Source organism: Pectinophora gossypiella, chromosome 15 (assembly GCF_024362695.1).
Source record: "Pectinophora gossypiella chromosome 15, ilPecGoss1.1, whole genome shotgun sequence".
Taxonomy (NCBI): Eukaryota; Metazoa; Arthropoda; class Insecta; order Lepidoptera; family Gelechiidae; genus Pectinophora; species Pectinophora gossypiella.
The window spans coordinates 14769199-14891094 of record NC_065418.1 but is presented as its reverse complement, the minus strand read 5'-3'; the positions used below and the strand labels follow the sequence as shown (position 1 = coordinate 14891094).

The 121896-nt window shown below is 38.3% G+C and overlaps 3 protein-coding genes across 6 annotated transcripts in view; all 3 read left to right on the top strand.

Annotated features, from left to right (window-relative positions):
* Nucleotides 1–8409: 8409 nt before the first annotated feature.
* LOC126373283 (uncharacterized) lies at nucleotides 8410–108274 on the top strand. 4 transcript variants are annotated; one of them, XM_050019365.1, is made up of 16 exons: nucleotides 8410–8462; nucleotides 27801–27886; nucleotides 28871–28949; nucleotides 80550–80659; nucleotides 82797–82937; nucleotides 95025–95623; nucleotides 96025–96244; nucleotides 97754–98381; nucleotides 98662–98835; nucleotides 99236–99398; nucleotides 99666–99781; nucleotides 101003–101222; nucleotides 102065–102185; nucleotides 102441–102595; nucleotides 103415–103559; nucleotides 105058–108274. In XM_050019365.1, the coding sequence occupies exons 2-16, from the start codon at nucleotides 27824–27826 to the stop codon at nucleotides 105250–105252; spliced, it is 3129 nt and encodes a 1042-aa protein (XP_049875322.1). In that variant the 5' UTR covers nucleotides 8410–8462; nucleotides 27801–27823; the 3' UTR covers nucleotides 105253–108274. The 4 variants fall into 4 exon arrangements, with proteins under 4 accessions (XP_049875322.1, XP_049875323.1, XP_049875321.1 ...); XM_050019366.1 differs by lacking the exon at nucleotides 8410–8462 and adding an exon at nucleotides 26742–27365 and having other exon boundaries at nucleotides 102068–102185; XM_050019364.1 differs by lacking the exon at nucleotides 8410–8462 and adding an exon at nucleotides 26742–27365.
* A 2882-nt stretch (nucleotides 108275–111156) lies between these two features.
* LOC126373397 (MD-2-related lipid-recognition protein-like) lies at nucleotides 111157–113526 on the top strand. The gene is made up of 3 exons (XM_050019565.1): nucleotides 111157–111275; nucleotides 112768–112931; nucleotides 113197–113526. Exons 1-3 carry the CDS (start codon nucleotides 111254–111256, stop codon nucleotides 113356–113358), a joined length of 348 nt encoding a protein of 115 aa, XP_049875522.1. The 5' UTR covers nucleotides 111157–111253; the 3' UTR covers nucleotides 113359–113526.
* Nucleotides 113527–118349: 4823 nt separating this feature from the next.
* The window catches only part of LOC126373393 (MD-2-related lipid-recognition protein-like), a 5034-nt gene continuing 1487 nt past the window's right edge, over nucleotides 118350–121896 (top strand). The window contains exons 1-2 of the mRNA XM_050019561.1: nucleotides 118350–118510; nucleotides 121710–121826. Coding sequence (XP_049875518.1) covers nucleotides 118435–118510; nucleotides 121710–121826 — 193 coding nt within the window. The 5' untranslated portion in view covers nucleotides 118350–118434. The remainder of the gene's footprint in view (nucleotides 118511–121709; nucleotides 121827–121896) is intronic.

The window sequence follows — 121896 nt, the reverse complement described above, 5'->3', positions numbered from 1 at the left end:
GAATTTAAGTATATGGAAATGCCACTTTCCGGACACTTCATACAAAATACCTCGTTTTACACAGACACTACACATTGACGTTATCGTACACGCGCATCTGTGTGTGTGATGTTTGACGCCATACGTTTGAAGGCTAAAGTATGACCGAGGGGGGTGAGGTAAACCTAGCTCAGCCGCTGAGGGGAGTGAAATGGCCGTTCTATACGTAGTATTTTTCCTTATTCTATGTACCCTAGTAACGTTGAGGAGCTCGGTGGCGCAGCGGTAAACGCGCTCGGTCTGCGATCGTTGAAGTTAAACAACTTTCGCAAAGGCCGGTCATAGGATGGGTGACCACAAAAAAAAAGAAGTTTTCATCTCGAGCTCCTCCGTGCTTCGGAAGGCACGTTAAGCCGTTGGTCCCGGCTGCATTAGCAGTCGTTAATAACCACCAATCCGCACTGGGCCCGCGTGGTGGTTTAAGGCCCGATCTCCCTATCCATCCATAGGGAAGGCCCGTGCCCCAGCAGTGGGGACGTTATTGGGCTGGTGATGATGAGTAACGTCATCAACAAAAGCAGTCAAACATCGTACTCATTGTGATTTTATTCGTAAGTAATTAAAATTAGAAAATAAGTAAAACAATACCTAAAAATGAGATTGTTTTTTGATCATTTTAGACTAAAATAGATGATGCATGGCGCGCTCGCTGCTAAAGCAGCTTCGCGTGTCCTGTATTTGTTCCAAAACGACCCACACGCATCTAACGGTTCAGCAAATATAGAACATTTTTGTATGGCGGCCATTTTGTTTCTTTTTACTGGCAATAAAATTTGATCCAGGTATCACAGTTTCGCCAGGCCGTAGGGTGTCTACCTGATGCGGAGCAGTTTTCGAAGATCGTGAAATATTTTCATACGTCTCATGAAGGCGTAATCAAACTTCCGATACATAATTTTACACCAAGGCTATTTCTAAGAAAAAAAAATATGTGGCGGCCATCTTGTTCTTCCGTGCCATTTTTTACCGGCGATTGAATTTAAGTAAGATTCAAATAATAATATGTTTTTCTAAATTAGCATTATTATGATTTATCTTTGACCCAATCAGAATATCCGTTGTATTTTATGTGGGAGGACTTCAATCTCAACCTTAAATTGGATAACAAATAGGAAAATGAAAAACAAAAATGGTGGGATGTAACATGGATCTTAGAAAATATTCTTAAGAAAAAGTAAACAACTCGTGCAATACTTTTAGGCGGTTCGCATACGGCGCAATATGTCACAATTTTGTTACTGCATGTGCAGCTTATTACGTAGGTAAGTACCTTTGCTAATAGGTCCTCCGCCAAGTAGTTAATGCCATTTGCGGCAAACCTACAATAAGTCACGTCAATAAAAAGTCAAGGTCTAGTTGTGAGTTTCGATCTGAAAGGCCCGAGGACGATTCCCAGTGGGGACATATCACAAAAAACACTTTGTAATCCTTAATTTTGGTAGGACATTGCTGGCTGATCACCTGATCATTCGAAATTAAGATGATTCATGCCTTGGAGGGCATGTTTAACGGTACCGGGTACTATTTACTTCTCGTACATTAACCATATCAGGGGCCTTTGGCGGCTGTATAGTAACCCTGACACCAGGGTTGATGAGATGATTGATCTAGCAACCCACACGATAAAGGCAAAAGATGTCAAAAAATATAAAGGGCTCCCAAATGACAGTAATAACAAATATAAAGCGGATTTTCGTGTACGAATAACTTTACATAAATTGAAGTCTCCTACACAGATATTCCATTCGGATGACGAGATCACTCCATAAGCCACGGTCCACCGATTCAATTACACAGTTCACCAGAGTTCAATCTGGTTTTTGCCATCCTCGCTATCTGCAAATTTGGTCACGCACCACTATCAAGGTCACGGTACCCTGGTGATGTAACATGCTTGCATACTTGATTTATATTTTGTCTATTTGTTGTTAAATTTTCACAAAGTCTACTACTTACTTGTGTAAGTACGTAGTCGTCACATGAACCATGTCAGGGGCCTTTAGCGGCTCAATATAAACATATAAACCTTGACACCAGGGTTGATGAGGTTGGTAATCCACTTCATAACCAACACGGTAAAAGAAGCACACACCATCACACACACACACACACACACGCACACACACCACATTCGCTTCTTCCACTTTCATCAATGACTTCATGCTCGCTGGTTTATAGTAGTCTTGATCTGGGGTTTCTTTAAAACGTTCTGGATCTGGAATTCCTCGTCTAATTCTATCACTTGCACCCGCGTCATTCTAAATCTTTTTCTTAAGTTTCCTTTCATTCATTTCATGTAACAATAAAAACGATTACGCTGTCCTACTTTGCAAATGTTGTGTGCACCTATAATTGGCTTATGTAACAGTCTAATTCCTGATGTAACTTTTATTTTATTTAATGTTTTATTATATAAGCTGTTGGTGTACCTTTTTTATAAATAAATAAATAAATAACAATAAATGAAACACTCCTTGTAGAGAGATACTCGTATGTTGTAAAGTATCAATATTTCGCGTCGCGTCGTGATAATATTTCAACGTCACCCCCTCTTCAATAACAGATCACTCACTCATCTTACTTTCATATTATTTCTACATCATGTATGCATAAACTTTGCCAATACGTCTTTTGAGATGTTGAGAATTCTAGACAGTGAGGAAGGGGGAAACTGATAGGGCTTCGCGAAGATTTTACGTGCTAAACTTTAACTTTATTGTTTTCAAATCCTTCTTTGCTTTCTTTGTTAACACTTTTTTAATTCAGTTAGGATCTGTCAAATCTCCAGGACGAGCGCTAAAAAAGCTGAAAATCAATTAGGGCTCTCAGCCGGTACAAAATTTAAGACAACACGCCTAAGGGTATAGTATCCAGGCAAGTAGACAATGTAATTTGCAGCAAATCATGTTTAAAAAAATTTAACTGTGATATCACCGCGCTACAGCTGAGATGATCTGCGATCAAACTGGTGATCTTGGTGTGCCAAAACCTTCAAAGAACCTTCAAACTTAGGAGGTACATCAGGATATTCTGAGAGCTGTCAAACTGATCAAACTACATTTAACTTAATACGAAATTAACTTTTGGGCTTTATGGGTGTCACAACAAATCCTCAATCACACCGACACGTGCCGGGATAAACCGCAAGTCAATTTAGAGTTCACCAAACACGTTGTGATGGATTGTACCCGGAGCAGAGGTGACGGCCGGATAGGGCTTTCTCCGATGCCCGGGGGCCATTCCTGTTTTGGATACTGTGTGTGGAAATTAGGTCAAGCATAACAATGTTTATATTATGGTTCATCATCACTAATTTAAGAGCCACGTTCTTGTCTGTGTAGCATTCTCCATGCCACTTTTTAGGGAAAAATAGGGCAGTAGTTTGGCATAAATATATCCTGTGTGGATCATAATTATATCCATTTTAAGCTCCCTCAGTATACACGTCTGCCTTTTTTTTGTTGACGTGACTTATTGTAGATTTTCCGCAGATGGCATTAACTACGTGGACGGAAAATTGGAGAGCGCTGAAGGCTCTCACCCGGTACAACGTTTAAGACAACAGGCCTGAGGGTGCCCAGTTGGGCGCGAACCTCGGCTTAGGGCGTCATCTGAACAATTCTGCCGAATTAGTGCTTTGACAGCGAGTTCTCCTCGAACGTCGATTTCCGTTACAGCGAGTCTCTTTATAGTGAATGGCTCTACGTCGGGTCTGTGATTTGTTTGTACAGTTTAGAACACGATTATAACCACGCTACATAACTGATCTACCTAGTGATGATTCAATCAACGATACAGCACATAACCGTCATCGTCATAACGTTTATGATAATTGTAGCTGTAACAATAGGAACCGTTAATTCTCGGTTGTGCGAAACATGATACATACAAAACTGAATAAGAAATTATATAGGTCAAATAAAGACGTCCTTGGACAATTAAAACACATAATAACGGGTTCTTACCGCGTTTAAAGTAGGGATATGAGACTCCCGATATTTCGACACTGTTGCAAGTGCCATGATCACGGGATGACTGATGAGATTGGAGTGGAGTAGGTAGATCCATAATTATCTACGGGCAGACATATCTGTCTACCCTCTTTCTTTGCCGCTTGTTTATCTATTTGATATCAGAATGTTTGGAACCATCTGAACTCGTACCAAACTCAGTACGACAAACCGCACTCACTGTGTCACAGTGATATCAAATACCGATCACGCATATCCCCAAAGGGGTAGGCAGATGTGTATGTGTGATATGTATGTGTGTTATAGCTATCCCAGTTTGTAGTATAATATCACAGATACCTCAGACCTATTGTTTCATCTATTATGTGTATATTTCGTGACCACAGCACATTAATTACAGATGTTCCACGACGAGCGTGACCACAGACAGATATTATCACGCGCCTCTACAATCACTTATGAAAGGGATAAGGGACCTTTACACACTGCGACTTTTTGCTGCTATACTGTTGTGATTCAGTTACGATGCAGCATTACGCGCTCTTATCATGATAAGGACATTGCAGGCTGATCACCTGATTGTCCGAAAGTAAGATGATCCGTTCTTGGGAATATAGTCATGAACAGATGAGTCTTAAGATCGTCGGCCACTTTCGCCGGATGTCACACCCGGTGCCGCGTCCGGCAACCGGCGTCCGGCGGACCGGAACTCCGGTTCCGTGGAGCAATCGTCCGATGGCTATTGATTTTATCCGGTCAATTTGTTTTTGTTATCTAGTACACACAAACTTCTTCACGGTAACGGGTTGAAACAAGCGTACTTCCTTCCTCATAAAATACTATGGTGCGGATTCTGGTGAACAAAAGTCTATTTTATTTTAGTTTGCGTGCTGTGAAATAGTGTCTTGTTCTTCACTATTAAGTGTGGGAAAGAGATGGAGCTAGTGTTAGTAAAGTCGACATGAAATTTTGATTCTGTTAGAATCAGCGCAAACAATTTCTGAAAATTACATTCATCATCATCATCAGCCCATTAACGTCCCTACTGCTGGGGCACGGGCCTTCCCTATGGATGAATAGGGAGATCGGGCCTTAAACCATCACGCGGGCCCAGTGCGGATTGATGGTTATTAACGACTGCTAATGCACCCGGGACCAACGGCTTAACGTGCCTTCTGAAGCACGGAGGTGCTCGAGATGAAAACTTTTTTTTGTGGTCACCCATCCTATGACCGGCCTTTGCGAAAGTTGCTTAACTTCAACAATCGCAGACCAAGCGCGTTAACCGCTGCGCCACCGAGCTCCTCAAAATTACATTAAGGCTATCTATATTCGTCATTTTTCCTCTATAACCTATCAAGCTTGGTGAAATATGGGTATTTATCGTCATTTTTCCTCTATAACCTATCAAGCTTGGTGAAATGTGGGTATTTAGTTCATCTAACAATAGATGTACCTCTGACTAGGGGGCTAAAAATACCAGATCAAAGCAATTCATCTAAAAAGCAATACTAAGAGCGCAATGTCAAGAAATGTCAAATAGCAATATTGTTTTTACAGGAATTATTGCTTTTATGTGACCTTTTTAACCCACCTGGTCTAATTAGGAACATAGTCGCTTATGTTAGTTAAGTAATATTTTTTATAATTTGACATTTGCACATATGTATAATATATAAAAGTTGAGGAGCTCGGTGGCGCAGCGGTAAACGCGCTCGTTCTGCGATTGTTGACGTTAAGCAACTTTCGCAAAAGGCCGGTCATAGGATGGGTGACCACAAAAAAAAAAGTTTTCATCTCGAGCTCCTCCGTGCTTCGGAAGGCACGTTAAGCCGTTGGTCCCGGCTGCATTAGCAGTCGTTAATAACCACCAATCCGCACTGGGCCCGCGTGGTGGTTTAAGGCCCGATCTCCCTATCCATCCTTAGGGAAGGCCCGTGCCCCAGCAGTGGGGACGTTAATGGGCTGGTGGTGATGATGATATAAAAGTAGCGCGCTGTGTCAACAAATGTCAAATTTTAATAGCAATATTGCTTTTTTAGATGAATTGCTTCAATGGGGCCCCCTGGTTTTCACTATTTGCATTCATAATTATAAAGATTTTATTCTTGATTATACAATAATGAAGAGAACTTTTTATTGATTTTGTCATTACGATTTTTACATCTCTAATTTCATAGCGAGTAAAATGTTTCGTTATCTGTGCGATAATTATGCATGCAGGAGTAACTATGAGTTGGGGTTTAATGAGACTTTCCTGCGGTTTGTTGGATGAAGTTGTTCCCCAAAGGAGCTTAATGCATGTGCAAAATATTTCAAGCGTAAAATTATTATTTTATACTTCACCGGAGACAAAAGAAAACTCTTGATAATGTAACAAATCCCGTAGCCCTGGACATGTAGCCCTTACCGCCTTGTTAACGGCCTTCGTGGTCCAGGGGTTTGAGCGTTGGGCTCACGATCCGGAGACCCCGGGTTCGAATCCCGGTGGGGACATATCACAAAAATCACTTTGTCACCTGATTGTCCGAAAGTAAGATGATCCTTGCTTCGGAAGGCCCCTTAAGCTGTTGGTCCCGGTTACTACTTACTGGTGTAAGTAAGTAGTCGTCACATGAGCCATGTCAGGGCCTGTGGCGGTTTAATAGTAACCCTGACACCAGGGTTGATGGGGTTGGTAATGCACCTCACAACCCATACGATAGAAGAAGAAATACCTCACATGGTTGCAGAACCAATTTGTTGGAGAAAACTGAATCTCGAATAATTTGGTGGCGCGCGGTGTCCTCGTGAGCTAATGCCCTAATAATAAAACTATCAACAACTCCGCAATACTAAAAACGTAATTGATCTTCTACTGTCATTCGATCTACCAAATACCCCGAAAGTTGATCACCATGCTTGACCACAACACCACAAAGTCCTTTCTATACACACGGCCCGGCACTATATGCTACACTTTTAAAATTTATATTAACATTTTCAGTCCAGGAGGGCGCGTTAAGTCGTCGGTCCCGGCTCATCATCATCAGCCCATTAACGTCCCCACTGCTGGGGCACGGGCCTTCCCTATGGATGGATAGGGAGATCGGGCCTTAAACCATCACGCGGGCCCAGTGCGGATTGATGGTTATTAAAGACTGCTAATGCAGCCAGGACCAACGGCTTAACGTGCCATCCGAAGCACGGAGGAGCTCGAGATGAAAACTTTTTTTTTGTGGTCACCCATCCAATGACCGGCCTTTGCGAAAGTTGCTTAACTTCAACAATCGCAGACCGAGCGCGTTTACCGCTGCGCCACCGAGCTCCTCGGTCCCGGCTATTACCCATAAAAACACCTCCACCAATCCGCAGTGAAGCAGCGAGTCGGAGTATACTCCATACCCCCTCCGCTTGATTGAGAGGGAGACCTGTGCCCAGTAGTGGGACATAATTATATAGGACGTTTATAAAATAAACTTTTGAAATAAAAACGGACCCGAAAAAGAACTTAACTTTTGTACGTAAGTTTAAAAAAGTTGATAAACCTATAAAAGAGATTATTTCAAATCTCTTACTTCTATACGAGTAGTTAAAAAAAAATAAAAACGTGTAGTATGTACTTAGTTTTGCAGACCAGTGAATTATCTCATGCATAATGCAATAAAATACCACCAAATTAAATAAAACAAAACCAACAAAATCTCAGCGAAGTCTTGAGTGATGCAGTCCAGAAAAACCAGGGCATTCCTTACCAAAGTTAGCTATTCAAACAATTGACGGGCCCGGGCTTACAGTTCATACTGTGCGCGCATGCGCCTCGGACGCTTTCCGCGAAGTGCGCGAGCTTGCGCGTGAGTTGAAATCTGATGAGCGCGCGGAGCTTTGCGCGTCGTTTCGAGTGCGCTTTACGATATTTAGTTGGTTAAAATTAGTTGACTGTTAAGTAAAATAGGTGTTTTTGTATCTATTTGAATTAAAGCAGAGATATAATATGCCATATTTAAAATAACATACTTACAAAAAAAACAGTGATAACGAAAGGGTAAATTTAAATATATTGAACTGATCGACCTATTTCTATGTAAATGGTCAATAAAATTAGTGACAAATTATACAAAGTTGTGCTTCTGTTTACACATTTAATTAAATGCCAAGTGACGGGCTGATTGTTAAGAGAAATTTCACCCAGACAACGGTAGTGTAACAATAAAATAATTATAATTATAAATGTCATATTTTAAAAGATTTTTACCCAAATGTTTGTTCCTAGAGGAATGACAATAATTAAAGTCCGCCTATTTTCCTAGTGTTTTCTGTGGAATAAAGAGTTATTGTATTGTATTGTATTGAAGTTCCTACTTGCCAGGCAAGTATAACACTTGCCCTCACAGTGAACTAAACTAAACGCGCACGCGCGCGTGTGTGCGTGTGTGTATGTGTGTGATTTACGTTTCCGCTGCTTTAGTTTCGGTGAGTTTTTGTCTATGGAACGTTTTTTTTTCTTTGGATTGGATTGGGGGGTGGGACCTGTTCCTGAACACTTGTAAGGATGCATACGTATGTGTGTCTTTGTAAGTGTGCGTGTGTTGGATAGTATATTGTTTTTTAGTTGAGACAAATCTGGAAATTTTGATATTGATACTAACATAGCATCGCTCTTCTTCTTCTTATCGTGTGGGTTGTGAGGTGAATTACCAACCTCATCAACCCTGGTGTCAGGGTTATTACTTAGCCGCCAAAGGCCCCTGACATGGCTCATGTAACGACTAAATACATCAGTAAGTAGTAACCGGGACCAACGGCTGAACGTGCCTTCCGAAGCACGGATCATCTCCCTTTCGGACAATCAAGTGATCAGCATGTAATGTCCTAACTGAACTAGGGATCACAAAGTGATTTTTGTGATATGTCGCCACTGGGATTCGAACCCGGGGCCTCCGGATCGTGAGTCCAACGCTCAACCACTGGACCACGGAGGCCGGTGCATCACGCTTGTATCTCCTAAGGGGTAGGCAAAGGTGTATAGTATACACTTCTCGCTAGCTATGTCAATTATCTATGATCAAACATGAATTCGAACTCATAAAGTCGAATCTTGTCTTTTGGCTGACGAAGTCGCGAGCGAACAGTAGGTCTGTTATATAAGTTATTGTGCACATTCGAAGCATACAAACAAATGTACGGAATCAAGGTAAATAAAACCTTTTAACGGCCTCTGTTGTCTAGTGGTTGAGCGATGGGCTCACGATCCGGAGGACCCGAGTCACAAAAATCACTTTGTAATCCCTAGTTTGATTAGGACACTACAGGCTGATCATCTGATTGTCCGAAAGCATGATGGTCCGCGCTTCGGGAGACACTTTAAGCCGTTGGTCCCGGTTACTACTTACTCATGTAAGCATGTAGTCGTTACATGAGCCATGTCACCTGGGTTGATTAGTTTGGTACTCCCATACGAGAGAAGACGCTAAAATAAAACCTTTTAAAAATAGTAAGGTCTTTAAAGAATGTGGATTCTATGCTACAGATTCGCCCAGTGGTCTCTTAGCTGCTTATTACGAGCAAAATGAGTTGTAATTTTTAATTCTTCCCAAGTATATCTATGTTATTAGGGCGTGGTGGTATAGCGATTACCCCGAGCGCGCCCGGGTGAAAACCACATCAGTTTTGGTTTATTTTCAACCGACAGTGATATTCAATGTAGTTACCTAGTCGCTAATTACTTGTGGGATCTAAGTACAGGTTTAATGTCTGGGTAGTGCTGTAAGGTCCTTGTTTTTGCTTAGTTACATGTAAATATCATACTTCGAATACCACTGAGGTGGGCTCCGTGAGTTACATGACAATTTGCAGCCATATTGGATTGATTAAATTAGGAATTGTTTTGAGGTTGGTAATTTAATTATAATATAATATAATATTAATATCGTACGGCTGATGATGATATGATGATATGATTATAATATAATAACGCCAACCCGCAGTAGAGCAGCGTGGTGGAGTATGCTCCATACTCCCTCCAGTTGATTGAGAGGCGGCCTGTGCGCAGTGGGACGTATATAGGCTGATTATGATGATAAATAATAATATTTTTTTAGACAAAATATTCAGTACAATATTTTTCTTAAATTAACAAGTTCACTGTGCATGAACCACATAAGGGGCAATAAATTTACAACTCATACGTGCATGTCCCATATGTGGGGCACTAGGGAAAATGGAAAAATCCAACGGGAGGCTTTTCAGATTGTTTTTTTTTTCTTGCTATAGTGTGTACTATGTACATAAATTGGTTTATCGAAAAATAACGTTTCACGTGAGAGGTCTATATCTAATTTTCACTTACACAGCGATCGTGTAATGTGTAATATAACAGTAAATGGAACATAAATGTATTTGATCAGCGTATCTACCACAGCTGATTGAGTACGAGTAGGTATGGTTTTTTTTTTAATAATAACATAGGCGCGCGTTTTACCACAATCCCACTTGATAAGTGGGATGTGCTCTAGGGTGGATCACGCTTACCTAGGAAGCGCTTATGCACTCTAGCCTTGAATACTCCCAGATTACTATACTTACATGTATAAATTTGCTTTACACGTCAGTCAACTGCATAAAACTCACTAGGGGCAATGTATTCGTTTTTACAATAAGATTCTTATTGACATTCAGAATTTACCTTGGCACGGTTTTAAGGCAGTAATTAAACAGAAACTTTGTAAAATATGTTATTGTAAGAATAGTGATTATCTAGAAGATACGAATGCATGGGATTAGCTATCTGGAAACTAATTTAGGCAGCCAAATTACTAAACTGTAAAACAGTTTTTTTTTTTTAAAAGAATGTCTAGGGCCCTGTGCCGAGGTTTTCCTTGCAGCTTCTTTCCCCCGGCTATACAGGTTGTGAGTACCTGCTAGTTTTAGGCGGATGAGAGTTTGAAATCCAGACGACGGCGACGGTAGGCATTTCCAATCATATTAATATTCCAAATAGGCTCTGGTATCATCGGTCATTTCCTTTTCCTTCCCTAAACCTTAACTAAAACCAGAGAGACCGCATAGGAGAGCCGTGGTAGCTCAGTTGGTAGAACGCTTGCCTCTCACTTTGAGGCCGCAAGTTCGAATCCAGCACAGGCTTAAACCAATGATTGTCGAATTTATTTTCGAATACATGTTTGGTTCATAAATTATTTACACGAGCTCAGTGGTGAAGGAAAATTGACAGAGGTTGGGGATGCAAAGCGTAAAATGAAAGGAATTGCGGAATGAAATGAGAATTTCGAAATTTATAATGATTGACGGTCAGAAGGAAAGTTTAAGGCCAGTATGAGCAGAGTTTGTACTTTGCTACAAACCCTTAACTAAAATGAGGAAAAATGAACCCATTCAAATTCAAATATTTTAATTCAGACGTACATCCATAAATTGTTAGTAGTAGAATACTTAGCCGAAGATTAGTATTAAATAATAATTAAATTTACACTACAAATTAAATTTACAATAAAAACTAGAGTAACTATATGGATAGGTGTGTCTGAACACTTACCCACCTCCGTACGAGGGGAGAGTCCCACCGGTCTGTAAACAAATTGAGGATGCCATTGAAGGAGGAGCGCAAGCGCGCCATCATGGAAGCGCATCTCTTTCGAATGATCGCGGCGAACCCATCAACGCATGCTTCCGCGAACATCCCAGACGCGCTACAACGCCGCGGCAACCCCAAAAGCACCCTGAATGCATTATTGCACTGAACGCGAACCATTACGTACCGAACCATCATCATCATCAATTTAAGAGCCACGCTCTTGTCGGTGTAGCATTTTCCGAATACTCTCCATGCTACTTTTTAGGGAAAAATAGGGCAGTGGTTTCCCTCTTGCCTTCCGCCCCGCAGTACTCTGTCTGACGCGAGTGGGATGGCGCCCAGAGTAGTCTATTACAAAGCCATACTAGGACTCCTGTCCTCTGCCTCTGAATAGTACTGACAGTTACTGCTGCCCTCTGTCAGGTTGTCACGTACCGAACCAAAACGCTCAAAATAGGCTAAAATCTTTTGAAACAGGTTAAATGCTCTTAATTGTGGTATCGTGGAGCGAGGTGCGTGGTGCGTGGAGAGTGAAGCGCAATTATCTCATAGCCATGTAAAATTAATGGCCATCCAGATCCGACCCCGAAAGGGTTAAGGGCTCTTCACAATTAAGCATAATATGGATTTAGGTTTACCGCTTTTTGATGTTCTGATCAATTTAGATAAGTTACTACAGACGTAAAGGCCTGGGCATTGCAGTTGGATTGGAGAAATGTATGATATGTGAGGGTACGGTAGTGCTCCCACCAAATCGAGCAAAGTTATGTAGTAAAAAAAATGAAATAAAAAAAAAATTATTGTCAAAAATTCAATATCATGTTTTGAAAGTAGAATAGAAAAGAATAAAATATATTTATTTGCTAGAAACGAGTACTTTATTTATATTTATGCATTATTCTCCCACATGCTCAGTACGATCTGCTCTGAACCGGCGTGCATGTATGAAACGATTGATGAATGTGGAGGAAGCAAGAGAAGTGTGTCAGGATCGAAGCAAATGGAATTCTATAGTCTCTACTTACCCCGGTGGGGAATAGGCCTAAGTGCATATGCCTGCCTAAGTACCTGGGCCTATATATGTATGTATGTATTTACAATTAATTCAGTGTATATACTATCATAATAACTTACTTTCACAATAAAATTAGGTACCGTAAGAAATAATTGGAACTACGGGCATACCCTGTTTTTTGTTTTGGCGTGACTTATTGTAGATTTGCCGCAGATGGCATTAACTACTTGGCCGGACAAATGCGGAGCGCTGAAGGCTCTCACCCGGTACAAAATTTAAGACAACAGCCCTGAGGGTGCCCAGTTGGCACATCCTGAATACTCCATACAAAACACTGTTTTACACAGACACCACACATTGACGTTATCGTACACGCGCATCTGTGTGTGTAACGTCTGACGCCCATACTATATAAGTTTTTTTTAGGTAATTTAAGTTTTTTTCCGCAGAATTGGAATTAAGGATCAGACTCAATGTGAAAGGTTCATAACAACAACTTACTAACGCTACTAATCTTAGCCCGTGGCGTGGCTCAGGCAGTTTTGTGAATGAAACGGCTGGTAATTGGCCCCGAGGCTATTATGTTAGTAGCAGGCCGTGCAGCATCGACGATACAACCAAATAGACGCCTATTTATCTGTGACCGTCAGGATGGCCGGTCACTATCCTTATTTTACATGGAAATAATTATTAAAAGTTAGTACTCAGTTGCTACCAGTTGGTACCGTTCGTTAAACAGTTGGTACCCTTGATTTAAAGAAAATAATCTACTTTTTTAGGTGACGCGCCATTCTAGCATCAGGATGGCTGGTTACCTATGCAGTGAGAACAAACTGCGCATATTTATAGAGTTTATTTATAACCAAAAGTTGGTACTAACTGGTACCTTCATATACGTAGTTTTGGACCTCATAACTTTTAAGGAAGTAAAATGTGATTGTATTTTGATCATCTTAGACTGGCTTCTATTCACCAATGAGTTATAATCATGATTAATCACTTTTAAGGATAAAAAGTTATTATGTATTTACTATTAAGATTTAAAAGTTCTGATTATCGGGGCTTGAAGACCAAGATTCGTTTTACAGCGGGGGGTATAATATTTTTTTTTATTTTGAGACGCCTAAGTCAGATGACGGACAGAAAAGAGACGGAAGACAAAGACGATACGCTCTATTTCTTTTTTTTTATTATTTTTGTTTCTATTTTTATTTTTTTTCTTTCTCTTTTTTTCTTTTCTTTTTTATTTTTTTTTCTTTTCTCTTTTTTTCGCTTTATTTTTTTTCTTTTTTTTTTCTTCTCTATTTCTTTTTTTTTCTATTTTTTATTTATTTTTCGCTTCTATTTCTCTTTTGTTTTGTATTTTGTTTTTTTCCTGTTTGTGCAATAAAGTATTTGTTATGTTATGTTATACGCGAACGCATCGGTCCTCCAATGCTCACTCCTCCTTCGCCTGGACCCGCAGTTTACCAGGGTGGTGACTCACGCCGCGGTTAATGCTGAGTGTGGTCCATTTATTGAGGATCCACTGTCACCATATATGATCATTCCGGCCAGTATCTTTTTTAAATGTAATTATTTATGAGTTTTAATTTTGATGTTTTTGTATGGTTATTGTGTATGGCGTCTGTTATAATAAATATTTTCTATCTTTTTTTCAAAGTAGAGACCATCCCAGTGTCTTCTAATTTCATGGATAACAGACATAATATGCATCTTAAATCTTTGTTTTTGGGTATAAATGATGACCCTTTTTATTACAACAAGGTACAGTTATAACTTCCACCCATCATTATTGTGATCAAAATAAAGAGAAGTAATATAGGTAGCAACATAATTCTATACATAATGTGATCCAAATATCAAGCTACAATCAGTTTTTATAATATGCTTATGCCATTACATTACATTTTTGAATAATTATGTACCCCAGCAATGTTAAAATACTGTCACGTTAAAAGTGAACAACGCCATCTATCGTGTGTTTGGGGAACGTCGATTGGAAAGTGCCTCATTCTGACAACTAGCTGAGGCTTTTGGCACGCTTAGGTAAGGGGGGAGGTGAGGGAAGCGGAACTGTCTCAGCCAATATCAGAAAATAAATACGTCACTAAAAAGATCATGAACGTTATCGAGTGGCTTCTTATGTCTGACCTAGGCCAGGCATCCCCCCTTACCTTAGCGTGCCAAAAGCCTCAGCTAGTTGACAGAATGAGGCACTTTCCAATCGACGTTCCCCAAACACATGATAGATGGCGTTGTTCACTTTTAACGTGATAATTACCTATTTTCTCATTGCTGGGGTACATAATTATTCAAAAATGTAATGTAATGGTTATTTGTCAGATGTGTTGACAGAAATCGTTCGTCCGTTTATAGGAGTCTAGAGGTAGTATCGACGATGCCCTCGGGCTATTATATTAGTAGCGGCGTGTAACGATCGTTTTGTTTTCCACTACAATTTGGATGAAGCGTCGCCCGTTGCTTTCGGTGCGTGCGTCTCGAATTTTGAGCGTTTTACGTATTTTTTACGCGTCTTATCGTAATAGGCTGAAGAATATTTTAAGTCGAATTTCGTTTTGGATTATTGTATTTTTACTTTTATTTTATTTTTTTTGGAACGCTTGGTGGGGCCGAAGCCAACACGTAGAGACCCCTTAAGACAATTTAATCTAAATGTAGTATTAATAATGTAGTATTGTTTAAGTTCACATTGTTACTAACAAATATGGATTTGGATCTGAAATAAAAATAATTCATTGATTCATTAACACTTTTAAGGACAGAACGTCTACAGGCAACGTTTTTATTCCGAGTAAAGAATAAAAGATCTTTTAAAATCTTTCTTTCTTTTTTTTAGAAGTTATTATGAATGAAAAGTCGACGACCCGGGTTCTGTGTCCGTGAAAGTATTAAACAGAATGACCAATTCAGTACAATTACTGATTGTATTTCAATAAGATAATTTTACAATGGTGCTTATTCCTGTAAATACCATCTAATTTTATTTTAAGTTATATCTGTCATTTTCTTATCCGCCGAAAAGGAAAGGGACGGGTAATTGACAAGCATAAAATTTATGGAACACACGTCAATTTTAAGCACAAATCTAAACCAACCGTCTAAAAATTTTACGTCAGTCAATCATTCTTCCTAAAATTAAGAGCTGTGAATCATCCGTCCCTTTCCTTTTCGACGGATATGAAAATGACGGATATAACTTAAAATAAAATTAGGCGGTGTTTGCAGGAATCGGGGCCAATAGCCTCAACGCGCGGTAACAATTAGCGGTAACAATGTCAAAGTACGTAAGCTAGTGTTGCGAGGTTCATCAGCATAGTGATGTAGGTATCAGTATCAGTCGATATCAAGTCGATCGATTCTTTTCTATGTAATAGTAGTGCGACACCAACCAGTGATTATCCCTGTATACACTACGGGGGTGCACTCAAAGACAGTCCCCAGTTCGCCCAACGGGAACTTCTTATTCTTCTATCGTGTGGGTTGTGAGGTGGATTACCAAGCCCATCAACCCTGGTGTCGGGTTGCAGCGATGCAGTGTCGTCTATAACATAACATAGTAAAAGTTATATTGCTAACGACTATGGAATTTCTAAATTTTTTAATAAATTATTTGAACTTGAATAATGGTGGAGCAAACTGTGTTAGTAAAAACTGCATTTAAAGTAAAATTAATAACTCATTGGTGCAAGTCCAGTACCGGAGCTCGAACTGACGCTTCCCGATTGCGAACCTAGTCGGTGTACCACAGGACCATAGTGACTATGTATATATTGTATTTAATAATTACTTTATTAATAAATTAATAACGAATATCATAAGGATTCTCGGAAACGATGCCTTATCCTGATGAAACGTTGAAGGATAATTAGATATATTTAATTAATCTTTCATTACAAGGCCTTACCTACCACAGAGCTGGAAGGAACGAAATATGCACAAAACGATCATATTATGAGGCAACGTTCATATTAAAAACCTTAATTCATAATCATTTATTCGAAATAAGAATGGTATTACAGTTTGCAGATGGTCAGCATTTAACATTTGGTCTACATTTTTAGTTATTTGAATCATAACATGCAAATAGTAAAATAAAATAAAATTGATAATTTAATAAAATGATTTACAATGGTGCTAATTCCTGTAAATACCATCTAATTTTATTTTAAGTTATATCTGTCATTTTCTTATCCGCCGAAAAGGAAAGGGACGGGTAATCGACAAGCATAAAATTTATGGAACACACGTCAATTTTAAGCACAAATCTAAACCAACCGTCTAAAAATTTTACATCAGTCAATAACCCGACACATTCATTTACTCATTCTTCCTAAAATTAAGAGCTGTGAATCATCCGTCCCTTTCCTTTTCGACGGATATGAAAATGACGGATATAACTTAAAATAAAATTAGGCGGTGTCTCCAGGAATCGGGGCCAATGTCATTATTCAAATTACACGTCACAAAAAACAAACAATACACAAAAAAGACAAAAAATAAAAATGAAAAACAATGACATGTAACATCCTACGACTCATTCGATCGTTATAATAATCGATATTCCACCTTTCCATGTCGTTCATTGATTCTTAGGTATCGCACAACTACAACTAGCGCTTGTGTTACTACGCAACGAACATCGGGTAAATCGACGTAGCGATCCAGCCAGATATAATTGTCTCGTTGCGGCCGCTTCACACGCCGACGTGAGTTATCAGGCGACATGCGGACTCTTGTAATTTAGTTCTGAAGGCATATCGCTCTTCTTTCTATGGTCTGTGATACCTGCCTACTAATTAACGTTTACTTCCTTTGTGTATAATATAATTATGAAATAGGAGGAACCGTTCATATAGATTAGTCGTCACAAAGTTTATCGACATGATTAAATACCGTGAATCCTATCACATTTGGTCTAATTTATTATCATAACGACCTTTACGGTCCAGCGGCTGAGCGATTACGGGTTCGATTCGCGGTGAAGACACGTTTCATAGTGTGACACTGTCCTCTAGTTCTTTTCTTTGGCTATGCAGTATGCACTTTGTGAGAAACTGCAGTAGTTTTTGATCGATGAGGCGTTCCACATCAAAAAAATATTTAAAGCACATAGTAACGGGTTCTTACCGCGTTTAAATGGAGATATGAGACTCCCGATATTTCGACACTGTTGCAAGTGCCATGATCACGGGATGACTGATGAGATTGGAGTGGAGTAGGTAGATCTATAATTTCTATATTTCTATATTTTTCTATATTTTCTATGTGCTTTAATTATGATAATAACAGCGTAAACTTACAACAATGTAAAAAAATATTTAAATAAAAATTGACGTATCAAATTGTCTACTACTACCGTACTGTGTCTCTGTATACTATTCAGAGGCAGAGGACAGGAGTCCTAGTACGGCTTTGCAATGGTATACTCTGGGCGCCATCCCACTCGCGTCAGACAGAGTACTGCGGGGCGAAACCACTATTTTTCCCTAGAAAAGTAGCACGGAGAATGCTACATCGACAAGAGCATGGCTCTTAAATTAGTGATGATGATGAAAGTGTCTATGTTATCTAGGGAATAAATATATTTTTGAGTTTTGATACCCTTCTGCCTTCCGCTTCGGGGATTCAGGCGTGTTGCTATGTTGTGTTATGTTGTGGTCTGTGCAGTCTACACAAATTGGCTTTCCTCGCCTTTCAAGGTGAGAATAACCTCCAACAATGTATAGGCGCGTAATTTACCTTCGTACAAAGTTTTCTCGTGCTAACAATCGTAGCATGTGATCTAAACATGGTAAAGTAACAATTCCCATATAGATAGATTCTCACGGACTTTCTAGTACAAACTCGTTAAGTAGTTTAGTTTGCTATACTTGTGATTATATTTTGTTTGCTTACACACACCACACACACTACACATATATTTGAACAGAACAGTGGGTAGCAACCTCTGATCCCAAGACAATGTCGTAGGGCTAGCACACTCAGACGCACATGCATGCTCTCTCTCTACTAACAATAACAATTATTTGTTATACCTACTTAGTGTCTTTTTGTTTATTTTATGTGTATAACCTCTGCTATGAAGGAGCGGAGTTTCCTGGCACAGGCATTACTATGCTTAATAGGAAACTCCAGCTACTAGTTCTAAATGTACACTATTGTTAATGCAAATAAAATATTTTTATTTTTTTATTTTTTTGTGATACACATCGATAACGCTCCCCATTTGTCCGGTCAAGTACTTAATGCCACCTGCGGCAAATCTACAATAAGTCAAGACAAAAAGATTGTGGTCAAACGAGAGCCTATATTATTAAAAATATACAGGGTGTTAGTGACATCGTAACGAAAACTTTTAGGGATGATTCAGGCCATGATTCTGAGTCAATATCAAGTGGAATTTTCGATCGCAAAAGTATTAGGTATAGAATTGAAAATAATAAAAAAAACTAAAAAAAAATATGAATTTTGCGACAGAAAATTCCACTTGATATTAACTCAGAATTATGGTCTGAGTCATCCCCCTCAATATTCGTTATGATGTCACTAACACCCTGTATAATATTATTATATTGAAAACGATATTAAATATGTAGAGCATGCGATTAGATATGATAAATTATTTACTTGGTTATATTTAAAAGTCTATATACAGACGGTCTTCCCCACCTCGATCTTAACGGTATTCATTCATGAATCGCTTGAATATCATAAATGCGTCTTGCCACAGTAATTAAAATGTCATAGCAAATCTCTTCGCAATTTCAATACCTATCCAATTGGCGTAAGTTATTGATAGAGAGGCGGCATATAGAAAGCGAAACACCCCGACACGACCCGACCTTTGCAGTTTCCATCATTAGTAGAAACTAGTAGACTAGTTTATTGATAGGGCTAGGAAACCGGCGAGAATTATGCTACTCGACTGGGGCCCTATCTAATGAATTATGGCATTGACATGCGACTCTCGACTCGGCGACTCCTCAAACGGCGAGTCTCCTTACGCCGAGTGGCTTCACGTCGCGTCTGTCATTAGCTTGTACAGTTCAAAACACAATTTTAATCACGCTACATATACAATATTTTTTCTTTTTTATGTTTGGTTCACTTTCATTTTATAATATTATTGGAATCTTTATTATTTTGTTATACGCATCTTTTCGGATGGCAGGTTGTACTGGGGCCTACTTTCAAAACAGCAAAAAAAAAACCGCAAAACAGTTTTTACCATAACTGGGGGCTTAAAACGGCCACATCGAAGCAATTCATCTAAGAAAGCAATATTGCTATTTGACATGTGTTTGCATTGCGCACTTACTTTTATATGCGCAAACGTCAAATTGCAACATTAGTTTCTTAGATGAATTGCTTCGATGTGGCCATTTTAACCCCCCTGTACTTTAACATCAAAACTCGCTCGACGTAGAGGGAAATAAGACTACTCTCCGTAAAGACACTCGCCGTAGCGAGAGTCAATGCCATAATTTCGTCATTGGCCACAACATTAGTAGTAGATGATTGTTGCAGAACTTTAAGCGATACGTGTGTTTCTTTCTCTTTATATTTTTACTTTTCTTTCTCACCTATTACTTCTATGTTGCTATTTGTGGGGATCTATAATTGGCTTTGTGTTACTAGTTTAAATTATTAGTCTTTAAGTGAATGCTGTTTTGGCGGCGAGGGTGTGCTGCCGCCAAAGAATGGTTTCGGGGTACCGAACAGAGCATAGTACCCCCCTAGCCACATGTTGGTAGCGTGACTAGGGATCGACGATCGAACGGTGTTATGTTGGAAGTTGTATATATGCGTCTTGCTGTGTAAACTTCGATATCGCGTTTCACGACTGCTTCAAAACAGCATTATGCAATGCAATGCATTATTGAATGTGGCGCCATCTGTTGCGTGTAGGAGGAACTAGCTGGCCAACTAGTTGGGTCCGCCACACTGTTGATCTTCCAAATATTAAATAAATAAGTAAAGTAAATAAAATAAATAAAACTTTAGAGCCCTATAGTAGTTCTCCAATCACTCATTGTCATACAGTCCTGACTGAACTGAGTATTATTATTATAATATAATAATAAAATTATAGTGTATTTATTTACATATCTCTCTTGACCTGACAGAGGGCAGCAGTAACTGTCAGTACTATTATTCGTAGTTCTAGTACGGCTTGGTAATAGACTACTCTGGGCGCCATCCCACTCGCTTCAGACAGAGTACGTACTGCGGGGTGGAAGGCAAGAGGAAAACCACTGCCCTATTTTTCCCTGTAGCATGGAAAATCTACACCGACAAGAGCCTGGCCCTTAAATTAGTGATGACATAATTTCTCTTATTTACATGGAATCGTATATTTTTAAACTTTTCTTGAGTGAGACAACAGTTCATCACTTTAGTCGTAGGCGCGGATGGTTTAAAAAATCGCTGCCTTCATCATTCAGCCACTCTCCCCGCGGATCTCCTGGCCTTGTCACCTGTCGCTGGTCGGCTCGTTTATCCTTCTGTATAAGGTAGTGATCGTGACGGATCACAGTTCGATTCCCGTGTAAATTAACACTAGTTAACTATCTCGACGGCACACGATTGCAGTTAGTTACGATGGCTAGCAAGAAGTGGTTTCAACGACTTGTCCGGTGGAATTAGTTTGGTATGGGGAGATATTTTCTGAGAACAAAATGGATGTAGTGATATTTATGTGCTGGACTGGGAGCAAATGAAGAATATATCGCATAAATATATATACGAAAGTCTTTGACCAGTGCGTGTTGCAAGTGATGATCTACGGCAGTGAGACGTGGCCGCTTACTATGGGTCTCGTGAGGAGGCTAGGTGTCGCTCAGCGGGCAATGGAGAGAGCTTTGCTCGGTATTTCCCTGCTCGATCGAATCAGAAATGAGGAGATCCGCAGGAGAACCAATCGGAGAATTGCAAAGTTAAAGTGGCAGTGGGCAGGACACATAGCGAGGAGAACCGATGGCCGCTGGGGCGGAAGGGTTCTGGAGTGGCGACCACGTGTCGGACGACGCTCAGTGGGTAGGCCCGCTACAAGGTGGACCGACGATCTGGTGAAGGTCGCTGGAAGCCGCTGGATGCGGGCAGCGCAGGAGCGATCGTCGTGGAGATCCTTGGGGGAGGCCTATGCCCAGCAGTGGGCGTCGTACGGCTGATGATGTGATATCGCATTAGGCTGGTTTACTTATTGTGGGAATGATAAGCAGTCAGTCCCAGGTACATAACATACGCTCATGACTATATCCCAATTTAAATCAGGGATATGAGACTCCCGATATTTCGACACTGTTGCAAGTGCCATGATCAGTCCCGTGATCATAGTTTGCAACAGTGTCGAAATATCGGGAGTCTCATATCCCTGATTTAAACGCGGTAAGAACCCGTTATTATGTGTTTTAATTGTATCCCAATTGGGGTTGAAAGAATTACATCCATCGCAAGATGAACTAAGTTCTTACACATCACCGAGCTTTCTGTAAGACCAATGTGATAGATGGTGAGAGAGTTCGTTGGTAGGTTTATAAAAACTAGCCAAGACCGACCTTAGGCTACAATACATTATCTTATGTTATAAGAAGATATTATATGTTATACTGTTACTTATAAATAAATTCAGGACTGACCATTGAACTTGGCACCCATTTAGATCTCACTTCTTTTGTCGTTAAAGTCAACAACCAAGGCATTTATCATAATATTGAACTTGGCTATCATTTCACATTTATGTTTTTGATTGGATTTAATATTACAAATAAATATATTTACGAGACTCATTAACCCGCGTACTTATTTTAATTTAATTTATCGATACGTGCCATCATGCCCTTGTCACATTGTTGGTGTAATTCCGGATGTACACCCACTCCTTTTACTGGCCATCCAGGGATCGATGCGATGGCAGTTTCGGTCTCAGTCAGCAAGCCGCAGCGACCACATCCGTTGGTTTATGCCTTTGGTTCCCATCCAATAGTCTACCTTCTAAGGCCTTTTTTATTCTATGTTTTATAGAGTTATTTACTTACTTGCTTTACAAGTCAGTCGATTGCATAAGATCACTAAATCTCTTAAGGGGCAATGTATACGTTTTTACAATAAGATTCCCATTGACATTCAGTATTTGCCTTTTAACTGTTTTCAGACAGTAGTTAAACAAAAACTTTACAAAAAAGGTTATTATAAAGTTAGTGATTATTTAGAAGATATGAATGCACGGGATTAACTGTCTAAGAACTGATATTAGGCAGCTAAATTACTCAATTGTATAAATTATTTTATGTTTATTTTTATTTTTTTGAACGTCTATGGCCCTGTACCGAGGTTTTTCTTGCAGCTTCTTTTCCCCGGCTATACAGGTTGTGAGAAGCTGTAGTAGTTTTAGGCGGATGAGACGTTCGTTATGTAAAAATTGACGATTCAAAGTGTAAATATGTTACCTACTGAATAAAGATATTTTTGAATTTGAATTTGACTAACATTGGTTTATTATTAGGGTGTATGTAGACGTACAACAGTATATACGTGTATATACTGTTGGATAGAAAATAATCGATCGACCTAATATCGACTGATACATCACTACACAACACTAGCTTACGTACATTGACAGCTCGAATTGGGTAGTTTACTAGGTCAAAGATAAATTATGAAATTCTGATTAAGTACTAAATAGAAACAGATCTAAATGTGACGAATAACGTAGTCTTGTTTCTATTTAACTTATCTATGAATTTTGATTAATATGAAAAATTGTATAATAAGTGCGAAATGTCAAGTTTTCCTATGACGTCACATGTTTGCTTTTCATCCAAATTCCATAGTTATTTCGTGTTTTGTTGTTTAGTAAAAAGTAACTGATTTGACTAGTTGGAAAATAGCCTATTCTTACCACGTATTGTAGATATTGTAAAAGGTTATCTTTTTTGAAATATAATCAGTACTTCAGTTCAGTAATCATTTATGATCTAAACATGAATTCGAAAACAAAGACAATCATTAGCTTAGGTCTGAACTGGATTCGAATCTGAGACTTTAAAGTGAGAGGCAAGCATTCTATCAACTGGGTTACAGTCTTCTTCTTCTATCGTGTGGGTTGTGAGGTTGGAGTACCAAGCTCACTAACCCTGGTGTCAGGGTTACTTTTGAGCCGCCAAAGGCCCCTGACATGGCTCATGTAACGACTACTTACTTACATCAGTAAGTAGTAAACGGGACCAACGGCTTAACGTGCCTTCCGAAGCACGGACCATCTTACTTTTGGGCAATCTGGTGATCAGCCAGTAATGTCCTAACCAAACTAGGGACCACAAAGTAATTTTTGTGATATGTCCCCACCGGGAATCGAACCCGGGACCTCCAGATCGTGAACCCAATGCTCAACCACTGGACCACGGAGGTCGTTCGTGTTCGCGTTCGTGGGTTACAGTTATAAACGGAATTTCAATCAGAATTTTTCAGGCTCGAGCCAGCTTTAAACACTGCTCCTATTACTACGAGCTTTAAAACTTTAAGCTTACACCTGGGGACAATATAAAATTGTTAAAAGCTCCATACTAGTTTCCCTTTGAGGCCAATGAAAGCTTTTGAAGGAGCTTTAGTGTGACCGGGTCACTGAGTAGTATCATGTAAATGTTAAAATGGCTGCAAGTTTAACACGTTCACTATGTACAGTCATGAGCAATATAATGTACCCACTTTAGAACTTTGTCGCACTAACATATTTGACATTTAGTGAGACTTACAGTTCAATTTGTCAAAAAGTTAATGTGATATGGTACCAAAGTGTATACATATTAATGCTCGTGACCGTAACTGAAAATTAGATACCGACCTTTCACGTGAAATGTTGTTTTTCGATAAACACATTGGAATTTATGTACATAGACACAATATGGCAAGAAAAAAACAATCTGGAAAGCCTCTCTTCTCTCCCAATTTCCATAGTGCCCCACATATGGGACATGCACGTATTAATTTTAAATGTATTGTCTCATATATGGACACCCGCGGGGGGGGGGGGGGGGGGGGGTGCCTCAATGGTTGCGGAGGTGGGAACCATCGCTACGGCAATGCAGGCCGGAAGGGGCGCGTCACAGCGACTGTAACCTGGAACCTGACAGAGGGCAGCAGTAACTGTCATTACTAGAGGCGGAGGACAGGAGTCCTAGTACGGCTTTGAAATAGACTATTTTGGGCGCCATCACACTCGCGTCAGACAGAGTATTGCGGGGCGAAAGGCAAGAGGGAAACCACTGCCCTATTTTTCCCTAAAAAATAGCATGGAGAATGCTACACCGACAAGACCGCGAGCGTGGCTCTTAAATTAGTCATGTGATGCCTCATATATATGTGATTCATACACAGTGAACGTGTTAAAGAAGAGTGATTTCTCTATTGTTTCTTTATTTTATGTAGATTGTCGTCCTTTGTAGCGTAAATAAAGTAGCATGTTGTGTTTGCCTATAATTGGACGAGCACTAGTCCAGTATTTGTATTAGGTTAAGTTACGTGTAAAAGTGTTTTTGTCTGTTGGAAAACCTAATAAATAAATAAATAAAGCTCATTCTAAATGGTTTTACACACCCAATAACCTATTCATATTATTATTCTTTGGCCAATTTCTTAAGGTGAAATGGTTAGATTCTAGGGATTTTCAAGGCAAGAGTCTTCTTCTGTCGTGTGTGTTGATGAAGTTGGTAATCCACCTGGTGTCAGGGCTATTATTGAGCCGCAAAAGGCCCCTGACATGACTCATGTAACAACTACTTACTTACATCAGTAAGTAGTAACCGGAACCAACGGCTTAACGTGCCTTCCGAAGCACGGATCACCTTACTTTTTGGAAAACCAGGTGATCAGCCTTTAATGTCTTAACCAAACTAAGGATCACAAAGTAATTTTTGTGGTATGTCCCCATCAGGATTCGAACCCGAGACTTTGATCCGGGTTGCATGAGCTATGTCAGGGGCCTTTGGCGGCTCAATAGTAACCCTGACGCCAGGGGTGATGAGGTTGGTACTCCACCTCACAACCCACACGATAGAAGATAGAAGAAGACAGTCATCAGTTTTTTAGAAAACTATCATGTACTTGGCATTGGAAGTAGAAACTGTAGTAGAAATTTAATTTAAAACTAAACTAAGCTGTCCCAGGTTTACACCTGGTGCAAAAGGTTCAAAGTTCAAAAGCAGCCAGTAGCAATTTTCATGCTGAAAACTATTTTTTAAACTGAGTATCTTAGTAAATTGTATTAAGTTGAGTGAACAGCAATATCCTGGCGATACTGCAAAGAGTAACGTCTTATCTCCCTTGGACTAGCAAACCAACTTCAATCCAAACCCTAAGGTATAAGAAGGGGTATTCCTTGTGGATTTAAATGGGGTTATGATAGAGTTTTTGAAGGTAGTTGGAAAATCTTTAAGTCGCATGAGCTTGTGATCCCAGTTTTAATCTTGTTCAATGATTGTCGTATAATAAAATCCGATGCAGTAGTTATTTATATACTGTTAGTTGGAAATTATTTTTTTTCACTTGTTTTATTATATAAAAGTTAAAAAACGTAAAACAGAAATAGCTTATATACGCCCCACTGCTGGGTACAGACCTCTCCTCAATCAGATGGGGGTATGGAGCATACTCCACCGCGCTGCTCCGGTGGAGGTGTTTGCTTAATATGCCCTCCGAAGCACGGAATCATCTAATAGTTAATTTTAAGAACATTATACCTACACAGTGTTTTGAGCTATGACTTCATGTCTTTCCAAGTATCCCGGTTCTGTGCGAGCTCTATCCAGTCTTTTCGATAACCGTCGAGATCATCGCGCCATCGTTTCCGGGGTCTACCATGTCTACGGTGTCCGTCCTGTGGTACCCAGTGCGTGATGATCTTTGCCCATCGTTCTGTATTACTAAACTAATTTAGATTCCACAAAAACATATATTTGATTACCCTTGTCCGCACATTGTTACACCCTGCTAATTAACAAATGTACCTACTGTTGGCAACATCGTCGATAATCGATAGTTGGCGCAAAATAACAAGGTGTCAAGCCAGAAAATATCCCCACCTTCTCATCCGTCAAAGTTGTTTACGACGTATGATAAAAAGGGGCGAGGCCCCGAGCGGAGGCACCCGCAGATCCCGCCAACGAGAAGTTGGAAGTGTTGGAGCAGTCTATCCAGCTGCTCCACGACATCCTGGCGGCCATCCGCACACGGACTGACCCAGTGCCCATCATCGTGGGAGGCCTGGCATCGCTGCTGGGCCAACTCACCGGTGGGCACTGAAGCACCAACACCGGACTGGACCGGGGCTGCCCACATCCACTACTCCTCGCCGAGTAGTTAGGACCGTGGCCACCCCCCGGGGGATGAGTTGACGCTTCCAGTGGCAGTGGAAGCAGTCCTCTCCCCCCCTCCAGCCGACTCGACACCAGCTGCCCCGGCGACGGAGCAGCTACACAGCGGAACTGACACCACCGCTAGCTGACGGGCGCTCACTGGGCCTCCCCCAACGGGGAACCACCCGGTGGGCTCGACCTCGCTAGCGGCACCACGGACTTGCATCACCATCGGGCTCACGGAGGGGCGTATTCGCCCGCCGTGTCCCAACCCCGTGCCACGCCCGTCTTTGCGGGCGGCGAGTGCGACCACATCGAGGGGGCATAGCCCCGAGGATGTCTCCCCGTCGCGGGCTTCGCCCGCGACGAGAAGAAACCCGACGGACGGAAAACGGGTTGAGTTATTCATTCGAATTATCACGTGCTCAGAGCAGTGACTGTGTGATCACTTGTGCTAAGTACTTTGTGTAACGGAAATTATTGTTGTGTCCATTTGAACTATAGTTTCCCCTACACTACCTACACTTGTGTCTTATTTCCCATTGTTCGAGGCAGCATCACGTAGGGCCCAAAAAACCCCTAGAAAATAATCAATTGTGTAATCGTCCCAACAACTGAATCATAGTGGGCCCAGTTACCTACTATCAAATTAGAAAAGGGCAAACTCGTCCCTGGGCCCAGTTTAAGCCTGTGACGAGATGTCCCCTAAGTCATTAAAAATTCGTCTGCAGTATAATAGCTCTTTTTAATTAGCATTGTTTTAACTTTGTGTTCTTATAAATAAATTCGTTTGTACGACTTGATAAATTTGTGAATTATGTTTGTTTCAGGTGGGCCAGAGTCCTGGTAGAAGATGCAAACTAAAAACATTAACCTGAGCCAAGAACAAAGAAACAAGGATACCTGTGAAATTCAAGTAAGTCATCCATCTATCTCCATAGCGTTATCCCGTTTTCCCAGGGTCCGCTTGCCTCACTGAAGATTTTACAGGTCTGTTTTTTTACAAAAGCAACTGCCTGTCTGACCTTTCAAACGGCGAAGTGAAAACCAGCCCAATACAGATTAGGTCACATGCCTCTGAAACGCATTTCCCGAGAATGGGTTTCCTCATCATGTTTTCCTTCACGGATGAGCAAGTAAGACGTTATAAGGGTTATATAAATGATGATTATGACCTCGGACCGATTTGCGCGTCAAAGATGTGCCCAAAATTGCGCACGTGAGCACACCGTTTTGAAAATTGTTAGCAGCAGGGGGACGGACCTTCAACTCGTCATGTATAGCATCGAGGTTTACTATACGCTGTTGCTCGAACTCGTGACTTAAGTAGATTTTTTTTTTTTTATTAATTGTAAGGATTATAAATACCGAAGTGGTAAAAGAGAACATTTATGTATCGACCGTCTTTCACAAAGTACGATTAGACTCTTCGACCATTAGCCCCATAGAAGAAATACTTTTATATTTATAAGTAGAACTCTATAGTTTCTGCTCTCATTGCTGCCTTTTCAGCGACTGTTCAACATCTCCTTTACACTGTAATTAACACACCAATACCGCCATCTCTGATCAGATTCTTGTAATAACCACAGCACATACTCGTCTTGCAATTCTGAAGTAGCGTGTGCTTGCTAGTAACCGAGTTATTACACAGATGGCGCTGAAGTATTTCCTGTACCAACAACCAAAAATATTTTATTGTTAATTATGATTGTTTTCACTGCTTATAGTTGTATAAGATAGCAAAAAAAATATACTTCTACATATTTTTTTTTTTTAATATAAAATAACATAATTTTATAGACTCTACCTAGACTTGTCTATTTCAAGATCTTTTTCTCTGATTACGTAGTATTTTTTTTAACAAAATACTTTGATTTTTCTGCAATTTCCTTTTCAGAAAATGTGTCGGCAAGACAGCGCGGTGGACGGGTCGTCGGTTCAGTTCCCGGTCATGCACACCGGTTCCGCGTATATCGGTCAGTATGCAATATTACGGACAATGATATGAATAATTGATTCATTTCCACTGAATAAATGTTTATTTTCACATCGCGTGAGTTCTTGTGAAGTTCAGTGCTATTTTTGGTTAAAAAAAATGTATGTATAAAAGTGTCTCTAAGGTACCCTACTATTGTATACGTAGATTTGAAGTACCACTGGTAATATTGGCTCGTTTGAAAGCTGATTTAGGAATTAGCTATCAGCAAAGTTTTTCGGTAAAATTATGTGTTGTTCAAGTAATTTGTACCAAAAAGTTTTTTTCTATAAACTTTTCGTCATCATCTCCCTAGCATTACCCCATTTTTCACAGGGTCCGCTTACCTAACTTGAAGATTTGACAGGTCCGGTTTTTTACAGAAGCGACTGCCTGTCTGACCTTCCAACCCGCGAAGGGAAAACTAGCCCATTACAGGTTAGGTCACATACGTACCTCCAAAAATGCATTTCTCGGGAAAGTGGGTGTCTTCACGATGTTTTCCTTCACAGCTGAACACGTGATAATCATTTATGAGCCAAATATGAATTCAAAAACAAATTCGACAATCACTGGTGTAGGCCTGTGCTGGATTCGAACCTGCGACCTCAAAGTGAGAGGGGTAGATACGCGCCTGCACAAAACTCTAACAGGATAAACTATGTCCATATTCAATCAACATTGAGGGCATTTTGTCCATTAGTAAGACATTTATGTTATGTAATGTAAAACTGAGAAAAAAATAATTAAACAAATTACAGAAATTCCATTAGCGGTCTCTACAAAACTGTACAGAAGTACTTAATTAACAGTAATATACTACCACTTAAACGAAAATCCAATCCAGTATGCATGGACATTACAAGCCACTTATGAACTTAAGACTTTTGAATGAAACCACTTAATTGTCCTACCTGATTTCGGGCACGGACAAAAAACGTCTGTAATAAAAAAGGACAAAACATTATTAACATGTGTTTTCGCTTACGTGTGAGCGAGACGTGCATATGAAGCCCTGGTGGTGCTGTGTTCCTGCTAGCGCACAGTGGTGTGTTTACATCTACATTTGGGACCCAAAAACGGCCTCGGTGGAACAAACTAAGGCACACTGCCATATGTGTCAGTCGATAGAGAGATCCGTTAGAGGCAGACACCTGAATCGTGCTCAGAAAACCAAACACAGATAAAAATCTTTCGTTCAATAAGGTCGACTAACAAAGAAAAATCATATGAAATTCGTCCTGTCGCGCGCGGTTTTTAAAACCTCTCTTTTATTCATGGTTTCTCGAAAATTTACAAGATGAAGTCAGTTGTAAATTACATGAAGTTGAGTGATTAAAAGTGAAAGTCCGAAGAATGTTGCCGGTACAGTGTTTTTGTTTATAATTTTGGTTGTTCAAGAAATTTTTCAAACTGGATCCGAGGAGGAGAGGTATTTTGGGATCTCCCACGTTATCATTTTACAGTAAGTTCTTAGTAATAGCAATTTAGAGTGTAAGTTTTGACGAAATCTAACCTCAAACTATGTTTGCGCGTGCGTCACCTTACGAAATAAACTTGATAGACAACTTTCCGAGCACTCATGGTGTAGTTAGTAAACATAACTTATAATTTTTCAGCTAAGTAACAGATGGCGCTGTCTTAACATTTGTAATGATACGATCTAGGAACTTGTAATTTATTTACAGTGCATATAATTACGAAGTATTGTTTCAATCTTTTTATTACACAGCTAAAGTTTAAAAACACTAAGTAATTTTCAATCACAGGCAAACAAAGAGAAGATGACCAAAGAATTTTAAAACAAAAGAACTTTAAAACAGGGTAGATATAATTTTAGTTGCGTGCAGATAAGTGAGATCGCCCTTCATAGTGCCTTTGCGCATGCGATGATGCGATCCTCACGAAATTATAGCGATTGATCTTACCTAAGTGAAACTTATTTTATGCTACAAACGATGTTTAGGGTTTAAAGTTATTGTTTTAGGGTTAAAATTGAGCTATAGAACAGAATGAGGCTTAATAACCCTCCCCAGGGTTGCTGAGATTGGTAATCCTCACAACTCACACGATAGAAGAAGACTGTATTACCTATGTATTTTCCTGGGTCTATAGTTAGATTACCAACCCCATCAACCCTGTTGTCAGGGTTACTATTGAACCGCCAAAGGCCCCTGACATGGCTCATGTAACGAATACTAACATGCATCGGTAAGTAGTAACCGGGACCAACGACTTAACGTGCCCTCCGAAGCACGGATTATCTTACTTCCGGACAATCAGGTGATCAGCCTGTGATGTCCTAACCAAACTAGGGATCACGAAGTGATTTTTGTGATATACAGTAAAAGCACGGAATCATCTTATTTTTTCGGACAATCAGATGATTCAAACCTGAAAAGTCCTTACCAAACAAAAGACAGACTCACAAAATGATTTCGACAATGTCCCCGGAACCCGGACCTCCAGATCGTGAGCCTAACGCTCTAACCACTAACCAGAGACGCTGCAGCGCTGAATACAATAACCCAGAGTAAACCTGAAGAAAAAGGGAAGGATTTATAATATTTTTTATTCTTTGTAGGTTCTCTAGACCTTCAAGTAGTGGCAAAAAGTTGTAGAGCTCATTTAGCTTAGGTTTATTTATGACAAAAATAATAATTTCGTTCATCGAATGGCATGGTTATTATACTAAGCTAGGGTTCCAACACCCTTAAAAAATACTTGATGCCAATGATAAACGCACAATATACAATATTTATAATATATATTAATTTTATATATTTATATATAATATAAATTGTAGTTAAATGTACATATTTTATGTAGGTTGTTCTTTTAATTATTTATTTTGTTACAATGAACTAACCTGCTATTATTATACTTGTACAAAATTTTCCTGTACACAAAGGTTGCCTGGAAGAAATTGCTGCATGAGCAATAAGGCCGCCTGTTGTGCATTTCTGTTTTTTTGTTTCCTTGTTGTCCGTTTTTTGTGTCCATTGTGCTCAATAAAGTATTTTATCTATCTATCTATAAATATTACAGAGTTCAAAATGATTCATTCTACAAGACAAATTCTATCAACCACTAACAGCATCATTTTAGTAATGTGACCATATGTGACCATTACGTAAAATATCCATAACAACAATACATAATAACAACAATAAGTCAAGGATATTCAAAATTGTGGGTGTAACGTTTTGTTTCCGAGAATGCATCGGTTACGAACCATTTTTGGCAATATGCGTGTGCGTTGGTGTTGTGGCTTTAAATGCGCGTCGATTGAGTTTTACTGCGTGCAAAGACTAATAATTCGAAAACGTGCATAGATAAATAAACCCAGGTATGTTTTTTTTTAATAAGTCTTATTCGTATCGTGTGGGTTGTGAGGTGGAATACCAGCCTCATCAACCCTGGTGTCAGGGTTATTATTGAGCCGCCATAGGCCCCTGACATGACTCATGTAACGATTACGTACTTACAGCAGTAAGTAGTAACCGAGACCAACGACTTAACGTGCCTACTCTGGGTCATTTTTATCCAAAGCGCGGTACAATTATACTGACAATTCTCATTGGCCAAGGACCACATTTAACCAATTTTGACCTTAACCGTCAAGTGTGGGCGTGACTAGAGTAGATCAAAGCACCGCAAATGCAGGAAGGTATTTTAAATCGATATTTTTTGTCCGATTGGCAATGTCACAAATCGATTTGGCCAACACGATTTCAAGTTAACTGTCCACCCACTTATATTACACTTAATTGTGTATCGTTTTGTAACTTTTTTGTGACAGTTAATAAAAAAAAAATTGAAGAGTGACAGGTTGCCAAATTGTTAAAATAGAGAATTTGTTACGTTTTGATATAAGCCGTTTTTTTCTAGGACAAGGTAACTTATTAAAAAGCTGTAGAGAAATAAGTCCTGGAGTACGGTCACGAGTACTAATATGTATATACTTTGAAACCATGTCACATTAACTTTTTTGACATATTAAACCGTAAGTCTTATTAAATGTCAAATATGATAGTTCGACAGGGTTCTAAAGTGGGTACATGATATTGCTCATGACTGTACACTCCCACTTCGCATTAAAAACCGACTTTTGTGACAGTTTTTTTTTAGTAACAGCTGATTGTACTTCTGTTGTCAGTTTGTTATTAAAGCAAAAAAGTAAAAGCAAAAATTATTCATTTACCAAGTAAAAGTAAAATTCAATACGATCTATTCTGAACCGGCGGCGTGCGTGTTAGAAACAATTGATGATGTGGAGGAAGCAAGAGAAGTATGTCAGGATCGAAGCAAATGGTATTCCATAGTCTTTGCTTACCCCGGTGGGGAACAGGTGAGAGTTTATCTATGTATGTATAAAAGTCAAATTAACACAGGTGAACAGTGGTCCCTGCACCATTGTTCTTTATGTTGTATTTTTATGTGAAGTAAGGTATATTATATTGTAGTGTAAGTATACCAATTTAAAACTTCAGGTCAAGACAGCTCGAGCATGTACTCATCAGTTTTAGACAATCTAGTTCGATGGGGCTTGCATAACAAACTTTGTTTTTTTTTTCTTTTTTTTTCATTATATCATTAATCTAAATACATGGTTTGAATCATGCCGTTAAACCACAGAGGTTTGTCTCGGCACCCATAAAAAAAGTTAAAAGCCCTTAAATAATAATAAAAAAAACTAGTCAAGTCTTTGATGAGAGTGGAGGAAGCGAATGTGATGAGGATCAGGATCGTAGTAAGTGGACTTCAGTGGTCTCTGCCTTCCCCGACGGGAAATAAGCGTGATCTTACGTATGTATCTGTGCGTATCAATTTAATTTTACGTGCAATGAAGTGTCAGAATATCGCACTGTTTATAGGCTGTTTAGTTTATTCACAAAAAACATAAACAGCTTATACACGCCCCACTGCTGGGCACAGGCCTCCCCTGAATCAACCAGAGGGGGTATGGAGCATACTCCACCACGCTGCTCCACTGCGGGTTGGTGGAGGTGTTTGGGCCAGTACCCCAGGACCAACGGCTTAGCGTGGCTTCCGAAACACGGAATCATCTTACTTTTTCGGACAATCAGGTGATTTAAGCCTGCAATGTCCTTACCAAACAAAACACACTCTCACAAGACCACGGAGGATTTTAGTTTATTAAATGACAAAAACACAAAATACTTAGTACCTATAAAATTTTACAAAATAACATGCCATGAACTATAATTTATATTAAAAACTGGTAAGAATAAATGACATAAGTGAACCCCTGAGAACGCCGTGGGCAATGTTTTATAGCCCAGCAGTGGGATGACGAAATCCTCCTGTAACCACATCTCACGACCTATCATCTGTCTATCATAAAAATATCAATAATGACCACTACTTTCATAGACCTGGAATTAACGCTATAGGAGTGAAGACTAACCAATAAATTAATTTGCTGTCTTCTTCTATCGTGTGGATTGTGAGGTGTATTACCAACCCCATCAACCCTGGTGTCAGGGTTATTACTGAGCCGCCATAGGCCCCTGACATGACTCATAACGACTACGTAAGTAGTAAACTAGTAACCGGGACCAACGGCGGGGCTTAACGTGCCTACCGAAGCACGGGTCATCTCACTTTGGGACAATCTGGGGCCTGTTTAATAATACTTACAATTGTAAATTACAACGACAATTTGATGTACATTACGTAGCTAATTTGAAACTGCAAAATATTTGTGATCACACACTCCGCAATGTACATCAAATTGCCATTGTAATTTACAATTGTAAGTTTTATTAAACAGGCCCCAGGTGATCAGCCTGTAATGTCGTAACCAAACTAGGGATTACAAAGTGATTTTTGTGATTTGTCCCCACCGGGATTTGAACCCGGAACCTCCAGATTGTGAGCACAACGCTCAACCACTGGACCACGGAGGCCGTTTGCTGTGGTCCTGTGGTACACCGACTTGCTTCTCAATCGGGAAGCGCCGATTCGAAACCCGTTACCGGACTTGCACCAATGAGTTATTAATTTTACCTTCAGTGCAGTTTTCACTAACACAGTTGTCTCGACCATTATAGACGGCGATACGGTTCACCATCAATCACGTTGGTCTAACAGAAAGCTATTTTTCTGTATATGTATACTTAGTTCATCTTACGATAGATATACCTCTATCTACCCTAAAGGAAGATAGTCTCCGGAGAAAAGAATCTGCAAGAAAAGCCTCGGTACAGGACCCTAGACGTTCTTTAAAGAAAAACTTAAAATATTTTATATAATTTAGTAATTTGGCTGCTTAATATCAGTTCCCAGACAGTTAATCCCACGCATTCTTAAATTGTAAATAATCACTAACCTTCTACTACTTACAAATGTAAGTAAGTTGTCGTTACATGAGCCATGTCAGGGGCTCTTGGCGGCACAATAATAACCCTGACACCAGGGTTGATGAGGCTGGTAATCCACCTTACAACCCATACGATAGAAGAAGATACTAACCTTATAATAATATTACTACATACAAAACTATCTAACTTTCCAAACTTACTTAATCAAACTAATAAGAAGTTTCTTAACACATTCTTTCATCCTTACCCCAGACCAAAACTCAAGTAGATAAACCGGCTACTAATGAAAGTGTGCGAAATGTTACAGCGTTAGTGGTATATGATTACCTTTGTAATTGGCACCTTTATAACTACATAATGAAGGATCCAGCCACCTTGACTTAAACAGATTAAAGGCGCATTTTGTTTGACATTTTGTTTTTACTATAATTGTTATGTGGGTTAGCAGGTATTAGCTGATCTATGGAAGGGTTGTCAGGCGTGTTTTTAAAAACTATGCCATTGAGAAAGTAAAGTGGTGTATAGGGATCGTAGTTAGTGGAATTCTGTGGTCTCATGTATATATACAGGGTGTTAGTGACATCGTAACGAAAACTTTGAGGGGTGATTGAGGCCATGATTCTGAGATTATATCAATTGGAATTTTCCGTCGCAAAAGTATGGAATTGAAAATAATTAAAAAAAAAAAACAAAAAATTACAGGATGATTCAGACTGAAAATTCCACTTGATATCAACTCAGAATCATGGTCTGAACCATCCCCCTCAGTATTCGTTACGGTGTCACTAACACCCATACCTACTTGTATGGCTACCGTATGTACTTGTGTGGGGTGTCAGTGACATCGTAACGAATACTGAGGGGGATGATTCAGCTGATTATTCTGAGTTCATATCAAGTGGAATTTTCCATTGCAAAAGTATAGAATTGAAAATAATTAAAAAAAAAACTAAAAAAATCATGAATTTTGCGACGAAAAATTCCACTTGATATTAACTCAGAATCATGGTCTGAATCATCCCCCTGAGTATTCGTTACGATGTCACTGACACCCTGTATATCATCAAACCTTACTAACATCATATTTAATTATTCATAATAGATTTTTATTATTCATGCTCATAATCACATTAAATAACGTTATTTCATTTACTTTAAGTACCTATCTTCCATCCTCCTATCCTCTATGAAGTTAGGATTGCAACACAGTTCATCTTTCGATTGATGTATCTTTGACTAGCCCAAATGTAAATACAGTCGTGAACATGATGTTATGTTGAAATTATTCTAAGACAGTTTTAATTACCTAATATCCAATTCTTTGAATTATTTAGAAGACATGACGTTTGCCTTTTTTTATCTTCCATATAAGTTCTTGGTTTTCCCTTTCCTTCTATCTTCCTTTTCATAAATTCGTGGTGTCTTATTTAGTGTCCCATCATCTTGTATCTTCTGCCAATGTCTTATTTTTTTTGTCTCTTTTCCTTTACTCTTTCAAGCACTTCCTCATTAGTAATCTTTTCTGCCCAACTTATTCTTTCCAACCTCCTCAAACACCACATTTGAAAAGCTTCGAGTCTCTCTCTGTCTCACTCTATCTGTCTGTCTCCCTGTTACTGTATACAAAAGAGTTGATGCATGTACGGGTTCTTCAATCAATCAATCAATAATACTTTATTGCACAACGACATATACGTCCTTTGTATATGTCGTTGTGCATAAGCATACGAATAAAAACATAAGCACAATAGGCGGCCTTATTGGTAAACAGAAATTTCTGCCAGGCAACCTAATGGTGAAAGAAATGTATGCATTGGAGCACGGGCTGGTGCAAATTTGCACCGTGCAATAAACATATATTGATACCAACATAACTAAAAAGAATAATAAATAATTAATAATAATAAACATACACACATATATAAACACATACATACATGTGTGTATGTACACATACATAATCATACATACAATAAGCCTATACAATATAATACATATAAGGAGAATAAGAAAAACACTAGGCTCACTAGGCACTCGGTTCTTTTATAAGGACATTCGTAGGTAATGAACCAATGTTATAAAATGTAGGTAGTGTGTGTCTTTACAAATGTTTTTTTTTTTTCAATTTCAGCATCCACTTGACCAACACAAAGTAGGCCCTGAACGCTGATGACAGCCCTGATCCCTCTGCTATTTATAGAACAAATACAATGTGCTAGAGTTTGTAGAGAGATCAGATCTTAACATGCAAAGGTCGGGTGGAAAGGTGGATGCGGTTGAATGAATGACGTGTGAGTGATTAATGAGTCAGTCTTAGAGATGTGAAATTATATTAGATAACCCGATTATTATTGAGTCTACGATCATATTGTAGAGTTAATTATGTACCAAATAAATAACATGAAAAAACATAGGAGTAGGCAGAAGTGTATAATTATACTTATACCTACACCCACATCTCGCCATTTATTTTAAGTCCCATGTAATAGGGAGCGAGCTTATTACCCAAGGGCCCAATCCTGAAAACCATGTGATACTAATTATCTATGATCCTAAATTAAAAATCTTGAATCCAACATATCAATTGATACATTTAATTAATTAATCTGTACCTCTTTTGGGGTTGTCCGCGCATCGCGCAAAAATCATTCAACGAGTTTTAATGAAATTTTGTAGTTTTATGAATTAAACGATGTTGATACTACACAAATCATTACTTACACTTTACTCATGCGTGGAGATTTAACCCATGCTATTATTTTTGCTTCTATGCTGTTCTGGGAGTATTTAAAAAACATAGAACACGTTCAGCTGCTTCTCTTTCCGGGCATGTCGTAAAAACCGACAGAGGGATTGTGTCCTCTAACATGATGGACTAATGTTATGGGCGATAGACTGATCCCTTATCACCATAAGGTTCATCATATCCATCTTTGGACTTCGTATCAACAGTGGCTGCAAGAGTTGTCTTTGATTACTTGTGGCTCTGCCCACCCCATTAGGGATTACGGGCGTGAGTTTATGTATGTATGTATGTATTATTTTTGATCGCGGTGAGGTGTGAGTACCTACTTAGTTTGACTTACGATGGATGTACCTCTGACTACCCCAATGGGGATACAGTCGTGAGCTTATGTTATGTTATATTTTTTGAGAATGGAATGCTATGCCGCATTGCACCATTTGGCTTTGTTTTTTTTTTACATGTTACATGCCTTTGTCTCATACTAAAAACAACAACAGCTAACACACCACAATAACACCCTCAAGCGCTCCCCTACCCGGTCATCAGGCAGATGCGCAAGCGCAGGGGTCGCAAATATCAACTGCGGGCCGGAAACGATGCACCTGTGTACACTCTGTGACCTGCTATGGCCGTAAAGTTGGCGGGGTTTTGGTAATAATATGCTAAAATATATTAGTTCAATATTTGGATTGAGTTTCTTTAATTATTTGAATTCTTCTTCTATCGTGTGGGTTATGAGGTGAATTACCAACCTCATCAATCCTGGTGTCACGGTTACTATTAAGCCGCCAAAGGCCACTGACATAACTTTTGCCACGACTACGTACTTGAAACTTACTTAACGTGCCTTCCGAAGCACAGCAGGGGCCTGTTTAATAAAACTTACAATTGTAAATTACAACGACAATTTGGTGTCCATTACGTAGCTAATATGAAACTGCAAAATATTCGTGATCACCCACTCCGCAATATACATCAAATTGTCATTGTAATTTACAATTGTAAGTTTTATTAAACAGGCCCCAGGTCAGCATCTTACTTTCGGACAATCAGGTGATCAGCCTGTAATGTCCTAACCAAACTAGGGATCACAAAGTGATTTTTGTGATATGTCCCCACCGGGATTCAAACCCGGGCCCTCCGGTTCGTGAGCTCAACGCTCAACCACTAAATCACGGAGGCCGTTTTGTTTAGTTATTTAAATTACAGAATATCATGATATCACAGAACAACATGTGCTCACGACTACTGATACTAGCGTAGTCAGAAGTACATCCATCGCAACATGAACTAAGGAACCACACCTCACCGAGTTTTCTGTTACCCCAACCTGATAGATGGTGAGATGTATCGCTGTCTATAATGGTCGAGCCAATTGTTTTATTGAAAACTGGACTAAAGATAAATGAATCATTGCACTGGTGCAAATCCGGTACCGGAGTTCTTTTTTTTTTTTTTGACGTGACTTATTGTAGATTTGCCGCAGATGGCATTAACTACTTGGCCGGACAAATGGGGAGCGCTGAAGGCTCTCACCCGGTACAACGTTTAAGACAACAGGCCTGAGGGTGCCCAGTTGGGCGCGAACCTCGGCTCAGGGCGTCGTCTGAGAGGAAAAATATTTGAAAGAATTAATCGACCCTAGTGGGTCGATAGCGATAAGCGCTGAATGAGGGAAATCGTCGACCACGCCGGCGGGGTCGGTGTCGGGGCCCTGAAGTGTTTGGTGTCGCGAGCTGATTGGCTGCCTCTATGGCGGTACCGGAGTTCGAACCGGCGCTCTCCGTTTGAGAAGCAGCATAGAAATAATTTATCAGGCACCTCTCTCTCTGTCTCTCTCTCTCTCTCTCTCTCTCTATTTAAGAGCTACGCTTTTGTCGGTGGAGTAATCGCCATTCCTCTCTTCTTCCCGCCAAAACCTTCACCTCCTGATACGACACGACCTGCACCTTCTCTTTTATTTGTTTCATAAATGTTATCCTAGGTCTACCCCTTTCTCTCTTCCCTCCATCCAACCACCATCCATCCGCCATCCATTAATGGATAATTCTCTATCTTTAGAAGCCGCTCTATAACGCAAGTTTCATAGCCATACAGTTAGAAAGTTATTAACAGAAAGACGGTTACGGTTGACTGACTGCAGGGGTCTGACCTCAAGGTTGTAAAGGACATGTTTGCCATTTTCTTATAAAATTATACGCTACGCTAGCATTCTGGATTACGAGTACATAGCTCTTGAAAAACTCTTAAGTGTTCCCTTAAAATTTAACCTACCTTTTGTTAGTTTTTCTGTTGATAAGAACGAAAAATAAAATAATTGTCATTTTAAATAATTTGACATATAGTTTAACAATCTACCATCATCATCATTAATTTAAGAGACACGCTCTTGTCAGTATAGCATTCTCCATTCTTGTCTATCAAGCGCTAAGTCTTTCACTTCCTTGTAAGACACGACGTTCGCCTTCTCTTTAATTTGTCCCATGTAAGCTCTTCTTCCCCTTCCTCTCTTTCCTTCTATCTTTTCCTTCTCTCTTTCCTTCTATGATGTGTTTAATAAATTCGTCGTGTCTTATTAAGTGTCTAATAATCTTGCCTCTTCTGTTCTCAATAACTCTCAATATTTGTCTGCTTTCCCTTACAACAACAATTTACATAGGTGAGTAAATGTAATTTCTAAAATTTTGCATGATTCTAATGTAGTATTGTTGAGGAGCTCGGTGGTGCAGCGGTAAACGCGCTCGGTCTGCGATTGTTGAAGTTAAGCAACTTACGCAAAGGCCGGTCATAGAATGGGTGACCACAAAAAAAAGTTTTCATCTCGAGCTCCTCCTTGCTTCGGAAGACACGTTAAGCCGTTGGTCCCGGCTGCATTAGCAGTTGTTAATAACCACCAATCCGCACTGGGCCCGCGTGATGGTCTCCCTATCCATCCATAGGGAAGGCCCGTGCCCCAGCAGTGGGGACGTTAATGGGCTGATGATGATGAATGTAGTATTGTAATAATGAACTATTTGCATGTTATTGTCAATAGTTGATTAGGAGAGACTTATTTTACTACGACCAGCAACTTGTAATTATGTACCATTTAAATAAGGGTTCTATTATGATTGATAAGTAAGTAAAGAAAAAACATAGAATGTGGTCTCTCTTTCTCTCTCTCTTCATTTAAGAGCTGCGCTCTTGTCAGTGGAGTAATCGCCATTCCTCTCTTCTCTCCGGCAAATTCTTCACCTCCTGATACGACAGGACCTGCACCTTCTTTTATTTGTTTCATAAATATTCTCCTAGGGTCTACCCCTTTCTCTCTTTAGAATGTGGTCAGCTGACTGATATCATGTTGTTAGAGGTTTTGTGCCGGTTTAATGATAATAGGCTCCCTGTTACATGAGACTTATACACAGCTGGCGACGAGTGGATGCATATTATAATACTAAACACATCTGCATATTTCTTCGGGGAAACAGACATGTTTGTTGGTTTTGTGGTCAGTTGCTTAAAAAAATCGGTTAAAAACCATTACGCAGTAAAGCGACATACGGTAACAATCATTTTTTTGTATGGAACATACAAATTCATGCATAAACTCAACCCTATTTCCCACCGGAGTAAGTAAAGACTATGGAATTCCATTTGCTTCGATCCTGACACACATGAGGTACAAGATAGTGGTCCGGTCAGGAAGAATCACACGTTAAAAGTTGTTTAGAGTACTTACCTATAAGTAATGATAAACAAAGTTGGTATATGACCATTTAGAATATAATATTATATTTAATTACACATTGCTTGTTATATTAATAGCCTTCGTTTAGAACGTGAAATCATCAATCTTATTTCGTGCTACGCCATATTTGTATTAAATTCCATTTAGTTTTTTTTCATTGCAAGCAATGACGGTAAGTATAAGGTGCTGCTTATATGGTTAGATTGTTTTGAAACATAATTTATTTAAATTACCCAAGTGCATTAACTAACAAATATATACCTACATAATATTCATCATCATCATTGGCCTTATACGTTTGTTTCAGACGATTTATGACGTCTTTGCCCCGAAGAAATGCACTTTGTTTCATGGCTGTGCAAGCCAATCCTAGAGCGGCAAACTCTACCACACATTCTGCAGGAGAAGTCTCCAACTGGTGGATTGTTGTCAGTTTGATGGCGTTTCATTCTCCTGCTCGCCAGTGTGTCAAACCAGCGGGCTTAGCACCGTAAGCGTGCGACTCTTTCTCGCCTCGACATACGTCACCCGTCACTCTCTCACAATACTGCACAGAGAGACAGATGATCTCTGTCGCGGCGAGAAAGAGTTGCGTGCTTACGGTGCTAAGCCCGCAGGTGTGGTCATGAGTGTCGCGTCCATCGAGCACACGATCAATATTATGTTTATTGTAAAGCACTCTAGGTCTGGCGTACATACCACGATCAAATCCGTTCCCGGGAATGAGGGTTTCCTCACGATGTTTTCTTTCTCCTTTAAACACCTGCTTATTGATTTCCGTGTGGTTTCTGTCCTGTGTTAAATGTAATGTACCTGTCTGTCTGTGTCTGTGGTGTCCGGAAGTAATAAATGTTTATTTCTTTCTTTCTTTCTTAATCATTACAAGATCCAAACATGAATTAGAAAACATATTCGGAAATCATTGGTTTACACCTGTGCTGGGTTTCGAACCTGCGAGCTGACAGAAATAAAGTACAGCACGAAACACTCGTGATGCATTCAAGCACACACAATCTAAGTTTATTTTAAGTTATACCTGTCATTTTCTTATCCACCGAAAAGGAAAGGGACAGGCATAACATTTATGGAATACACGTCAATTCTATGCAGACATATAAATAACCCTCTCAAATGTTATATTGGCCAATAACCCGACAGAATTATGTTGATAACACGCGTCAAACAGGTTGCATATTAGAGATGCCTACTTTACTCGCCCGGGTCATTCATTCATTTTAAATTAACAGTTGTTAATCATCCTTTTCTTTTTGGCCGATAACAAAATGACGGGTATAACTTAAAATAAATTTAAGAGGTGTCAATTGTCAATAATCTCTGTGTCTATAATGGTGTCTATAATCAATTTTATGATTTGATTTGATTTGATCAACAGAAAGATGAAGACACTGAGATCACGAGTTCATAATAAAATAAGAGCACGTTTCTCCACACCTCATTAAACGTAATAAAAATCATACTTAAATCAATTACCAATTATATTACATCGACTGTCTATAGGAGCCTTTACACACGGCGACTAGCAGTAAAGAAAAAAAAAATGTTCGATGAGGTGTGCGTATTACTAGACTACCAAAATTGGAATATATTCAAATTCAAAATTCAAAAAATTCAAATTCAAAATTATTTAATTATTATTTTCGCGAGCTTATGTTATGTAAATATATAATTTATTATATCTGTGGTACTAATATATTTTTATATAGAAGTATGATGGCCTCTGTGGTCCAGTGGTTGAGCGATATGCTCACGATCCAGAGGTCCCGGGTTCGATTCCCGGTGGGGACAAATCACAAAAAACACTTTGTGATCCCTAGTTTGGTTAGGACATTACAGGTTGGTCACCTGGTTGTCCTAAAAGTAAGATGATCCGTGGCACAATAATAACTCTGACACCAGGTTTGATCGGGTCGGTAATCCACCTCACAACTTACACGATAGTAGAAGAAGATGTAGAAGTCACTGTGGCCCTGTGGTTCACCGGCTGGCTTCTCAAACGGGGAGCGCCAGTTCCAACCCCGGTATCAGATTTGCACCAATGAGTTACTCAATGTAGTTCTTCAGTGCAGTTTTCACTTCACAGTAGTCTCAACCATTTAATAATGATTGCGATGGATGTATCTCTGACTATCCCATTGGGATATAGTCGTGAGCTTATGGCTATGTGGATATTGTAGAATTGCCTTGCATGGCATTCACAACTTGGCCAGACAATTAAGGATGTCCTTCTTCTCTCGTCTGGATTGTGAGATGAACGACCGACCTCATCAAACATAGTGATAAGGAATACACGGTGCGGCAACCGCGCCGCGCGTGGCGCGAATTATATCGAGTGCTATGACCAATAGCCTTACAAAGTTTATCAGCGTAGATTCAAATTCAAAAATATCTTTATTCAATAGGTAACATAGTTACACTTTGAATTCGCATCCGCCTAAAACTACTGCAGCTTCTCACAACACAGATAGCAGATAGAGATACAGAGATCACAGATATCATTCGCAGCGTCTATTGGTCGATTGGTCTATTGGTATTGGTTTATTGATCTACACTTATCTTTATATACAGTTGATGTTGTTAAGAAAATACAGTGTAAGATGACTGTAAGTAAACTAATAAATAAAAATAAAATAAAATAAGCCTTCGATAAAATTCGTGCCACGCGCGACGCGTCGGCTGTGCCGCGGGGGCTATAACGCGTCTGTACCGTTGTAGTCGCCGTGTATAAATACCATGCAGTTGTAATAGCTCACGAATCTGTCACAGTTGCGCAATCCATAATTTGATCAACATGAAATTGGAGAATCTATAATATAGAAAATTTTCGTAACGCACTTATAAAAAATGACTCTATATTTTTTGCAATCGGAAACGTTTATAGTTTTTCAAGAGGAAATGAGTATCGCAATGTGCATGTTTGTTGGTCCAAATTAGTGTTGTTTTTATGACGAATCGTGTGAAATACAGATTATGGGTGGGTGTGTAATTATGACACAATTTATGTAATAATTGAAGCACAATCTATATTCATATTCATATTCATTTATTCGTAATAGTTCGTATTACATGTCATATGTCGTATATAATCTAGGTTACATTCTATTAGTAGAAATTCATTACACATTAAAAACAAAATAAATTAATAATAATCATAAAATGAATACAATAGCGTAATAAAGAAGTCATTCTTAAATATTAAAATAAAATTATGAGTTAAATGAAATAAATTCGTTATAACTATAGAACGTATGCTCAAGAAGCCAACGTTTGAGTCGAGACTTAAAACAGGGCCAAAACTATAGGAACTAGGAGGTGGTTGTTCCACGTATTCCAAAATCTAAAACTATGCTAATATTATAAATGGGAGAATGTGTCTGTCTGTTTAATTGTCCGTCTTTCACGGCAAAACGGAGCGACGAGGTATACACTACATCCACCAGCCTATTTCTTCTGGACTAGTTTATGCTTCACCAGTAAATTAGCCACTCGATAAAAGCCTTTCTCCTGACGTAACACCTACAAACTGTTTTAAGCCATGATAAATGAAAAAACACTGTCATAAAATGATGTTATAATTTAAATTCTAATAATCGAATACGTAAAAACCATCTGCGAAAGTCTTTTGTCAAACCTATACACGTCCCACTGCTGGGCACAGGCCTCCCCTCAATCAACCGGAGGGGGTATGGAGCATACTCCACCACGCTGCTCCAATGCGGGTTGGTGATTTTTACGGCTAATAGCCAGGACCAAAGGTTTGACGAAAGGTTCCTCTAAAGCACGGAATCATCTTACTTTTTCGGACAACCACGTGATTTAAGCCTGAAAAGTCCTTACCAAACAAAGGACAGTCTCACAAAGTGATTTCGACAAATTCCCCATCGGGAATCGAACCCGGACCTCCAGATCGTGAGCCTAGCGCTCTAACCACTAAACTACGGAGGCTGTTGAAACATTACATACAAACAGGTAAGTATATCAACACAGTTTCTGTCTGTCATCACATTGCACAGAAGCCTTTCACCATAACAGCCTCAACGAATCACAACAGATGGTCAATTCGAGTGCCTCTGTAAAAAGTACAATAAATTCTATAAAGAAACCTCTATGTCGTGTCCAGTTATGTTAAAGTCTACTTTGGTATGAACTTGAGCTATTATTATTCGGTACTCACGGGATGTACCGCTAGCATATTACATTTCATGATGAACTGTTTGTCTGCAAAAAAATACAAGACCAGACTTGTTTATTCAGAACATGACACCGGGGTATCGGACTTTTAGGAAGTAGGCACAGAATCTTTATATCAAACGACAATATCCGTGTCCTTGTCTATGCTGTCATTAGACATGCTGCGAGGAGCAGTGATGTATTACGTACACATATCATTGAAATGAAATGAGAATTTATTGTTATAAATGTGGTAGGTAAGTATATCGATGGAAGTAAAGCTTATAGCGCTCAGCACATTTTAGTCATGTTGTGACATCCAGTAATAACGACTTACATAAAGTACTGGAAAATATTACAAAAACACTTATCTACTTATATAAAAAAATAGAAAGAAAAGAAAAAAAAACCTATTTATAAACTGAAAAACTCACTTAAGCTATAGACTGCTTCCCCTTTAACCACTTTTTGAGTTGGGATCCTCATCATCAGCCCATTAACGTCCCCACTGCTGGGGCACGGGCCTTCCCTATGAATGGATAGGGAGATCGGGCCTTAAACCATCACGCGGGCCCAGTGCGGATTGATGGTTATTAACGACTGCTAATGCAGCCGGGACCAACGGCTTAACGTGCCTTCCGAAGCACGGAGGAGCTTGAGATGAAAACTTTTTTTTTGTGGTCACCCATCCTATGACACCCTGGGGTTCATAGGATGGGTTCTGGGGGGACCCTGGGGTTCTGTACTACAAGCTAACGCTTCTCACAGACCCCAGTCTCTCTCACCAACAACTGCATCTTCGTCTTGTTTTATTGGTAATTACCAATTATGTTGATGAGAGAATAATAAAAATATTATTTATTTATTTATTTTACTTATAAATTCTTCATTTATCAGACTTTTTAAAATCTTTTTACCTTAGCTTCCTTTGAACGGTTTAAATCATTATTTTTTACTTTTAATTCTGTCAGAAATATAGGCATTCCAATATTAACACGCTTATTGTGTAACTGAAAATTACATATCGACTTTACACGTGAAATGTTATTTTTCAATAAACACGTTGATTTTATGTGCATAGAGTATGGCAAGAAAAAAACAATCTGAAAACCCTCCTTTCAGATTCTCCCATTTTCCCTAGTGCCCCACATATGGTACATGCACGTATGAGTTTTAAATTTATTGCCTCATATGTGGTTCATACGCAGTGAACGTGTTAACTAATCCAATCTTCTTCTTCTATCGTAAAGATTGTGAGGTGGATTACCAGCCTCATCAAACCTGGTTTCAGGTTTATTATTGAGCTGCCAAAGGCCCCTGGCATGGCTCATGTAACGACTACTTACTTACATCAGTAAGTAGTAACCGGGACTAACGGCTTAACATGCCTTCCGAAGCACGGATCATCTTACTTTTTGGACAATCAGGTGATCAGCCTGTAATGTTCTAACCAAACTAGGGATCACAAAGTGATTTTTGTGATATGTCCCCACCGGCATTCGAACCCGGGACCTCCGGATCGTGAGCTCAACGCTCAACCACTGGACCACGGAGGTCGTCTAATCCAATATTGTTTGAATATTCCATTATTATCTTTTATTGCTGACCATGCCAACGCGCTCAACGTCCACTCTAGCGGCGCACACACGTAAGCCAATGCGTGTAAGATGTTACTTCACAGCACACGTAGTTACGCCACGACACGCTCCGCCACGCGTGGAGAGCCGCTTCCAAACCCAAGTGGCCCTGTTGCTCAGGAGAAGTGAAACACGCTTCATCATCAGTGTCAACATCTGGCCATTTTGTATTCGGAGATCGTGCTTTATCATTATGATCCTCAAACTTCGTCATCTAGTCGCAAACGTATAGATGAGACAGTTTTATTATCAATTTCAAAATAAAAATTGGACATGCTTTAAAATTTGTCGGATTCAATTTTAATTTTGCACTAGTTAATCACCACTCTTTCTTTCTTAAGAGTCTATCTAAAGAGCATATTTTTCTCCTCAAAGAGAAGTCCTTATCTGCCAAAAATATTTTATTTATTTATGTAAGATGACAATTATAGGTAGATGGATGACTAAACAAATAAATAAAAAAAAAACTTTCTTAATCTTTAATCTTTTTTTTTATTTTTTTAAATCCTTTTCTTTCTTAAACGTATTCTTTTTTTTCTTTGATAAATTATCCTAATTTCAATCTTCATCAATACAATATTTTTTCATTAATAGTATTATTTGCTTCGGCAAATACTTTTACTAATATAAGAATTTTGATTTTATCCTTATTTTTTTTCTAGCAATATTGTTATTGATCAGCGACTTATAAAGTTTAAATAAATCAAAGTTTCCATTTTGATTGCTATTCATATACACTCTACTTAGGAACCTCATTAACTGTCTTAGTACATGAGGAACGTGCGATCTGTTGCAACCACTACACACACAGTCAAAGGCTATTCAAAAGTCAAAAGAATTCTGATGAGGAAATAATAGCACCCTGGTGGATGCCACTGTGATTCTTTCATTGTTGTTCTAGATTTTAGGCCGTTTGTGAATATGAAACAATTTTACGGTGGATTTCACTTGTTATGTTGAGTAATGTTTCGTATGAAGTGGTTATTTAGAGCCGATGGTACCGTGTTAGCAAATGTGTAATGCTTGTTGTGTCATTGATGTTTGGATTTTAAGAAAGGTTATGGACATGAAGACATCTCTATTTATCTGTGTTTCGAAGTTTTGAATGAAAATAAAACTAACACCAATTCATGCCAAGTAGTCAATACCATCTGCGGACAATCGACAATAAGTCACGTCAACAAAAAACAAATAAAGTAACACATAATATAACATAAGTTGACGAATATATCCCAATTGCGGTAGTCAGAGGTACATCTATCGCAAAATGAACTAAATACCCACACATTACCAAGCTTTCCGTTTGGTGAGCCGTATCGCCGTCTATAATAATCGAGCAAACTGTTTCAATAATAAATGCACTTATCAACTCCAGGATTCCAATCGGCACTCCCATATTATTATTATTATATTTATTAACCATCTCCACAAGAAAGAAGAAAGGAGAGAAAGACATACTGGTAAGAATTAACAAAATCACACTATTGATGTCGACAATTTTTTCATCTTAAACATAATAGGTACTGTGAAATGTAGTCATTACAGTAACATTTCCCACAATTGTTTAAGCCAAATAATACACCAAAACAATGGTACCTACACGATCATGTTGTTTAAATACTACACCTAATCATTATTATTTACATTGATATTCCTAATTGTCATACTGAAATCCAACGCTAGGGCGAATTTAATTTCAGTCAAGTATCTGTTTGGGCGATGGAATAATAAAATCTGACACCATCATATCCGTTTCTTAATCTTTAAGATGATTATCATGAGTTGCTGTGGGTTATTTTAAATGAAATGTGATTTACTGTTGTGGTAGTATCCGTTATGACGGCAGCCTTTCATGATTTTTAGCTCTAGCCACATCCAAGCAATTTGTCTAAAAAGCAATATTGCTATTTGATATTTGTTGACTTACTTTTACTATGTGCAAATGTCAACTTGCAATATTCCTTTTTTTATAATGTTTTTGATGAATTGCTTCGATATGGCCTTTTTAACCCCTGTTTATTTATTTATGTATATCAGTAATAAGTTTTTTGAGGTTGACGCGGTGATTATTATAATTAAAACACACAGTACCGGGTTCTTAGCGCGTTATAATTAGGAATATGAGAATTCTGTATCACGTGTTGTATATGCCAGTAATTATGTACTTAGTCGTTACATGAGCCATGTCAGGGGCTTTGGGAGGCTTAATAATAACCCTGATGGCAGCGTTGGTGATGTTGATAATCCACCTCATAACCCACACAATAGAAGAAGTAATTGCATTAAAAATGGTCAAATGACAATGGGCACTTTTGTATGAAACTTGGTCCAAGAACCTCCACTGATGAGACTTATATGTAATGAAAGCTTATGCTTTCCCTATGATTCTGGCAAAGTTCTATCAGATTCTGTCCCGGGGTTCTTTTTTTACGGCCATGTTTGTCCTGGCTAAAAATGTGATAAAATACAGTGGGAGCTAAAATCGACTCAAGATTTGTTGCTGGATAACTAAGTCTACATAAATAATTATGTATCATATTGTATATCATTTTAAAGAGAATCTTTTCCAGAATCCGAAACATAAAAAAAAAACAAAAAAAAACTTTTTGTAAGCGAATTATAGTCAATTTATATCTGCAGCGCCATTGTTTCTCGGTAGCTAAGTTAAGGTTCAAGTTTCATGCCTTTTACCCCTTCCAAAAGTATCTTACCGATTTTTTTTATATTGCTTCCGGAATTTGATCTGAGTGATAATAACAAGAAAAATAAATAAACACCTCTTCGATAGAGACCGGCTAAGCTATTGCCTATTGCAAGAAATCGTCATCATTAGCAAGTCATTACGGTATTGCATATAAGCTTATCAGCAACTTGGAACTTGGTCCAAGAACCTCCACTGGTGAGACTTGCATGTAATGATAGCTTATACTTGTCCTATGATTCTGGAAAAGTTCTATCAAACTCTGTCCTAGGGTTTTTTTACGGCCATGTTTGTCCTGAGTGTACAGTAGTGGACTGCAAAATCACCTCAGGATTTGTTGTCGAAAAACTATTTAACTAAGTCTATATACATAATTATATATCATAATGTATATCAATTTTAAAGGGGAAGGTTATCAGAATCAGAAACACAAATAAAAAAAATGCATTATGTAAACGACTTTTAGCCAACTCACGTCCGTAGCACAATTTTTCTCAGCAGCTACGTACGAGTTTAGCGCCTTCCAACCTTTCCAAAGGAGCCCAATCATTTTTTCCTTCTTCTGATATTGCATTCTTAACCTGACAAGTTTAGTGACAACAAAGAAAAAAAAATAAAAAAAATAAGAAGAAATAAAATAGATACCATTCCGATAGAGGCCGCGTAAGCTATGGACCTATTGCAAGATAACGTACTCAAAGGCTAGTCATTATAATCCAACAGACGTAACATGATTAGAATGCGGGAGGACGCAAATGTAGTATGTTTTCTTTCACCACAATCTTGTTTTATTAATCCAGGCTTATATCTTGTCTTATAAACAATGCCGAATGGTACAACAAACGTATCGTAAACGTAAGGTTGCCTGGTAGTAATTGCTACCTTGGCAATAAAGCCGCCTTTTGCACCAGTTATTGCCTGAACTTGTTTAATAAATGTGTTTCTTTTGTATACAATAGAGTCATTGTATTGCATCTTGATTAGAATCATTTATAATCGAACATCATCATTTTCATTCATTCATCATTTTTTTCATTGATCATTTTTAGAATCGTTTATTTGATTATTTCTTGTTTCTCTCGTACTAAGCTGTATACTGTTAGTGTTAAAGAGACACATATTTCGTCTCTTTCGCATAAGGCGATGTACTACATTTCCGTCCCGCCGCATTCTAATCATGTTACGTCTGTTGGATTATAATGACTAGCCTTTGAGTACGTTATCTTGCAATAGGTCCATAGCTTACGCGGCCTCTATCGGAATGGTATCTATTTTATTTCTTCTTATTTTTTTTATTATTTTTTTTCTTTGTTGTCACTTGTCAGGTTAAGAATGCAATATCAGAAGAAGGAAAAAATGATTGGGCTCCTTTGGAAAGGTTGGAAGGCGCGAAACTCGTACGTAGCTGCTGAGAAAAATGGTGCTACGGACGTGAGTTGGCTAAAAGTCGTTTACATAATGCATTTTTTTTATTTGTGTTTCTGATTCTGATAACCTTCCCCTTTAAAATTGATATACATTATGATATATAATTATGTATATAGACTTAGTTAAATAGTTTTTCGACAACAAATCCTGAGGTGATTTTGCAGTCCACTACTGTACACTCAGGACAAACATGGCCGTAAAAAACCCTAGGACAGAGTTTGATAGAACTTTTCCAGAATCATAGGACAAGTATAAGCTATCATTACATGCAAGTCTCACCAGTGGAGGTAAGAACCTCCACTCCTCCACTTGGTCCAAGAGGACCAAGTTCCAAGTTGCTGATAAGCTTATATGCAATACCGTAATGACTTGCTAATGATGACGATTTCTTGCAATAGGCAATAGCTTAGCCGGTCTCTATCGAAGAGGTGTTTATTTATTTTTCTTGTTATTATCACTCAGATCAAATTCCGGAAGCAATATAAAAAAAATCGGTAAGATACTTTTGGAAGGGGTAAAAGGCATGAAACTTGAACTTAGCTACCGAGAAATAATGGCGCTGCAGATGCAAATTGACTATAATTCGCTTACATAAAGACTTTCTTTGTTTTTTTTTATGTTTCGGATTTTGGAAAAGATCCTCTTTAAAATGATATACAATATGATACATAATTATTTATGTAGACTTAGTTATCCAGCAACAAATCTTGAGCCGATTTTAGCTCCTACTGTATTTTATCACATTTTTAACCAGGACAAATATGGCCGTAAAAAAAGAACCCCGGGACAGAATTTGATAGAACTTTGCCAGATTCATAGAGAAAGCATAAGCTTTCATTACATATAAGTCTCATCAGTGGAGGTTCTTGGACCAGATTCGCCCATTCTCCTTTATTATCGCAAAGTAAACCAAAAACTATTCTAGGAAGCAATTAAACTTTACAAGAACATGTTCTGGAGTAGCGAGTGGAGCATAACGAAGCAAGTACGGTCAGTGCGCACACGCAGCCGGGTGGAAACTGTATGCTTCCTACACATCCCACTGCTAATCAAGCTGTGATCACATTTGCGTTGCCAGGTGGTCAAGGGCCCAGCCTTTTTCTATTTAAGGTCCCAAAGATTTTTTTTGTAATCCACTCTTGTCAATGGAGCTATTTCCATCTCCTATTTATAACAAGTTTCTTGACTTCTACTTTCTTGACATGGAGTAGTCCCTACATAAGCCATGTCAGGGGCCTTTGGCGGCTCAATAATAATCCTGACATCAGGGTTGATGAGGTCGGTAATTCACCTTACAACCCACACGATAGAAGAAGAGAAGACAAAACCAATCCAGAATAAAGTTAATGTTTAATTAGAAAATAAGTATAACTTAATATCACCAATAATACTATTTTCTGAATGAAATTATTACCGGCCTCCGTGGTCCTGTGGTTAAGCGTTGTGTTCACGATCCGGAGGTCCCGGGTTCAAATCCCGGTAGGGACAAATCACAAAAATCACTTTGTGATCCCTAGTTTGGTTAAGACATTATAATATGCTGATCACCTGATTGTCTAAAAGTAAGATGATATGTGTTTCGGAAGACACATTAAGCCGTTGGTCCCGGTTACTACTTACTGATGTAAGTACGTAGTCGTTACATGAGTCATGTCAGGAGCCTATGGCGGCTCAATATTCACCCTGACACCAGCGTTGACGGGCTTGGTAATCCACGCACATGATAGAAGAAGAAGAATGAAATATTGCATTTTACAAAGGATGAAGTTAAACCATGACTTTGGCCTAAGCTTGGGGGCCCTGTGGTACCTGTTTTGTCCCTGGGCAGCCACTGTGTGATCACATTCCGTAATCGATTATGTATTCATTTATGTAGTTATCTTCACGGTGTGACTTTGATGCGGCATAGGAAAAGTTGTTGCGTTCCTTCGTTTCTAACTTTCGTGGATTCTCATCTATTGTTTTTATAGAGACATTCGAAATTTGTAATAGTTACATTATTTTGTCTTCAGCGGCTTGTTTCTCTTTTGTTTAACGTTCTAACACTTTTTTATGTTGCAAAGAGATTATATTGTTCTGGGTTTCATTGATACCATACGATTTTTATTTAATAATTTCAATGAACTTTTAATATGTCCCTCCTGTCATATAATTATCATCATCATTCTCCTGCCTGTGAAAAAAATCGAGAAAAAGTAAACAATTTGAAAGCACCACCTTTATAATACATTCGTCATATCAAACATCTCTGAAGAACATACAAGATAAGTAACTTTATGGTTCAAACGTTTTATATTTATTTCTCTTTAAAAAATCTCAGTTCTTTTGAAAATGTATTCCCGTATAAAAACTCTATCCATATTTCTCGACGGGAAGCGATGTCCACAGCCTATCTACGGGCAGTTCATAGCCTCTTGCGGTGGGCAGTGGAGCCAAACCTCACATTAGTGTGAGCACTCGTCTGTGACAGACGGTACCGCACTGGGAAACATTGCTTTTGAAGATTTAGACATCCCAGGGGCTACTTTTTGTATTTGTTACAAGAAGAAGAGGTGTTTGTATTATGTAGGATAGTATTGTTGCTAGTAAGATGAATGCAGGGGGGTTAAAATGGCCACATCGAAGCATTCATCTAAGAAAGCAATATTGCTATTTGACATTTGCGCATATAAAAGTAAGTGCGCAATGCAAACAACTGTCAAATAGCAATATTGCTTTCTTAGACGAATTGCTTCAATGTGGCCATTTTAACCCCCCAGTTTATTTTTCAAGTAATTTAAAAGTTTCAGTTCATGACTTAATAATTATGTCAGTTAACTTATTTAATTTCTATGTGCCCGGGATGATGAGAAGGCTGCATGGAAAGTATGTATTTTTGTCATGTACTTACCTAATTGTATGTTATACGTACTGTCTAGGTACTGAATGTGTAGGTACACACGTTTTTGCACAATCATTCTGAAAGGCGACAATACATGTTGAAACTGTCGAAGTAGTGATAGTGACGATGCATATAACACTTCCAGTAAAATAAATAAGTGGTAGAGCTAGCTAAAACTCTTATATGGATGGCTTGTTATGATAATATATGATATTTTAATATTTAATTGTTAACCCACCGATTTAAAATTCATGGTTCATCCGCTGGTTCGGACGTTCATCCCACACAACGGAACAAAACAAGAAAATTATATTAAAACAATAAATAACAATATTCAAGAATGCATTAACACAGTAATAATTCCAAAGTTAAAAAACTGTTACACAAATAATAACAAGGCCGTGTCTATTTGTTCGCTAGTCGAGCACCCGGAGGCTACGAAAGCGAATCTCAAGTCAAATGTGCGCGTGGAAGACTGTAGTACGCATGCGCCTTTGTGCTCTACTGTCCTCCGCCGACGAATCAAAAGACATTCCATTTTTGAAATGGTCGGAAAATTAATTAAAAGTACATAAAAAATATTTTTTGCGGTGTTTCGAAGTTTAAAACTTTCATGAATGTGTTTATTTTTTCGGTGGTAGATTATTTTTCGTAAATCAGTGACTGATTAGATAATAATAAATAAAATATAAGACGAAAATCAAAAATTAAAATTGCGTAGTAATGTGCTGTGATTTTTGTTGAGTGAGTAGTGTGTGAAGTGACAAATAATAAAAAAGTGTTTTGGTAAAAAATAAACGTAAAAAGAAATATTTTTGAAGATATGACCGATCATCAATTTTACCGTTAGTTCTTGAAACTATGGAGTATGTTTGATGAAGATCAAGTTACTATGTGTATTTGCTATCAATTAACACTGATTCGGGCGAATGTCTGTTTTATGAGGTTTTTATATCTGTATAAAATTTCTGTGATAAAATCGTATTTCGTAAAATATGAAATCTTTTGCTAGGATATCATACTCAGGAAGATTTTAAGATTTTGATTATGGGTACATTCTAACAAAGTGTGTCATAAATTATCGAAGAATGAAAACAAAATACGCATACTATTACGTCGAAGTATTGACTATTGTGAGCTTCGTAAGGCACGTTAAGCCGTTGGTCCCGGCTGCAATAGCAGTCGTTAATAACCATCAATCCGCACTGGGCCTGCGTGATGGTTTAAGGCCCGTTCTCCCTATCTATCCATCCATAGGGAAGGCCCGTGCCCCAGCAGTGGGGACGTTAATGGGCTGATGATGATGATATATAAACAGTTTCCGCGATATTTATGCAGCATATTCCACCACGCGTTTTGGTTTTAACAGCGTTTTTTTACCGACTTCAAAAAAGGAGGAGGTTCTCAATTCGACCGTATATTTTTGACGTGATTTATTGTAGATTTGCCGCAAATGGCATTAACAACTTGGCCAGACAAAGGGCTCTCACCCAGTGACCCTGGCTAGAGTAATCGGGTTGTCAGGATCGCATATTACGTATTTCACATTCAGCGCTCTTGGTGCAGCCAGGCTATCTAGCAGGCCGGGAGTCTACTATCCCTCCTTGAATTGAAATGAAATTTAACGCCTTTACTGCAGTATTTGGTCTGAATGCGGATAGCCGGATCTATGGTCTACTGGTCCAACACAATATGGCAAGATAAACCGTTTAATTGCACTGCCCAAACAATGGATACCGTTCCTTTCGACAAAAACGGGAAACTACTAAATCTTGGACTTTAAATCTTAGACTTTAAGTTTGTTTTGTTTGAGTATTTTATTTCGTATTTAAATTCTGAGGTTAGGTCAGAGAGTACTGCGTTCCCGTGTCTACCACATAACCACGTCGTCGTAACATTCCTCAACTTCAAAAAAAAAGTTGGAGGAATAAAATACGTACTTAATATACTAGCTGATTCCCGTAACTTGTGGGTGTAAAATCCTACTAATAAATTATAATATCTTTCACACCCTTAGGGGTGAATTACTTAAACACTCTTTTTAGTGTTCGCTTGCATTTCCTATAAATAAAAGCTACGCGATTGCGATTTCAGTTGTATGCTGATATACCAGCGTTAGATACGGATCATCATCTCCTTAGCGTTATCCTGTTTTTCATAGCGTCCGCTTACTTAACCTGAAGATTTGACAGGTCCGGTAAACCAGCCCAATACAGGTTACGTTACATACTTCCGAAAATGCATTTCTCGAGAATGTGGGTTTCCTCAAGATATTTTCTTTCACCGCTGACCAGCGTTAGGTACTATAGTAACATTATTATTGTACATCAATGTACAAGTCAGCCAGTTCATTCATAATATTTAGATTCCAACACGCTGCTTGTCTACCAAAAGGTGGAGGAGGAGGCAACCCAGTCGAGTCCGGGGGTCTGGAGCATACTCCACCACGTTCACGTTAATTATAGCCGTTTATTTTTTTTTTGTCAAACAAAAATATTATTCTCAAAAAAAAAAAATACATTTTAACGCCTCTTCAAGTAATAAATAGGTAATACCAAATACGAAATCTGATGCGCCGTATTTCAATTCACATTGTAACCACAAAACCACGAAAGGTTCTGATATAACTCAATATTATTCACACAATTAACGAGATCATAGCCTAGAACATAAAATATCAGGTTTTGATTCCAACATAAACCTCAGTACTTAAGGTAACTTAAGGGCAAGGTATCTCCAATGAAAAGGGGCTTTTAATATCCCGTTGTGAAGGACAGTTAGACCAACGTAAAGTTTGGGTTTGGTGGCAAAAGGTACAATACTCAATTATTTATTGCATTCCATGTTTTAAGCAAATAAATTATTATAATTACAATGGGGTGTTACATAAGCATAGGAACTAAAACATGGACCCTGTAGGGCACAGCAACGTTGAAGGGAATAGAGGAAGTGTGTATACTTACATATTAAAATTAAAACTTATCATTTGAAAATTCGTCTACAGTCGAATAGCTTTTTATTCCTTTTTTATTTTTGACCAAATGTTGGGGAGCCTTTGTTATTGACGTGACGTTGATTTTCAATCAATCACTCAATCAATCCTTTTTTCTCACGACACAACTTTTGACACTGTTAAAAACGGACAGAAGAACCACAACAGGCGGCCTTATTGCTAAACAGCAATTTCTTCCAGGCAACTTAGGGATGAAAGCATTTTAAATTTTCTGTGTCCGTTAGGTAATAATGTTAGCGGGTAAATCACTTTTCCCGCCGAAAAGTAAAGCCCGATGCGAATCTACAATTAAATACATTACAATTTCATAATCAAAACTTTACTTATAAGTGCACTATTTTAGTTCACATGCTATATATTACCCGAAACACTGGTGCTATTAAAATTGGCACTGTAGCATAGAAGAAGGAATAATGCTAAGTATTATAGAACGCAACTCAACAACTCAACCAACAACAACAACTCAACAACAACAACTCAACAACAATAACTCAGCAACTTAACAACAACAACTCCCCGCAACAACAACTCAACTCTCCGCTCCCCACCAGCGGCTAAGCTAAGTTTACCTCACCCCCTCAGTCTTACTTTAGTCTTCAATCGTATGGCGTCAGACGTCACACACACAGATGCCCGTGTACGATAACGTCAATGTGTAGTATCTCTGTAAAACGGGGCGTGTGACTATGGCTTATAAACTTATATTTCACAGAGTAACCACGCTATGAGCGTATTTAGATTTGCATTGGAAATCAGCCGTGAATCATGTAACGCAATATGTTAACGACTTGGAGTGTAACTAGCGCCTTTGTTATAGCTCTAAATTATAGTTGCAGGTAAAATTAAACAAACGTGTCCTATACAGGATGTTAGTGACATCGTAACGAAAACTTTGAGGGATGATTCAGGCCATAATTATATTCTGAGTTGATATCAAGTGGAATTTTCCGTCGCAAAAGTATGGAACGGAAAATAATTTAAATAATCTCTAAAATTTTCATGACTTCTCCGACAGGAAATTCCACTTGATATCGACTCAGAATCATGGTCTGAATCATCCCCTTCTGTATTCGTTACAGTGTCACTAACACCCATACCTACTTGTATGGCTACTGTATGTACTTGTATGGGGTGTAGTGATATCGTAACGAATACTGAGAGGGATGATTCAGCTGATTATTCTGAGTTAATATCAAGTGGAATTTTCCATCGCAAAAGTATAGAATTGAAAATAATTAAAAAAAAACTAAAAAAATAACATGAATTTTGCGACGGAAAATTCCACTTGATATTAACTCAGAATCATCCCTCTGAGTATTCGTTACGATGTCACTAACACCCTGTATACCATGTATTTATTTAGCTTAAAGCTGACTAACTTTCGCGCAGTCACATTTTTATATGGCTAATACAGAACTGACACCTGGAACCTGGCAGAGGGCAGCAGTAACTGTCAGTACTATCCAGAGGTGGAGGACAGGAATTCTAGTACGGCTTTGAAATAGACAACTCTGGGCGCTATCCCACTCGCGTCGTCAGAGTACTGCGGGGCGGAAGGCAAGAGGGAAACCACTGGCGTATTTTTCCCTAAAAAGTATCATAGAAAATGCTATAAGCATGATGAATAAGTAAGCTGTCGTTTCTGTAAAAAATCGGACCTGACAAATCTTCAGGTTAAGTTAGGTTAGCGCACCCTGACCAAACGAGGTAAAGCTAAGGAGATGAGATGCATAAAAAGCGCACGCGTACTGCCGAGATAGAAAACAGCTATAGGTAATAATTATAAGTAAGTAGGTACATTATAAAATTGTATAGTTAGGTAGTATAGTTACTGCGTGTATACGGAACAATGAACCATGTTCTCGATATTATACAATAATAAATAACAACAGGCAATGTTCATTGGCTAGCGAGATATTAACACCAGAATACTGTAAACTTTACCGTTGGTTGCGAGAGACTTTTGATATAGGCAGTAATAAACTGCCACCAAAACGTTTATACTCGTACCTAAGTTAAATTTAACTTAACACGTTCTCTGAGTAAATGAAAATTAGACATACTATGACGAGAAAAAATGTGCCCCACATGTGGGTTATGCACGTATACCTAACTTAAATTTAACTTAACACATTCACTGTGTAAATGAAACTTAGACTATGACAAGAAAAATGTGCCCCACATGTGGGTCATGCACGTATGAGTTTCATATTTATTGGCCCATATGTGCTTCATACACAGTGAACGTGTTAAGTATACAGTTTTTGTTGTATCGTGTGGATTATGAGGAGGATTACCTCACCAACCCTGGTGTCAGGTTTTAGAGCCGCCAGAGGCCCCTGACATGGTTTGGTAACGACTACTTAACTAATTAGTAAATAGTAACCGGGACTAACGGCGTCCGTCATATGTTCTCCTCAGCCATAACACTTTGCGAAATGACGTAGTAAAATCAACTTTTAACAAGTTTATCCATGTTAATTACGTTGAATATATTCTGCAGAATGAACGATTCTGATTCTCTCCTCCAACGCAAGAAGTCAGCTTATTCTTTAGACAATCAGGTACTGACTTCAGCCTCCTATGTCCTGAACTCTTTCAACTTTTCTAGGGTCAGTATCACAAAGTGATATTTTGTTCGATGTGTCTCCACCGGGAATCGAAGCCACGACCTCCAGATTGTGAGACCGACGCTCAGCTCCTGGACCACAGAGGCCGAATTGTGACTGTAAAAATCTTGTATTTTCTCCCCATTGTCTTAAATAGCCAAAGGAAGTGGACAGAGCCATAAATTCCCAACTACCTTTCATTTGTGACAGCCTTTGTGGTTTATTGGTTAGTGCGCTCACGATCTGGAGGTCCGGGTTCGATTCACCACGGGGACATTGTCAAAATCACTTTATGAGGTCGTCCTTTGTTTGATAGAGACATTTCAGGCTTGAATCAGAAGAAGAAAAAGTAAGATGATTTCGTGCTTCGGAAGGCACGTTAAGGCGTTGGTCCTAACTATTAGCCGTAATAAAAACACCTCTATCAACCCGCAGTGGAGCAGCGTGGTGGAGTATTTTTTTTAATATAATAGCCTCGCGTTTCACCATAATCTCACCTGATGGTAAAAGACAATGTGGTCTAGGGTGGATCACGCTTACCTAGCAAATTGCTATTCGCTGTAGCAGATTATAACGAGTCGGAAAAACAGACGACGGCAGTATGATCCGTACTCTTCTAATGTGCTGTGTATTTTATGTTTAAGTACGTTTCATTTGACAAGTCTCGCCTTAACCGTGTTTACTTGGAAATATCTTCTACGGACCCAATACGGAACCCATATACATTTTATTGCTACAATAAAATTCATAAAATTGACTATAAAGCTGTCCACATCGAAAATGGTCATGGCGGAAGTTACGTAAGTGTATTAAAGCCTTAACGGTACTTTAGGGACAGTAATACATTCAGCATGGTTTCAATTCATGTTGATAGACAGGGACAACTTACGCACAAATCCCTACAGAGGTGGGCAGGCCAATAGACAACTCGCATCCGCACTTGGAATTGTAATTAAAAAAATCACGCCAGAATCCCCGAAGCAGTAGGCGTATAGGTATATTAGTATTAGTAGGTACATACACTCACTTCTCGTCAGCTATATTTAAGTCCTATGTAATTCAAATTCAATTCAGAAATATCTTTATTCAGTAGGTAACATAGTTACACTTTGAATCGTCAATTTTTACATAACGAACGTCTCATCCGCCTAAAACTACTGCAGCTTCTCTCAACCTGTATAGCCGGGGAAAAGAAGCTGCAAGAAAAACCTCGGCACAGGGTACTAGACGTTCTTTAGAAAAAAACATAAAATATTGTTATAAGTAGTAATTTAGCTGCCTCAGTTCTCAGACAGTTAATTCCATGCATTCATATCTTCTAAATAATCACTAACTTTATAATAATCTTTCTTGTAAAGTTTCTGTTTAACTACTGTCTTAAAACAGTTGAAAGGCAAATTCTGAATGTCAAATAGGGGGTGAGTCTACACACATTGTCATATCACTGACGCACCGTCATAGCCCTGTTTTAAATCTCGACTCAAACTCTGGCTTCTTGAGCACACATTCTATAGTTATAACGAATTTATTTCATAATTTTATTTTACTATTTAAGAATGACTTATTTATTACTGTAATGTATTCATTTTTTTGTAATGAGTAATGATAAAAAACTATTCTACTAAAAGAATGTAACCTAGATTATATACGATATGACGTATAATACGAACTATTACGAATAAATGAATATGAATATCAATTATCTATAATCCAAACGTGAATTCAAACTCATAAAGTCGCATTTAGATTCGAACCCGTGATACTAAGGATGCAAGTCACGCGTTCTTCGAACAAGACTATCACGGCGCATTGACTTATTAGACCACTATGTTGGTGGAGTATGCACCTCAGTGGGCCCAGTTACCCATTATCAAATTAGATAAGGGCAAACTCGCCCCTGGGCCCAGTTTAAGACTGGGATGAGATGTCCCCTAACTCCTCCGTACTTCTCTTACCGACGGACCCGATTACTCTAGCCATAGAGAGGCGGCCAATCAGCTCGCGACACCAAACACTTCAGAACCCCGATACCGACCCCGCGGATTTCGACGATTTCCCTCAATCAGCGCTTATTGCTATCGACCTATTAGGATCGATTAATTCTTTCAAATATTTTTCCTCTCAGACGACGCCCTGAGCCGAGGTTCGCGCCCAACTGGGCAGCCTCAGGCCTGTTGTCTTAAATGTTGTACCGGGTGAGAGCTTTCAGCGCTCCCCATTTGTCCGGCCAAGTAGTTAGTGTCATCTGCGGCAAATCTACAATAAGTCACGTCAAAAAAAATCTTGATGACGGGAATAACCCCAACAGTGGGATGTAAAATAGGCTGTTTATATAAAATTATGTCAGTATGACAAAATCTTGTTCATTTTGGACAATGTCGTTATCAAGAGATTATGCTGTAACTTGTCAAACAAAGTTTTAATCCTCGTGGGTTGATAATAATATGCAAATTAAATTCATTTAAATATTGTCAAATTGACACACTCACTAATCTCTATTACGTTGCTTAATAATAATTATCCTTTTTTTATATTCAACACATTTATTAATTTAGTAAGTATTTAAAGAAAAACAAAAGTTTTAGAGAAATATACCTATTTTCTTGTTTCATACTTTTAGTGCGTAACGGCCTCTTTGGTCCAGTGGTTGAGCGTTGGGCTCACGATCCGGAGGCCCCGGGTTCGAATCCCGGTAGGGGCATATCACAAAAATCACTTTGTGATCCCTAGTTTGGTTAGGACATTACAGGCTGATCACCTGATTGTCCGAAAGTAAGATGATCCGTGCTTCGGTAGGCACGTTAAGCCGTTGGTCCGGATTACTATTTACTGATGTAAGTGAGTAATCGTTACATGAGCCATGTCAGGGGCCTTTGGCGGCTCAATTATAACCCTGACACCAGGGTTGATGAGGTTGGTATTCTACCTCACGACCCATACGATAAGAAGAAGAAGAGAAGAGAGTGCGTGATTTTTTTAAACTTATATTTTTATCTCTTGTTGGCGTCAGATCTGGCAACCCCCGTTGCCTAGGTATTGTTGATGGTATGGCGCTTAGCAACGGGGGTGTAAGTTAGGATTTTTATATTATTATAATTTTGTGATCTTTTACTCTTTATTATACATTAATACTGAGTTGGTCATCTTTCATTTCGCTCGCTAATATCTCTATTAAAATACAAAGCAGGAAAATTCCCAAAATAATGAGCTAAATCATCCCCCTCAGTATTTGTTACGATTTCACTTGCATCCTGTACAAGTACACACAAGTAAATAGGGTGTTAGTGACATCGTAACAAATACTGAGGGGGATGATTCAGACCACGATTCTGAGTTGATATCAAGTGGATTTTCCTGTTCAAAAATTGATGAAGATTTTAGTTTTTTAAATTATTTTCCGTTCCATACTTTTGCGACGGAAAATTCATGTTCTGAATCATCAAAGTTTTCGTTACGATGTCACTAACACCCTGTATTTCTCGATTACCACAATCAATCGTAAAGCAAATCACATCATCATCAACCTATTAACGTCCCCACTGCTGGGGCACGGGCCTTCCTTATGGATGGATAGGGAGATCGGGCCTTAAACCATCACGCGGGCCCAGTGCGGATTGGTCGTTATTAACGACTGCTAATGCAGCCGGCACCAACGGCTTAACGTGCCTTCCGAAGCACGGAGGAGCTAGAGATTTTTTTTTTGTGGTCATCCATCCTATGACCGGCCTTTGCGAAAGTTGCTTAACTTCAACAATCGCAGACCGAGCGCGTTTACCGCTGCGCCACCGAGCTCCTCAAAGCAAATCACATGTAGGTACTTATCTTTTCCGCAATTAAATAGAATGGGCCCGATCCCAGAATATATCACAATAGACACGGCGGTGTGAGAAAAAACATCATGTCCTATGTTGTACTATACATTGTAAGTACACAATGATTTCTCACATAAAGTAGATCTTGAGCTGTAACGATTATGAAACCAGTAAGGAAAGTGTGCCAGCCTATTGTGCTGACAAGATGTCATATTGGTTCTGATTTACATCGCTGATCCCACATTAGCACATAGTTTATCAGGTGTCTATTACTAGACAACTCATACAAGGTCTTTTGTAAACCAAAGTTATGTCCTTATTGTTAAAAATTTGAAAAAGAAAATGTAAATAAAGTTTCATAAGCACTGTAACAACTAGAACACTATCAGAAAAAAGAAAAACAGAAAAATATTGGTTTCACTAACTTTTAACATTAATCCTAGCCTTGCTGACTATTTCTTGTAAGACTAAACAAAAACTTATTTGCAAAAGTGACAAAACAAAAAACTATTATAAAAAAACTCAACTTATTAATTTATCTCTTATTTATAAATTCTCTAATCATTCAATTCAATTCAAATTATGAAAATTATTAATTATTATTATGTATTATTATTTTCAATTTTTATTTTTTAATTTAATTTTCTCTTATTTATTTTTGATTTTTTTAAATATTTATATTTAATGTCCTCTAGCCCTCGTCGACAACTATACAATACACCAAGATGAACTACTTAAATACCCACACCTCACGGAGCTTTCTGTTAGACCCTACGAATTATTTATTCGTAGGTTTGACCAACAAGATAAGTGGTAAGCCGTATCGCCGCGTATAACGGTCGAGCCAAGAGTGTTAGTGAAATCTCCACTTATGATAAATTAATAACTAATTGGTGGGAGTCCAATCCGCACTGGGCCCGCGTGGTGGTTTACGGCCCGATCTCCCTATCCATCCATAGGGAAGGCCCGTGCCCCAGCAGTGGGGACGTTAATGGGCTGGTGATGATGATGATGGTGGGAGTACGGTACCGGGGTTCGAACTGACGCTCCCCGATTGAGAGCCAACCTGTATTTATTTGCATTATTATGTTTGTAATCGCACGTGACATGCCTTCTGATCGAAGTGCGTGGGCTTGGGTTTTGGTGTATGAGCCTTTTCGATTTATAAGCAGAATAATGTTTATTTCGATCTATATAGTAGGTACAAAAGATTCCGGACTTCTTTCAATTAAAGAGATTTCCATGAATAAGCCGTTTACATCTAAAATGTACGATAGTCATTAGTACCAACACCAAGTATGTTGATTACTTATTACAAGAAGACAAGACGGTCTTTAATGAGTTTCACTACATTAGCAAGCATCTTAATGTTATTTCTTTTTCATTCCAACGTACAAAAATAACTTAATTCTAGGAAGGATGGGTATGGATGAGATTATCCTCTTCGTCGTTTTAATCAACTGCAATCTTTTAAATTCTTACTCCTTAACCATTTAACTGAATTGAAAACTCTTTAAGGTCCGTCATTAATCCTTAAACTAGAGTCAAAGATGTAAAAGCCTCAATAAATCAGACACTTAAATCCTATTCAATTTTGTATTCAAGGTTAATCACTTTTTCCATTAAATATACGTAAAAATGTACTTAAACGTGAAAGCAATCAACATTTGGTGAGCAACAATGTGATGGCCAGTAGAACCGTGCGGCGAGTGAAGCGAGGCAAAGGAAAAGAGACCATTAACGCCTTGAAGGAACAATTGCCAGCAATCGTCGTCACCCCGCCAGACTTCACAGACATGAAGGTCAAAGCCCCGGGGAAAACAGAGGACAAAAATGTGAACAAAAACATCCCACAAGACAATAACACTACAGATACCATCCAACAGAGAATAGTTTCACAAAACACAATGACGGACTTCAACGTGAACCAACTCATTGCCGAGCTCTCGGAGAACTCCAAAGCATCAAAAGGTGAAATCGAAAACATCCAGAGAAGACTCCTGCAACAGGCCAATGAAATATTGAAAGTAAACGCATTTGCACACTCACAACCTGTACCCGAACCGCGGATCATTGATTGTACACAAAAATACAGTACCAATAAACCTGTTTACGGCCGGATACCAGTTATAGTGCCGAGACACATAGCTGTATCAAATCAGGCGCCTGGCCAAATAGAAATTTCGCGCCAAAACCTGACTAATCCAAACATGGCGACGGTGAAGGCCGACGGTCGACCGGACAATCAACTCGACACACAACTAGTTCCAGAGAAGTTGCAAGAAAACCTGGATAATGGTAGAATGATAAATAGCGCCCAGGGAAATATGCAAAGGGTCGCAGCGGCGGTAGACGCGGGAAGAGGTGTTTTTTTCTACGAAACGGGTTCTGCAGGCCGCGCGAGCGCCAGTGCGCGCGTCGCTCCCACACGAGGTGAATGTCTTGTCGATTTCAAATTAGAATTCCTTTTTGAGCGTCCAATTATTTTGTGTGAAAATTCGTTTTTGTTGCATTGTCGCGTATGTGAACTGGCGGTTTGGGCGCTTTCTTGTTCTGTTTTGGTTAATGTATTAGTTGTGTTCTGTGAATGGGCGAAAGTCGAAAGCTCGTGTGTTCAGATGCCGACGACTGGAGTATTGTGCCTCTGACCGTTACTTCATCAGGAGGTTCATTGTTCATCGAACCGGTACGTCTATCCTTGCGCTATGTCGTCCAGCTATTTTTATCATTGTGAGGAAATTATAAACCTGTAGTCTACGCTTTGCAATCTACAATCCTGCGCAGAAGTTAATGCATCTCTATGTAGTGGTGACATGAGTTTGTACTTTTTAGAAAACTCTACTTAGCAATTTACTTCACTAAGCTTATTAGTTATTTAAATATATTCAACTTAATATAACAAGTTTATATGTATTTTAATACCTAAGTGTTAGATCATTAAGTAGTCAAATTTACCAATTTATTTAATCTCTTAATCATTTCTTAATCCTGCCACAACACTATTCATAACATTATTTACGACCTCAACTCTCTCCACGTTTACATCGAGTGTATAATTAACAAAATATTTTATGAGTTCTGGCATTTCTTTCTTTATAATTATTATGATCTTTTCACTTGATAGAAAGTGATGATCAGATGATACTATCAAGTACAGATTAGGTGCCTATAGAACAGCTCAATCATTCTCTTTTGTAGTAACATTTAGTTGTATCTACAAAACAACTTTCAAATTTGCATGTATTTAGTTTCTAATGTTGAAAAAACAATAATTTAAAAATAATTAGTAACTTACAATAGTCATCATCATCTCCCTAGCATTATCCCGTTTTGTACAGAGTCCGCTTACCTAACCTGAACATTTGACAGGTCCGAGTTTTTACAGAAGCGATTGCCTGTTTGACCTTCCAACCCGCGAAGGGAAAGCCAGCCTAATACAGGTTAGGTCACATATCTCCCAAAAATGCATTTCTCGGGAATGTGGGTTTCCTCACGATGTTTTTCTTCACCGCTGAGTACGTGATAATCATCTATGATCCAAACATGAATTCGAAAACAAATTCTAATTGGTTTAGGTTCGAATCCAGAACCTGCAACCTCAAAGTGAGAGGCAAGCGTTCTACAAACTGGGCTACCACGGCTTTTAAGTAACTTCCGATAGAGTCATCAATATTTTCACGTCAGGTATTTTGTGTTTAAAACTTTCAAGTCAACATTTTAATTGTGTTTTATTGATGACATAACTCATGATTTATCGAGATGTCAGATACAATAAATTATACATTGTGTCTTGTGTAGATCTGCGCTCTGGCATTGAGAGTTTTTTTTTAATAGCTCGTTTGTAGCTCGGTTGGTAGAACGCTTGCCTCTCACTTTGAGGTCGCAGGTTCGAATCCAGCACATGCCTTTGATTGTCGAATTTGTTTTCGAATTTATGTTTGGATCAAAACATCGTGAGGATACCCACATTCCCGAGAAATGCATTTTCGGAGGTATGGAGGAGGTTGGTTTTCCCTTCGCGGGTTGGAAGGTCAGGCAGGCAGTCGCTTCTGTAAAAAACCGGACCTGTCCAATCTTCAGCTTAGGTAAGCAAACCCTGTGATAAATGGGATAATGCTAGGGAGTTGATGATCTACTGGATTGGCAGTAAATAAAAGACATAATAATACATTCAGTTGCTCGCATCTTGAGCATTTCGTAAGTCATGAGGGGTGATTGTAGTTTGTGGGTTGTGAAGTCAATGACTAACTTCACCAATCCAGATTGTTGGAAAACCTGTCACCATATGTCCATATTAGGGCTTTGCATTGAATTTAGCTGCAGTTTGTTTCATTACTCGTGGCTCTGCTACCAATCCTGTTCAACAAAAAAAAAAAGTAAAAATTTTATCTTTTTGATAAAAAGGAAATCCATCATTCCATACAAGTATATTGTCCACCCACACGGTCATGTCTTAACGATAAAAATGCAAATACTATCCAATTTCCGGTTACGCGTTATGCAATGAAACGTAACAGACATTTTATTGAACTGGGCTTCTAACGAGGAAGAATCGTTGGTTTATAGTTGGAACTAGTTGTTTGTTAGTAAAAAGAAATTGTATGAAAGCATTCTCATTTCAAATCTGACATCTAGGACACTTTATGACAGATTTCAGTCTATCGCACATAATAATATGAAGGTACAATCAGAAGCAAATTATTATCGTTAGCAATATCCAGAATGTCCAATAATTAGGGACATTCAAGGTGGCCGTATAGATAGTAACACTCTAAGTGACCAAAAACTAAATTTATTTTATTCTTTACAATATAAAAGTCCCTCTGGTAAATACAAGTTTTGCCCAACGTCTGGGACACTATGCTCGGGCTAAAATCTATAACACAGTTGCTAACCACTGTGACATCAAATCCAGCACTGTTAGGGCTGCAAAACTCTCAATTGTAACATGGTTAAAGTCCCTTGACTATGATACTACGGAATCACTTTTACATCCTTGCATCTAATATCTTCTACCTTCTTTTAAAAATACTTGCGTAACATACTCGTTCATAACATACCTTCATACAAACTCACCCTTACACCCACACATACTTATATTCACATACATAAATTGGAAAAACGTACACCCTCACACACATAAAATTATCCTAACTCTGACCCCCACACATACACTCTCACATACATAAATACATATGCACTTATTTTGATACTGACTTATTATTGTTATGATTACTTCTACTATTACACTGGCATACACTAAACTCGTATACTCACACATTCATATTGCTACTTAACACACACCCTTCGCTCTAATACTTAGATGTAAGTTTAATTTTAAGTTTCCTTTGGCAAACTATGCGCCAATATCACATGTACCCATTTTTTTACGGCTTCCCAAGATACAGGCTCCGCCTAGTTTGGGAACCTCTGTTCATTTGGATATATTTTTAATATAAGTACTCATCCTATTTTATGTGCCAATTTGTATTGTTTTCTGGTAATAAAAACATTTTTCATTTTTCATTTTCATTTTTTCATTCTTAAAAAACATCGGTACAACCTGCGTGGTCAAAAAGTTGGCAACAACCTAATCGTCCAGATTCGCGAAACGCTTTCAATATCAAATAGTTCGGCTCAATTATATCGTCGTAAATATGACAACACTCACTGCGCCAATCGTATCGAAGCAGTCAAGATGTTCTAAAATATGTGGTCGATTAGGTTGTGGCCAACTTTTTGAACACGCAGGTTGTGCCGGTGTTTTTGGTCACTTAGAGTGTTTCTATCTATACGGCCACCTTGAACGTCCTTAATTATTGGACATTCTGGGTGTTGCTAACTATTATGTATACCTTGACTGACTATTTGCTCTGACAGAATGAGAAGCAGATGGTTATATTATATCATCAGAGAAGGCGTCAAACTGTTTGTCTTTCTTAGTTATTCCATTAACAATAGGAAATTTAATAAAACTTCATTCATTATGTTAAACAGCGTTTTACTAATAAAGCATCACTTCCGTAACATGAGCAGACACATTTTACTTTCTTCCTTTGTCTTTCATAATTCCATTGTCAATTTGAATAACCATAGGCTGACGTTAGAAATCAAGTTTGTTCCGGACAACAGAGGTCACAAAGTGTCAGACTGTGTCAAACATTGTGTCACAAAAACCGTGACAAATATTGCCGTGTCAAAAGCACAATGCTAAGTTGTCAGTTCACGCTCCATTGCCGTAACAGTAAAGGTCAAAATACGATTATTTCTTTTCTTTTGTTCCAATTATGAAAGTCTATAAGATAATTTGTGTTATTAAACAAACTTGCGTGGGGGACTCTACTCCATACCTCCGTATTGGGGGAGGTCTGTGCCTAACAGTGGGACCAAGGTGTCTTATGATGATTATGATTATGATACTGTGTGATACCTGGCTGGACCACTATTCAGTACACAACTTCTAATTATATTGATTTGTTAGGTTTGTCTATATGTGGGATATAGAAATAACACGGGATATTTTAAATATCTTTACTACTTATATTTTAACAAAAACCGCTCACCCGGCCGACATCGCACCATAGACTCCCTTTTCTTACTTTTTAAAAACTGCCTTACGTTCCATTCATTAACCATCCTCCTTTCACACCATAAACAATCAAATTCCCATTCATTATCCTTCCATAGTATTTCTCACTTTCCAAGGAAAAGCACGAAAATAGAATGTACCTACTGAAATATTAGATTTATTTGAATACACAAAAAATACTAGATTTTATGTTTGAAATACAAATGAGTAGGTTAGAAAAAATAATTTCGAGTTAAAGCTTATAATTATAAACAAGATTGTAGTATAGGAGACACTTCGTAAAGGAATAGAGTTTCCGCGCTTCTTTTGGCTTATTGTTCGATTGCTCCCCTTAGTACTCCCTAGCTGGACCCCTTTCATTCATTTTCTTTTAAAGCTTTGATGTATTTTTTTATAGAAGTTGTTTACTGAATAGTGGTCCGGACAGGACACGATAATACTTCTAGACTGTGGAGTAGGTAAAGAAAAACAACGAAAAAATCAGATGACAGACAGCTCCCGCTATTGTCGATTTTTATATCGAAGGAAAACTTTTCGACTATATCCGTACCGTGTATTTACCTCGACGAAATCACGGTTACCACTGTATCCATTGACTTTACTACTTTATGAATTTTTTCGTTACTTCGGTATTTCATTTGGGCGAAAAACTTTCCCACAATTTTTATGCCACATTTTCATTTCACAAAACGTTTCGTAAAATATTGGCATACCTTTTCCGATTCCTTCTATCTCTCGGAAAATAAATGTCATGTCTTGTATTAAATGACCCAGACCGAATGATCGTAATAAATTCAGAACAGGTGAGTAGGTCAGTGTAGCATAATATTGTATCCATTAGATAATATAATATACATATATAATAGGAAGTGAAAATGACGTAGCTGAAACATAATTAATTAATTACAAAACTAAATTTTATTATATATATATATAATAATAATAATAATAATAATGTTATGCAACACCAGATACAAACAATCATAGAATAAAAAGTTGTAAGAAATAAATAATAAAGTCGACTAATTATTTCATAGACCCTATCTAAGAATTTGACCTACAAACAGCCTTTGAAATGAGTAACTGCTTTAATTATAGCAACCTAGTAATTATATCGAAAGACTTAATTATATTTTGAGATAATTAGAACATTCCTTTTGCTTCTGATATTATGATCTTTAAGATTTGGGAGTTAGTAATAATGGAGTTTCGATATTAGATACTACCAAAAGTCTTCAGAATGAATACGTTGCCATTTTTGGTATAAGTGTGCATAAATGTAGAGTATTTGTATTTGAACAGAATTACTGAAATCAGTGGCACCGATTTTGGCTAACTTAATATAAATTTCATTTGGCATTTATATAATTAACCCAATATTTTTCTTAAAGTGAAAAACAGCACTTCCGTGGAGCTGCAAAGCTTATACATATAAAATTGAAGTGCAATCCGCCAAAATTGACAAAAATATCAATAAGTCAAACAACTTAAAATTTTATTTTTTATAAATCTTTGCTATCATTATAATCATCGCTGCGATGATCAAGACTTAACCACAAGGTTACTTGTGTACTTAGTTCATCTTGCGCTGGATACACCTCTAACTACTCCAATATAGACTTCTTCTTATCGTGTCGATGGCAAACTAAATAGTATCGGCCCAAAACTTAGCAACAAGTATGACGCTATCTGCAGCGCTCATCAGATTCTTCTGCGTGCAGGTGTTCAGGCACGCAGGACACGGTGTAAGATGTTCCATTGTTTGGTGAACAGTGCCGCACTTGCACTTTAAGCCCGAGTCATCCGAGAAACCCCACCTGAACAAATTGTCCTTACTTATACTTAATATAGTCATAACAAAACATTAGCTCACGACTATATTCTCACATTATATCAATATAGGGACTATTTCATCATAAGCATACGTTCTGTTTCTGAATAATCTGAATATTCACTGATTTCTGTTCTCTCCTCTTAATGCAATTCCATTTGTTCCCTTTGTCGATTTATACCAAATAATACAAATACCTATAGCATAACTGATATCTAAGTAATTAGGAAAATATATAAGTATTATAAAACTTAACTTGGGGGAGGCCTATGCCCAGCAGTGGGCGTCGTACGGCTGATGATGATGATAAGCCTTAACTGAATATTCTTCCTGCACATCGACAGGAAGTCTGATAAAACTGTTGTTGATTGTTATATCTGAAAATACACTGTTATTTCTGCTCTGATCTGTTTCTGAATAATCTGAATGTTCACTGAGTTCTGTTCTCTGTTCTAATGCACCTTCTTTTGTTCTCTGAAAATTATTTAGTTTTTTCGTAATGACAGCCCGCCAAAAGCATCAACTTTTTTCTGGCCAGTGTTATTATGACATATAAGTATAACCTACAAATCGATTACTCACTCGAGTAAAAATAAAATCGATATGATGCATTTTAATATTATTATGAATTTGATTATTTAAATTCGAGAACTGATTACAGTCCGAGACACGTTCTGTCCTTACTACCTAACCTATTATTACCAGCCGGTCATTCCCCTAGTACTCAATAATCAGCCATCGTCAACTCTCCTTCAACCTTTGAAACAAAAACAGGTGCATTAAAAACCCAGGTTGTAGGTTGCAACCCACCTGTCTCGACCCTCCTTTTGAACTCTCCGTTTTGGAACCTATCGTTTTAAGGGTTTGGGTATTCATTGCCTTGTTACTGTTTTGTTCTTAAGCTCCTTTGGTTCTTTTAGTTCCAAACCGACATCACTCTTGGCTTCAAAAATTAAGTTACGGAATTTAATATTTTGGAAGGGAGTAAAAATATGTGTGCTTTTTGCATTAACGAATTATGATTTTACATAACTGTTATGGAGATATATTGTTATGCTAACGACCTCCGTGGTCTGGTGGTTGAGCGTTGGGCTCACGATCGGGAGGTCCCGGGTTCGATTCCCGGTAGGGACATATCACAAAAATTACTTTATGGTCCCTAGTTTGGTCAGGACATTACTGGCTGATCATAAAAAAAAAGAAAAAAAAAATAAGGTGATCCGTGCTTCGGAAGGCACGTTAAGCCGTTGGTCCCGGTTACTAATTACTGATGTAAGTAAGTAGTCGATACATGAGCCATGTCAGGGGCCTTTGGCGGCTCAATAGTGACTATTTATGTTAAGTATATTATGTTATGTAAAAATTCCTACGTGGTTTTACCAACCCTAATCTAATCGTAAAGAAAGTGAGTAATAGAAACTCCAATTGCAACTCCCTGATCAAATTACCTGTGTTTATCGTCAATCAGTACTTTCGATACCGGTTGACGTACTCTGGTTAGATGAGCTATATTCTCGAAAAGACCATAAAAGTATTCCGGTCCTCGTTATGGACATCCGTTCCCATAGGCTGAGCGGTTACCGTAACATGTTCGCAATCTGCACGTAAATCTCGTCTTCATTCCAAATGTAACTGTTTACTGATACAGATAACGCTTAAATTTTCGTGTTCATTAGTTGGGAGGCACATTAGTCCTTCAAAGTACTTTATTATTAAAAAAAAAAGATGTCTGGAGGAAATTGCTACCTTAGCAATAAAGCCGCTTTTTGTACTACTTTTTTGTAATTGTTCATGATATTAAGTTTTTTGATGACCAATAAAGTTTTTTTTATGTACTTACTCCTTTTTTCTTTCTCTAACATACCTACGCTCTGAGGTTAGCGTGGTACCTATGGGCATGTGATGAAGAAGGATGAAGGGAATACGAGAAAAGTGACGAATATGAATTTGGAAGACGACCACGGAATAGAATAAAGAGGTTGGAAAGAACCGCTGTCGCCAGTTCAACCCCACTCTCTTTAACTTATAAGCGCTTACCAGCGAACAGTGCCGACAGGTTGTCGGCACCGACCAGTGCTTATCGGCGCGTGTTCATATATTTTCCTGCGCGGGTCACAGCCATATTTATGTTCCATGCAATAGGGGGCGATCATTTTAACACTAATCGGGCACTATGCTATGAAAAAGGAATAATACTATGTAATAGAACGGCAACTCTCCGTTCCCCACCGGCGGCTGAGCTGGGTTTACCTCACCCCCTCGGTCTTACTTTAGTTTACAAACGTATGGGCGTCAGAAGTCACACACACAGATGCGCGTGTACGATAACGTTAACGTGTAGTGTCTGTGTAAAACAAGGTGTTTTATATCAAGTGTCCGGGCTGTGCTAAAAGTCTACTCTACAAAAGTAAGCACTAAGCCACTGTACCGACAATATTTGTCAAGTGACAATCATACCGGTTTGGAACGGTACAACTTGTGAGTACCGATGTCAAGTGTGTACCAATTATTATTCACAGTTTGACACAGTAAAAACCTGAGGGGTTAAAACGGGCACATCGAAGCAATTCATCTAAGAAATCAAGATTTGCGGATATAAAAGCAAGTTTGCAATGCAAACAAATAGCAATATTGCTTTCTTAGATGAATTGCTTCGATTGGCCATTTTAACCTCTCTGTGCCTAATACACTTATGTGCACTTCTTTGTACACTTTTTAAATACACTTTGCACTTTTTTCAATGTTTTCAACTAATTTAAATTAAGTAGGTACATAACATACATAACATTACGAATAATTTATTGCACACACAGGAAATACAAAACGAAAGAGAAATAGAAAGAGTTGAATAGGCGTTCTTATTGCTTGGTAGCAATCTCTTCCAGGCAACCTTTGTGTACGTAGTTACGGTAAATAGTTCCAAGCATTTTGCTTAATAAGTGTACTACTTTACTGGTGCAGTGACTGTACTATTGATCTTAAAACAGGCAATTACTAGCCCATAACAAAATAATGACAGCACGAACCATTTTATCTTCAGCCAATCAAAACGATTCATAAAACAAATTAAACCGTTACAGAACATTTCTTTATTAATTCCTACTCATTACAAAGCATAACTAAAGCAATCAAGAAAAAAATATTCGATAAACGACCGAGAAATTGACCCATCAAAACAACACAGTTCGATACGGAATATCGATTAATCATATTAAAATTATACGCCACGATATCGATTTAATTAGCTACGATAGTAAATTTTAATCTGTGGAAATAGGACGTGGTTACCTAATTTCTTATTAAGAATTACGCAAAGTGTTCTCAATATAAAGACAATGGGAAAAGTGAGTTTTTAAACGTTATCTGTGTTAAAGCGAATTTCCGAACGTAAGCTATTCATTATCTGTGGTAGGTGAATGGCGGGAAGCGAATAAGGAAGCAATGAATATGAAAATTTGCTGATTTTTTGTTTGCTAATTATAACTAGTGAATATGCAGTCTTTACTTTGTTTTATATGGATAAACTATATATATAGGCATTGTACTAATAACCTGACCAACATTCTGTTATTTCTGTTCAGATTTCTTACATGGTTACTTATTTCTGCATTTCATCACTAATATAAGAGCCACGCTCTTGTCGGTGTAACATTCTCCGTGCTACTTTTATAGGGGTGAATTGGACAGTGGTTTCCCTCTTGCTTTTCGCCCCGCAGTACTCTGTCTGACGCGAGTGGGATGTCGCCCAGAGTAGTCTATTTCTAAGCCGTACTAGGACTCCTGTCCTCCGCCTCTAAATAATACTGACAGTTACTGCTGCCTTCTGTCAGATTCCAGGTCACAGCCCCTGTGACTTGCCCCTTCCGTCCTGCATTTTCCATCTCTGCCTCTGCAACCGTTGAGGTCTCCACCCGTATCCCTGGACAAGGGTTCTACATTATACCCCGTAGGTCAGGTAGGTAGGTGGGAGGTTATTTCTGCACAAATAAACAATGATAGCAAATAGCAAAATGAATGTAAATTTCTAGTTTACATTGATTTTGCTATTAACATTTATTTTGTATAACAATGCGGCATATAGATAGTAATGGGGCCATTAACCGGGCACAAACCACGAAAACCACGTGATATTAAATATCTATGATCCAAACATTTATTCACAGTCATAAATACGAATTCAGTGGCTTGTAGCTCAAGCCGGGATTCAAACCCGCGACAGTATAATGTACTTAAGTCACGCGTTCATCAAAAAGGACTATAAGTAACGGATTTCTTGCCTCCCATCTGCCAAATAGACTTTACATTGTGTCTGGTTGAGATTTGCGTTCCGGCGTTCGAAAAGCTAATGGATATAAATAGGAATAGATGAATCGGTTGTACGTCTGTGGCTCTGCCCACACCATTGGGGATCACAAGCGTGATTGTATCTTTGATACCGTGGGATACAGATTACGGTATACCAAAACGACCTAGAACCACGTACCTATATCTCTTTCCATTTAATCCAATGACCTTTACAATAATTAGTCTAAAAAGTTTAATTACAACATTATTACCAACTGTAAGGTCAGATCAAAGCCTTAGTTAACTATTTCAATAGGATTCTCACGAATGTCACGGATATCTTCACAATAGCCACTAAGGTTGAGTATGGGAATTGTCAAGATTGTGTCGGGATTAAAATAGATCTAACAGGAACATTCCGGAGAAGGGTTCACTTTTGATCAAAAGATAACACACATATTCTAGGATAAAAATACCATCTATGTAATGTACATTATCATTAATTTAAGAGCCACACTCTTGTCGGTGAAGCATTCTCATGCTACTTTTTTAGACAAAAATAGGGCAATGGTTTCCTTCTTGCATGCGCTTCTGAACAGTACTGACAGTTACTGCTGCCCTCTGTCAGGTTCCAGGTTGCAGTCCCTCTTGATTTGTCCCTTCCGTCCTGCATTACCGTACCGATTGCTCCCGTCTCCGCCTCTACAACCGTTGAGGTTGGTAATATTATTTGCTTAAAAACAACACTAGCAATTTTAATGCCAAATTGGTAATAATATGGTTATAGAAGCTTGCAAAAGCGAACGTTTAAATAACTTAAGCACAATAACAGACTTAATAATGGCTTCCGCTAGTCGATTTTTAATATAACAAAAACAAACAACAATAAAAAACAAGAAATAACAATAATAACAAAATAGAACCTTAGAGAAAAAGCTCAATTTTTTAAAAGGTAGTACGATTTTTCGTGAAATCGGTATTTGAAATGAATATTAAAATGCAAATACATTATTTACACGTACCTACTTTCACAAGTTTCGACACACGCCAATATAATCGAGCTTAGATCGATCTAAGAACTAAACAAAATCATCGTAAGTAAAGTTACCGCTTTAGATAATTATGAATTTTCATTTCACTTTGGTGAAAGTCTGAACGTTTCATTGCACTATAATGTTTTCAATTTAATGCATATTAGATAACAATAAATACCTACTAACAGATATTGCGAGTAGGAGGGTTAAAATGGCCACATCGAAGCAATTCGTCTAAAAAAAGCAATATTGTTATTTGACATTTTGTGTGCGTTGCGCACTTACTTTTATATACGCAAATGTCAAATTGCAAAATTGCTTTTAAACCCCCCAGGTACCAGATTAAAAGTATATGAATCATGCCTTAGCCAAGTTGCAAACATGAAAAACGACAGTGTAGGTAATCGAATAAAATGTATGGGATTGGCATGTCCTCTTTTGGCTTTCTGTCAATCCCATACATTTTATTTTATTACACTGTCGCTTTTCGTAACATTTTGTCATCTAACAACTTGTAAAACTGCTGCTCCGATAGAGGGTGTGAGTAAAGCAACTTACTCTATCTATACAGGAACACAATGTGACATAATAACTAAACTACTTAGACAGGAAATGAGTGAAGATGTATGTGGTGTTAGTCTAGTAGTATACAAGAAACAAGCTTACAGCGGTTTTGGTATTTTTCTTGTGAGTGTAATATAAGGTATTATAGCCACTGTGGTATTGCCGAACACTGGCTTGCTTCTCAATTGTGGCGCGCCGGATTGAACCCGGAATTGCACCAATGAGTTATGAGTGCAGTTTTCACTAATACAGTACGTCGAGCATTACAGACGGCGACGCGGCGCACCACCTATAACTGAATCCGTTTTTCCACTCCGACCGACTACATTCTTTCTGACATACTTCATATTATTAATCCATATCAATCAATAATTTGAAGTGGCCAGTCACAACTCCAGCAATAAGTATGTATATCAGAAAATTGAGCCGGAAGAAAAATAGTTGTACAGTTTCTAGTTGATCCGTTTAGTTGGTGGAAAAAGGGCACTGAATTGCCTTATTTGACTTACATTCATAGGCGCAAATTGCAATCTAGTTTTTTTAGATGAATTGCTTCGATGTCGCCTTTTTAACCCCCACAGGTGTCAAATTCATTTTACATTTACTGATACACATAATGTAGACGACAGGTCGACATGGCAATTCTCTAGTGACGTGACGTTTTCAATATCGATTTATTTTTATTATATATGTAACAAAATGTGAATAAAATAATACCACGTTTTCATTTAAGTTAATATTTATTCATCTGAATCATCTAACGTTAATTTTATTTCTAAATATTATTCTTAGTTTTCAATAATTTCTTAGCAAGTAAGTATAATTATGTAAAATATACTTGCTATATTTATAATTTTGATTGACCATAAATATTTAGATTAGATTTCTTTTAAATCTATTGTTTTTCTTTTGTGTTAATGTTAATTTTCAATTCAATAAATTATGTGAACGAGATTATAATCGATAAACGCGGTCGATACGGACTCGTGCGACACTAAGACTAAGACGCCGCGGGGACTGTGCGGGTGTGCGGGGCGATCCCGCCTCCGCGGCTCACCTCATGCCCCGATTGCCATGTCGACCTGTCGTCAACAGTAGATACTTACGCCGGAATGAAAAAAACGCTCTTCCAGCTGATCTCTTACTTTTATACAACATACCATAGACTAACTTAACCATGAGAGCTTTACCGCATCCGTATTATTGTACCACACATAGAGGAAATGATGGAAAATTGCCTTACGTCACACTATACGACGAGAATGCCTGTTTGTTACGAACACGCATACTGTTTATCATTCAATTTGCTTCACCTCACAAGAGTAGTGATGAGGTAACAGCGCTGTACGAAATGCGATGTCAGAATAGATTGCATTTAGGCAGATAGAATAAAGAATAATACTACGTATAGAACGGCAAATCTCCGCTCCCCGCCAACAGCTGAACTAGGTTTACCTCACCCCCTCGGTCTTACTTTAGTCTTCAATCGTATGGGCGTTAAACGTCACACACAGACATGTACGATAACGTCAATGTGTAGTGTCTGTGTAAAACGAGATGTTTTGTATGAAGTGTCCAGGGTGTACTATAAATGTGTTAGAAGAAGATATTCTTTGTGTTACTGATCATGCTTGTCATGGTGATCTTCTATCGTCTTCTTCTATCGTGTGGTTTCTGAGGAGGATTACCAACCTCATCAACCCTGGTCTCAGAGTTATTATTGAGCCGCCAAAGGCCTCTAACATGACTCATGTAACGTCTGCCTACTTACATACATCAGTAAGTAGTATCCGGAACCAACGGCTTAACAAAGCCGTTTAGCCATTAAGGCGTCTACGTTAGGTACGTTTGCCTTCCGAAGCACGGATTATCTTAATTTTCGGACAATCAGGTGATCAGTTTGTAATGTCCTAACCAAACCAAGCATCACAAAGTGATTTTTGTGATACTGCTCCACCGGGTTTCGAACCCGGGACCTCCGGATCGCGAGTACAACAATCAACCACTGGACTATATAGGCCGTTTGTCATGGTTATCTTCTTTATCATGGTTATGTTATTTGTCATGGAGATCTTTTTTATCATAACGATCTTCTGGTTTGTCTAGCCCTACCTCTGTTTATCCTGTTTTTTGTTTTGCCACATGATCTTATTGAACATAATAAAATACATTATTTTAAAGCATATTCTAAAGAGTCGGTTTCCTCGCAGGTGGTGTGGACGCAGTCCCGCCGTACAGGATGCCGCCGGCGCCGGACGCTGCGCTGCCTGGTGCGCCCGCGCCGGTCCCCGCGCTGCACACACACTCCGCCAAGTTCCCTGTAAGAGTCAGGAATTACCTATTAATATATAAATTAGCTTTTAAATGAAAGCCTTCAAGTATTGGTGTACAAGTGGGATTGCGTAGTTTCTGCCTACTTCATATAAATATATGAACACATTCTTCTTCTTATCTTGTGACATGCAATATTGGTAACTCTTACAGCAATTCTGATGTCAGCTGCAAACTCTTTCTTCTTTCTTTCTCTTTCTATTTTTTCTTTTTTTTCTTTAAGTTAGGTACATATAAGTTTCTGTAAGCTCCTAACTAATCCAAAAATAAAAATAGTGCAATCAATGCCAAATTACAAAATGATTGTACTTATCACAAAGCTTCAAATAAAAATTCCCAAGACATCACATCTCACTTTTACGTCAGAGATGAATGAAAGGTTATTACTGCAACAAATAACTGTTTTAAGCCGGACGCAGCTGATTAAGTGGTATCTTTCAATTTATACAGGAAATAATATAGTAACAATATAGATCTACTCGATATATTACTTTTCACATAAAAGGGATTCGACAAAAACGTTAAGCGACTTTCTTGCTACTTAATTCTGCAAATGTATAACATAATTAATGCTACAAAATCATAAAGGTACACTTGGCCGTAGATAAAAGCTTTTATTCAACCCACTTCCTCTCCTTCATCTTTAATATCATAATCTAGTTTTAACTTCATCTATTTCACAGTATGAAGACATCATGTAGAAAGATCACGAACAACATAATATTGCTATGTTATGTTCATATAGTGATGCTTCACTACATATATACATCCACTCCTTGCTGGCTATGTTTAAGTCCGTTTAATATTGTGCGAGCCTATCGCCACTAACGGGGCACAAATGAAAACATGAATTCAAACTCATAAAATCTAACACCAGCAATCAGCAGCGGTAATCTTAATCAAAAAACAATACGTACTCAATCTTGCTAACACAAAACACTGACCAAACCTCACAAAGTCCCCATTTTCCACGTAGACACCAATTCAGGGGGTTATAATGATTTTGAAAGCCTCAAAGGTGAAAGATATCGTGCTCACGTAAAGCCTAAAGCTTCGAAATTTAAAAAACAAGACTGTCTACACCTGCATATTACTCGCTAATAGTCGTGAAACGAAGCATGCGATATTTTTCCTTCACATGCACATCTAAGTTTTTATCTAATAAAGTAGGAGTTAGATGAAGATAGTGAAAGTAATCATTGTAAAGAAGATTATCGTGTTGAAGTGACGTGTGTGTTGTGGTTGAAAGTTTAACCTTTTCATTATTAATGATTGTGTGTAAATTGTTCATCAACAACGTCAGGTGTTACGTGAGTGTAATGTGGGGTTAAATTATATGATTGGACTATGAGTAAGCGATTTTGCGTTTTTAGTTGTTGTTTTGATTTTCTACTTTTTAAGATTTCAACAGTTGACAAATGTCAACTTTGTAAAATTTTCAAAAAGTAAAAAACAATATTAAAAAGTCTCAAATTCTCATATTCCTCGTCAACATTGTATATACACATACATACATAATATTACACCCATAATATTTAACGTTGGTATTGTCAGAAACCACGGAATTTTATTTACTACGATCCTGACTTTTATTTACTACATCTAAAAAGCAATATTGCAATTTGACAAATGCGCATAATATAAAAGTAAGTGCGCAATGCAAACAAATGTCAAATAGCGTTATTGCTTGTTTAGATGAATTGCTTGGATGTGGCCATTTTAACCCCCCTGAATATAAGTATATTACTGAATTGGACAATGTATATCCTTTTCTTAAAATCCGATGCAGATTTGTAAACAGCGCAGTAGAAAATTACAGTGAACAAAAAATATGTGTCATCCAGAAAACATAAACAGGCGATATATTTGTGAATTATTCATGTCCCTAAAAGCATAAAGGAACACGGATCTCTGGCAAAGTAGAAAAGCCATTATCAGATTTATAAACCACATCCTAATATTATACACGTCACTCAGGTACCCCGTCCTTTGCTTTAGGATGTTCCCCAACTTAACCTCCTAAGGCCGAGATTTCCAGTTACAATAGTTAAACAGTTGAGTTTGGGTATTAAAAGGATTCGGTCTTATGACTTTAAAACTAAAGATGCCAATAATTTCATCCACAGATAGAGCGCGAAGTGATCTTATCATCAGGTGACAAGAACTCGAAGGTGCCGATCTTGCAGGACGCCAGAAAGCGAGGCAGACTGGGAGCTGTCGCTCCTGATACACCCCCCAAAGCTCTGTCAGCTTGGACACACGGGGAGGTGAGTTTGCTTCTTATTTTTATTTCTTAACTAGTAGACCCCGCGATACGACGTTCTACCACATTTCTGCGCCACCTACCAAGGCCAATCGTAGATCTAAACCATTTATGGGTCCATATAATCATATAAAATGGAAATCGTCAAATTATTTCAAGCCATTTTTGGGTTTTGCGAGGGTAATCATCATCACTAATTTAACAACCACGCTTTTGTTGGTGTAGCATTCCTCCCTATGCTACTTTTTAAGGTAAGTACAATAGGGTTGTGGTTTCTCTCTTGCCTTAACAAACGGAAAATGTTTATTGTTATGTTATGATCGTAATTTAAGTCATTTTTGTCAGAAACCTAGTTTTGACCATTCTATTGACTTAGTGGAACCGACATGATATGAACAGAAGCTCAGATGATTTGGCAAAGCTATGGGATAGTAAATGAAGCCGTAGAATAACTGCATCATCCAGGAATTAATAAATAATAAATAAAATAAAATACATTTATTTCAAGCAACATAAGGCTCATATACAATACTTTTGACACAATACAGTAAAAATAAAAAAAAATAAATAAAAACAAAATGAAATGACAACTAGATGATATAAAATACAATGAAAATAAACTAAAATAAAATTAAAAAATGAAATACACTAACATAATATCTAACCAATACCAGTTTTTACATGCCTGTCGCAGCAGTGCATGATGTAAGGACAGTCCAATCTGTCCGCGATCACCGCCAGGACGGCGTTGGGGCTGGCACGCACTCGCCGTACCAGTGCCGCCGCACGCACTCGCATAGTGCTGTGAAAACAAGCTATCCGTGCTTCCGCGAACATGCCCGAGGCACTGCAGTACCGACTCAGCCCCATCACCACCCTGAACGCATTATTATATTGGACTCGAAGCGCACTGTACGTTTTTTGCGTATAGTTTGCCCACAAAACGCACGTGTACAGCGACGTGCAATATGCTTTGAAAAGAGTCATCTTCACACCGCTTGAACACCGCGCAAACCTGCGGGCCAACATATTTGCTCTTACGCACAGCGCCCTTCGCTCCCTCTCTATATCAGCATCGTCCTTGAGGTCGGCAGTAACGATGTGACCTAGGTATTTAAACGTGTATACTCTTTCCAATGGAGTACCATATAACCATACAGGCGGTACGTTATCTGGCTTATTTCTGCCAGCCTCAAAGACCATATACTGACTTTTTGATACATTATATTTTAGACCGTGACTCAAAGCGTACTCCTGACATAAACTTAACAGCCTCCTAAGACCACAGACCGATGCGCTCAGCAGCACCATGTCGTCTGCATAGCTAAGATTATTTACGCTTACACCGTCAATATTACAGCCGACATGCTGATTGCTCAGCGCGACAATCAACTCGTTCATATATAGGTTGAAGAGTGAAGGGGAGGTTAAGCCTCCCTGTCTCACCCCACACTCCAAACCATACTCTTCCGACATCGCTCCCGCCCATCTGACCTTGTTGACCTGGTGTCCATACCAGTACCTGAGGATGTCTAACAGTTCTCTAGGTAAGTTAGTAGACTCGAGTTTCTTCCATAGCACGTCATAGGACACCAGATCAAAAGCCTTGGACAGGTCTAGGAAGCACGCGTAAACCGGGGTGTCACGATCAGTATAATACCTGACGGTATGCTTAAGGCACAGTATGGCACTTTCAGTCGACAAATTAGGCCTAAAGCCAAATTGATTGTCATGTATATTCAAGTGTTTGTGCAACTGTGTATTAAGCAAAGCGTCAAGTACTTTCGCGATGACAGTGGCTAACGAGATCGGCCTGTAATTGCATGTATCAGTCAAATCCCCTGTTTTATTTTTCACTACCGGAACTACAATGGTCTTCAACATGTCTTTAGGTAAGTACGTGTGACTAATACTTAAGTTATAAAACATAGCAAGAACTCGTGACATGTGTGGACCAGCATGCTGGAGGTGCTCTATGCTCAAACCATCGTGGCCCGGAGATTTCCCTCGTGAAATTGACTTTATGGCGTGTGCAACGTTCTTGGCCGTAAATCTCGTCCCCACTATCTCGTTTTTATTCTGATCGTCGAACATCAACCTACTAGGGCCCAGCGGCGACTGTATCCTAAAATGGTCCTTGAAAATGCCAGCTATGGCTTTGGGGTCACTAATACCATTGACACTCACCGGCATGCCAGGCCGAGTATTTTCCTTCTTCGTACTACGCCAGAAACCTCGGAAGTCACCCTTGGAGTGTTGCTCAGCGAGAGCGTCCATCCTTAACTGTTCTTCGTGGTTTTGACACCACCTCAGTCTAGATTTAAATACTCTGCGACTGTCACACATTTCATCATAAATTACCCCCGACCCAGGCCACCCACACAGCACCCACTCTCTAAACTTCACCCTGGCCACACGGTGAGCTTCCAGCACATGTTGATTCCACCCCAAGATACGCGGACCTCTCCCTCCTTTACGTACAACCTTACCGCACTCCGATGCTTCGCATAACGCGGTCACAATACTATTGTACATAATGTCCAGAGCACGCCTATGAGCCGGGCTATTACAGTAAAAATCTGCACAATTAACATATTTTTGGTCAAAGTCTATATTTCTCAATCTAATATGAGCCTCTCTACCATAAAGTGCAATCTGTTGCTCCGTTCTCTCTCCCCATACGCCTTTTTTATCTGCTACTACTGTGCTCCGCAGTATGGGTGTTAAAAGCTCAAAATCGCACTCGATGATAAGGGGAAAATGATCGGACCAAAACACATCATATTTCACAAAAACATTACGCACAGAATCCTCAGCGGCCCGGGTCAGGATAGCGTGGTCCAACCAGCTGGGGGTTCCATATGCTTCACTAATGTAGGTATAGGTGTGAGAAGATTGGCCTAATTTTACTATATCTATACACGCCCACTTCTGTTCACTACAAAAAGACATTAGTTCAGCATAAAATAAACCCCCAGGGCTCGCATTAAAATCCCCCAGTATATAAACAGATTCTATGCCATATTCGTCTATAATAGCACTTACCTTACCCAGGCAGTCTGTGAATTCTGGCAAATTAACAGGCGCATTAGTAGGCATATACACACTCATTAAAATTATAGGCTGGTTATTAATAAACACTTTAATTGCACACATCCGCGCGTTATCACATTTAATCACTGACACTTTTGGAAACGCACTATATCTATACAACAACGAAACGCCGCCGAATGGACGACCTTGAAGGATTCCCATCGTCATATCCATAGCCGACGTTCCAGTATATCCAAAAGAACGGTCTATGGTACTTAAGTAATTTATCTCGTCAGGCCGCAACCAGGTCTCCTGCAAAGCAATCACGTCGCAAGTACGGCATAGCTCTCTTACACCATCAATGGAGCGCTTAATCGATTTGCAGTTAAATGTAGCAATCCTACTGACGCGATTAGCCATTTCTCTTAGTATCGGAAACGGTTACAGAGCTACCTCTGTACGAATACTTGTCAACAAACGGCCTAAAGATTACATCTTCCGGCCATAATTTTTCATTTAAATACATAGGCAACTTGTTTTTTGACACGTACACTTTATATGCCTTATAGTCTCGTGGTTTTTTAATATGTATTTCGTGTAACGATACATTATCCTTCGTCTGTTCAGCTATGTATTTAATAACGTCTTCCTCTGTAGTCTCCTTATGTACATTCGTAATGAGTAAAGGGATTTTCCTTTCCGCCGCTTTAAAATTGCAACGCAAGTCTCGTGCAGCGCCAAACTGGCCCAGAAGACGATGCCTCGACGGTTTATTACGCTTGCCCACTATATTCCACCCTTCATTCTCATTTACACTCTGTTTTTGCACCTGATCCATATTTCGCCGGTCGGTGTTGTTTACATTCATAATCAGCTGACGCTCTGCTGGTTGCATTGTTAGCGAGGCGTGCGTGAGCCCGGCCGTCTCTGCTGTGTGCGTGCACTCGGCAATACTCGGCTGCCGTCGACTCACAGTCGGCTCCTGATTCACCGGCCCCGCGCCGCTACGACCGCGTTCAAGCGATGACCGTTGTTGCGAAGCTGAGTCATAAACATCTCTCTGTTCACCTACCCTTATGTTGCGATAAGTGTTCTCCATAACCGATGTATGATCCTGTTTAACATAACTTTCATTTAATGTCGAATTACACTGCACAATACCCATAGGGCCACTATCAAAAGTATCCAGGTTCCAGGCCCCTCGTTTCAAATTTACATTACGAACAGACGAAGGCGGCAATGAATCATGTTTTGTTGCTAATACTTCTGTTTTAAGCTCATTCAGTTGTTCTATGGTGGCATAGTTGATTTTAATGTCTTCCAGCTGATTTTGCATTCGAAGCATATCTTTTAACAGCTTGGTGCAATCCAAACTATTAAAGAGAATAGGTGGTAAACGTTCTAGCTGCCTAGCCACGAATGTTGGGATAACGTCGGGTTCTGTCGATTTAAACACATTGAGTATGTCAAGTAGGTCTCTTTCCTCTTTGCCCTTACTTTTTCTTGTTATTTTGCGTGTATCCGTAGGAATGGCATCAAACAATAACGATTTCGACTTCTTAATTTCCTCACTAGTAAAGGCCGATTTACAAATCCGCACAAGAGTAATTGCGTCAATAATTGACACTTTATTTTGTACGTATGCCAGAAGTTCGTCAATCACAATACAGCACGAATTACACTTAATAACGTCCGTCATTTTGTCGCTAACGAGTTTACGCGACCTCCGATAACCGATGCGCGCGCGCGACTGCTTTTTTTTATTAAAGTCAAGGAACAGTAACTTTATAAAAAAAACTCCATGAAAGCCGAAACACTGTCATCCTGTATCATCCTCCAAATAAACCTCACAGATTCCAATCTCTGCAGAATCGCTCGTAAAATAACATATCCATGACCAATACGTCCAATAATAGCTACAAAATAACAGTTATCCGATACTTTCTCTAAACAGATCTATCATGTCTGTGGTATAAACCACAGGTTGGACCTAGTTAGATAATAACCGGCTAAGTGGAGTGTCTCCGCGATAGACATCGAATCATAACGGCCCAGGTTCTATATTGACGCGAAATTATAGTGAAATAAATAGAAAACTGGACTGCACTGTCAAGATATAAAATTACAACAGTTATTTTGCTAGAGAAATGTACTAGATGTAGGATCTCTAGACTATCGATTCGCTTGGTTGGTATGTCTGCTATGCGCGTTCCGATTAGGTAGTAAAATATTCAAGAACCGTTGCTAGATCATCCTGATCGAAACTAAGCTTCATTTTGTGATAAGTACCTAGCAAGAATTTATTCGGTAGGCATCGTAGGCAGTCGTACTTACTGCTATCAGTTAGATACTTATCTCTCTCTCTCTCCCCGTCTCTCTCTCTCTCTCTCTATTTAAGAGCTGCGCTCTTGTCGGTGGAGTAATCGCCATTTCTCTCTTCTTTCCGCCAAATCCTTCACCTCCTGATACGACACGACCTGCACCTTTTCTTTTATTTGTTTCATAAAAAGATACTTATCTGTCAGACATTATTGTGTCTGATGAATTTGTTAAAAGTGTATTTTATGCCTGAATCCTAATAAATGATATAAAAGACATTGTGGTTCAGAAATCGACTTGAGATAAGTTCTGTCATATAAATATTTGCAAAGAAAATCTTACACATATATACATAAACACACACTTTTTTCCCACCGGGTTGAGTAAAGACTACATGTCTACAGGACAGTCTAACAGGACATACATTGACCAAATTCTCCAATTTGTGCCACGTCCTACTACTTTGGTGTATGTATAGGTGCAGGACGGAAGAGAAGAGTCACAGAGATTGTACCCTCGAACTTGACAGAGGGCAGCAGAAACTGACAGTATTATTCAGAGGCGAAGGACAGGGAGTCCTAGTACGGCTTTGAAATAGACTACTCTGGGCGCCATCACACTCGCGTCAGACAGATTACTGCGGGGCGGAAAGCAAGAACTCTATTTTTCCCTAACAAGAAGCATGGAGAATGCTACACCAACAAGAGCATGACTCTTGAATTGGTGATGATGTCCTACTAGAAAATCTCATACATTCCAATAACAAAATTAATTGAATTCAAAGCTGCGTGGACATTTTTATATAAGGCAAGGTCAAGTGAACATCACGGCCGAGTCGGAGGGGGTGGCTAATGAGCGTGACGGTGACGGCGGGGCACCGGCCTAACTATGGAGTTCCTTGCCCTGACACCTGTATGCCTTGTGTATTGATAAAGACGGCAACCATTCTTAATACCCAGAGCAAAATGAGTCTAGATGGTAGACGTTCTGGACAAAGCACTTGAAGATTCTTCGTCTTTTTTGTGACCGATCTCATTAATCCTGGTGTCAGGGTTACTATTGAGCTGCCAAAAGTTCCTGACATGACCGATGTAACGACTAAATACGTACTTACCTAAGTAAATGAGTAGTAGCGACTCGTGCTGAGTGAGGCCCTTTTATCTCAGGACGTCTACCACCACCTTATGATCATTTCGACGAACATCCGTCTTGCTTTTTTGTAGTTGTTATGTGGAAATTTGATATTGATATTATTTTCTTTTTTTGTGTGTTGGGCCCTTTTATAATAATCTATTTCTATTCTATTCTATAAATAGTAGCCAGGACCATTTTACTTTCAGACAATCAGGTGACCAGCTTTGTCCTCTTCAAACTAGGGATCACAACATTGACATATTATAAACTGATCACAAAGTGATTTTTGTGATGTACCTATCAGGATTCGATCGGGAATCCAATGTTCAACTTTCAAAAACACTCTTTAGTTACAAATTCCTCATCGAATTCGTTATTCAATACACGAATCATGAAGAATGACTTTTTCCTTCACATTCTTTGCAAATGAATCGATAAAATAAAAATACCTCCTTGTCCCGTGCCAATAAACGCATCAAAACAATGATTCATTCGTTCCATTTGCAACTCTGTTTTTGTAATACAAAGTAGTATTTGCAATAACATGATTGCCCTGAGTGGAGTTGCACCTAAATTGGAGCATGATTATTATTTCTAGAAGTGTTTGCTTTTTTATAATTTCGTGGCAAACTTTCCATTCGTTTATATGACTGGTATAAGCTGCTTATCTTCTTAGGCATATCGTTAAACCAATACATGATTGTGTCATTTCTGGCATGGTGGGCTTAGGGACCCAAGAAAGTGTGGATGGATTGTGTGAAGAATGATTATGTGTGGGTATTGAGAAGACAACTATCAGTGATGAATGGAAAAATAATACATGTTGTGTCCACGGAATGGGATAAGGGCAGGAGGATGATGAAACATTTATTATGGGCGTTGAAACGGGTTATCACAATATCTAAGTACCCCAAGATTTCAAATCTAAAGTGGTCTCTTGATTAGTTGTGACTCTTTCCAAATTGCAAGTATCAATTTATTAGTCTATGTAAATGACAAATTTCATTTTACCAATCAATCTAAAAGACGAAGAAGAAGAGAAGAAATTATTGGGATCGGATACTGTTATAAGACCTGCTTCAAACCTATTTCAGTTTAATGGTCGCAACAACAAAACGTTGACACGTTTATACCAACGAAGAACTTTTCAGTTCTGTTATTCAGCCATAATTGAGTCGACCTTCGGCATCGTCAAGGCTGCGTCGGGTTGGTGACGTCATCCAGCTGGAAGTGGTCGATGTTTTCATTCTAATGCCAACTCGACTCGTTAGCTCAGTAGGTTAGAGCGCCGATATAAACAAATTCTTGATCATCGGAGGGCGGAGGTTCAAATCCTTCACGAGTCAGAATCTTTCTTTTGGTCGTTTTATTTTTTGTGGCTTTATCTAGTTTACTGAGGATTTACAGAGGCAAAAGCAATTCATCTAAAAGGCAATATTGCTATTTCTCATTTGGTCATAATTTAAAAGACTTCAAAAGGGAAGTAAAAACAGAAGTCTTAATGTAAGACTTTCCAGGCTACGTTCACCAACAACAATATAATATATAGCGTTGTACAGCTTTAACGTGATATTTACCTATTTTCTCATAACTCAGGTACTTACATAATTATTTCAAAATAAAATGTAATGGCAAAAGTATATTGCATAAAAATAATTGTTGATCACAATTTTTATAGAATTATGTTCCTACCTAAATTGCTTCTCTTTATTTTTGATCAGAATCATAATTGCATTCTTGTCTTCTAAACAATCACTAGCCTCATAATAACCTTTTTCACAAAGTTTCTGTTTAATCACTGTCTTAAAACTATTCTAAGGTTAATTCTGAATCTCAATAGGAATTTTATTTAAAAAAAGTATACATTGCCCCTTAAAACATAGTGATCTTATGCAGTCGACTGACATGTAAAGCAAGTTAATTTTTATTCCGGGTATTATTATAAATATAATATATTAATTTAAACACCTAGTTCGTTGTTTTTGGCAAAATAGTTAATATCAAGCCCCATGAGTGGACACAAATTTACTAAAGCAGGTATGGAACATATTATATTCAATCAAGCATTTCTAGACTCGCGTGAACGAATGAATTTCGATATTATGATGCCTTGTATTTGATATTTTGTGACCGCGAATTACTTCATGTGTATTTAATTCCATATTAAAATTCTCCAAACTAATTAAAAAACTAATGACAGAAAATATACATCCTGAATAAGTACTTAATCTCATAATTTACGTGTCTTCATTAGCACTTGGAACAAAGAGTGACCATAAAAATTCATGGTGCGACTTTCCTGTGAGGTACGTGGAATCAAACGGGGTTCCATCGCTGTGCGGTCTTCATACGACGAATACAAACGAACAAGGAATAAAGCCGTGTTGTAGTTTCTTATGCCGCTTCTTTTCCTCAGCCATCACTTTCCGAAAAAGTGGTAGACTATTGTAGGATAGAACTAAAAGTATATTTCTTGACTTTCAAAAATGATCCTATAAAAGTCATTCAACACTAATTTAAGAGACGCTCTTGTCGGTGTAGCATTCTCCATGCTACTTTTTCAGGGAAAAATAGGGCAGTGGTTTCCCTTTTGTCTTCCATCCATAAAAGTGATTACTTATCTCAAAAATTAAAAGTTTTCTAACAAAATAAATACCTAAACAATTTTTAACCGTGAAATGACTCCCCGTCGATCTGTGATTCGTTTTCCGAAAATCGGTTCGATGTTCAGATGATGATGTTGTTGTTGAGTTCGGTGTGATTCGGTTTTCGAGTGAATAGGTATCTTCTGGGTAAGCTCGTTCCACCGTCGATCTCTTCTTCTCCTCGGGGAAGAACGAAGTCAAAAGCATACCGATCCTAATTAAAAAAAAATCCGAGCCAGAATTTTAAACTGCAACCATATTTTTGACTTGTGATTTACGTACGAACAAACGGGATGAGGAAACATAAAGCCCGTATTTTCCATCATTCAATTTCAAGTTTTGCACCAAAATAAAAGTAAAGGGGTAATAACATAACATGACAATAAATAAATCGTTGTAGGTTTATTGCTTTTTACGTGCTTATTCTAAATTTGCCTCGGGTCGCGTTAACTACGTGGCCAGACATATGGGGAGCGTTAGATACTCACTCGGTGCTGGGGGTTCTCGATAAACGTAGTAGGTAAAGACCTTCTAATATGCAAGCCCCTAAAGTTCTTCACAGATCAGAACACAACTTTCAGCCATTTTTGGCACGCGAACAAAAATTTGTGTGTATTTAGTATCGATCCAATCATCACAAATCGATCTTCTCCAAAACGTAAATTTTACACGCTTGACCTATCACGTAAAATCACTATCAGCTACCGTAGATAAATAATAAATAAATGGTTTCACAACATCCGATCCAACTCTTCGCAAAAATGCGAAAATAACCCATTTGGAATCTTTCCTTCTCTTTAGGCATGTGACTTTTTGACCTGTCATTTCTTTAAAACGTGTTCAATTTCATGACGCTATATTCGCCTAGATTATTTACTCTTCCAACTTCACCGTTTACGTTACTTATAAATTCTACTACAGTAATATTCCTTATCTTTGTTACAATTTTGTGTTATACTTTATCATTTACGCGCATATCCTCAAGTGCATTGACTAAAACCTCTTCTTCTTTTTTTTAATGCTTCTGTTCTGGAGGTATAAAAAGGCCACATCGAAGGAATTTATTTCAGAAAGCAATATTGCTAGGTATTTCACATTTGTTGACACTGCGCACTTACTTTTATGTGCGCAAATGTCAAATTGCAATATTGCTTTTTAGGTGAATTGCTTAGATGTGGTCTTTTAACCCCCTGATCTTCCCTCATTTCTCTTTCTCCCTTTCTTTCTCTCTCTCTCTCTCACACACACGCACACACACATACATACATAGTAAAGTAATAGAAATCAATGGAACCGACATCACATCATATAAGTTTCAATTGCCCATGGCGCATCCGTGATCTAACCCATACTTAGCCAATCAATGTGAAAACGTCACGGTGGATCCTCAACCATACATTATGCGCACGAGTGGCCCATAACATGTCAGTGAAAGTCCAGTTGATATTGAACCGAAACATGTTGGTAATATTAGAAATTAATTGGAAAGGGCCAAAGAAGTAGCGTGTTCTTGGTAATCTAGCACTTTCTATATTTTGGGACGCGAAATTTATATTATGATCTTATAAGTAGTGAACTGAGGGTATATTAGTTACATTATTTTGAATAATATTCTAAAGTAAGCCATTTCACCATAAAATACCGCCAACTTCTCTTTTGGTGTAAACACCGTAAGACCCATCAGATATTAAACATCGTCGTAATGAACCCGCACTTGCCCCAAGTGCATCAACAACACACCATGAGTAGCACGCAGGCGCGCATCCGCTGCGGACGCGGGCGCAGACCCACCACCGACATTATACGACGACCGACGACGAACTGCGATTTAAAAAGAAACGAAACGAATATTTTGACAATCCTATGAATTTAAATGAAATTTGTGTTTTTGTGTTCATGGATTTTAATTTACAAGTGAAGGAGTGAAATGAAAGATGTGATTTTGTTGTGAATAGAATCATTATTAGGTGATGATGATGATGAGATGATGTAATAAAAATGTGGAGACCTTACCGTAGTCAGTGAAAAAACAAATCAAAATGATTATTATTTATTAAAAAGTGATTTTAGTGTTTTGTGCAGTGATCAAACTAATGCTGGTGCATTAAAATTAGATATATGCGAAAAAGTGTTAGAGGAATGTTATAGCATACTTAATGAAAACACTTAGCAGGGGCATGAAGTTGTTACAAAAAAATATAAAAAGACTTTAAATTTACAAGACGCTGAAACAGTGAAGCAACATGGTTGAATTCGCTCTTGAAAATGTTAGTATTATTTGTTATAAAAAACCTATATATTCATTTGTTATAAAATAATAGTCCTGTTACACTATATAATTCTAAATTGCTTTCTATTTCCTTTCCAACTTATATTCTTAATTATTATTCACGTCAATCCTTCAACTATATCCTGTCCGATATATTCGTCAGATATTTTTTTCTCATCTCTTAGCGCGATGCTACTTATTTTATAAAGAAAAACTTTATATTTTCTTTACTAGACAACAATACAACCTAAATTGTCACCTCTCTCTTTTCTTCCCCATCTCCATTTGAACTACAGTTATTCATTTAACAAGTTACACTGAGGCAATCAAAATTCCTGCTATCTACTGCCTATTGTTCCATGATCCCACAGCACTAGCTGTTACCTCTATAGTGTTAAGCTAGTGTCTGACATACGAGGTCATAAGTACATTATCTACCATTTCATGATGTTATTTCAGATTACAATTCAAACTTGATACTTAGATGTTTATATACATACAACGGAAGTTAATTACTAATGATCTATTTGAAATCTTAACTCTAAGTTGATTTGTACAAATTTTAGTGATTCATAACGTTTGAAAGATAGCAAACAGTATGTCACTATCGTCCTTTCTAAAATTAACATCATGTCACGGTCATCCCAATTACAATGGTGGAAGTAATTAATCAATGATTTATTGTTCACAGAACCAACAAGCTGGGACATCCGGCGACAACTTCAGACAATACCACGAAAACTACGCTTATGCCATGCATCAGCAGAACCCTGGAGCCCGCAATCTTGGGTACGATACCCCAAAACCACCGGTACCAGCAAAAAACACATACCCAAAAACAGACTCACCGAACAACTCACAACAAATCACAGTCACAGTCGAAACAGGCAAAGACAATACCAGAGATGCTCCTAAAAGTGCAAAATCTGTCAGTAAAACATATCACACATTAAAAGATATGATTTCCAGTAGGTTTAAAAGCAAAGATAGTAATGATACTGAGAAGAATAATGAAGAGCCAAATCTGAATAACAGTGAAGAGCGAAAGAGATCTGACTCCGAACAGGTGACTCCAAGAGAAACACCGAGGAAAATGGAGCAAGGGATATATGGACGCCCAATGCCACAAAATAGGCCAGATATTCAGAGTAGACCAGAGATGCAAAGCAGGCCTGAAATGCAAAGTAGACCCGAAATTCAAGCCAGACCAGAGGTTCAGGCTAGACCAGATATGCAATATGGACATACAATGGCAACTAATATGGCTTATCCAAGCCCATCGCCGCACAGGTAAGGCTACAAAACTACATTAGCGAACCACATGCTTACATTACATTTATTCAATTATTTCTTCCTTCTTACTGTACCATACTGACTATCAATAACATTATTCTTCAAACGTTTTATATACTTTGTGTTTTGCATCTTCTATATTCTGATCAGTCTTGAAAAAAAAACTTTCCTCTTACTTTCCTTTTACTAGTAAGAGAATTACTTACTAGGAGGGTATTACACAATTTTTGCAACTATTTTGAGGAAGGCCTGCAATGGCACTATTGTTTCCAAAAGGCGCAGCGAATACTATCTCCACAGATAAACATCGTACGGCTGTCCGTAAGGCACAACGCTCAACAGCGTAGCCATGTAAACACGGCTAATTTCAGTATTCATGAATTCATCTCACTTTCCAGACAACTGATGCAGCAACAGATGGTGCAACAGCAGATGCTCCTCAGTCAACAAGCCAGATCCCATGAGATGTTGGCATCACCGCATCGTCCTCAGGCTTTAGGAGCTGATGCGTTGTACCAACAGTATGGCCCTCCAGGGCGACGTAGCGCCATGTACCAGAGAGATGTTGATGTTAGGTCCATGGCCAATTTTACATCGTTGAAGACGCCGCAAGCTCAGGTGGGTCATTTTGGTTACTTTCACATAGAGGTGTGTCCTAAAGTTTGTATATAGAACAGGTTTCTTGGAAAATTCAATTATCACCTAAAACATCATTTTTCGTGAACGTCAGGACCGCATATGTAAAATTTTAATACATTTGAAATCTTTTAGAAATAAGCATTCTATTTAAACACGAGTATGTTTCTTTTCTATATCGTATTGTATACAAATACGATTTCATGATTTTGATTAGGATTAACTATTATTTTAATAGTGTTGTTGAGGTAAGAGTTTTGGATAACACATAACCATCAGTCAGGAAATAAGGAATTATAAAATAGATAGATACCCCATCCAATGGCCCATTATTAAAAACAGAATCTTATCACGTCATCACAACAACTAGCAATTTAGCACTGCTACTAGCTGTTGATAAAAACCCATCAAAACTTATGTTACACCAAAAAATTACGGCAATTCCACCGCCTTTCTCAACCCCGTTGTTTCTCACCATCTTGAACAAAGCACAATGGTTCCCAACAATTAAGAGCTTCCCACCAAAGCAATGGTAATAATTATAACAACCGCTTCTACCACCGATGCAGCTTCAAAGGAAATTTCGCGTACTTAAGAAAGAAATTGATTTACTTGATCATTGTATTTTATGTAAATAGGTGCGTTGACAATATTTTCTCTTTCATCTATTAGGTCTCTTACAGGTTTATTGTGATCTGTATAATACAACTTAATGAATACTTATATTATAATTTACGAAAACACCTTCATAGTTACTACTCATACGTAGTAGAGATTGCGTATTAAAATCAGTATCTCTATTTATAATATATTTTCTCTTGTAAAAGAGAAATGATAAGAATTGTGTATGAACAAAATCTGCAATCAATTTTATTTGCTTATCATTTTATTATTTGTAATTAAAAGCTATTTATTAACATTATGTAAGAAATATACCAAAAAAAAAAACAATTATGTTAAACAATATAATACTTCTTAGGAACGCATAATTATATAACGCAAGATATATATTATATGTACAAGTCACTTCGTGCAATAATTGCTGCTCTTAAAATGTAACGCAGGGATTTCAGATAGTTATTAACATATTAACCATCTTTAAGTTATTCTTATGGCGTTTCTTTTGCGTTTTTACTACGGTTGTAATCACAGGAAGCCATGAAGTGTAATTTATTATTCATCTGGAGCGCTAGTAGGTTAATAATTTAATTACCTTCATAAATTTCGGCCCGTATTAATGATTCTTAAGATTTAAGAGCAGCTTTCCGTTTGCACTCTTTTATAGCATGATTAATCCAATCCGTTACTTTACCGGTTATGCAATCTACCAATCTACCTAGACATACTTAATTATTAAGAGTGCACTTTGTGTAATATTGTTTCATAATGTTTGGTTATTACACAGTTCAGAAAATAATTGGATATTTTAATAACTAGTTATTCCTTTATCAATGGCTTCGAAAATGAACGTTCTAATTTCATTATTTTCAGTTTGAGAACTCGCATTCGAGAGCTGATCTTCGTAGTCCACAACAGTTGGAACGAGAAATTGTTAGACAAAGAGGCTTCCATGAGGGTAGACGAGCGGCATCACACCCGCATCTCCTAGACGAACCGCAACAGAGAATTGAAGTCACAACACCTCAAATACACGATCGATCTAGAAGAAACTCCCATGGGAATCTTCTTGAAAGTACGAATGAAACCCCACAAAGGAGAAATGCGGAAGAACGTGAATCTGATGATGGCGGCTTCCGATCACGGCTTGCAGCTCAAGGCAGATCTAGTTACGAGGAGCGAGTTCGAACGAGTGGTCGATCAATAGAGTCTCAGAGAGCTCAAGAAAACATTTATAGAAGAACTCCAGACAGCCATAAAGAAGCTAGAAGAACGCCAGATTCAATAGGACAGAGAAACCGTGAGAAAGAAGAATCATCTGCGAGTCAAGTAGAGAGAAATGATGAAAATACCAGCCAAAAGTCAGCTGATAGCGTGTACAATTCAAGTGGGAAGACAGAAACTTATAATCCTCAACCATCGTCATCTAGACAGACACCGAATAGGATAGAAGACCTTAAGGCCCATGGAAAGAAAGGCGCTGGATCTGGGGCTAGCTCAGGTAAGATTTTATGTATTTTTCTATAATATCACAAGCTTACTAACTTAAATAACGATGATTTCCATTTTCAAGACACCGTAGTATAGCAAATAAATTTTACTTTGCACACTCATAAGTCATAACTCATAACCGATGGGGAATTATATATAATATTTAGATTATTTAAACTAGTAGATCATTAATATATTGATGGCCATCGTAAACATCCGTAGTTTTCAACTCTTTGTGCAAGCATGATACCGAATAGGGCAGAAATCTTATAAAAATTTTTGCCTTGCAGACTATGACAAAAATGGTGGGCAATCTTCAAATGTGGATTCTGGTCGAGGGAGCGTGGCGTATTCCAGTGGACGAAGACCGGAGACTTTACACGATACATCAGCTGATTCCGATGCTGTAGGACCTTCAAGGACTCAGCCACAGCCGGGGACAAGTCAACAACCGGCTGGACAAGGTACGGTTACGCTTCACGCAGAGTTGAAAACTTTGAGGTGTTTGTGAAGCCTGTACTGTAGTAGGCACAGAATAGTATTTATTCCCAATTGGTCTAGTCAGAGGTGCATCCATCACAAGATGAACCCTCGCTGCGCTTAAAGTTTTTGTTAAACTAACGTGAGAGATGGTACCTACAATAATATACATGAAAAATATATCCATTCAATTTTAAAATTGTTATGTTACAAATGACACACAAAATATAAAAATGTTCTTCACTTACCACGAGCACAAGAAAGAGATAGAGTCAGTTTGGACTAAATTGAAATTGAAAATTAAAAGTCACCAAATGCCCAAAGATCCTTGTAGTACTCGCATACCATCCGTAAACTTGAATACTTTTACATTTATCTTGTCAGGACCTGAGAATGAGTGGGCGGATCTAGTGGAATGTGAACTACGTCAGATCTTGGAACCGAAGTTGGCTGGAATGAGGCTGGATTCTTCTGGTAGTTCCGACAGCTCCGTCACTCCACCCCTCCCTCCACTGTCACCGTCTTCCGACATGCATAAGAGAAATAGGTAAGTGCTGACAAATATTTTACTAGATTTATTAGATCTAAATAGTTCCCTTACTAAGTAAGTAGTGTTACCTGCCTAGCAAACAGTCTTTGCTACGCTACGATCAAATACTTTATGAATGTTGCGGAAGTAAAATCGCTAAATAAAACACGTATATATTTTTTCTTTTTCTTTAGGGGTGTAAATAGTTCTACATTTTAAGTTTATTGATGATGTAAACCGGTTGAAAAAACCTCACAATTGATAGAACTAAATGAATTTTTTCAGCCTACCCGGGCGATCAGCTGAGTACCCTGAAGAACGAAGACGAGGACGGGAATCACCAAGGTGGCACTCACACAAGAAGCATTCCTCAAAAAGGGACCACCATTACAAGAAACATTGTAAGTTACAACATATTTTTAGAGTCTAAACATGTTTAAAATTGTGACAAAGACCAAAAAAGGTTTATAAAGGTTATACAGACTATTACGTGTTACGTGAACCTTGTCAGGGGCCTTTGGCAGCTCATTAGTAACCCTGACAACAGGGTTGATGAGGTTGGCATTCCACAACCCACACGATAAGAAGAACTATGTAATGTTGTATTCATGGGATCATCTCCTGTTAGATCATAGAGTTTTAAATATGTATGCGAATGAGTATTAGCCAGCCCTGTCACAAAAATATTAAAATTCCATATCGTTTTTTTTTATTAAGTTGATACATACATAAACTCACGCCCATATTCCCCGAAGGAGTGGGCAGAGCCATAAATAATCAGAAGACTATTTGCAGCCACTTTTGATACATAGTCACAAGATGGATAATGATGAACCGTATGGTGATAGGGGATCAGCCTATCGCCCATATAGATTCATCATTTTTGGTAGGACGCTTTCCCTTTAATTTAGTTGATTTTGATGTTCATCATTGAAATCCACGCTTAATTCTGCCAATTCGGTCAGCCACCAACTTTATTTGACAGGATTAAATCCATCTCTATCTTTATCTTGTACTTATTATAAGCGAAGGACGTGGTTTAATATAGCCTGCTGTCCAGTCCCCTCTTCATAACTGTTTTCCTAAATAACTCATTTACAGCACTAGGAGCTTTATTGCTGTTTAATTTTCTCAAACCGTCTATGATTATTTATTATTGTCATCTTCAATCGGATTGAAAGAACAATACACGTTAATACCAACAGCAGCATTATAAGTACCGTTGATTTCTGTACTTTTCTCTTCGCGTTCATGTGAAATGTTGAGAATAAGTATCAAGTGCTACTATTTTGTTCCACTTACAACAATAATGTTCACATCTATTCGTTTCGTTTGTGCACGTATTCAATACCCGACTGCAGCGAAGAATAAAGGAGGGTTAGGTGTTTGACCACTCTGTACGTATGTGTGTGTATACGTTTGTGCCCACCTAACTTCTAAACCACTAGTCATAATTTAACAAAGAAGGTGTCTCTAGAAGCGTTCTAATTGTCCGGTTATAAGCCATATGACATCGCACTAAATTTAATGTGGCGCCCTCTAGGGGACATAAACATTTTTTTTTTATTATATCCAACAACCTTTCTGATCACATTTATCTATTATCTACCTGTCTTTCTCAGTATTCGGCATAGACACAACAGACATGACATCAACGACCACAAGGAGCCTGGACCTGTCTTCACTCCTGGATGGCAGAACTGACAGTGACGCGTCAACTGGCGACGCCCGCGCCATACGAAGACAACTTCGTGGTCTGGAGAACATGTACGCCGAAGTGTTGCAGCTACTTGGTGTTAGGAAACCTGCCAGTTTGGCTAAGCAACCTACTTGGGAATCTAGGTATGGAATACACCTACATATTTTTCCATTACGAAATCCGTGAAGCGCTACCTTTAGTTGACCTTAAAAATTATCGCGATAGAGCCCTAACGCGAAAAAACAATTAAGTATTCAAATAATGCCGCGTTCAAGGGATGGGAGACCATGAGATCGTCGTGTTTCATAGAAAGTATATTTATGAAACACGACGTTCGTGCCTCACCCAACAGGGTCCACATAATACCAGCGTCGTGGTTCACGCCGCGACTTGTGCTGAGTGAGACCCTTTTATCTCAGGACGCCCACCACTACCTTATGATCATTGTAATGTACATCCTTCTATGCTTTTTGTAATTGTTTTGTAAAAAAAAATTAAGTGATGTTATTGTCTTGTCTTTGTGTGTGGCGTCCTTTTATAATAAACAATTTCTATTCTATTCTATTCTATTCTATTTAAAATAGCCACATTGTTGAAATTCATCTGAGAAAGCAATATTGCTATTTGACATTTTGTTTGCATTGTGCACATACTTCATCATCTAAATTCATCTAAAAAAGACATATGCGCATATGTCTTTTTTAGATGAATTTCTTCGATATGACCTTTTTAACCTCCCATAAATAAATAAATGGTATCGATAATATAATTCATTTTGAACTATTTTTCCCTAAAAAAAGTAGCACGGAGAATGCTGCACCGACAAGAGCGTGGCTCTTAAATTGGCTTGGTGATGTGTTCAAAAATATATTGAACAGATTGTGCTCCGTAATGGAACGTATATAGGCCATTTATGTATAGTATCAATGAAATCAAAACATTTCTGTTTCTTCAAAATTATTAAGTAATTAATATCTTCATCCAGCAGACTATCCTCGAAGCGCCGTTACGGGAGTATGTCATCTCTGCCATCGAGCTCTGTCAGCAGCCGACCAGTCAGGGACAAGAGACGAGGATCTGAACACAGGAAAAAGCATGATCTTAAGGTAAGAAGTGTTCTATGCCACATTAGTGCTTATTATTTATGGGATTAAAAGGACCACATTGATACAAGACTTCTGAAAAAATAATAAGTATTGCTATTTCTCATTTGTTTTGACATTGCGCACTTACTTAGCTTTGGTAATCGGCATCAATGAAAATGTACAACTGTATCCTTAGCACAGCAGACGTTTGTGAGTTATTCAAATCCAGTTCATGGTATAAGTGACAATTATCAAGAACCCATTTGTTATTTCCAGGGCATCAACAAGCGTTTCCAGCGTCTGGAGTCCCACGTGGTGACCCTCGCTCGGTCCGTGGCACACTTGTCCAGTGAGATGCGAACGCAACACCTGGTCATGCAGGAGATGGATGCTATCAGAGCAGAGATCGCCGCCTTAAGGCATATGTACAAGTAAGTCGTTATCTATGTGTATTCTTCTTTTGTTGTGTGGGTTAGTAGGTTTTCTATGGGAAAACCTGGGTGAAACTATTATTACTGACCCGCCAAAGGCTCCAGACATTGATTATAAAATAAAATAGAATAAATAACGAGCGTGGTGGAGTATGCTCCATACCCTCTCCGGTTGATTGAGAGGAGGCCTGTGCCCAGCAGTGGGACGTATATAGGCTGTTTATGTTATGTATGTAAATAATGTAGCGGCGTAAACAGTAAAAAGGTCGTTTTTCTTCTTAAACTACTTTTATTTCAATAAGGCACATATAAAGCTGCAATTGACACACAGTCAAAGTTCCCGAGCCCACTGGAGCCATGTAGAAGGGCGCTCGCGGGGCGCGGGAGCGACGCGCCATCTAACGACATGGCTAGCATGGTGGTATAAAGCCCCATTTACAGACCCTGTACTGACACTGATTCGATGTAAGTCATGCGTCCCCTGAACAAGGCAACCGCGGATTCTTGATTTGATGTTCCAACCGTCTTCTCCCTAGCATTATCCTGTTTTTCACAGGGTCCGTTTACCTAACCTAAAGATTTGACAGGTCCGGTTTTTTTATAGGAGCGACTGCCTGTCTGACCATCCCGCAAAGGGAAAACCACCCCAATACAGGTTAGACATACCTTCGAAAATGCATTTCTCGGGAATGTGGGTTTCCTCACGACGTTTTCCTTCACCGCTGAGCACGTGATAATCATTAATGATCCAAACATGAATTCGGAAACAAATGTATGTATGTTGTATGTATGTTCTAACCAAGACCCATAATTTTACAGGTCCCAGCAGTACATACGCTCCGGCCACCAGCGACATCTGGACCCGTATTCGTTCTCCAACCCCGACCGCGTCAAGAGGCTCACCAAGTTTTTCGGAGACGAGCCACCGCTGATGAGGCTGTTTCTCAAGAAGCTGGGCTATGAGGTTAGTACAGACACACGTATACAGAAGTGCCTAGGAGCACCATTTCGATCACTGGTACCGGACTTGCACCAACGAGTTATTAATTAATGTATCTTAAAAGCAGTTTTCACTAATACAGTAACGACTTCCGTGGTCCAGTGGTTGAGTGCTGGACTCACGATCCGGAGATCCCGGGTTTGATCCCCGGTGGGGACATATCACAAAAATTACTTTGCGGTCCCTAGTTTGGTTAGGGCATTACTGGCTGATCACCAGATTGTCCGAAAGTAAGCTATGATCCGTGTTTCGGAAGGCACGTTAAGCCGTTGGTACCGGTTACTACTTACTGATATAAGTAAGTAGTCGTTACATGAGCCATGTCAGGAGCCTTTGGCGACTCAATAGTAACCCTGACACCAGGGTTGGTGAGGTTGGTACTCCACCTCACAACCCACACGATAGAAGAAGACTAATACAGTTGGCTCGACGGCGATGTTGCTCACCCATCACGTATCAAGCTGACCTAAAAGAAAGCTCGGTGACATGTGGGTAAGTTACTTAGTTCACCTTGCTTTGGATGTAGCTCTGGCTACCCCAATTGGGATGTAGTCAGTAGTACAGAAGAATTTCTTCATGTTTGGCGAATTTATCAAAATTTTTGTTTCCGTATCTCAGATGCTGAAAGTTGTGTATAAATGAAATAAGTACTTAAATAAATAAACACGTCAGAAATAAATTCGCTAAAGCGGTCGAGACGTAAGTACTCAAGTGATGCGCCGTCAATGGCAATTGATAACTATGAGTATTTTATACTATGTAGATGTATCTAGATAGATAAATAAAACGTTATTAAATTAGAGGAAATAACAAAATGTTGTTTTGACAAAGTTCCTAGAATAGTGCTTGAGAAATACAGTGACTCATTACATGAGCAAAACATGTAATTGTGTAGATAACAAAATATCATGGCTCATTTCACCCTTACCACCCATTTCGCAGTATAATCGTAAAATTAACAGTACTACGTATAGAAAGGACATTCTCTGCCCCGCGCCAATACAAGCTTGGAGCGAGCTGGATTAACTTCACCCTCGAAACTTGTCTTCTGTATACCCAACGAATGAGAATAAAAACTAGAAGTTCAAATGTGGCAGCACTGTTGAGTGTTCCTAAATTTTGTCAGTTCTCCATACTGTCCAGCTAAAATTCTAGTTAAATTGCTATAAAATGTGGAGTAATTATGAAAAAGAAAATCCATTAGTTAGAAAAAGACACTTTTGATAGAAGTTTTTCAAGTATTCTTCTTTCCGATCTTTAAGGAATAAATATAACACTATGATTTTGCAGTTAATTGGTGCAATATAACCATTGTTTACACAAATTGTATGGTGAATTATCAAAATTCAAGCGCTACTCAAGAGTAGCGACACCTGATGGGAGAAATAGGCAGTTTTTATCCACATTAACCATCACTGGTGAAAAAGAATCATTCTAATGTGAACTTTATTTCTTTCTACAGAAATACGCAGCGCTTCTAGAGAAAGAGAAGGTGGGGGCAGCTGAACTTCCATACGTGGGTGAAGATAAGCTGAGGGCTTTAGGCGTGCCACTGGGGCCTCGGATGAGGATCTTGAAGGAGGCCGGTATCCATCAGGAGCTGCATCACATGCGTGACGACCCACACACCACCACTACTACACTTGCTATCGTTTAGAATTTACAACTGCCATCTTTTTTTGACGTGACTTATTATTAATCATGTAGTAGATCCGCCACACATGGCTTTCACTACGTGGCTGGAGTTCCACTGACACTGAAAGACGAGAAATACAAAGACGCCACACCCAATACAAAAAGATCAGACTCCAAATTTACACAAATTGACAATTGAAAAAGAAAAACAGTGATGTTGGTGGGAGCGATCATTATGGTGGCGGTGGACATCCCGAAAAAAATGGATCTCACTCAGCATAAGCCATGTAAGCCACTTGAGCTGCGACACTGGCCTCTGACCATCTGTCTTTGGGCTTTCATTCAAAATAGTCTTGTCTTTGTCTCTCGTGTGGCGTTTACTGAGCCACCAAGGACCCCTGACGTGGCTCATGTAAGGATTACATACTTACTTAAGTAAATAGTAACAAAGGCCGACTGCTTAACGCCCTCCGAAGCGTGGATCAATTTACTTTCTGTCAATTTGATGATCAGCTTGCAATGCCGAACATTGCAATTGGGAACAAAGTGATGCTTATGATTATTTCCGCAGCGGGAATCAAAACCGGATCAAAAGACCAAAGCACTAACCGCTAGACCACGCAGCAGAGCAGAGCTGGAAGATTCAAGAAGATTTATCGATTGATAACAACGTTAACAACGTTTTGTAAAACAACGTTTATGTTGAATGACGTTTTGATTATGAAACATACTTATTTAATATTATGATGTTATATGTAGTAAAAACTGAAACTAATTGATTGTTTCAAGAAATAAATGTAACAGAATGGTCTCTAATGAAAATACTCGACATATATCACATTCCTTTGATTTATGGATTTTATAATGGTAGATAATTATATTTAAATGAAGACTTAAGACCAATCCTCATAGATACGGTACCGGGAGTGTTTCGGATTGGGAATCGAGACTTTTTATGAAAGTATGCTGCTGTGCCACTATGGTTTTGTGAACTGATTGTCTACAACTCTGGTATCAGGCCTTAGGCCCCTGACATGGCTCATATGTGTCTATCATCATCAATAATTTATGAACCACGCTCTTTTCGATGTAGCGTTCTCCATTCTCCATTCCAAGATTCGACGTTTGCCTTCTCATTAAATTGTTCCATGTAAGGTCTTTTTGGTGTTGCCTTTCCTTCCACCTTTCCTCCTGTGATGTTTTTAATACATTCAGTCATGTCTTATTAAGCGTTCAATCATCTTGCGTCTTCTGTCCTCATTTTTTTAGTTAGCCTGGATTGTCCCACAAAGGCCTACTCCCTGCGCTTCCATTTCTAGCGATCTCTCTCCAATCCGTCTGAAACGCGTCCGACCTGGACCTGGTCCCTCCATCGCTTCCTGGGTCTGCCTCTGCCTCTGCGTCCAGGAGGTGTCTGTCCTCAATAACTGTCAATATTTGTTTTCTTACCCTTACTCTACTACGTCGTCGTCCAAACTGTACCTATCAGGCGACGGCTACTCCTAACTATCTATCCTGGGTCGTTGTTGTGGTGGGGTCTGATGTGGCTAGCAAAACCGAACTTCGACCAGAAGGTCCGGTCACATGGCACACAATAAAGCTGACCTGACGAATTGAGTGTGTAGTTTTATGAGGTTTGCCGTCGAGTCTTCCGTATTTGGCGCTTAGCGTCGAGGTCTTGTAAATGCTTCTCTTCAATAAATCTACGCGCTTGTGAACGGTGCGGCGTCATTCCGGTCTAAGAGCAGGATCTTCTCAACTAACAGTTGGTACCACGCATGACACAAGATTGCGTTTAAGCACATCTTTGTGGTTATAAAGCTGATATTGTCCACCATGTTTTCGCTTCCAGCTAGAAAACTCCGAATAGAAAATTGCTTTTAGCAATCTTCTGTCATCCATTCGCACGATGTGACTGCACCTTATACTATGTTCTTACAGTCATGAGCAATATAATGTACCCACTTTAGGACTCTGTCGCACTAACATATTTGACATTTAGTGAGACTTACAGTTCAATTTGTCAAAAAAGTTAATGTGACATGGTACCAAAGTGTATAAATATTAATGCTCGTGACCGTATGAGTGTCAACGGATGTGTACTATTATAAAATATTTAAAAAAAAACTGCCCTGGAACGGTTTTGGTACCGCCTCTATGATCTTATAAATCAAGACTGCTTTGTCTCTCTAAATAATGTAATCTAATGTATTTAGTAATGATAAATCAGTGTTACACTATTGTTTATTGTTTATGCGAGACTTAAACTCTCTCCGAGTTATTAATTAATCTTAAGGGCAGGGGGGTTCAAATAGCCACATCGAAGCAATTCATCTAAAAAAGCAACATTGCTATTTGATATTTTCGCATATAAAAGTAAGTGCGCAATGCAATCAAATGTCAAATAGCAATATTGCTTTCTTAGATGAATTGCTTCGATGTGGCCATTTTAACCCCCCTGTTTTCACTAACACAGTTGGGTCGACTATTTTAGACGGTGATACGGCTCACCACCTATCACGTTGGTCTAATAGAAAGCTCGGTGAGGTGTGGATACTTAGTTCATCTTGCGATGGATGTACCTCTGACTTCCCCAATTGGGATATAGTCGCGAGCTTATGATATACAAAATTATTATATGAATATGAATATTCGTATTAAGTTCAACATAAACAATTTAATAATATTAACTAGGTACTAAATATTCTTGAATAGATTTAATTATCTATCTCCAGTAATTATAAATACTACAATAATTATTGTAACTAGGTAGTCCATAATTCTTTAAAATAATTGAATTACAAAATAATTATAGGTAATTATATTACTTAAACATTTTATGCACACTGCAATTGAAAGCCAAAGAGATATTCAGCGTGTATAAAATAAATAAAATAAATAATGTAACAAATTCTTGTAAATAAATAATAATTAAAATAAATTTAACAATGTAAATAAATGTACCGAAATACAACGAAATTACACAACGTACACACACACATAGACTTTAATACATAATTATTTTTATATTCTCGTCATTATATTCCGAGGTTTATACTTAAATTGTAAATAAGTAGATAAGAAATAAAAACATTTTTTTTACTTTCATGTTTTTCTTTTATTTATTTTTTGACAGGCAGTCGCTTCTATAAAAAAAATCTGACCTGCCAAATCTTCAGGTTAGGTAAGCGGACCCTGTAGATAGCATCGTAGCTGTATCCCCAAAGGGGCAGGCAGAGGTTTCGCAATATATATACGTATGTTTAAGTTCCATATAATACAAAGCGATAATCGCCAATAATCCGACACAACTTCCGTGGTCCAGCGGTTGAGCGTTGAGCTCACAATCCGGAGCTCCCGGGTTCGATTCCCGATGGGGACATATCAGAAAAATGACTTTGTAGTCCCTAGTTTGGTTAGGAAATAACTGGCTGATCACCAGATTGTCCGAAAGTAAGATGATCCGTGTTTCGGAAGGCACGTTAAGCCGTTAGTCCCGGTTACTACTTACTGATGTAAGTAAGTAGTCGTTACATGTGCCATGTCAGGGGTCTTTGGCGGCTCAATAGTAACCCTATCACCAGGGTTAATGCGGTTGGTACTCCACCTCACAACCCACACGATAGAAGAAGATCAGACACAAATCTTGGAATACACGTGATATCAATTACGTTGAACGTAGTTGTTAAGAGCAAGAGGCGGGTTCCAAACTTGTGACTACGCTGTATGTTCCCTTTCACGGGTCCAATCACGGATTCCTTTACATCAGAGGTGGCTACGAAGTGTCTTCAGTTTAAAATCGTCAATACTCTGCTACCGTTTCTAGAAATGTTTATAAAAACATGCATCTGTAACGTTTCAACAAACGTATCAGTTTTCCAAAACTCAATAAGCCTTACACATATGCTTGAATCTTACTTCGAACTGGTAGATTGACAACGGTAAACGTGTTGCTTTATAAGTCGTTATTATGCGACAGATTGCTATTGTGTTCCTTTTGTCAATAATTGCCCTTGCGACAAGCAAGGTTATCGACGTTCTGTCATGCAAAAACAGTAAGTACAAAAAAACCTACGGTGTAATCGGGCGGGCGAGTGGGCCCGCAAACTTTACGACACACGAAGCTCCGCGATAGTACAGTCATGAGCAATATAATGTACCCACTTTAGGACTCTGTCGCACTAACATATTTGAAATTTATTGAGACTTACAGTTCAATTTGTCAAAAAAGTTAATGTGACATGGTACCAAAGTGTATACCGTGTGACCGTACCTATATTAAAAGTTAGTCCTGTTCATCATAGCCTCACCACATCACTTATTTAAGAGCCACGCTCTAGTGGGTGTAGCATTTCCCTTTCTTGTTTATCAAAGTACAATTCCTTCACTTCCTTATAAGACACGAACGAACAGCCGACACGATGTTCGCCTTCTCTTTAATCTGTTCCATGTAAGCTCTTCTTGGTCTTCCCCATCCTCTCTTTCCTTTTAGCTTTTCTTCTATGATGTTTTTAATAAATTCGTTGAGTCCTATTAAGTGTCCCATCATCTTGCCTCTTCTGTCCTCAATAACTCTCAATATTTCCCTCTTTTCCCTTACTCTTACTAGCACTTCCTCATTAAGTAACTCTTACATAGCCTGCAGGGCAAAGAATCTACTTAATATCGACTGTCATGCAAAGAGGGCCCTCCTTAAGTATCACAGGAAAGGTAAAAACCCTAGTATGATCAGGTGTTTATCAAAAAAATACTTTTGTATGCAGTGTCTTACGAAAAGAAATGATAAAAAGCAGCCTATCACATAAAATTAAAAACCATTGCGGGTAAAGTGACTATGGAATTTGAGAAGTAGTAGAGCTATCCTAGTTATTTTTTTGCAGGATTATTAGTAAAAGAGAGCGGATTTGAACCGGCGAAAGCGATACAAAAAAGGGCCTTTCCATCATCTTTTTTCTATTCCGTGGGTGTAATCGTTTATTTTCAACTAGCTCTTACCCGGGGCCGACTTCGCGTGTGAGCCTACTATTAAAACAATAGAAGTTTCACCCCCGCAAGGGTTGAATTTCCCAATAATCCTTTTTAGTGAGCACCTACACTCTAAAAGGAACACCTAAGTAAAATTTGACACTCCTACCACTTGTATTTTCTGAGATTTCTTGATGAGTGAGTCAGTCAGTCAGCCAGTGAGTGATCCGAGTGACTTTTCGTTTTTTTTATAAACGATGAGGGAAAAAGTCTATTGAATGTCGATTTTTACTATGTACGTCTAACACAGGGCGCCACTCAGTCAACTGGAGGGGTTATGGATCATATTCCACCACGCTGTTCCAATGCGGGTTGATGGAGATGTACTGTATATATTATATTTAATAACAAGTTCTTAAAATAAAAAATTAAAACTTTATTTACACCATAAACATAACAGTTACTTACAAAACAAAATTATCAAATAAAACAAAAGTAAAATTGAATAAAACTAAAAGAGATAAACAAAACGCAAAATAAAACACATTAATATACAATTACCACTTAAATTAAACCTAATTAAAAAGCCCGTCTCCAATCATACCTGGCGCAAATGTACCCATCAATGAGAAGTAGCCTAAGTGAGAAGTAGCCCTAATCAGAAGTAGCCAAAATGAGAAGTTGCCATAATGAGAAGTAGACCATTTGCGAGTCAGTTGACATAATCAGAATTAGCCCAAATGTGCCTAAAACGTTTCCGCGTTGAATAACCAGCGATATGCGTTGTACCAGGTACAATTCTGTTCTTAAATGCTTTTTTTTCAGCTTGTATAATGGATTGGGGGAAAACAAAAGCCTGTGGCTTTTATTCTCGATTATCTCTTTAACGACAGAGAGAGATGTGTAACCATTTCTGTTTAAACGTTCCGATACAGTAAACCATGTTTGTTTTAGATTACAATAGCGATGAAAAGTGTGAATTTATATCGCTAGGCGGTGGTCCGTGCATCACAGTTTTAACTGGAAACTGCGCAAATCCTGAAGACGCTGACGACCATATGTCTTTCCAGTTTAAACCTCGTAAGTACAATTCTATATATTAAAAAAAAAGAAAGGAAAACATGAAACGGTAGGACTAGGGCCCTGTGCTGGGAGGTATTCTTTCCCTCAGCGTTACAGATTCCGATGTGATAGTAGTTTTACATAATGGCCCCGATTCCTGCAGGCACCGCATAATTTTATTTTAAGTTATATCCGTCATTTTCATATCCGTCGAAAAGGAAAGGGACGGATGATTCACAGCTCTTAATTTTAGGACGAATGAGTAAATGAATGAATAACCCGAGCGAATCAAAAAGGTACGTCGCTGGTATGCAATCCGTTTGACGTGCTGTCTACTTAACTGTGTCGGGTTATTGACTGATGTAAAATTTTTAGACGGTTGGTTTAGATTTGTGTTTAAAATTGACGTGTGTTCCATAAATTTTATGCCTGTCGATTACCCGTCCCTTTCCTTTTCGGCGGATAAGAAAATGACAGATATAACTTAAAATAAAATTAGATGGTATTTACAGGAATTAGCACCAATATGTAATTTAATTTTTGACGTTTAAGCCAATTTTGAAAAATAAATGTTTTTGAATTTGAATTTGATATGCTATAATATAATAAATGCGAAAGTAATTCTGTTTGGTCCCTTTTCACGATTTAACCGCTGAACCAATTTAGATGAAATTTTGCATGGAGATAATTTGATATTTAGGCACACTCCGGACTAGGGAATGCAATCCCTATCTCGCGAGATCTTGTCTAATTTTTCGAGATCAATCCCGAAGCATTATAATGACGAGATCCCATTCGAGATTGACGGGATTGGGCGAATCTCCTTGAGTTATTACTTTTTGTTTTGATTATGCTGATTTTCAAAGAAAACTTAAGTATTTAGTAATATTGAAGAATAACAGCCTCCGTGGTCTAGTGGTTAGAGCGTTAGGCTCACGATTAGGAGGTCCGGGTTCGATTCCCGATGGGGACATTGTCGAAATCACTTTGTGAGATTGTCCTTTGTTTGGTAAGGACTTTTCAGGCTTGAATCACCTGATTGTCCGAAAAAGTAAGATGATTCCGTGCTTCGGAGGGCACGTTAAGCCGTTGGTCCCGGCTATTAGCCGTAAAAAACACCTCCACCAACCCGCAGTGGAGCAGCGTGGTGGAGTATGCTCCATACCCCCTCCGGTTGAGGGGAGGCCTGTGCCCAGCAGTGGGACGTATATAGGCAGTTTATGATTGAAGAATAAAGGTTTTTGTTTTTTGTTTAAAAAATATTTTGTGTTAATTAACCTCACTATCACAAACAAGTAGTTTTCATCGTTTTCAGCTATTCTAATTTTTTATGAACTAGATGAAATCCCGAAAATTTCGGGATCTCGCGGTATTGATATTTCCCACCCCGCGGGATCTCGGATTTGCGATCTCGAGTCGGTATTGCATTCCCTACTGCGGATACTCCGAATGCGTAGGTGCGAGCGTTTTTAATTTTTACCTAAGTAAGTATATTTGATGTTTTTTTCAGGTTTCAATGCGACAAGATTGACAAGCAAAGTGAACAGATACATGGCCCGTGGGTCGGCGCAGGATTGGGTGTTTGATGCGTGTAATGACACCACTTGCCCGGTGATATACGGCACGAAATATAACTACTATTCATCCAAAAAATATATAGAGAATCTACCCGTGGTAAATACAAACATTCCTTATTATTCCTTTTTTGTTATTAATAATAACACTAATAACTGTATACGTTTTGAACTTTAGCCTGCAATCGCATAGGCGTTAGTAACACACACAGATGCGCGTGTACGTTATCGTCAATGTGTAGTGTCTGTGTAAAACGAGGTGTTTTGTATGAAGTGTCTGGTGTGTGTGTATGTGTGTGTGATATAGTCATGAGCTTGTGTTATTCTAGTACTTATTCATAATGTTTTCTTTTATTCGTTCACAGGGAAACTACACTTATAAGTGGGAACTGTTTGATAAAAATGATTATCACAATATGTGCTGTGTGCAAGTTATCGTTGCTGTTGGACAAGAAAATATTTCTCCGAATATTCATAATGCAACTGACAATGAAACGGATTACACTTACGATCCACAACATAGTTAATCATACATACATTACATACATACAGTCATGAGCAATATAATGTACCCACTTTAGGACTCTGTCGCACTAACATATTTGACATTTAGTGAGACTTACAGTTCAATTTGTCAAAAAAGTTAATGTGACATGGTACCAAAGTGTATACATATTAATGCTCGTGACCGTACAGTTGTTAGTGACAGTTGATTGTTGATTCAGCTCATGAATTTTCCCTCGCAAAAGTATGGATGTAAAAATAAGTAAAAACGCGACAAAATATTCCTATATCTAGACACGCGGTCGCGTGTCAAGCCAAGTTCAAGGAACAGAACTGGCGAGCCGCACCGTGTGTAATATAATTCCTATATTCCGATAATGTGGATCCCGGCAAACTCACGCCTATTTCCTACCGGGGTGATCAGAGACTACAGAATTCCATTTTCTTCTGCTGTCTCCTCCCTTCCATCATAGCCTCCTTCACATAATTTTGAAGAGTATAGAAGCTTACATAGACGAATATTGTGCAATTCTAATAATGTTAAATACGTACGGTTCAAATTAATAACCTCCATTTTCTTGTAGTCGATGAAATGTAAGTCAACCTGTCTAAGACATATTTTAAATGTTGCACCTCATTGTCTAATTAATTTGTACCGTTTGACAAAATAAATTATTTGTTTTTGTCTATTGATTCTTTGTATAATTGTTTTACAATTATATACTCAAAATTAGTAATCTACAACACTTAGCAACAATTTTTATTAAAATAAGTTAAAAAAATATTTATTAGATTTAATTTAATTTAGCAGGTACTTACCTATTTCTTAATTTTTGTAATTTAACCATATCTTAGTGAGACTCTGATCCTGCAGTCAAATTGTTTATGCAATTTTGCAGGACATTGCATTTATACCAGTGTTATTTAAGGCCTTAATAATAATAAATAAATAAAAATAACATGGTTCTCAAGGTTACCTACAAAATTGTAATATTTTCCTCTCCTATTATAGACGGCTTACCACCTACCTATCACATTGGTCTAACAGAAAGCTCGGTGAAGTGTGAGTGCTTAGTTGATCTTGAGATTGATGTACCTCTGACTACACCAATTGGGAGTATAATCGTGAACTTCACCACACATCACCGAGGTTTTTGTTAGACCAACGTGATGGGTGGTAACCCGTATCACCGTCTATAATAGTCGATCCGGCTGTGTTAGCGAAAAACTTCGGGGTTAAAAAACCATATCGAAGCAATTCATCTAAGAAAGCAATATTGCTATTTGGTAGTTGTTTGCATTGCGCGCTTACTTTGGACGTCAAATTGCAATATTGCTTTCTTAGATGAATCGCTTCGAAGTGGCCATTTTAATCCCCCAGCACTTAAGATAATAACTCACTGGTGTAAGCTCGGTACCGGAGTTCAAACCAGCACTCTCCGTTTCAAATTCAAATTCAAAAATATTTTTATTCAGTAGGTAACATAGTTACACTTTGAATCGTCAATTTTTACATAACGAACGTCTCATCCGCCTAAAACTACTGCCGCTTCTCACAACCTGTATAGCCGGGGAAAAGAAGCTGCAAGAAAAACCTCAGCACAGGGCCCTAGACGTTCTTTAAGAAAAAATAAACATAAAATATTTTTATACAATTGAGTAATTTAGCTGCCTAATATCAGTTCTCAGACAGTTAATCCCGTGCATTCATATCTTCTAAATAATCACTAACTTTATAATAACCTTTTTTGTTAAGTTTCTGTTTAACTACTTTAAGTTTGTGTTTGAGAAGCAAGCCGGGGACCCACAGGGCCACAGTGACTATCGCATAATCTTAGCTTATCTTGAGTATAATAATCGAGACTAAAGTACGAAATGCATTCTCAATAACAATTTCTGAGACATAACATAAACATTAATCCCTCGCGTGTATGTCTAGGACATTTTGACGTAAATGACGTCAGTTATCAGTAAACTGCATAATTAGAACGACGATACTAAGTAAGTAATTAGTATATTGCAATATAATATAATTATTGTTATTATTATTTTTATTATGTATGTCGTTTCAATATCTCGGGCCTGTGGAGTCCCGGACTTTTGGAAGACGTGCGTGGGGCCAAAGCCAACACGTAGAGAAAACCAGGGATTACAATCTCTGGATCGTGAACCGCTCAACTACGGAATCACGGAGGTCGTATACGTCGCATGGTGGCCCGAAGCTCAGGGTCAAAATGAAAAATTAGATAGCGGGGCTCATTTGATTGGCTACAGAAACACCCCCATTTATGTTCAGCGATTATTTACGGTTTAGGAGATATGACCCATTTCGTACCTTTTTCTAGATTTTCTACCTTACTTCAGAAATCATCATTTTGTCGCTATCTCTTTCTTTACAATTCTTTTATTTTACTTCTATCTAATTTTTCATTTTGAACGTGAACTTCTGGGCCACCTGTATACAGTTATATAGGTTCCCTATTTTGTTGCATAACATTTTAAGTCATAAATTTGCATGGCATATATTTACTACTCCTATTGTTACGCATAAAAGGCATTAGGCATAACTATTTACACATAATATAATAAAGCATAAATTCATACCTATTTAAATAAACATGTTGGCGGCCTAGGGGTGGCCCAAGGGCCACCTCGCCGCACCCTAACCTACTATTTCACTATGGTATCCAAGTTAAATCTGATAAACCTACAAGAATAGGGCAAACATCATTAGGTTTAACAAGCATTATGCTAAGTAAAACAGTATGACAACCATTATGCCAAAAGACGACTATGACTAAAAAAAATTATGCGAAAAAAGGGTCCCAGTTATATATACAGACACAGGACTCTATGACGTCAGCAGACAATAAGACAAATGATCTCTTTATTTAAGCTCAGGTTATCTCGGGTCAACTTATCGTAACATAATAATAACTTCTATATAACAGTCAGTTATGTAAAAACCGAAGATGTAATTATTTAAATACTGGATGTGACTATTACTACTGCCACAAGCAAGCGTAGCTGTGTATCTCCACTACCCCGCAATGAAGCAGCATGGTGAAGTATGTCTACAGCTCTTAGGGGTGACAATATTTTAATTAACACTCTCTCAAGGAGGGTACGGTCACGAGTACTAATACGTACACTTAATATGTATACACTTTGAAACAATGTCACATTAACTTTTTTGACAAATTAAACTGTAAGTCTCATTAAATGTCAAATATGATAGTGCGACAGGGTTCTAAAGTGGATACATGATATTGCTCATGACTGTTCTCCTTTGCGTTGCGCTCGTAGGGTAAAAAGGAAACTGCGCTTTTTAATTGTACTTACAGTACTAGTTATTTGCAGATTAACTAGGCTAATGGTACTAATTTCTGTAGACACCATCTAATTTTATTTTAAGTTATTATACCTGTCATTTTCTTATCCGCCGAAAAGGAATGAGACGGGTAATTGACAGTTATTAATATAAAAATGGCGAATATAATTATAATACAGGCATCTCGCTAGCATGCAACCCGTTTAAGGTGAGTTGTCAATTTAGTTTTGTCGGGTTGTTTAAATTTCTGCATGAAATTGACTTGTGTTTCATAATTTTTATGCCTGTCGATTATGCGTCCCTTTTCTTTTTGGCGGGTTAGAAAATGACAGGTATAACTTAAAATAAAATTAAATGGTGTGTACAGGAATCAGCACCAGTAAATATTACAAGTACATCAATGACGTAACATGGAAACAATCTTCTTCTATCGTGTGGATTGTGAGGTGGAGTACCAACCTCATCAACCCTGGTGTCAGGGTTACTATTGAGCCGCCAAAGTCCCCTGACTCATGTAACGACTACGTACTTACATCAGTAAGTGGTAACCGGGACTATCGGCTTAACGTGCCTTCCGAAGCACGGATCGTCTTACTTTCGGGCATTCAGGTGATCAGCCTGTAATGTTCTAACGAAACTATAGATCACAAAGTGATTTTTGTGATATATAACCACCGGGATTCGAACCCAGGACCTCCGGATTGTGAACCCAACGCTCAACCACTGGACCACGGAGGCCGTTATGGTAACAATGAGAGCAGGGTAGAGATACCTATAGTACAGCGCCTGGTGCAAAAAAGACGAGAGATGTGTCTGTTTCGCTGTGAAAGTATACAGTGTAGTACGAAAAAGATCAGGGAGGTCAAACAGGCCACATCGAAGCAATTCATATAAAAAAGCGATATTACTATTCGACACCTGTTTGCATTGCGCACTTACTTTTATATACGCAAATGTCAAATTTATTATTTATTTATTTATTAGGCACATCAACAGTACAAACACACAACAATTAATAAAACTTTCTTAAGGCTAGTACTAGTGTTTGCACCAATTACAGACGTGCACAACTTATGTAATTAACATGTATGTAGAATTTGTTTTAAAAAAAATATTAAAAAAATAACGGAATAACAAAAGGTACGAAAAGTTACAGCCAGGTAACACCACAACAACAAAAAAAAGAAGAATAGGTACAAGAAAAAAACTTTTTTTTTTTTCTATTAAACCAGTTAAACTAACGGTCAGGACTAGGTGATTGCACAATAAGTTTCTTGAATTTAGGCAAACTGTTATGAAATGTCAAGATCATACTCCTTCCAACATTGGTTATACGTTCTGAGCAGTCTTGGGAGAAAATGTTTACTGGCAAGATTAGTCCTACACCACGGCACCCTGAATGTGTCGCAATATTACTTTCTTAGATGAATTGCTTCGATGTGGACTTTTTTAATCCGCCAGAAATGTGGTCACTCTAATCATGTAACGTTAAATAGGGCATAGATCAAACACAATTACCAACCATTACTTAAGTAAGTGAACTTACTAAGTAGATCAGACAGATAATAGATAATTTACAATAATAGATACTTAACACTTTAAAAACAAACGACGTAATTCATACATTCTATTGTCTGTCCGTTTCCTTATTTTAATACGAAGAATGTTGATGTCCGATCTAGGAATTATTTTATATCATTGTCGACTGTGTCTGGTATAAAGTTAAAATAGTTCGGAAAGTTGTCTAGATCGGACGTGCAGTAGAATCATGAAGGGTTTCATATATTTCCTTCTAGTAGCAGTGGTGTATGGAGAAGTCGTAGATATAAAAAAATGCGAGAACGGTGAGTCATTTTTATAAGTTGTAAGCTAGCTTTATAGCTATAGGCCCATGGAAAAAAGACAATTTATTTTGACTAGTTTATTAACATTTTCTTGGGCTGACGTTTAGCCATCAACTTTGCAAACAAAATATTTTATATTTTTATGGTAGGTGGTACCGCTAGTGTAATGGGTTCGTTTGGAACAGGTCAGATTCAGAACACTTAAACGTCTAGTTGGACGTGACGAAGTTACGTATGTTTCTGATTATAATAATAATAATTTATTTATTTTGCGACAAATTGTATTATTATAATAAAATTGTGACCTTTTATATTTAAAAAAAAAACTTTTAGGTACTTATAGTTTAAAGCTTATTTAATTATAAAATAACCAGCAAATTATTATTCCACAGTCTGCTTACTCCGGTACGACATAAGAGTGAATTTATTTTTGTATATTTAAAATGGTCTGTGCTAAAATATTTTCATTTTATTTTAATTTTATTTTTCATTTCAAAGTGTAACCAGTTGCCACCTGATGTCTGGTTGGTGGCGCAACCAACTGTACATACATTTTGTCGGTTGACGACCGTGGTTGTGCCGTGATATATTAACGATAGTGAGATATGGTCATATTGGTCATTATATGAACGATATGGGTTGATCGCCCATCGCCGCATATAATAGTAACGGGTCCAGTGGTTGAGCGTTGCGCTCACGATCCTGAGGTTCCGAGTTCGAATCCCGGTGGGGACATATCACAAAAATCACTTTGTGAACCCTAGTTTGATTAGGATATTATAGGCTGATCACCTGATTGCCTGAAAGTAAGACGATCCGTTCTTTGGAAGGCACGTTAAGCCGTTGGTCTCGGTAGTCGTTACATGAGCCATGTCAGGGGCGTTGGGCGGCCCAATAGTAACCCTGACACCAGGGTTGATGAGGTTGGTAATCGACCTTACAACCCACATGAAAAAAAATACAAAAAGCCTCATTTTACTGAGACACATTGACATTATCAACACACGCAACTGTGTGTGTGCAAATATTTGAAACAGACGAAAGAATGTAGGTGTCCAATTTCAAAATTCGATTATACTAAACTGATAAAATTGTAAAAAAACGACGATCTGCGCGCTACCTTTACGATTCAAGTCACTATGTTCGGGGGGTGAGGTAAACCTAGCTCGCTGGTGGGGAGCGGAGAGTTGCCGTTCTATACGTAGCATTATTCTATGTTCTCTCTTTTCCCCGGCTATACAGGTTGTGAGAAGCTGCAGTAGTTTTAGGCGGATGAGACGTTCGTTATGTAAAATTGACGATTCAAAGTGTAACTATGTTACCTATTGAATAAAGATATTTTTGAATTTGAATTCCTTAATCCTTATTCTATGCTAATGTTATAATAATTATTAAACAAAATGCTCTTCGATTACGAAATCCGTGCACTAAATGTACTGACGATGTCGGGACCCACAATCACGGGTCAAATGTTAACGTTCAAATAACGGATATAACCCCTTAAGATAGAGTTGAAATGACGTAGCTCTTTAGATCCAGAGGGCAACGACATTTGGCCCTGCATGCGTGAATGTATACACACACAAATAACCAAATGGGGTGGACAGAGCCACGTGTAATCAGAAGACGATAACTTTATCATCTTTAGAATCTGTATCATCTTTATCATCTTCATCATCTTTATCATCACTATAATCTTTATCATATTTATGATCATCTATATTTGAGTCATCCTGGGCATCATCTTCATCTTCACCACTTGCTCCAAACTAAAGTGCTGATCATCTGTCAAAGTTATAGTTGTTTATTGACACTTCAGTAGGTAAATGAGATGTCAAAGTATACCTATTAAAATTCTTACAACACAAACGCTGTCACAGTTCATCATAGTCCAAATATCATCATCTTCATATCCTTATAAAATAAATAAAATAAATAAAAATTCTTTATTCCAGACAGTGTCCATATCAATTACAATAGCGATCAAATTAAGTTATAATGAATTAAATTAAATATAGTAATACAATTAATTAATTTATTACTTATCCCACTCTAGGTGGGGTCGGCACCTCATGTATTCCTCTTCCATTGATTTCTGTCATCCATCATCTCAATACGCACACCTTTCAGGCACATATTATATTCTTTACACAATCCATCCACACTTATTTATTTATTTATTTATAAAGTACAACCACATCACATACATTAAAACATTTTTACATTCATAAGGTTACGGTATTGTGACTAATATATATGACAATAACGGCGTACATAACTTATACAATTATGGGTACTTAAGTACTTATTTAAATATATAGTAAAATTAAAATTACACATCAAACTTAAAAATTACAAATTAAAAAAATATAAGTAGTAAGTAAATTTAAGTGAATAATTAACATCTGTTGAGCTTTAAATAACCTAAAATCTTTCTCATATATATTCAGCGGATCATGGAACACATCAAGATGTAAGATTTTGTTACAATAAGAGTTGTATTTTTTAAAAGTTCTAGTTAGCGGGGCTTGAAGACCAAGATTCGTTTTACAGCGGGGAGTTTAAAATATATTTGTTATTTTATGTCTGGTATACTTATATGGCACGCTGAGTGAGATGCTCTTGTGAAGGTGATAGCAATGTATAACTCCATTCACAACTTCACACTTTCTTGTGTCGTCCCCTACCACTATAAATATCTATTCAGATTCATACTCATAACATTCCTCCTTATATGCTTTTCATCTCTCCTGATTACATGCCCATACCACGCCAAGCTGTTAGTCCTCAATTTTCTCACTAACTGACGCTATTAATTTCTTCATTTATTAAAAAAGAAATGTTTATTACTCTTTCATCAACACGATAATTGGTAATTTACAATAAACCAAGATTAAGATACAGTTGTTGGTGAGAGAAACTGGGGTCTGTGAGAAGCGTTAGCTTGTAGTACAGAACCCCAGGCTCCTCCCTCGGATGATAAAAAATAGAACCATAGAATGAAGAATAGTACTGGCTATAGAACAGTACCAACACCAATTCGTATCGGGCGCCGACGCCGAGTTAGATTCACCCTTCTTCGGTCTTATTTTAGTCAAAATTTTTCTTCCAAGTATCTACTTGTCTGGTATCAATTTTATACAAAATTGTTGCTACAATCTGTCAGCTAGGTTTCCTTATTATTTTTCTTTTGTTTCAGTATCGGATGACAAGTGTACGATCAACGAAATTAGGATTACTCCGTGTCCTAACAGCAGGACGACCTGTCGGGTTTACAAAGGAACTGATGCCACCATAGCTTTTGATTTTGTACCTCGTAAGTATACAACCTTTGTGGTTTAGTGGTTGAAGCATTGGGCTCACGATCTGGAGGTCCAAGTCCCCAT

Excerpts from the sequence above, each read along its gene's own strand:
- LOC126373397 (XM_050019565.1), top strand. The coding sequence starts at position 111,254 with ATGTCTTTCCAGTTTAAACCTC. Across the intron at positions 111,276-112,767 it reads GTCTTTCCAGTTTAAACCTC|GTTTCAATGCGACAAGATTG; the intron begins GTAAGTACAATT and ends TGTTTTTTTCAG. Across the intron at positions 112,932-113,196 it reads ATATAGAGAATCTACCCGTG|GGAAACTACACTTATAAGTG; the intron begins GTAAATACAAAC and ends ATTCGTTCACAG.
- LOC126373283 (XM_050019367.1), top strand. The coding sequence starts at position 65,723 with ATGGCCAGTAGAACCGTGCGGCGAGTGAAGCGAGGCAAAGGAAAAGAG. Across the intron at positions 99,782-101,002 it reads CCACCATTACAAGAAACATT|TATTCGGCATAGACACAACA; the intron begins GTAAGTTACAAC and ends TGTCTTTCTCAG. Across the intron at positions 102,596-103,414 it reads GCCTTAAGGCATATGTACAA|GTCCCAGCAGTACATACGCT; the intron begins GTAAGTCGTTAT and ends ATAATTTTACAG.